This window comes from Serinus canaria, chromosome 3 (genome assembly GCF_022539315.1).
Source record: "Serinus canaria isolate serCan28SL12 chromosome 3, serCan2020, whole genome shotgun sequence".
NCBI classification, from domain to species: Eukaryota; Metazoa; Chordata; class Aves; order Passeriformes; family Fringillidae; genus Serinus; species Serinus canaria.
The window spans coordinates 79,778,727-79,922,905 of NC_066316.1; the positions used below are offsets into that span (position 1 = coordinate 79,778,727).

The 144,179-nt window shown below is 39.3% G+C and overlaps 2 protein-coding genes and 1 long non-coding RNA gene across 4 annotated transcripts; 1 reads left to right on the plus strand and 2 right to left on the minus strand.

The window, feature by feature from the left end:
• Window positions 1-4,172: 4,172 nt before the first annotated feature.
• Window positions 4,173-26,558, minus strand: TPBG (trophoblast glycoprotein). The gene is made up of 4 exons (XM_030236204.2): window positions 26,447-26,558; window positions 8,932-9,289; window positions 8,660-8,794; window positions 4,173-8,226 (listed from the first exon to the last, which is right to left on the minus strand). Exons 1-4 carry the CDS (start codon window positions 26,556-26,558, stop codon window positions 6,951-6,953), a joined length of 1,881 nt encoding a protein of 626 aa, XP_030092064.2. The 3' UTR covers window positions 4,173-6,950.
• Window positions 26,559-27,504: 946 nt separating this feature from the next.
• LOC115484931 (uncharacterized) lies at window positions 27,505-33,728 on the minus strand. The gene is made up of 3 exons (XR_007777359.1): window positions 31,287-33,728; window positions 29,527-30,775; window positions 27,505-28,045 (listed from the first exon to the last, which is right to left on the minus strand). It is a non-coding gene; the product is annotated as an uncharacterized LOC115484931 (long non-coding RNA).
• Window positions 33,729-33,892: 164 nt separating this feature from the next.
• IBTK (inhibitor of Bruton tyrosine kinase) lies at window positions 33,893-87,919 on the plus strand. 2 transcript variants are annotated; one of them, XM_050971935.1, is made up of 29 exons: window positions 33,893-34,109; window positions 41,547-42,214; window positions 45,491-45,587; window positions 45,916-46,040; window positions 46,878-46,988; window positions 48,193-48,363; window positions 49,490-49,607; window positions 51,373-51,553; window positions 52,777-52,900; window positions 56,846-57,023; window positions 57,722-57,896; window positions 58,716-59,309; window positions 60,698-60,784; window positions 61,686-61,768; window positions 61,868-61,905; window positions 63,698-63,791; window positions 64,175-64,276; window positions 65,005-65,122; window positions 66,766-66,826; window positions 67,471-67,598; window positions 69,018-69,130; window positions 69,730-69,878; window positions 70,078-70,241; window positions 71,396-71,488; window positions 72,621-72,776; window positions 77,643-77,795; window positions 84,245-84,313; window positions 84,432-84,564; window positions 86,976-87,919. In XM_050971935.1, the coding sequence occupies exons 2-29, from the start codon at window positions 41,891-41,893 to the stop codon at window positions 87,099-87,101; spliced, it is 4,065 nt and encodes a 1,354-aa protein (XP_050827892.1). In that variant the 5' UTR covers window positions 33,893-34,109; window positions 41,547-41,890; the 3' UTR covers window positions 87,102-87,919. The 2 variants fall into 2 exon arrangements, with proteins under 2 accessions (XP_050827892.1, XP_050827893.1); XM_050971936.1 differs by having other exon boundaries at window positions 72,624-72,776.
• Window positions 87,920-144,179: the final 56,260 nt, after the last annotated feature.

Consider the following 144,179-nt stretch of genomic DNA (forward strand, 5'->3'; position numbering starts at 1 on the left):
TTCATATTGAAAATAGTTTTTTCTGCATTTTGTTCAATTTACCTTAGAAAGAAAACAAGTGTAATTTTCCAAAAGGCATTCAAGAACTTTTGGAAATGAAGTCCCTTTAAGCTACTTTGAGAGCAGAACCCCAGACTGCAGCATCTTTGGAAAATCTTGACCACTCAGTACCAGTTTTTATTAACTTGCTGCTAATGGTCACAGTAGGTGTGCAGCAGCATGAATTATGACTTATGTGCTTCTCAGAGGCATACCCCACTCCCTTTAGGAACTTAGATCCCCTTCCCAACCTGTGGAAAAAAAAGAGGCCCCTAAGCTAGCCAACAGAATGTTGGACAGGAGAGATGATGTCCCTGGGAGTTTACTCCTCTTCTGTTCTTCTAATTTTACATTATGTAAATATATTTATGCATGTATGTGTGTGTATGCAAAATGCTTCTGTGTACATGTAAAAGAAAAATTCTTGCCTTCTAATGTTTAAGAGTTCTTAGTCCCCTCCAGGCTGACTAAAGCACTCACATCTGCAAAGATGGAACTAGAAAATCAGTAGGGTAAAACCCCTGACTGAAATGTATTTAAATGTGTAACTATCTGTAGGATTCGGTTATTGCTTGTTCATGAGCTATTAATATGAATTAACGAAGACACCTACCTGAAGAAGAAAACTGTTAATGCAATAGCTTCTTCTTTTCTTTTTCCATCTTCAGAAGCAAATTAAATTACTCAAATATGGTGTCACTTCACAACTGCTTACAGCATTCTGGTAATAAATGTTGTTTTTTCTTATTTTGCTATTTCTCTACCATTACTTGATGAAATATACAGTGAATTATGTTGAAACGTCTATTTGACTTTTGACAATGACCATTTGGCAAAAGAGTTCTTTATTGTATACATGCCCATGACATCACACAAAGTTACCCTGGGCTATGGCACAGAAGGGAATTTCTACTGGAACAAATGGAATACCTGAAACAGACTGTGCCCAGATACTACGTCAGTTCAGTTCAGTTCTGTGATAAAACTTAGGTCAGATCAATCTACCATGTGCAAAGCCAAACATCCTTCTGTGTTAGCTAAGAATGAGCAAAAAATAATAGCAACAATTCAGACACAAAACTAAGTTATCAGATCTTGTTCCTGGGATAACCCCAAAAAATTGCTCCTACCTAATAAAATGTTGGACATCTGTATTAGCTAAATATGAGAAGAAAAATGGCCATTCTTCCCTTGGATTTCCATGAGGTTACAATATAAACAATTTCATTAAAAGAAGTTGCAGGAATAAAAGTTTGTCAACTGAATGCTTTTCCTGTACCCCTCTGGTTTTCACCTGTCTTTTCTGTTCCAGCAGCATTTTTCCTTAATATTTCCACCAGTGATAACAGTGCCTTTATATTTCACTATGTAAATATGTATTTGAAGAATTTAAAACACAGTCTGATCTGGTAATGAAGAAGATGAAAATACATTCATGTTAAATTTAGAATTGGCACCTAACTTGAAAAATTAATACCACATATATTCTAACAAAAAAAGTTATCAAATTATGTCTGTAATAACTAAAACAATTGAAGCACAATCTCTCATATTCACTGACCAAATTTTTTTCTAAGCAAATCAGTCAGGCCAACGATGTGGACCTTGCTTTTTCATTATTCTATCACGCAAATTCATAGCCCAACCATCAATTTGGGCTAAAAGGAATATAACTACTTTTAGTAAAGACCTCAATATCTGTAAGGATTTATAGTAATAAAATAAACAGGGTGAACATATAACATGTATAAGCAATCTGGTAAATATTTTATTGGGGTTTTCCTCAAGAATATTTTTTAATTAGGAAATCAAACTTCAGTCAGAAAGTTGCAGCCGTTTCTTGCACATCTAACATTTCTATAACAGTGAAACATTCTAGAACATAAGATTTCTAGCATTTTCATCACCGTATGTACTGAAATATTGCTAATTTATTCAGATGCTTTCACGCATAATTACTAGAAACACAAATCTGTTTCTCTGCTAGCCTACCATCAGATAGGAAAAGCTATCTACTGAATACTTTGAAAATTGCAAATATTAAATTATTAACTTTACCATAGATATGCTGTCTAAAGTACTGGTTTAATTTCCTTAATAGTTTGCTTTTTCTATTTAGGCTAACATTGGGAATGCAAAGACTGATTTCAAGCTTTGCCTACGCAACAGATGACTTCTGGCATAGCAAGGTTTTCCAAGGATGTGACAACACATAAATTGTAACACAGTTGAGAAAGTGAAAGTCCTTTTTAAGGACATACTTAAACTGCAAACCTGTATTCTTCCTTCTAAAGGCTTGGTAGGGTTTTTTTCAGTGTGGGAGAGAAGTGCTGTTAGGTTTATTGTGTTGGTATAAAGCACCACTTTCCTGTTACTGCTGTATTGACTTAGGAAGCTAACAGAGTACACTTACTTCTGTATCACCAAAGGACCCACAGCTCCCACGTGGTTTTTCTCTTTTCTGAGTGGAGTATCTGATAAATGCTGCACTCTCCAAATGTTCTGCTTTCTATCTCCCCTTTTTTTTTTTTTTTATTGGGCTTTTATTGTTTGATTTCAAGCCAAGGTCTTTTCCCCTTGTAAGCAGCATATTTGAAAAAAAAAAAAAAAAAAAAAAAAGGATTATTAAGTTATGAGCCTGATCTGGTCATTATTAAAACAGCAGGCACTGAATTAAATTCAATCTTCTATTATATTCCACAAGAAACTCACAGTGGAAACACCTGCACTGCAAATATTGTAAGATGGGACACCACTTGTTAACAAAATGTTTCTATTTATAGCAACAGGAAGAAATTTGATCCGAACCTATAAAAATTACCAGAACATAATGGACAGATTCAATCAGGAATTGTTCCTCTCCATAGCATTGTGACTTCCAGTGATGACCCATTACGAAGAGATACCTCTGTTTCCTTTACAAGCTTCTCCCTTTCTCTCATAGAATATGTCATTTGGAAGCTTGAAACCAAAACATTTTTCTTACCAAATGCTATTTTCCTTCATCATATGCTGAGAATGAATGATTCTTCTTGAACATTCAGCTGCTAAAGAGAAAGAAAAAGTGCGTATCAAATTTTCATTCTGTCCACTTTGACAAAGGCTCTTTTCCACATTAAGGCTTAAAGAGAAATAAAGATGCTAAACCTCAAAATATTGGTGCAGTCAGACTGATTTCTCTACCTGTGCAGATTCATGGTACTCTTTTTAATGGATTTCTTGAGAAAATGAGGCAAAAAAGAAATTATGCAGATGCAGAAGGACTGGAGTATACCACAGGGAAAATGCTAGAAGAATAATGAGAGTTGAGATCCTAGCACAGTCATATTTTGAATAATTTGCCATGCCTGTTTTCAGTGACATCTCAGTCAACAACCGAATGCGGGTCTGAACAGACTGCTCTGCTTGCTGCCATGTCACTGGGGACTGTCACCAGTGCTTAAAAAGTAAATTACCCCGAGTGAAAAGATTTAAAGCAGTTGTTGCAAAACTTCAAACCACTTTCTGGATGTCAGAATTACTGATAATATTATGGCTTGGCAAAATAAAAATTATCTAGTTTAAAGCTACCTAGGTTAAAGGAAGATTTGGGGAACTTTTTTACCTGGCAACATCACTTATCCAAAGTGTTTTAATAAAATATATTAAAACTATGTCAATTCCTTGTGCTATTTTTCTAAGAAAATTATAGCATTGTTACAACTAAACTAGCTTTAACAAAGCAGCTAAACCTTGGAAAAATGATCCTTTCTGCTCCTTAGCTGAGCAGCCTTTCATGAAGATTTACCCACTACTTTATAGTCTGGGTATTTTTCAGCGACAACTATGTCACACAGAACTTAGGGGATTTATGTATACAAAACACATTTTAGAGGTATTTACAACTACATGTGTTTTATCAAAGAATGAATGAATAAGCTGTTCTGGAAATAGTCAACTTGAAGGAGTCAATTGGAATCTCAGGTGTCAAAGCCCAGCAGGATTATAAAATGCACTTCAGAAGAATGTTGAAACAAATTATTTTTTAAGTGTTTCGTTTTTAGCCACATTATGGAGTGGTGTGGGAGGTTTTATGTGTCATCTGAGTACCACTGTTAATTATTTTGTAAAAGAAAAGCAAAACAAATTTCAAGCACTGTTTATGGAAGGGAATTTAAGATCAAATAATGCATTGTACAAAACACCAAAGCATTCACTGTTGGTCAAACACTGCAGGGGAACATCATCCAACACAACACCGACACATGCTAAATGTTACATCCTAATAAATACACATGTAAGCAAATGACAAAAATGATTTTAAAGTAGCCATCACCAGATTTCTAATAAATTTCTATTACATTGACTAAGATACAAAAATAATAGTAATAATAATCTTTAGAATAATATGTGTAGTAACAGCAACAACAGTTACACTTGCCCACTTTACAAATACTCGCTCCATTGGTGAGAGACTGCAATTAAAGTCGTTGCCTGTCCTTACACAGCTCTAGTTACATTAACACATCACGGATAATTGCTTTTACTGTAGTTACTTTAAAGAATCTGTTAACAAAACTCAGGAAATTGCCCAAGAAATGGCTTGGTTTGCACATATTTTATCTATTATATTACAGGAGCATCTTAAACAAGGATGGTGCTCCACTCCTCTTGGCACTGTACAGGTAAGTGTAAGCTGATAATCTCCAGGAGAACGGATACAGCAAAGCACACTGCGTAGCTACTGTAAATTCTAGCTTCTTACATAACCTATCTGATGTGTACCAAGTATGAAGGGTTTGCATAGTGGCAACAGTAATAGTTCTTCACACGAGGGTTTTCACACTATCCTTAAAACACGGGCAGCTAATATTCAGACGGGCAGCCTGCTTTGTAAGAATTGACAAGTTTAATTAATATGCTGTTAACCAGATATTGCTCATACATTTAAATTACAGCAGAAAAATATGCTATCACTTATTCCACATTAATTGCAAAATATACTGATTTACAAAACAATAGTTGTACTTAATATCCATTCTTTTTTTACTTTTAAGGGTAAATGCTCATAAGTACATAAAAAATCACTGCTGCTAAACAAATCCAATTTAAAGCAGAAGAAAATTAATCAAAAGCAAATTGTGCTACTTGCTTTGTCTGAAGTCGCAAGATGAGAAACACTTTTGAATAATACTGATGCCCAAAATAGATTGTATTTCTTCTGATACTTTAAAGACTATTTTATATTTGAGCTCTTACCAAATGTATACATCTATTCTTTCTAAAACAAAAGGAATCAGCCAGCAATTAGTAAAATTTGAGGGATGCTCAAGAGTTTCAAGTAACAGTGACCATGGAAAAAGCTCCACAGATAAACTGATATATATCAAGTCACATCACACTTTTACAGGTGGTGTATTTTTTTTCATTAAAAAACCATAAATATATTAGAAAAAGTGCACTAATGATTGGCAGCCACTGCAAGGTTCTTGCTAATCTTTCTATATGTGGTCAGAGTTACATCTTAAATCAGGCATTCTGAAGGGCTCTTTTGCATGCTTTATCTATTTACAAGAAAATACATTCCCAAGCAAGTAGCAAGCAACATACCATACTGAAGTGCACCTGTTAAATGCATTAAGATAAATGTAAAGTTCCATCAAGTTATTGGATGTAGATCACTACAGAACCTCACAAGTACCAAGATCTTAAAAAGCAAACAGGAATATAATAAATGCTGTAGTGATGCACAAGCCTAGAGCTTCCTGACTGCACGATTGAGCTGCATTTAATTTAGTTCAGGACACATAAGTATGGTTTCTTGTAATAGGCCATTCCATTCAGGTAAAATGTTCTTTAGCTTACGTACTCCACAGTTTAATTTGGTTGTTTTTTTGGTTTTTTTTTTTTTTTAATTCGGTAGAGAAGACCTTATGAAAATTCTATTAGCTTGTACCTTCCCAGGAAGGCAGACCCTAGCATCTGTCTTGACATTATGCAGGTGCATTAAGAGAGCAGTCTGAGGGGTTTGTGCCAAGTGAAACTGCTCCCGTCGTTTAATTCTCAGTGTAATTCTCCTAGCATACATCACAAAGTTGTCAAACATTTATGGCTCTAAGCTATACATTTGTAAAAATTTTTATTCATATTACTACTTCAGGGCTATTATTTCAGAGACTATAGCGCTATTCACATTCTTAGATGTCCATACTTCTCTCATTGAACAGCAAACACGACAGTTCTTGTAAGACTGTTTATTGAATTTAACAGTTCAGACTGAGTTTAGATGCAGTTTGTATAAAAAATTCTGTCAAGTCACGTAAACTGCAATCAAAAATAACTACAAAATAGTAAGAGACTTACTGAGATCATAAATTTCCTAACATGTAAAACTATACAGTATTTGTGCATGCTTGCTATTTGATTTCCTTCTGAAGAGCTGTTAAAAGGAGTTTGTTTGGTTTTTAAAATCTCAAGATAGTCTATGAAATGTAATCATCGCATCTCAATTCAGATATACAAGATCAAAACTGGCACAGAGGAACATAACATTTTTTTTCCCAAAAAAGTTGAGGCAGCTTTTGTTGAATGGCGTCTGCATCAGTAAACGTTTTACAAACTCTGGTGGCTTTGGATCATCAGAAAGAATCCTTTCTTTCTTTTGACATCTTGAAAAAAAAATTTCCCACAAGTGCAGACAGGTAAGGAGGAAAATAATTAGCAGCTTTTTCCTACACACAGCTGAACGCCATGCTCAGCAGTCCAGTGTCTCAAAACAAAAATTAACTTGACATCACAGGGAGGCATATCCCCCTCAAGTTACAAGCATGTCTGAGACTTTTCAGGGGAGATGGAAGCAAGCACGAGGGTAAAGCTTAAGTCTACTTTTCATGCATAGGTACTTTGCACTGCCCTGCATCTGGGGCATTTTGTCAGACATCCGAGTTGGAGCTGAGGTTTGTTAACCTGGGGTCTGCATTGATCTCGTATCTGTAGTGGTAGCCCTCCATATGATCCCTACAGGCATCTCTGATGTTGTGCATCCACTTTTTGATTCCTTTTCGGTTCAAGTACAAAACTAGGAGGAATATGGCCCCAATGAGAGCCAAGACTATCCCCAGGAAGACGTATGAAGTCTGTAGCTGGGAAGGCAGGTCTGTAGGCATGGAGCAGTTCAGGTCTGAGCCATTGATCTTCAGAAGGGCTTTGCCCAGCATCTTGTCAGGGGAGGCACAAGTCAGGGCTTCTTTGCCCTCCACCTGGTCGCTCTCTTTAAGCCAGACTACCAGGTCCTCGATAGCACAGTCACAGACCCAGGTGTTGTGGTGCAGGACGATGTGCCGGAGCGCGGGCAGGCTGCGGAACTGGGCCAGGGTGCTGTTCCACAGCACACCCAGGGAGTTATCGCTGAGGTTGAGGCTCTGCAGCTGGCCCAGTCCCTGGAAAGAGACATTTCGCAGGCTCACCAGGGAGTTGTTGCTGAGGTCCAGCTGCCGCAGGGCGGGCAGGGCAGTGAACATGCCTGCGGGCAGCAGCAGCAGCCCGTTGTCGGCCAGCTCCAGGCGGCTGAGGTTGCGCAGGGTCCCGGACTGCAGCAGGGCGGCCAGGCTGAGCAGGACGCTGTGGTCGCGCAGGGCCCCGCGGAGGGCCAGCTCCTCCAGCGGGCTGCTGCCCTCCCCGAAGGCCTGCGGGCTGAAGGAGACCAGCGCGTTGCCGCTGAGGTCCAGCTGCCGCAGGGCGGGCAGGGCGAGGGAACCGGCCTCCACGGTCCGCAGGTGGTTGCCACTGAGGTTGAGGGAAGCGAGGTCGGGCAGGCGCTGGGCGGGGAAGGCGCCGGCCGGCAGGTCGGTCAGGGGGTTGCCGGTGATGAAGAGGCTGCGCACGTAGGGCGGCAGGTCGGGGGGCACCGCCGTCAGGTTCCTGTTCACGCACTTCACCGTCCTGGCTGGCTCTGAGCACTCGCAGAGGGCCGGGCAGCTGCCGGGCTGCGCCGAGCCGCTGCCCAGCAGGACGGGCAGCAGCAGCCCCAGGCAGAGCGCGCCGCGCCCCGGCATCGCGCCCGACTCGGCCCCGCACGCAACTTTTCCCTCCGGGCGCCTGCGGCTCCGGGCGGCGCGGCGAGGCGGGGGCCGTCTCCAGGCAGCCCTTTCGTCGGGGGCAGGCGTTTCCCCTCGGGGGCTGGCTCCGCTCCGCTTCCCGCAGCGAGACCTGCGGCAGGGGAGGAAAGGGAGACGGCAGCGGCGGGGCGGCGCGGCTCCTCTTGCCCGCGCCCACCCGCCCTCCCACGGCCCGCGTCTCGGCCCGCGTCTCGGCCCGCGTCTCGTCCCCCGCCCCCGATACGCCGCTCTCCCGGATTGCCCCGGGCCCGCGGAAGAGCGGGAGAACACGCGGAGGACCAAGTTTTCGCCCACTTCCAGCTCACGCCGCCACCTTCCCACGGGGCCGTCGACTCCACCGGCGTAGTTGGGAGGGGAAGAGGAGGGTCTGACCCGCCACCGCCCACCGTGTCCCGCGGCTCCCCACCCGTCGTCCCTGCCCCGGGGCTCTTCCCCTCCGCTCCGCGGCCGCTACGAACTCCCGCCCCCAAAACCCACCGCGGAGCGCAGCGGAGCCGAGCGCGGTCCCGGACCCCGTCCCTCACCTCCCGCCCCGCGTACACAACAAACTCCGCCGCAGCTCGCCGCCGACTGACCCCAGCCCTGCCGCCAACTCCGCGCCCACCCTCGCCGCGCCTGGCCCTGCCTCCGCTGGCAGGAAAAACCAAGCGCCGCCCGGTCAGGGGGAGCCACCGCCCGCGCCCCGCCCGGTTCCCGCCCGCCGCCCCCGCGCTCCAGCTCGGCCGCCGCCGCCGGACGTCCGCTCGGCGTCCCGTCCCCGCGTCCCCCGGCCCAGGTGGTGCTGCCGGAGACTCACCTTGCCGCCGAGAGCGGCCGCGCCATGTGGAGCCGCGCCATGCGGGGCTTCTGCTCGGCTCGCTGGGCGCGGAGCGGGTCCCGCCCGCCTCTCGAAGGGAGAGCCCCGCGCTCCGCTCCCCGCCTCGCAGCGCCGTGCTTGTGCCTGCCCCGCCGCGGCTGCTGGGCGCCGTTCCCCGCGGTTTCCACGATGGGCGCGTTAAGGCCGGCGGCAGGATGGGGAATCCCGGCGGGTTTCGAGCGCCGGGGTGCCGTGCCGGCTGCCGGCGGCCACTGCCCCCGCCCGCCTACCAAGGCATCGTGTTTCGGGAGAGGAGGGAGCAACAGCAGCCGCAAAATACACCGAGTGAGCTCCAAAGCTAAAGCAAAAAAAAAAAAAAAAAAAAAAACACCAACCCAAAAAAACCCCCAAACAAACAAAAAAGCCTCCCAAATCAAAATAACACCAAAACTACACTTAAACCCACCAGGAACTTTAGAGGTCCTAAAATATATAATAATAGTGATTTTTAAGAAAAGAAATGAAGCTGCAAATCGACCGTTCAAGATTGAGATTTAAACTTTATTACGGCGAGGAAAAGCCTGTAGGTAGCTGTCTGCGTGTAAAATGTTTCAGTCGCTGGCTGTCCCAGCACCGTCCTGGCAGGGCTGGACTAGCCGGGTGTAACAAAGTCTGGTTTGCAACCAAGTAACTCCCTACCCTACCATACAGAGGGGGTATTTGAGGAAGTGAATGGTGTGAGCTGCCATGTAGGCTGTATTTGGCCACTGGTCCCTAGAAAGTGATTCAGATAATTAAATAACACCTAATTAACACAAAAGATCCACCAGTGTATGCAAATAACCAGTTTCAGCAATGTGAAACAGAAAGTTTTCAGGCGATGACTCTTTTGGGCTTTCCTTATCCTTCTGTTGACTGCCTACACAAGATTTTCTTCTCCCCGTATGTCAGAGTTACACTCCTGCTTTCCTGATTAACTATGTTCCTTTTTTTTGGTAGAGTCAGCAAGAATCTCAGAGCTGCCAAAAGCTGTAGGGGGAATGAAGAGATGAATCCAGTATGAAGTCTTGATAAAATCAGTCCCACAATCTGGAGAATAATGAATTAAAACACCGGTTTCTGTAGGATTGTTCTCTCTCTAGCCTGACAGTGATGTTGCGGTGCAGCAAAGTCTGGGTCTGGGCTGACAGGCAAGGGCTGTCCAGCTGATAGAGCAGCACACTCTTGACATGAAGATTATGGAGAAAAGAAAATATGGAGTGGCTGAAGTAAGAGTGATACAAATGAGATCTTGGACCCATTAGCAGTTCCAGAACTTTGGGAAGTTACTGCTTTGATGTTGAGTTAGAAAAGCAGTGGCACTACATTGCAGGATATTTTTAGTTAGTTGAGAGGTTGTTGACATGCCTCTTAGTATAGTGCTCAGAAAAATAGATAGGTAAAGATATCCTGCATTTTGTAAGAGTTCTCTTAATCTATGAAACCTTGTTCTCTTAATCTATGAAAATGCTTTGAAAAAGTCAAACACCCCCATCCCTGAATTGTCCAACTGGACAACAGTAAAATTCAGTGATCAATAAATAGTTTCCAAAAGGAGATGGCTTTAAAAATACATAACTGAATATATTATCAAAAATAAATCATAGAAAATATATTTAATCAGCATAAACATAACTTTAATAAAATATTCAGATACAATGTCATTTTGAATTAAATAATATAATTAAGAGCAATTACACTGATCTGCTCATTGTCCTGACCATAGTTTTCCTAGCAGTTCAGGCTCTTCCTGACTGTCTAGATGGGACTGTGCCTCTGGTCCTTCACAGCAGGTTAGCTCTTTAGGGGGAGCCATGTATTCTTTCCATCTCTGTGGAGTGCTTGCTGACAGGTGCTTGAATTTGCTGCAGTAATGCAAATAATAGAGAACAAGTATTTTCCTATTCTTTCCTATTATTGCAGTAGTAAGTTGTACCTGCTAAACCTGCTTAAGCTTGCAAGAGGAAGAAAACTACTTGTCATCTGATTTCTTTTCTTGTTTAAATAAAACAACTTTTCTTAGAGGCATATTAAAAAAAAAAAAAAGTACTTTCTGGTGAATTCATCTATACTAAGTGGATGCGTTTGTAATATATACTTGGAAAATGAAAAAAACCAACCTTGATGTGTATTCAGGTCAGTTTGGGCTGTTATGATTGATTCATTTGTGAATTTGCATTGCACAGCCCATGGAATCTCATCTCATAGTTTTTTGCACAAAGGTTATGCAAAACTTCTGCCTGAGTTAAAGTATAGGATTTAAAAATACGTTGTCTTGGCTAAAGGACTCAATCTGGAAGTTAATTTGCCATTAGGAAACTGTTCCTGTGGCTGATATTTCCAGGGGTTGACTGAGAATCTCATGTTAAACAGTGTGGGGGTTGAGACAATGCTTCAGACTGCTGCTCCAGGCAGAGCCTGGATGGTGTGCTGATCATCTGGAATCATGAAGGAAACCTCTGATGATCCTTCTCCAGAAGGTTAAACCTTGCTTCATGTGACAGTGATGAGATCTGCTTGCTTTTGAAAATCAGTACTCCAGTAATTCACCTTCCATATAGTGAAAACCCACATAAGGGGCTGCAGAGAGTCATGTGGACAGCCTCTGACAACTGCATTTCTTGACCATTTTGGTGTTGCTATTCCCCTTTTAAGGCTCTCAGCTTAGAAAGGAATAAAGTATAATTTGTAGATGCTCATGTCACTCCACTGTCCTTAGGAAAATCTGAAAGATTATTTTAGATACTGAAATTTAAGGCTGTTAATTAAGCTCATTGAGATGGATCCCATCCTAAATAATCTTCTTGATGCCCCCTTGGACAGATATAAAAAATGCTAGATACCTTTTTGAGTAGCCTGACTGCAGCTGATGTCCATGGAGTTGGAATAACTTTAACTTGGGGTAGGACTCCATGCAGGAGTGGTCATCTTTTTTTTTTTTTTTTTTTTTAATTTTCTTTATCAATGGGGACATTTTTGTTTCATCCATGAAATGTTTCTACATTGCCTCAACATTCCATGAAGATACTCAGCCCTTCATAGGAAATGACCTTGGAAGGGTACTTATAATGTGATAATAAACCAAGTGAGCAATTGTAAAGAGACCAGAATTCTTTTCTTCTACCAAAAATATCTTCCCACAAAAGTGGAAGAACAAGCTGCAACTTGTTCCTCTGCTTCCTCACATAGACAGATCCATCACGTCCTCCAAGGGACCCCCATTTTCCTTGAGGCTTGGCTTCCTTTGAAAAAACACCATCAGAATCCTTAAGATTGTGTCATAAAACTACTTAGGCAACAAAATGTTACCTTGAATTCTTGTTTGAATTTTATTCAGCATTCACATGTTCACAGCCATAAACAGTCAGGTTCCAGTTTTCTTTTTAGGTGCACTTAAATTCATATGATAGTTTTTGATTGAAGCTGTACAGAAGACAATCTTCAAGGAATCTATATTTGCATTTTCTTGTATGCTTTCCATTTTTAAATATTGAAAAAATGAAAGTGAGTTTAACACAGAGAATGTTGATTTTTAATACTGTAAAAACATAAAGTTTGCTAGAACTAACAGAAAAAATTATTTTAGCTGAAAGTAACCTTTTTGGGGAGTCTTTAAATATGTTAATTGAGTGTCAGTGCACTGTTTTAATTTCTGGAGACTCCTGCATGCTTAGCTGGGAATAGAAGGAACCATAGGAGACAAAGTGCCCCCATTTGAATGTAAGCAATGCTAAAAACTGCTGAAACTGAAGATGGACTCTTTAGCTGGTCCCAGGTTTCCCAGTAGTGTTTTATTGTTAAAACCTTTTACTCAAATGAGAAAGAAGCAATAGTGACTTCCTTCACCAAAACTAGCCACCAGGCCTGGAGTCAGGAATGTACTAGGAAAAAAATTGGGGAGGAGGACTTGCTGTATTCCAGACAAGCACTGTGTGCTTATCCCTCTGCCCGTACTCCAGCTCAGCATGCTCTGACATGTAGAGTATCTGCAACACGATCCAAGCTGAATAACTGCTTACAAGTTCATCACAATATAACTGGGAATTTAACATGCTTAAACAGGTCAGGCTAAATTTTCCATCATGCTTTTATTTTTCTTTGCTCAAGAACAATGCATATCTTACTTTTAAGCTCTCTTTGCTGGACTCCTATATGGATTTTAAAATGGCAATTTCTTTTTCATTTTTCTAATTTTAAGTATGCAAGTGTAGTTCTAAGACCTAGGCTATTTTCCAAAAAAATTCTACTTAGAGTAAATCCCTACAGTGAGTAAAACTCTTCCTTCTACAAAATACGCCTTCTGATTTTAGTCCTTCTTGAATGGCATGCTTCCTGATTACTCTTTATTACTCTGATTCACAATGCAGGGTAGATAATATGGGTAGGCTTCAGCTAGAAATGTTGTGTATTTGTGTCCTCTCAGGATGTCAATCTAGATGTCTGAAGGCAAACCTGGGAAATTGGCTGAGCAGATTATTTCTTGGATTAGTATTGCTCTGGGCCATGGTGACCTGCCTTGCTACACACAGTCACTCCCAGCTGATGATGACTCAAAATGCTGGTTTTTTAACCAGCTGGCAATGTTGTCTTTGTTACAGTGTGTAAGGAAGGCACCATGTTGTATTGAGGTGCTGGGTTCCAGTTTTTCTAGAGGACTCTTAAAGGATGGCATGCTTGAGGGCCATGCTTGAGGTGTAGTGGAGAAAGGAATGGAGAGCTGAAATATACTGCTTTCTTCTTTGTCTCTGAAAAGCAGAAACCCAGATCTGCAGGGAATTTGGGCCAATGTGTTCCTCACACTTCTCTCGACAGTCCCACTCGTTCCTCACTCCATAGGCAGTGCTCTGCCAAGGTTTTGCAGCCACTCGTGGTGCCAGAGGTGTTTCCCAGCTTGCCCTTGCTTCCCTGGCAAGTAAGGGTGGCTGACTCCAGCACTCAGGGTTGTGGGAGCTCTAACCACAGAGAACTGCAAGCTGGGAGTATTTCCATGGAAAGCCTTTTTAATGAAAACATTTTCATCTGTTGAAATTGGAAGGCTTTGTAGGGAAGAGTTGAATTTTACTAATTCCCCATTAAACAAGCAAACAAACAAAAAAAAACCCAACAAAACCAAAAAAGGCATATAAAAGGCTCAGCAGATTTGATAACATATGGGGTTTGATTCTCCCCTGTCTTACACATTGTGTCGTTGTTTACAATCTGACAAAGCAGACTTAAAATGCAACCTCTCTGCCTGGGTAGGATTCTCCTTCACAAGTATGATTGAGTACACAATATTAAAAAGCTTGGTAAATCAGTCCCCTGCTTCTTTTCCTTTATGATTGTTGATCATTTGTTACCTGCATTTGACCACTGTGACACATGTAGGTTTATAGAATCCTCTTCTACTGAACTCTTTGTTTTTCTTTGTCTTCTCGTCCTTCTCCATCTTTAGCTCAAGACTTTGCATCTTTCTGGGTTACTACAGCTGAAATGTTTTTAAAGGAATGCATTCCTAGGGATTGGAAGAGGGTGGGAGGAACAAGGGATACAGTAATTTTTTTGTGGAGTTGTCATATTCTGTCAACAAAGGAGGAAGATGATACCTTCCTTCCCCTTTAGTATTGATGACTACACCTGAAATACTGCATTCCATTCTGGCATCCTATGACTGGAAAAAATGGCAAGACAAGACAAGAAAAGAAAAAAAGAAAGAGAAAGAAAGAAAAGAAAAGAAAAGAAAAGAAAAGAAAAGAAAAGAAAAGAAAAGAAAAGAAAAGAAAGAAAAGAAAAGAAAAGAAAAGAAAGAAAAGAAAAGAAAAGAAAAGAAAAGAAAAGAAAGAAAAGAAAAGAAAAGAAAAGAAAAGAAAGAGGAAGAAAGAGAAGAAAGAAAGAAAGAAAGAAAGAAGAAAGAAAGAACGAAAGAAAGAAAGAAAGAAAGAAAGAAAGAAAGAAAGAAAGAAAGAAAGAAAGAAAGAAAGAAAGAAAGAAAGAAAGAAAGAAAGAAAGAGCAGTAAAAGTGCCTTGGAGGCTATGATGCTGCCTTATATGGAAAGACTGAAATAAATTTTAAATCTTAGGGAAAGACTTGACCAAGGAAAAAGGCTACAGAAGACACCTCTGTTTCAAAACAGGCTAAAGTTGAGTGAAGAGGGGAGCTAGTTGTAGTACTTCAAGGTGGGTAGAGGTGATTGGATGACATTCAGGAAACAAAAATACATGCTTAGTATAAAAAATAAACTTGCCTACACTATAGAATTCTGCCCTTAGTACCCTGAATTAGTGGTAGTTTACTGTGCCTTTTTATAGAAAGCATGTCAGAATCCACAGTATGTTCCCTATGCTGCAATCAGCTAAATGAATTGGTGAAGACATGACTCTAACACATGCTTATATTTCTGTCATGCCTGAAAAGAGTCCCAGATATCACAACGGCCGTGGGTGTATGTGAAATCTGTCTGTATGAAAGGCAACTCTTGTTTTTTCTTGACTGCTTCTTGTAACTTTGGTAATCTCATTCCCTTAGTTCATGGCTGTGAACACTTACTGGCTATTACTTCAGTTCAAGAAGCTCTTACTAGAGTCCAATCTTTATATATCTTGGAAGTTCTATATCTATCTGTCAGTCCACTATGGTGAAAGATAAAAGGTAAAAGGAAACTAATGTGGTACTTTAGTGATTTTAAGAAATGCATTCTTAATTTTTTCTTTCTCTGTTTTTGTGATGTTGTAGCCAAGAATCACAAGATCCTCTGCAATTATATGTAGAGCATATAATTGTAGTCTGTTCTGGCACTCTTTTTCCAGTAAAATAAAGTCCAGATTAAAAGACCTCAGCTTTCTTTGGCTAAATTTGCATGCTGAAAAATATGCTAGCTTTAATGATTTAGTGCAATAGTGAAGCATGATGCATGTCTTCACCAGTTAACCATGGAAAGTTAATGTCACTGGGCTGAACTATTTTAGTATCTTTAATGGGTAAAACAATGTATTTTACATTGCAAAGTCTATTATAATTACCAGTTCAATGTTGTAAAAGGTTTGAGGTCTACCCCATTAGGTTTCTTATTTTTGAATGTAAAATGGAAAGAATTTCAGTTCCAAACAAAGAGCCAAATTCTTGCTATGACATTGGAGGAAAAGCCTGCCTAGTCCAGCATATTGTTTTTTATTGTGGCCAACACACATTTCTGAAGATAGACATGAAATTCTGTTCAAACATGAACTCTTCAATATTTTTTCCCAAACTCCGCTGATTTGTGGCTGAGGGACTCATGAACCACAGCTTAAAAATCTTCAGTACTATGAACATGAGTACTGTTTGCCAATTATTTTCACTTGGGAGATTTTACAATGAAAATATTCTCTGTTGAAATATTCTTTTGTTTCAACCTAAAGTTTGAAAACAAAATCATGCATCCTTAGTATTTTGAAGGAAAAAAAGTAAAATAGTTACAAGTTTACACCATCCCTTTTCATTCTCTAGCTCTGAACGATTTCAAACAGAGGATGTTAAAAGAATGGGAAAAATGGAAGTGAAGATGTGGTCTTAATTAGTCTGTTTACATTTTGTGATAAAACAGAGAGAGACAGAGATGAGAATAAAGGGGACAAAATTATGAAATGTCTAAATTTGTAGGTATTGAACAGAAGAAGAAACAGAAAGCATTTGATATTTTAGATCTATTTCTGACCCATCTTTCCATACAATACTATTAACGAGGAACAAGAACAAGTATTTGAACATTTTTCTGGGAGAAATTCTATTTTTAACCAATTGTAGCAATGACTTTCTCTTGCCATCTGAATATGGTCTATTAAAATATTTATTAAGAAATTCAAGATTTCCTGCCTTTAAAATTCTGTAGATAATATAATGCTAAACACATTAATTTTAAATTTCCATATATTTGCAAAACACTTCAGAACCATTTGGTATGCTTGATGTTATTAAATAAACTGTTGGAAATGCACTTGCACAATATATCCTGCAAAATCCTTCTGAAAAATTTGTTGGATGGTTTCTTTGTTTCATTAGGGCCTCCCTGTGTCATATTCAGAACAAAATGCCCTATAGGGTGTAAAATGGCTTTCTGAAGCTCTTTCCCATCTCTGGGTGCAGATGGCCTCTAAAGAAGATGGGGCATGGACATAGAACATTTTGAAAGGAATCCTAGTTTGAGAGTGAATCATATATACCTGAAATTTATGGCGTGGATATTGAGGGCAGCAGAAACTAACTGAGACTGCTTTGACTCACACTGGGGACAGAACAGTCACAGCCTACAGCACAGACTTAGACTCTCAGTCCCCGTATTCTTTTTTCTACAATTCCTACCCACAAAAGGGCAAGGTAAAAGAAGTAATTGTAAAAAACAGTTTCCAGTTGTCTATAACCTCAAGGCATTATGGACACACAGATACAGAGGTTCCCCTAAGTGGAAGAAATGGAAACGCGGAAGAGTGGGGAAAAGATGGCAGCATCACAGCCTGCAATGGAGGTGATACAAGATAACATATCCAAGGTGTTCTTGCTGAGGATTTCCTGCTTGAAGAGATTTATGACATGAAATTAGATCCAGGATGGCAAGAGTTGTTTCTTTTATGGTGAGGTTGAAATATTCTGAAGTTTGGGATGCTAATACCAAGTATATAAACATGACACTTGAAAATTAATGTGCTGCTGGAGAAAATGGCTGGGAAGCAGTAGTTAAGATAGTTAAATCATCTTTAGGTCCCACTGGAAAAAAAATGCACTGAAATGTTCAGTGCTGTTTATGCTTTATTGTTTCTCATATAGATGTTGCTGATGATAGTTGTTTACCATAACTGACAATTGATCACACTGGGCATGGAGGTCATGGCTGCATTTAAGCTAGAATAAATTGTACTAAGCTATGAGTGCTTTCTTGAATAGAAATCAGTTTCAGTATTTAATAGTAATTTTAATGTGATAAAGAAAGCTTTTAGTACTTGCAAAACTACAGGGGCATTACTTGTTACATTTACATATTCCTGTTCAAATGAATGGGAGATGCAGAACACTTCGGCATTTTTGAGGCTGCAAGTAAAACTTTTTTTTCTTTCTTTTTTTTTTTTTTTTTAATTTACCATTCTACAGTGACAGAAAAGTAGTGTTCTCCTTTTTTAGTGCTTTCAATATTTTATTTGTTCCTTTCAGTCAACATCTTCTTTCTGACATGGACAAACTGCTAACTCACGTACCTCTACAGAACTGCTGCAATCCAGGAAACAGACAGGCAAGGTGATAGGGGAACCAAAAAAGGGCAGAATAAATTCATTTGTTCTTCACTGTGTTTTTGACCAAAACTCATAAAGTATTAGGAGGATCATAATTTATTGCTTACATATAGTAGTAGTAGATTTTCTGCATGCCATTAATGCTAAATCTGTAGTCAGTTGGCATTTTGTCCATCATTTAGTATCAGTTTGAAAAATGCCTTCACTTTGCCAATTTCATGCTGCCAATTCACAGTTCAGAGCTGCATGAGAACAAAGGCAAAGTCAACTGCTGGAAAAATACAAGAGAAAAAAGACTGGCTTCAGATGAGATTTCATTTAATGCTGCTAGGACATCTACTGCTGGCTAGATCTGTTGCAAAATCCTGTATTCTTATCTTCCTTCAGGAAACAGTATTTTATCATACCTAGAATCCACTGGAGTCACCCAGTGGAAAACTAACTCTATAATGATGGAACATTGCTTATTTATATATTTGCCCTGGATGGTGTGTGGTTATTTTTAAAAAGTGTTGGCCAGGGTAGAAAATGAGCATGTGTAAGGAGAGAGGGAAAACATACTTGAAAAGCTGTCACAAAAGACTAGGACCAGCATTTTAACTAAGATGTACATGAGAGAGATGATGCAGTTTTGAAAGCCACAGGTAATGTGACACTCTGCAGATGTTTTTAATGGGAGTGGAAGCTCTGTAGAAATGTTTTTATCTGATTACAAAGTTACTTATGTTGCAGCTCAGAATTAAATTGTTTCACTATTCAGATAGGATAAAGTAATTCTCAAGTTCTATTTTTGTCATTTACACTGGCAATACTAAATGTGAAGGCTAGAACAATCATTTTGTTATCTCAAATATTTCTGAGGTTTTTCGAAAGAATTGTAACTCATTTCTTTCTCAGTTTAAGTACTTTGTTTGTTTTTTCCAGGTTAATTGATTATAGACTGATGAATAATCCACCAGCATATGAATTCAGATTCTGTCTGATGATGAATTGTTTCATTCAGAAAAAAAAAAAACCCAAAAAAAAAAAACAGGGTAAAAGAAGTAATTGGGAAAAGTTTTTACAAACGCTTACCTTGAAGTTCCAAGCACTTCATCCATTGTAAGTAACTAAATTCTTAAGTCAAGGTACTTTGTAGGGCTTCTAACTATTTCCTTGTTAAAGAGATATTCTTGTCCTCAATATTCACAGTTGGTGTCTCTACAAGGCAAATATATACTGTTTGCAGATTCCTGATAAGTAGAGCTTCACTTCTCAAAAATTAAAGATTCTAGATATAATATCAAAATATCTTCCTTGGGAATATGGAAAATATACAATTAGCAATATTTGTTATTGACTAAATTTTTCTACACAATCTATAAGGAAAAAATGTATTTATGCTTACTAAATCTCAAGTCTTACCTTGCCAAATGTATTCTTAAAGAAGGTTTATCAATTGTTCAGGCAATGCCTTTAATAGTGAAACATGAATGGGGAGAAGGTATCCCATAATCACTTTTTGATGGTAGCTTCTTCTTGAAAGAAAACTAAAAGTGCTGTAATTATTTAATCTAAAAATAAAGTTAATTTGTAAAAAGCAATACTGAGTGTGTAAAAAGATCAAATGTTGAGCTTCAAAATAAAAGAGAGCTAAATTTGTCAAGGCATGTGCTAATTGTATGTAAGAAAGGTCTTTAGTAGGATGGGGAAGAGATCTAATTTTTCATTCAATTAATTAAAAAAATAACCTTACATCAAAACTTGGATTAGATTGAACAAATCATATTTTTTTCATTTAAATTATATTTGCTAAAGGCTTGGACTTTTTTAAGATGAGATGTCAAGTGAATTTTGATAGGAGTATTTTTAGTTTGTTAAGGCTACAACTGACTTTTTGTATCTCAGTGGTTTACATGCAATAATAAAACATTTCTTGTTCTGGAAATCTAACCTCTCTTATATTTATACACTCAGGCTCGTTTATATTTTTGGATTAGTACAAAACCACTTTCTCATGGATCTATGCTGCTTTTCTGTAAATGAGCATGGTCCCATGTATATAACTCCAGCCTGCGGGGAAGAGGGGAGATTTGTAGGAGAAAGCCTTTGCATGTGGCTTTCTTAGGCTGTAATCTCAGCCACTGCACATTTTTTTCCTAACCATTTTTTTACTATTTCCTCTCTGGGAGTGACATTTGCCCACCTGATCATGATGTGTAACATGGAAATGTTTTTTTGTGTCGATAAGTTATGTTGGGCTGTTGCACACACTGTCAGATTGCATTGGCAATCAATGAGGCATTCAGACTCCGTAAATTTTAAGTTAATCAGAACTTTTCATTTTATTCAAAATTCAAAATTCATCACTTATGTTGTCTTCTTTTGTTTCCTATACCGGTTGCTCCTTATCAACCTGCTGTAGCTATTTTCATTTCTTTTGCATATGAGATTGCTTTGGCTGTGTTAATATGATGAGACCTGCTATTTTTATAGGAACAGAGTACATGTTTTCTTTTTTCTTTTTCCATAAGAATGTTATATAAAACACCTGGCAGCTTAAGAATCCCAGAGATGCATTACGTGGAGCTGAAGTAAAAGTCTGCCTTTGTTGCAATGGGCAGAAATTATTTTGGGTGCAATTCTAAGTGCATTATAAAATATATTACTTTGCTTACAAGATAGTCTTTGAAAAATCACAATAATGTGAAAATAGGTAAAAACATTATTTTCAACAGCTTAGGTGACTTATTTACTATTTTTTTTTTTTTGAAAAGTTAACATGAGCATTTTCCATTTTTGATGAGGCAGTTTTTATCACGTTCATTTTTGCTAAAGTAACATTTCTTCAGCCTCAGATACGGTTCTTATTACAGTGACGATAAACTTAATTATAGAACGGGAATAACTCTGCTGGGTCAGAACAAATTTAAAATTACAAAAGCTGCTTGACTAAATTTCAATGCTGATTCTACAAACAGCTCCATATGTTACATTGCTGCTCCTAGTCGAGTCCCAGGAAGGGAGCTGCACTCCAAAGTGGGCACTGTCTATACAGAAACAGAAAGAAAATCAGCCCTGCACTAGCATTTGTATCAACTGAAATATTTCTACTTGCCAGTTATTCAGTGTAAGAGTAATAAAAATAGATATCCTTGGAATAAAGCAATGCTTATTTCTCAACAGCTTGAGAAAATTTTAATTTATGAAAACTGGTAATGAATAAAAAAAGATAACAGGTACTGTTTTTTTAAAGAAAGCATCCTGCATTTTTCCTCTGGAGAGCACTGATTCTATTCAAGCAGAGTTAGTGCTGAGTTCTTTTAACCCATTCATCTTCCTCACTAGTTTTTCACTTCCGTTTCTGGACTTTTCTGGGATCCTGGTTAAAGTTATTCACTAGATTGCACCTCTTAGATCACACACCATTTTAATAATGATGATTTTCTTTTTTGGTACTTTGATATCCGAAATGTATGTACAACTTCCATGACCCTCTGATACTTCCCTTTCTGGACAAAGTAGCTCTACAGCTGTTAAAAAGCTTCTCTGATAATGTGTAGAGCATCTCAGAGATGTCCAATGCTTTTCTTTAACTCACTAGCAGCCTCTAGACAGTGTAGCAGATCTATTTAGTGTTAATGTTTCACAGTAATAGTCAGATTTATGAACTCAGCTGAATCAGGGTTTTATTTAGTATCATCATTTCTCACAGGACAGCTTCAAAACTTGCATTTTGAACAAGCTGACTGTTACAAACTTGTGCAGGTTTTTTTCCCCCACTTTTCCCATTTTTATCTAAGCCCTTCATAAGGAGAATTGGGATTTATGTGCTTTCTTGTTTTAGAGAATTAAAATGTTGATATCATTTGGCAAGGGGGATAGATCTAATGGGAGACAAAAAGTATTCTGAGGTAAAATGGCTTGTGAAAGGGGTCATATCTGTAGGGCTTTGAGTCAGCCCCATTTGCTTGGCAGCATGTAAAAAATCTGACTAGCACTAGTATATAAGATTATTTTATAAGCTGCATATCTGTAAATCTGAACTATGCACAAACACTATAAATATCTACTGCTGCATGTACAGCACTACAGATATGGTAAGAAAGGACCAATTAGATACATTAGAGAGTCACAAACCTGAACTTTTTCCAGCAGCTGTAGTTTTATGGGGAGGCTGTCATGTGCCCCAGGAGACAAAGGAATGCTTTCCTCTCTCCTTGTGCAAGGGGCACAACAGGCAGCTGTTGATAGCCTGGTTTCCTCATTGAGAGGCATTAACATTTTCAGTACTCCTCTCACAGCACAAGAGATGTGGTAGCATTCTGTCTTGCATTAAGAGAAGAATTACCTCCCCACCAGCTTTTTGGGTGCATGAGGCAAATGCCTGGCACTTCAGCTATATTGTTGTAGGCATTGCTGTACCTGCTGTGCCAGGTAAGTGTGCAATAGAATGAATTACTGCTGTTTGCTAGAGTGACTGAGCCCTCTGTTGAAGGTAACAGGATGACATTTGTTCATATGCTTTCAGGAAACACTCCTTAAAACATTCTAATGGACTGCCTTTCATAACATAGCTAGCTACATTTTAGGATCTGAGAAAAGCAATCTGAGATGAAGTGCATAAGGTCACAGGAATTTTTTTTCTGCTTTCTTGACTGATGGGAGAATAATGGTTTTGTTTATCTTTTGTCCTAGCAGCTGGTAATTCCTATTGTCCTTTCATCTCTAGATTGTTTTTCCTTCTGCAGGACAGATTGGAACCACAGACCTAATCTTCTGCTACTTTATATCCTATGCAGCCACTTACAGGTGTGTGTAGAGTTCACCTTACCAAAATGACAATGCTTTACAGAGACATAAATTAGAAGATACAAACAGTGAAAGCAATTTAAAGAGCAAGGCAGGAAATAATCAAGTCCCAAGGAGACAGAGAAACTATGTTTAAGTCTTATGCCATCTGGACACAATTCTTTGTGAGTGCTTATGAGTTTAGAATATCTGTAGGTGCTGAGGCATCTGAAGGTTCAGCGACATATGCCATTTTTATGCGATGAGCAGCTGAGTCCCAGATCAGAGATTTACTAGCTGTTAAAGGGAGATACTCCTTTAAAGACTGCAGCAGACAAATTAAGCTTCTTAGTTTTCAGAAGCTGCTTTTATAGAAAAAGTTTTCTGTATTTTCTTCCCCTTCAGCTTGTCCTTTCCATAAAGCTGTGCTGGCTTTGGTGTTTGGCTATGTGTGAAATATGGCAAATGCTGCTGTGCAAAGGGTAGTGCCTGTACTGGTAATACAGAGCTCTTTGTTGGACAGAGTTGAGAAAAATCTGGCTGTAATCTTTCAGGCTGAAAAAGACTGAATACAAAGCTTTAAGTCATATAAAAGCAGGCTGCAGAAAGAAAAGGACCCTGAGGAGGGCTTGTAGCATCAATGTCTTTACAGATTTACCAGTGAATCATCACATTTACTACATGATATCATTAAATCCCTTCTATTTAGGCTTGTTTACTGCAGAAATTGTGTTTTGTGTCTCATCCCTTTCACAGCTGTGCAACACCAGTCACTTTAAAATTTCTTAATGTGTCTGTTACCTCAGAATACCACCTCTGAGTATCTTTCTCCAGCCTTGTTTTTCTGTGCTTTGGTGAAAGGATAGCATAATGCCATGTAGTATAAAACACGCCTGCATTGGTAAGAAGATTATAAAGATTTTGTTGTGCTGCCATATAGCTGGGCCAAGACATAAGAAAGAGACATGGCTGCAAACTCTTTACTAAGGCAACTAAAAGACAGACAAAAATAATTTTTCAGGTTGGTTTTTAAAGGTTGGTTCTTTAAGGATGCTATTGAATTATAGGGAAAAACAGGCTCCTTCATTGCTTTTTTGCCTTTTCTTTTTGCTTGGGAGCTGAACCAAGTCTGCTTAATGAGCTTTGGCATGAAAAATGATCTTTGTTTCTTTCTTTCTATTTTCTATAAAAATAGAGCTGAGAGAGCAAGGAAGAATACCTGAAATACAAATGGGTATGTTCAGAGAGAAATGAGCAGTTTCCTCAAGATAAAGCAAATGTCAGGGCACAGTAGGGCTGGGAACTGGAGTGGCAGGGTCCCCCCCTAGAACTCACAAGGTCTCATAGCCACGGATCCCATCCCCACAGCCAGCCAGCAGGGCAGGCCCCTGGGGTCTCCTTAACCACGTAATTGGTGAGTAAACTGATACCCAGCAGCTATAGCTGAGAGTTGCTTTCAGTCCTTCTTCCTTTTAAAATCCATTTTATTCTGTAATTTCTTTTTAACATAATCTTTTCATGTACTATTTAGCAGGACAAGGAGGCTGTACTCTTGTCAGTCCCCATTCCATTTACGCTCTCATTATGTGAAGGGCTGAAACAGAACCAGTACAGTGAGCCAACCTGGAGCTTCCTGGCTTTCACAGTGATTTTGTAGCATTTTCCCACGTACCTTGGAAATGTTACATACCTCTGCTCAAACATCTATTTGCAGTCTGGGCTATTATTAGTATTATTATATAGTATTATGCTGTTATTCCAGTGTTATGGCTGATAAGAAAGATGTTAGAATTGTGAGGTGAGCTGTGTAACAGACTGTGATGTATTCCACGTTTTCTTTCTTTTTGCATAGCTGGCCCACAAGATTCCTGCCTCTCCATCCTGTCCTCTGTCCTACACATTTATTGCCATGTCTCTGCTGCAGGTGCTCTGCCGGGTTTGTCTCTGCACAAGCAGGTTTGTGAGGCTCTGCTGAAAACAAGATCTGGTCTGATTTTGATGAAAAAGAGGAGTACTTTTGAAATCCACATCACTTCAGTGTAGATCTAGTGATGTGGGACTACATTATCTTCACAGATCTGAGATGATACTTACTGTCTTAGTAAAAACTTAATCCAATCCTCTACATAATCTCCCCTAAAAAGTTTATTCTGCTTAAGAAAAAAAAAAAAAAAAAAAAGCAGCAAGGAGCAAGCTGATAAGGCTGTTTTTCAAGAAGTAGCAGCCACATGTTCTGCAAGCAGTTTACTGCTGACCAAACTCTTAAGCAGGAACAGCCAGGGAAGATGTATGCATGGTAAAAAATACTTTTAAAAATGAAGAATGAATGAATGCATGAATGTTTTTGCATTTTTAACATAATTTTGAATTTCAAATACTTCAGGTTTAATTCAGTTTTCAAAGTACTGAACATTCACTGAATTGCCACTTATAGATTCTGATCACAAGTCTTTTTATTTCACTTCCAAATGATGTCAAATTAAAACAGTTCCATGTTTGATCAAACCAGCATCAGAATTACTGCAGTGTCACTCTTTTTCAGTTGATGCTTCAGGTCAGTCTCCCTGTTCTGCTAGCCTATCCAAGCCTGGAAATGGTCCTGCTGCCTGCAAGTACCTTGGGCAGGAGCTGAATAATACTTAGCAAAAGAATAACTTTTTAGGTAACTACAAAACCAAAAAAATGTGGGATCACGTGAACACATTCTGGGTCAGGAGAACTGCACATGATAAAGGGATAACTTCTGTTTCCAAGAGCTAGCAATAGGATTGCAAGTTTGCCTACTCCATATTATACCTTCAGAGTAATGGGAAGCCTCTTATTTTCTTCATTATTAGAAAAAGAAAATGAAAGAATGGTCCAGCTTATCAGTGCCTTTCTTTTTCTCCTGGCTATTGGTTATTAGCTGTCTTTCACATGAGAAAGAATAGAAGTTTTTCAGCTCAGTGAGGAAAGCATATATATATTCCCAGATAAGAGGACTAGCAAAACTAGGGGAGAACTCACAATTTTTCTTGGCCAAATGAAATAGAAATTTCACATGCCAACTTCTCTCCCTAGTTTTGATTCTGTAATGTTTGAGTACACTTGCAAGTAGCTGACAGAATTTCATTCTGTCTCTAAATAGTACCATAGCTATTTAAACAGCTAAATACAATATGAACTCATTTACTTGCAGTAGTCTGAAAATATGTTTCCCTGGTTCTACTTCAGGAAAATTTACCATTTTCGCTAAGAAATTTTAGTTTCTCAGACTGTATTTTCCCCTCAAGTTTTAAGAATAAGGCTATCCAAAATACTCCTTAGAAATATATCTTGCCATTCGTTCAATTTATTTTCGGATAAGCGGGATCGAAGACCAAACTCGTCTCGACAGTGGCATCTAGTGGCATAAGTCATGGGACGTCCTTGAGAGAGCTGCGGCCTATTCTTCACACTGATTAATGTTTGGTCCACAGATTTGTACCTTGGGAGCTCTCCCTGCGGGCGACTTGAAGGCTTCTTCCATCCAGAATAGATGAGGAATACATGTAGCAGTTTTCACGGGAGATGATGTTGTTCTGGAGGAAGAGGTCCATGCCTTTAGTTCAGTTGCCAGGAAAGATTTGCCCTTTGCACATCTGAAAAATTTCCAGTGTAATGAAACCATAAAGGGAGATTGGTATCTTCTGAGAAAGTGTTTAAGCTAGTCTGACACAGCAAGTCAAACTACAAGAGTGTTAGGTCTGTGCATTTGTTCTGGGAAAGAGCTGAAGAATGTCCCAGCAGGAACTATTTAACTACATCAGTACATAAAAAGAAAAGGAGAGAAACCCCCCCGCCCTTTTCTCTTCCTGCTTCTGAATAGCTTCACTTTACTTATATTTGTGCTACTCTACTTACAGTGTGTCCACTGCATTGCAAAACTCCAGCCTACTGTCATGAAGATGTGGCTCATCACCTTGAGTCACCATCTGGGACATGAGATTTACCTTCCCAGTCAGAAGGAGAGAGAGGCATATCCTAAAGACAGCCATGATTATCTACAGTGAGGTTATCTATACATAATCCTCGACTGCCCAGCACTGGGGAGTTTAGAATGAACGTAAGAATAGGACCTGGCTTGATTCTTGAGAGCAAACTTTTACAAAAATGAGATACAGGTATCAGTGCAGTGAGATAGACTACAATTGTATTACTTGGACTCCCATTTTTTAAGATTTTAGTCCCAGGGCATGCAGCCAGGTAGTTGAATTTACTGTTCATTTGGGAAGGAAAGCAAGAGAGAGCTGAGTGGTTTTTTGTAGTATTGTTGTTCAATCCATGCTGTCTCAGAGACATTAATGATCTTTTGGGTGACAGTACTACTAAAACACCCCCTTTGTATCTGCAGTGGATGTTCACACTGCATAATCAATGCTAGAAGAGCAGACAGAACCTATTTCATACCTGGAAATAAACAAAATTAAAACCCAATCAGAAACAATCACATCAAACTTGGTATTACTTTATTAAAACTTAGAAATCAGCATGGTGTATGAAAGCCATCAAATCTTGTGCATCTTCTTTGTGAAACTAGAACACACAATAGAATTTATTTTTTTCCATATATGCTCATTACAATGGCAGTTCACAGAAATGCTGCTGCTTAACTTCTGCTATTAGAATCCTTAGCAGAAACTCAAACAGTTATACCAAAGTTGCTAGACTTAATGTTGAAAGCTATAAATAAAAAGAAATCCTTAAGGGTGTTAATTGGAAAAAAATTCTATACATTTTCTGATATATTCTGTCTGAAATACAATTTATTTATGTATGATCTATTTACAGTGGGTCTATGATATCTGGGTAGGTTGGAGCTGTCTCTGAGAAGAAAAATGAACATTTCAGTTTTCCTGTTCTTTTTCTCCTGTAATTTGGCATATGTTGGACCTCTTGGAGTGAGTCCAGAGGAGGGCCATGAAGACAATCAGAGGTCTGGGGCACCCCTCCTATGAACACAAGCTGAGAGAGTTTGGGCTGTTCAGCCTGGAGAAGAGAAAGCTCCAAGAAGACCTTACAGTAGCCTTGCAGCACCTAAAGAGGCCTGTGAGAAAGATGGAAAGTGATTATCAGGGAGTGATAAGACAAAGTCGAATGGTTTCAAACTAAAAGAGAGTAGGCTTAGATTAGGTATTAGGAAGAAATGTTTCACTGTGAGGGTGGTAGGCACTGGAACAGGTCACACAGAAAAGCTGTGAATGCCCCATCCCTGGAAGTGTTTGGTCTAGGCCAGCCTGGATAAGGGTTGACCTGGTCTAGTAAAGATGTCCCTGCATATGGCAGGGGGCTGCAATGAGATGATGTTTAAGGTCTCTTACAAAACAAACTGTTCTATATGTTTTAAAAATTGTGGGAAAAAGAGGCTCTAATCATCCCTTTTACAGTTTTACTTGGATCTTCATTTGCACTTTCATCACACACTAAATCAAACCTGAATCTCAAATTTTAGATATTGAAGTATTTACTGTTTCTTATACAGCCTTTCATTCATAGGTCTCAACCCATTTTAGAAAGTCTTATTTGCATCCCACCTTCTATTTCCCTCCAGTACCTAAAGGGAGCCTGCAAGAAAGGCTATTTAAAAGGGCATGTGGTGACAGGGCAAGGGGGAATGGCTTCAACCTGAGAGTAGATTAGACAACAGGAAGAATTTATGGGAGTGTGAAGAGGCCCTGGACCAGGTTGCCCAGAGACGCTGTGGATGTCCCATCCCTGGAAGTATTCAAGAACAGGTTGGATGGGGTTCTGAGCAATCTGCTCTAGTAGAAGATGACCTTTATGTTTCCTTCCAACCCAGGCCATTCCAATTCTGTTTTGCTGAGGAGTCAGTGATCACAAACAGCTTCATACAAGGGACAATTTAAAACAGAAAAGTTAAGTTCCTGTTTTCAGCAGTCCCAATAAAGGTGCTTATTTAGATTGCTGAGACAGAGCACGAGACCTCACCATGGAGTGAGGAAGGATGAATACTCTTCCCACTGCCTGATGCAATATTTAGCAAGCCACTAGCACAGCTGAAACTAGATCGAGAAATGCCTCGAGTTCAGAGCCTGCCCTCCACAAGCCAAACTTGCAAAGAAAACTGCGGTGCCACAGTTTTTGTTGCAGAATTGCCGGCTAACTGAGCAACACTTTGGTGTCATCTGAGTGTCGCAAGACTTTTCCGACTGTAGATGGCACTGCAAGGTAAGTGCAAAGGTGTGTCTCTAGTAGCTGTGGAGATTTTATTATTTTGAAATTGGTTTTTTATCTATAAACACTCTGATATCAAGAGAGCATTTTATCACTAAAGACCTAAAAAAAAGTAAGGTAAGATCAGAGGAGACCTATCTGGAGGTGATGGAAGGAATGCCATGCTATCTTTGCCAACATACTATTTAATGCAGTGCTAATGGGAACCAACACCTTCCACAACAGCAGTGACTAGCTACAGGGATGGACACGAGTGGTGCAAGACAATTCCAGGCTCCCTCTGCCACCCAAACCGAGCACAGCAAGATCCCACTGCCAGCATGGCCATTCTACCTGGGGCTTGATGCAAGAGAGGGAGTCAGATGCCTTTTTCAGGGATAGCACCAACATAGCTGCATCTGGGCATGAAATGGACAGGGGAAAAAAAATCAGCTGTACATTAACAGGATGTTTACCTAGCCTTTACAAAAAGTTAAAAAAAAAAAATCTCACTTTTTCCTGTCATTGGAATAAGGCAAAAAGGGCAGTTTCTCTCTGTTCCCACAGGTTCAGAAGAGAGAAACAGATCTTCTTTTTCCCTTAGCCACCATAATCTTTCTTCTCCCCTCTCTGTGAGACTGCCAAAGACCAGCAGTGTTATTTGCCATGGCTGTGGACTCTGAGATTTGCACTGGAAAGTCAGTATGAAGCCCAAGAGAATGTCCTTGATCCTCTTGTCTTTTTGTCCTTCTCTCCTCTCCACAGAAGGTTGATGCTCTGAAATAACCTGCAGCCTTGCTCCTTCTATTCAGGAAGATAAGGGTGATGCAGGAAAGACAGGCCACAAATTAAATTTTTTGCTGCACTTGTACAATAAACTTCCCCCAGAACAAAAAAAAAAAAAAAATTCCAACAATTACTTTGTTTAAAATAATGCTCTTCTGCAAAATATTTCACAGCACAACAGATCATACTACAATAACTTTACACATACTGTAGTCTTTGATTTTGTTGAAGATTACATTCTAATAACTGTCCCTTTACCAGGTCCCACAAAAGTTCTTTTAGTACCTGTGGGATGCCATTATAATTTTTGTTTCATGTATGCTAGGCCCTTTATCACAGGATTTTACAAAATGTTTTTTAAAAAGACGGGAATTCTGAACAAATGGGGGACAATGCATTGTCACCACACACGCTGCATATTACTGATAATAAACTATCCTTTTTGTGTATATGGACTACTACAGTAACAGAAAATCTACCTTGGCCATCAGAGAGGCTCCCATGGTCTTATTAGACAAGCTGGAAATCTTGGAAGCTAAAAAGGAGATGTTGGAATTTCTGACATGGCACAGCTACACGTGGAAGTGTTCCAGCCATGCAAGATGAAGAACCTGCTTTTCTGGAGCCACAGTTTGCTGAGAGGAAGCTCCTGGAAGCTCACCACCTCTCTATTTCCTTCTTCACAGGGGAGCTCTCAAGTAGATTGATCAGTTTGGCAAGGCCAGATCCATCACCATTATAATTTCCACACTGTTTGATCCTTGGACTTCTCCACACTTTCTTAGACTGTTATACAGCAGGAATTTCATTACCCTGTCTGTTTGAGTAAGAGGATGAACTTTGTTAGAACACGAGGCACATAGTTTTAGTAAATTTGGAGACTTTTTTTTTTGCAAGCTTTCCCTTCTAAGAGGTTTTACATTGAATTTTGCTTTATTAGTTCTGTAATACAAATTTTCTGGCATATTATACTCTTTTTTTTCCAAGTTCATTAGAGAGAAGGATTATGAGAAACATTTTTAGTAGCAGAAGTTAAGCCTGATTAATATTTTCTTCAGCAGAGTATTACTGCTGCCAATAACAGTTATTACTCAAGGCTCCAGAGGACACTGGTAATAATTAGGCCAGCTAAGGCACATAAATAGATATGTGAAGGCAAAAATCTGTCACTTGACATTTAGTATAGCTGAAAAGGAAAAAAAATAATAATTTTCATTTTTTATTTATAGATTGAACTTTTTGATTAATGACTTAAAAATAATAATCTTTTTTCCCCCCAACATTCAGGATCAATTTCAGACAGAATAAAGCACAAAGTTTTTTTTTACCTTTCTGTCACTTAAATCTCCTCCTCTAATTCCTCCAGCAGCCTAAGTCTGGTGCAGACTACAATGGATGGATGGATAAGATTAATAGGTCACTAGAAAGCTGCCTAATGAAGTAATGTCCTCCCTATAGCCTAGATTTATCTTCCCTAACCTTAAATGAGTACACACATTTAGAGCACAGTCAATTTGTAATTCTTCAACAGTCAATGAACTGAGAAGCATATAAAGACAAAAATACACTCTGTAGGCTAGTTAAGTTGCTCAAAATTAATGTTCCTCCTCAAATTCTGAAGATAGCTAAGTATACCGGTTTTCCTTTTAATGTGTCGCTCTTCCTTCCTTTTTATGGATTAAAGCCTAGAGCTTCTATAAAAAGTAACAGCAGTTAGAGACATATTTTTTTCCTATAATTACTTGTTTATTTCTGGTAATTCAGATCTTTTCACCACAGACTGAAAAAAGCCAGATGAACAGTTCTTTATTGACAGACACATACTACATGTGTCAGGAATTTACAAATCTGGCTGTTGGACAACCCAGTTAAAAATACTCTTCAGTGACTTGTTGCTGGCTTTTCATCTCCACATCTGTAATTTTTTCCAGGAGACTTAAAATAGCAAATTTTTATGCAACAGTGTTGCAATTTTTCACAGTAAAAAAAAAACCCAAACCAAAACAAGTAATTTAAACAGAGGCTCAAGTTACCCTGTTTGAGCTACTTTTGTTTTACAATATTACTTTAGCACCTCAACATAGCTCTGCAAATCAAGTTGTAGCATCTGGGCTCTGTGAGTGGTGTTCACTAGTTCGCTGCTGCTATTGCAGAGGCAGTACAAGATAGCAGGAATTTCTATTACTCACCTGTGAACTGGGGTCAATTACAAAAACCTAAACAATAAACAACTGGCAAGGCAGTTAATATATTATTTTTTCATGAATATATTAAAAGTACTGCAAAGATAAAACTCTTGCATAGAAAATGATTGCTAAAAGCCTTTGGTTACTCTGTCAAGGTTTTGTCTGGCTTGAACTCTATCAGGTCTTATTCATGACTCTGTTATTTTCCCACTTTTCTTTGTTGATTGCTGCAGTTTTCTATTCTTTACATTAATATTTATTATGAAAGACATGAGGGGCAGTCCAGCTTCCAGAAATTATCTTTTTCATATGGAATCTTAGACATTATTCTAGACATTATTCTACTTTAAGCCTCTTCATCTTTCCATCATGCCCTTTGCTGCTCCAAAGTTGGTCCAGGCTATTCACTTGAATTTTTTATTATGCAACAAAGCACTGCTTAGAACTGACTTCAGCTGTATTTGGACCTCCTCGTGTCCCAGATGGTCGTCTCTGTCCTTAGGCCAGCTGGCAGCAGAGTTGGAGCATGGCCACCTCTGACCTTTATTTGTGACTGAAGCACTTAGAACCTATCAGTGGGAAAATAATGCATAAATAAATTTCACGTAGCTTGCAGTTTTAGTTGCAATGGTGAATGGCTGCTGGCAAACTAAATGTTCATACAGAGAAAATCAGAGAGCAGATTGTATAGTTCACATTAACTGAGTCAGATGGCATGGGTAAAAATGCTTGAGATTCACCTAAATACAATTCATACTGAATCTTTCCCAAATTGAACTGTTACTAAAGAACATGCATAACTTTTTTTTCAACTGTTTGGTGGTTTTAAAGATAGCTATGTTGTTTTAAGGTCATAATGCTCACACTCATGGGATAATGCTGTGCCTTTAAAAAACATATAGGAACTCTGGCCATTACATTAATAACAATACATCATTAATGTCTTTCTTGGAAAAAATAAATCGATTTCTTCTTTTTATTTAAAGGTGATGTGTACTTGTTTTACTCTGTATTTTACTTTGGGTACTTGCTCGTCTTGGGTTCGGCTTCCTGCCTTTAAACAGTACACCCTAATCCTGTCCCAGATTTAATTTGTAATCTGTGCCACCTATTGCATCATCCAAGGCGTCCACCAGAAAGCACTGAGCCCTCACGGAGTGCCCTGCAGGACTCACAAGGGCAGGTGTGCAAATCCTTGTGCACACACAGCTTTGCTTACGAGACTGCCCCGAGACGGTGTCAAAAGCCTCACAAAAAAATCGTGTACCCCATGCATTAGACCACTTGCTCTGTCAGGGAGAGAAACTGCTGCGGTTTAATACATTCTCAATGGACAGAGCCTTCTCCCTGCTTTTTCTCCATTACTTTGAGGGCATCTACAGGCTGGGTATTTAACTATTTGCTTTTGAGCCCTCCAGGAGGGAGGCGTGACCTTACCAGAAACCCATCCCACGCTTCGCAGCAAGGCACGGTGCTTCTCGGGCCAAGACTGCCAGAAGGAGGCCCCTCAGCTCTCCCCCATCCCTTGCCCGACAGAAAGACTCACAGCCCCCCCACAAACCCCGCCGGCCATCTTGGTTTAACCCCTGCCACACCACGGCCGAACGGGGCCACGCCCCCCGCCCCGGGCCACGCCCCTCGTCCCCCTGACCCCGCCTGTCAGTCAATCCGGGCTCGGCCGTAAGGGGCGGGGCCAAGGACGCAGCCGCAGCCAATTGGCGCGCTAGGTGAGGCTGAGCGGCGGCCAATCGGCGTTTCGCTTCTTCCTGGGTGCGTTGGCCGCTGTCGGTGCTCCCCGCTGAGAGCCGCGGGCCCCGCCTGTCGCCGTCGCTGTCGCTGGCGGAGCTGTCGCGGTAGCGGCTGCACCCTTAGCCTGGCCCTGCCCCGGAGTCACTGAGGATGAGCCCCCGCGCTGCCCAGCGCGCATCCCGCCCTGCCCGCCTGAGTCCATTCATCTAGCGACTGGTGAGGGGCGGGCCGGTGCGTCCGGCTGGAGAGCCGCTCGGGGGACGGGTGCTGTCGGAGGGGTCGGGACGGCGGCGGTGGGCAGCTGAAGGAATGGGGGGAGCTCTGGGCAAGGCAGCCAGGGAGGATAAAGGACAGCCGGCCACGTAGAATGGGAGGGGACCGGCTTCGTGGCTCGGCCGCCTGTGTCAATAAGTCTCTCATCGCTCCTGGCTACGTGGACGCGTGTAGTGGGAGTCAGAATGGCCCCTTGCCCCTCTGCCTGCCCCTGGCCTCTCTCTGGCTCCCTGGAGCACTTCAGACCTTCCCCCGCCCTGACACTGGCAGGAGCCTCTTGCCAGGTTTCCTTAGCTGTGGATTCAGGGGAAGCCTGGCGTGTTTCTCTCTTTCTTGGTGATACTTGTCCGGTTTTGGTAGCAGCTCACAGTGCTGCTGGGTTAGACCAGCACCGTAAGCACCGGAGAGCTGCGGTCTCCTAGTTATCTTAAAAGGATACTTCCATGCAGTCTTCCTAGGCGAAATACAACTCTTTTTTTTTTTTTTTTTTTTTGTTATGTGGTCAGTGTAGTTGTCTGTCTTTGTGGAAACTGGTTACAGTTTGTGGTTTACAAAAAAACAGTAATCGCCCACGAACATCTGGTGTGGGTAGTCTACATTAAAACTGTACCAGAAGTTCCCAGTTAATTTAAAAACGTCACTTTTTCCCAAGATGGAAAAGTTCTTGACGGGATTTATTGGACATAATTTGAAGTGGGGTGAAGTTCTAGTGCACGCTTGTGGTTTGTTGTGTTTAACTTCCCTTCAGCATGGTCTGTTTCAATAAAGCCTGAAGCAAGATCTTGATGGATTGTGGAAATGACTCTAGCTGCACTCACTGTACTTTTGCCTGTAGCACTTTGTTTTAAGTTTTTTAGACAGTGTGAAGTTATTAAGCATAAGCAGTCCTGAGTATTTCTAGATAAGTGCAGCAGAGTATTTCACAGTTTACTGTTTATGTACAATGATTCCCAAGTGATAGATGTGCTCTGACGTTTGTAGCTGAATTTAGCTACCAGTGGTACTTTGGTCTTTTTTTGACAGATGTGTCAGCCTTTAATTGGCAGTGCTGCTTAGCTCAGCTAGGAGCTACTGAATTAGGGTTGTTGGATTGCTGAATGTTTCATTCTGATAAGGATTATGCAGTTGTTGTTGAAGGAGGAAGTTGGAGAAAATCTGGAGAGAGCCTCTAAAGGTCGCTTGTGCTGGGGTGCACCTGTGCTGAGTGGTGGCATGGAGGCCCCATCCCAGTGAAGGAAGCAGCAGTGGCCCAGAGGACATAGGGGCATGGTGGATTGTGGTGTCTTTCAAAGCAAGTTGGTTTTCCTTGGTAGCTTTGCTTCTGGGCAGGTCACATTTATTTATAACTTGAGCAGTTTGCTTGTTGTCTAGCTTGTTTTGAGAGCCTGACGTACATTCAATTTGTCACTTGAAAATCCTTCCTGACATATAACCTGAATCTTTTATGAAATTTGAATGAATGACTTCTTTGTCCACTGTCAGGAGTAAAAGGGACTGGATTTTTGATGTTTCTTGGTGTAACAGATGCCTTATTCAAAGGCTCTGGGTGGTCTGCTGAAGCCACAGCTGAAGGAGAAAAGAGATCCAACTTGCTTGTACTTAGGTGTTGTTCCATAAACATTCTCAATCCTAGTGGCTCTTTCCAAGTTTTTCTCTACTTACTTGCTTCTCTTAAAACTTGCTGTCTGAACTAGAAGCAGGACTGATATTTTGTGCATTGAGGAGAGCAGAACCCTTGTTGTCTGTGTCTCAATGCTCCTATTATATAGTCAAGAAGAAGCTGCTTTTTTTAAGGTCTCTCTGTGGGAATTTCACGTTGCTAAACCACTCTTAGCTACTGCATAGCTTAGATTTGTTTTTCCTTGTGTATTCAATAACTTTTCTCCCCATAAAATACATTTTTTGTTCAAGAAGTTGGAAAGTATAGATTTTTGCCCATTCTTAACAAACTTACAAGGAATTTCTGAGCAGGTTAAACTATCTGTGGATATGTAATCTAAGCAGGAATTAGTAGTCTAACTGTTCTTTAAAGGCTAGGACAATGTGCTACCTGTACCTGAAAGGTGTACTTTGTTTGTTTATCTAGGAATTCATCTGTTTCTTGGAGATCTTGCTTAATGCCAGTGCTAAGGCCGTCACATTACTACCTAGCCTCAATTTTCTGGTCACTTTTATTGGATTTTAAACTGCTACTTTAATATGTATTAGTGATAGTTGCCTTTAGGTAAGAATATAGTCAACAGAAAGTCCTGGAAAAATGGTAACAAGATAGCAAATTCCCATGGCTTTATTTCTGTAAGCCTTTTTTTATTAGCTTACTAATCAAGTAGTCTGTTTAGTGATGTTTGCTTTAGGTACAAATATTTTAAGGATTTCTGTGCTGTTATGGTTATAGGTCTTTTGTGATGTTATGAAACAAATGTGAATGGACCAACATGGAGAAGTGTCAGCCTGCTTACTTAAAAAACAACCCCCTTCCCTTCCACACTGGAAATATTTAAGATATTGCAATACCCTTATAAGGATAGACTTAACTTTCCTGAAATGTGTGGATGTTGCCAGTCTCACTTCACTTAGCAACTTATTATCAAAAGGAAAAGAAAATTAATTTAGTGCTTTCAGAAAAACGATATTATTTTTACTTTTTTTTTTTTTTTTTTACGGGAAGGGTGTTAAGCTTGTCAGGGAAAGCTGTATGCTTCTTTTATATGAAAAATAGAAACCATTACTTAGTTCTCTTCTAGGAGAACCAAATCAGGGGAGCTAGGTAATTTTTCACCATGTGTATTTTAGGTGTGACTGATTTAGTAAAATTAATAACATGGAAAAAATAAATTATTAAGCTCTGACAGAAAAGCAGAATGGAATGAACTTATGCCAATTTTAAGGTCTTGAGAAATATGCTTTTAGTAGAGCAGCCCAAGGATGGGTTTCAGGGCCATGTGACTAATTTGACAGTTGAGTTACTTTAATGCAGTGCGCATTGAAGATCCAAACCCAGCAATCTGTCTTTGAGTGGCAATGAATTCTGGGTAGCTGAATCTCTTCTGTCTTCTCTTCCACTTCCATGTAACACCATTGTTTGTATTAAATGAAAAAAGTCACTACAGCAGCTGCCAGCCACTGTCTTGGTACCAGTATCCACATCCATGTCAGCCAGGTTTTGGTAGCTCTAACACTGTGTAGGCATTCAGGAAGAATTGGAAGGACCACAGATGGCAGTTCTAGTATCAAATCAGACTGAATGCTAGAAACATACATTGGCACTGCCACCCATGAGGTGAGGGTTGGTTTTTGTTTCCTTGTACCTCTGAGCCAGGAGCACACAACCTCTGTGGAAATGCTTTCTGGAAAAAGAGAAAATTGGGAATGCATTGGTAGCAACTATGATACACAGGGGGAAGTTTCTGGAACTTCGCGGTGGGAGGCTTCTGCCAACTCTGTTCACTTTTCCCAAATGTTGAGGTTTCATGTCTGCTGTTTGCAGGAAATGAAACCTATCACCATCATCCTTAGTCACTAAGGTATTTGTAGAATCTTTGTTCACTTCATACTCAGGAGAGGTGTGACAGCTTTGATTTTTGTAGTGACTTCTGAGAGGAACAGATTTTTGAGACAACGGCAGTAGGTACAGAGCTGCTTTTTCAGCTGTAGGAGTTCTGCCTCCATAGGGTCAGATGACGCATCTGACACATTCCTTTGTGGAGGGTGTCTGACAGCTCTGGTGCAGTGGTGCTTTGCCTTCTCTGAGGGGGAGAGCTGAGTAAGACAGCCCTACCTACCCACTCGCAGGAGGCAAGATACCACAAACACTTTCTTGCTACTAAAGAATTGCTTCCAAATTCCAATCTTTCAAATATTCCTGGGCTGTGAACATGCATAATAAATAGCTCATGTCTCTGAGGGTTAGAAACCCACTTGCTGCTGAAATAAAATAACTTTGGGATACTCTGAATGCTGCTCTAATTCCTTCATTTTTTGTGACTTTTTTCTATAATGTTAATTAGGAATCAGTTTTTAAAAATAATTTGAATTTCAGATAATGCCTACTGTATCATAGAAGTGTTAAAATATTATAGCCTTATTTAGCTTTTTATGTTTTTTAATAATTACAACATTAAGAAGACACTGGTATTGTAACATGGATGTGATTCATGCTGAGAAGCCTACAGAAATATCTGCAAATAAAAGTGGAGACACATAATCAAAATGGCACCATGTTCTAGATCATCTTAATTCAAAATTTAAAAAATGCTGCTCCTTCTTGTTTTGTGCTTGTTTTAGGTGCTCACTGTTCAGCTGGGACTCCATATACTAAAAGTAAGCATTTCATAGTGGAAATGCTTTCACACTGACCTGAGCTTCAATTCACAATTTGAAAGTTTTAAGGTTTCTCTTAAGGACTTTGTGTAACAGTCAGGTCTGGTGATCACCCTTTTTCAGATTTTTGTTATAATGTGAGAATGTTTGTTGCCAGTGTGACAGCTTTAAGTGAAAACTTGATCTACAGCCTTCTGTCTTGAGCTCAAGGTGTATATATCAATATACTAATACAGTATTTAGTTTTGTAATGTTTACAGTAAAGAAAGGCTTGGTTGAAATGACTTATAAAGAAATAATTCAGCAGAGTCAGGTTTCACATAGCTGAAGTAAATGTCACTGTGATGGAGTTAGTGTGTGACAGGCAGGCTTATATTTCTGTTTACTAGCAGACTTTTTATTCTTTTAATATTTGATTTGTTATTCACATTATTTTGGTGTTTGATAGGCTGGAGCTCAGGTGCCTTCAATAAATTTTTGTCTGGCCTCTTTGTTCTTTTCTTGTAATGGCACAAGTCTCAGGATTTGCTTTCTTCTGCATCATTTTCTCATGCAGTTCAGTGCCTTAGATAGGTGTGGATCTGCACAAAGGAAGGTATGACACAGGGGAGAGCAGGACTGCTTTCTTGGGTGGTGGTGCCATTTCATACCAGTTTAACAGATTAGTCAACCTTATGTCTCCCCTGAATGATACTTCTTAATGTTTTTTTTTATCTTTACCTTTATTTTCCTGTGTATCAACAATAGTAATGTTTAAACAATGAGCTGTATTTAAGATGTGCTTTACAATGCATGCATAAAATGTTTGCTTCTTCCATGACATAATTCTATTGCCTAGTGTCATATTGGTGAAATGTGATACATTTTTTCCTGCAGATCTTGAAATGTTTGGGGTTTTTTGTAGATTTTTTGTTTTGGTTTAGTTTTTTTTTTGAGGGTGTTTTGCTTTTAATTATTAGTTTTAGAAGGGTGTTTCATGCACTGGCAGTCTGAGTGTGCTAATAGTTACCTATCACACTTCGATTCATTGGAACAACAAGTCAGGTTGTATACTTGAAATCAGAGCTTTTTTCCAAACCTGTTACAGTGATTTATTCTCTTTATAATCTGAGACTTGAGAAGGTCAGAGGACAAAAGTCCACACATGCATATGATAAATTTCTGGTGTTACTGCAGAAATTTGTATGTTGTTTGGAAAATGCCCTGTAGAGTGAACTGAAGCTTGCTGGGACAAATTTAAGCTCAACAGTTGTGGTCAGTTCTAGTCTTGTAAAATTTCCTGGTGCTACCCCTGGTCAGGGATGAGGGACTAAATTGTAGTGAATAAAAATGATTTTTCTTTCTTTTTCATTTGCCCACTCTTTGGACTTGTTTTGAAGGTGTATACACTGAACAACTTCTGGTCCATAGATTTGCATTCTGAGTATTGTAACCCTTCTGAATGAGGTGGAAGAGTAATTGTTGGAGGCTTTATTATGAGATATTTAAATGAATACTCTGGACTAGATTTTTTTTTCTTGAAAGTTTAGATTCTATTGTTAATGTTTGCTCTAAGCTGATTGCTTGCTGCTTTATGGAAATCTTTATTCTTAAAGCAAGAGGAGGACTTGCATTTCTCTTTTACAAACAAAAATATATTTTTCTGAAATGCAAATAAAGATATTAAGAAAATATGGTTATACATTTAGTGGCTGAAAAGCAATGGAAGATAAGCTCAACCTTTTTGATGAGGTTGGGGTCAAGGAGTAGGATGTGAACATTTATAATGACTGATGAGTAGGATGGGGGAGTTTTGTGTTTTGCTGTTTTTTTTTGGTGTGTCCCCGTGTTATCCCTCCCATTCCCCACTCTGAAGGTGTGTTAACATTTTTAGTTTATTTTTTTAGCTTTCAGGATGGCATTGCTCAGCTTGTCTTGGAATATTTTAATTGTAGTAGAACAACTTTAAATTACATTTTGCGCAGCAAACAAGAACATGAACTGAATACTCACTCAGTTTGAAACTTATATCTGGAAGGCTGAAGAGTGATTTTTTGGGGATCTCATACTAGTGATGTATGTAGTTCACTTTTTCTGTTTTCTGGGTTTGTGTGTTATTTTTATACTACAGTCTGCACATCTTGTCACATTTCTGACTGTAACTCCGGACCTTTCATAGGCTAGCTGAGTGCTTCTGTCAGTCCTCCTTTACTTTTGAGAAAAGGGATGCCAGAGAAAGATGTGTATGCTAATGATAAGTATGCACAGCTAAGCAGAAGAGCTGTATGCCCCAGACTGTGAATATATTTTCATGAAGAAGAATTCTTATTTTTGCTTCCTTTTCCTTCTCCTTTGTCCCTTACCCCTTCCAAATTAGACCTCTTTTCTTCTTGCCTGTTTCAGGAGCTTTAGACCTTAGCCCTGCATGGGTGCTAACAGCCTGAATACGTCTCTTGTACAAGGTGCTTTTATTTGCTTTGATGCCATCCTCCGTCTCACCTTTGTGAGCAGCTCTGGGAGTGGTGGAGAGGAGCCTTCCTATTGATTCTGCAGATTAGAATGAGCAGGGACATGCACAGATATTTGGGCCAGGGAAGAGAAAATGGGACATAATCCTTTTATTGCAGTGGTTGTGAAGACTGGTGGTGGTCTCTCCTTCCTTCTACTATGTTACTAACAATGCCTCTGTTAGCCATGGTGTCCTCAACAGCTGAGGGATTTTTTTGGGGGATGGATTCTGCCCCACCCAGTCTTTTAGTTCAGTTTGTGCTTTCTGATCACAAAGTAATGATAGAATTAGACACTAAACAGTCAGGATCCTGAGGATCCTCAGGATGGGAAAGCAAACTTTTTTGGATCTGGTTTACTTTGTGGCCTAAACAACTTATGTCAAAGAAAGGTAGGAGGTGCCTTTGGAGGCTGGGGTGTGGAAGGGAGTAATGCTTTTTTAATCTGATTGAATGTCTGAGTATAAGCTCAGATGGCATGAGACAAGGGCTGAATGATATGCAGTTAAATCAGTACAGTTGCAGGGGTGAAGTGTTTTTGTTTACTAATCTGTTCTGGTTTGCTCTCTTTCAGGTCTCCCTTGCAATTATGGAGTTTTAGAAGAATAAGGTAGTGTGGAGGGGGAATCCCCCTCTGCACTCTAGAGGTAGCTCACTTTTGGAATTTTCTATGGACAAGATTATTTGTTATATAAGATGGTGAAATAAGACTTCTAAAAATATATATTTATAAATATTTATTTGGATCAAGTGCCAAACATAACAGTACAACGATTTCTAATGGCAGCTCAATAAACTTGGATTTACATCCTTGGAATTACAATTTTTGTAAGGCACTGTGTTGTGTACTGAATTGGAGTGCCTTGATACACTTAAGGGTTGTTCCCCTTAAGGAGAAGAGCAGCTTTAGAACTGAAGATGAATTCTTACATGCCAGAGTGCACTTCAAAGTGTCGATCTCTACAGCATGCTTTGGATGTTATTTCTGTAGTTACCAGAGGAAGTGAAGGCCAGATCAAGGCCTTTCTCTCTTCTTACTGCTACAATGCTGCAACTATCAAAGATGCCTTTGGTAGAAATGTTATACATCTCGCTTCGTCTTGTGGCAAAAAAGGTGTGCTGGACTGGTTGGCTGAGACCAAAGGAGTGGATCTCTTGGCAAAAGACAAAGAGTCTGGATGGACAGCTTTGCACAGAAGTATATTTTATGGATACATTGATTGTGTTTTGTCATTACTGAAGGTGAGTGATTTGTAACAGTAATTTTCCTTGGCATCTACAATTTTTACATACAACTATTTTGCTTATGTAAAAGTGTGTTTTTAAACTTGACTGGAAGCCTCTTGAGGCTTGTCTTAATACTGTGCTCAGATTGCAGTGCATTGATTTACTTGAAGGTTGTCTCTGTTCATACAGATGCCTGCCTTTTCCTATGCAGAAATCAGCGCTGAGAAAGGATCCCTGAATAATTGTGGACTTCCTTGAAGACTTGTTTGTGTAGATATCAGGCTCAGGATCTTAAAAATAGAGAGTGGTCAGACTAAAAGTACTCTGAAAATAGACTTGCAGTAATTGTATCAACTGATGTTAGAGAACTTAAAATTAGAGGAAATTAAATGGAGTTATAATTAGAAATTAATTTTATGTTTAAGAGATAAACAGTTCAAGATATGGAGTATTCTGTTAAGTGAATCTCCATTTCATTAGTATTTTAAACCAGGGCTTTTGCTCAGTCTCCCTTTCTTACAACTGCTGTTTCTTCCCATCCAATTAGCAAGTTGTATATATTTTTAATTAATCATCCTTCTGTTCCTCCTTTTGCAAATACAGCAAAGGGGAGAGATGTTTGTTTGAGATGTTCAGAGTCTCTTTAACCATGTAAGAAAATGAAATATTTGTGGTTGTTTAAAAACAAACCTTTTAGGGCAGAGAATGTTCCATTTTGAATGCAGTCTTTTAAAATTACAGTGACTAGCCATTTGTAGACATAACTCTCTGCCTTGTACAAGACTTTAAACAGAAAGATGGTGGATCTAGTAGGGTCTGATAACTGTTAAATATTTATTTCATGTGCTGTCCCTTTACAGAGTGGGGAAGTTTAATGAAAACTTGAAAAAAATAGATGTTTTTATAAGTATTGTATGTATGATTCTGTTCTCTAGAAAACTGTAAACTGTGTATGTGATATATGAAAAAGTATTCAGTCCTCTAGTGCATGTGTGTATATCTGTATCTTTGATATTTGCTTACAGGAGGCCTGTACAGCTTTTCCCCAGTGTCTTTTACTTTTCTGTCAGTTACATAAGTGAATGAGATTTTTTTTGCTAGCCAGGTCTACTGATACTCTTCTAAGAAGCAGTCCATGGAGGCTGCTCTCTCTTCTAGTTCCTTAACTGAAGTCTGTCTGCTGCACTATGTTATATAAAGGATGTGTTCTAGTATTAAAGGATGGTAGTATAAAGGTGTTCTTAAGGTATTATACAGAACAGAACAACAACAACAGAAACTGATTATAGAATAGAATTATGAAATAGGTGAGATAGAAGGAGATCTCTGAAGATTGCCTAGTCTAGCCCCCATGCTCAGGCAAGGTCATCTAGAGCAGACTGCCCAGGACTATGTCCGGTTGGATTTTGAGCAGAGCATCAGACATTGCTGTTTCAATGTTTTACTATCAGTGCAGTAAAAATGTGTATTTGACTTAAACAGGATTTCTTATACGTTAGTTTGTGCCCATTGCCACTATTTCTGTCATTGGATATCACTGTCATCCCTACCTCTCACCTCCAATCAGGTATTTATTAGGTATGATAAGGCATGCTGAACCCCTCCCCCATCCCAAACCTTCTCTAGGCTAAGCATCCCAGCTCTCTCAGCTTCTATTTCAATGTCAGATGCCCCAGTCATTATCTTCATGGTCTTTTGCTGAGCTTGCTCCTGTATGTCCTTATCTGTCTGGGAGTCCAGACCTGAAGCCAGGACTCCAGCTGAGGCTTGCCAGTGCTGAGTAATGCTTGCTGGCAAGGCTCCCACCTGCAGCCCTGGATGCTTTCAGCATTAACTCTGAGCTTGCTGGCTTGTGGTCATCTGGTGGTCTACAAGAGTCCCCAGGTCCTTTTCTACTAAGGTGCTTTCTAGTCATTCAGCCTCTAGCTGTACCAGTTCACCAGGCTGTTCCTCCCCAGGGCCAGAGTTTGCATTTCCTTTTGTTGAACTTTATGTGGTTCCTCTCAGCCTGTTGCTCGAGCTTGTCAAAGTCCCTTTGAATGTCAGCATAACCCTCTGACTTATCAGCCACTCCTCCTGGTCTCCTGTCATCACCTTTGCTGAGGGAGCAGCACTCTAGCCTGTCATCCAGGTTGTTAGTCAAGATGTTAAATAGTACTAGCTCCAGAATCAGCCCCTGGGTTCCTGAACTAGTGTGGATGACAGACTCCTGCTGTGGGCTGGAGGTGTTCTTGGCTTATTCTCAGACTGTAGCTAACTACAAGATTTACCACTCAGCAATTGGAGTTTGTTTTCACAAATTCTGACCATGTGACTATCCCTGCAGCCTCTGTCTGCTTGTGAATATTTTAAACAACTTCCAGAAATGAAGAATATCCAGCTATCTGTTAAGTCATAAAAATAAGTCAGTCTTTTCTGTTACAGGGTGAATTAATCCCAGCCCTGTTGCTCTATGGTTGTCTTTATAATTTGGAGAACATATGCTGTTGTTCTTCTGGAAAATGTTTTTCCAAATAAAGTTGTATTTCATGAGTTTACTTCTTAAGTGTGAGGCTTTCTTAGGTATCTTTTGTATTAGCCATGACCTCAGGTACACAGGTACAGCTGAGTTGGCCATTAGGTTCTATTTGAGAACATCTGGAGTTTTTCCCTTTTGAGAAGTGATTGATGGCACTTGACTTCCTTCCTAAAATCAATGCTGCTGTAGCAGCACTCTTTTGTATTGAGAAAATGGTATTTACAGAGATTGTCTGTGTCTCACTAAGTTCTGAAAGAATGACCTGCACATGCTTTGTGCCTCTGAAACTTCCCTAGTGCTCTCTTTCCTGGCTCTTTGTGTCCTCTTGCCTTTTCTCAGCAACTGTAAAACTCTGTTCCTTGCTCGTTTTCAAAGTAATAGCAGTTTTTTAATTTTGACACTTGTCAAAACTGATTCTGTAGAATACCAGTTTAAGAAAATGCATCCTTTGAAGCTGGTGAATACTTGCCATTCCTAGATGTCAGTGCTTTATCTTCACATCTGTTTCCTTTGTGTTTTGCTGGTTACAGTTTATTACACAGTCAGTGTTGAGACAAAATCCATGTTAATATATCAACAAGATGTATACACGGCAGAACTGATTTGCAATATTTTTAGTTTATTTTGGATTTGCATACAGTTTACTTGAATCTGAAGATTTTCTTTTATTGGTATTAAACTTCAATTAAAGATATGTTTTGCTCCTTAAAGGTTTATCTGGTTTGCATCAAGCTGTGCAGTTAAAATTCAGTTCTTCTCCTCTCCTCTTTCAGCATGGTGTTAGTCTATATGTTCAGGATAAAGAAGGCTTATCAGCCCTGGACCTTGTGATGAAAGATAGGCCTATCCATGTGGTGTTCAAGAAAACTGGTAAGAAATAAAATAGTCTAACTTGTATTTTGCAGTGAGATCTGTTTCAACAATGTATTAATGTATGTACCAGTGTATGCCATATTTTCTGTTTTTCATTGGGACTTCATAAATTGTGAGATGCCTGATGCTAGTGTTGATCATCTGTACAATATTATTGGAATATTTTGTCATGGTACCTTACTTCTTATAATATTAAATGTTTTTAAAGTTCAGTTTTAGGTTAAAAAAAATTCCTCTTCAGTTTTTAGATAGAAATAGCAATTGTTTTCTGAAGTCAATATGCACAATACTGATAAATTTACAAGAGAGATCTTTTTCATTACAGATCCCACTGAAGTCTACACCTGGGGAAACAATATAAATTTTACTTTGGGCCATGGTGGTCAGCAGGGTAGACATCATCCTGAATTGGTGGACCTTTTTCCTCGGAATGGCGTGTATATTAAACAGGTATTCCTAACATATTGCATAGGCACGTTTCTTGGTGAGGGGTGTGTAAGGGGGAAAAAGTAATCGAGGAGTTATCAAGCATTGAAGATTTCCATGGAAAAACAGTTCTTGGTGCATTCCCCTCTCTGCCCACCTCGTTACCTCCCTGCACCCCCCATCACTGTTACTGAAATTGTGGTTCTCTGTTTTGTGGTGAGAACAGGGATTTTTATATGATTTATTTTGGATATATGGCTTGTGTGTCATTAAATACATTCAGAAGCTTGACACTTCTGTAGCTGTTTTGAGCTGCTGGCTTCCTATGTGACTCCAGTCACACTTTGAACTGAAGTGGAATAATAAATGTGCTTGGTACTTGTTGAATTAAAATTCATCTTGCGTTCAAAACAGCATATGCTGTTAAGCACATCTCTAATAACTTTTGTGACTTCAGTTTGAGAATATTTGAAAGTTTAAAGTACAACTTGAGCAAACAGGGCAGACAATCTGTGCTGCAGTCTTAACATGTTTTCTTTGGCATTTCTGAGCCAGCATTGTGGACCTTTAAACTCAGTCTTTCGAGTTTCTGTTAGCCTGTGGGGCCATGCTTGATCTTATTTTAATAAACTGAAACTGTTGATCTCTTCAAGTAGCTTAAGACAGTACATAATATGTTTAAAGCAAGTATTTTATGTGTTCTATGATTTAATACCACTATCTTACTTGTATTTCATGAATATATCTTTAAAGCAGAACTTCTTCACAAAGTACTTATGGCAGCTGTTTTCAGATTATCGAGAAAAATATTAATCTGTCCTGTGTTGCCTCTTCCCCATCCATCTTTTGCCATTTTTTCAGGTGGTACTCTGCAAATTCCACTCTGTGTTCCTTTCCCACAAAGGCCAAGTGTATACATGTGGACATGGACAAGGAGGGCGCTTGGGTCATGGTGATGAGCAAACATGCTTGGTATGCTGTCTTGTGTTACTTCTTGTAGTCTAGTGTGATGTTTCTTTTATTTCTGACAGCAAGTCTAAAAAGGGAGAGTTTCTGTCAGTGTATTTTCAAAATGAGTTTGCCATTCATTTTAAACCAAACTCCTTGCTTCCCACTAACTAACAGAAAAACTCCAGTGCTAATAGTGAGGTGGCAGAGAGTAGAGGAATGTGCATTCAATTAGAGTTTAACTTCAGATAGCTAGGTGCTGTGGTCAAACTTGTGTTATGGCTGAGTTGATTAAAAGGCCAGCTGATGCTAGATAAGTGGAAGCAAATGTTTTTTGGCTGGGCTTTTTTTGGCAGAGAAACAGCAATACAGTGCTGGGAAGCTGTAGTGGCAGAAAGAGGGATGGTAGGGTTGGTTTTTACTAGACTTATGCAACTTAATTGAAAAGTCACTGGTCATTTTCATTTGAATAGTACATTGTTGCAATGCACAAAACTAAAATTTGAGAAGACTAAATATGATGACAATACAATTCTTAGACTTAAGCATCTTATCCTACCTTCACAGTGTGCATTTATCTTGCAGCACAGTGATTAAAAAAAAAATCCAGTATTGAGTATCTGGTAGAACTTGATATTCTGTTGTTGAATGCTATAGTGGAGACTGGAGCTCAATTTTTTTTTTCTTTTTTAAAGAAAGTAATTCTGTTAAATTAGGATTTTTTTTCAAATTGCTTTTTGAAACTGTAATGTTGCGTAGTTAAATAAATGAGAAGTCATGTTAGAGTGCATGAAGACTCAAAGATACAGAACTGCTTCCTTATTCTCCCTCCAACACAGGATAACCCAAATTTCATTAGGGTTATCCTGTGTTGGAGGGAGATAGCTTTAGTGTTTGTGGTATTTAAAATACCACATGATAGTTAATATTTGTTCAGCTGTCCTGAAGATGTAGTTTCCAATCTAATTTCAGAACAGGTGGATTAAAATTAATCTCCTGTGATAGATAAGGACATTTCCCTGATAGTATTTCAAATGAAAGTAATTCATCTTACTGCACTGGATGTGGTTGTTATGTTAATGAGTGTGTTGTGTGTTCAAATGCATTTTATCTTTATTTCAATATTTGGTTATGACTTTCTGTAGGTGTTACTTTAGTTTCATAGCTGGCCACAGGTTAATAACAAAACAATATGGTTTTATATCAACTTTTTTTTTCCCTGATTCAGGTTCCAAGACTTGTGGAAGGCTTAACTGGTCATCAGTGCTCCCAGATAGCTGCAGCTGAGGATCATACTGTTGTTCTAACAGAAGATGGAAATGTTTACACATTTGGTTTGAATACTTTCCATCAATTGGGTATTCTTCCTCCTCCTTCTAATTGCAGTGTTCCAAGACAGGTAAAAATAACATCAAAGCTTAATTGTTTGGTGTTGCTGTTTTGGTTTATCTGAACAGAAAGTAAAATGTAAAGATTATAAAAATAACCCCTAAACTTTTTCAGAAAAGCAAAATTTAACGTGAGTTCAGATAAATCTTGATTCTGTATTATCAGACATCTCAGATCTTAACTGTGTTCTGATGAACATCTGAGTTTGTAACCTGAACAAGACCAAAATTTGTAGTGTGAAGTATGATGCAAGGTGCAACTGCCAAAACCCTTTTCTTCCCTCTATCCCAAATTGTTCTGTAGCTGAAGTATTAATAGGTATGTATCACTTGAGAATCATGGTCTTAGCTCCTTTTGGATCATTGGATGATGGCTCTTAGGGTTTGAGCATTACATCATTTGCTGGAAGCACTGGAGTCAGTGCTCTGGGAAGGTAGTGACAGGGAAGAGGGGGTATGGGCATCAGCAGCTTAACTATATTTACTAGATTTCTATGTCTAATGTCTAAATTTTTTTTTTTTTTGGTAAGTAAAGAAGCTCTAACTTCATCTGAAGTAGAGCAACATGGCACTATTAGTGTTGTGAAAGTAAAAAAGAATGATTGGCCAAAATGCAACAGGATAGTGTTTTGGGGTACCATGTGTTCTTCAGTAGTATAATGACAGCTCTATATCCACAGTATTTGCTATGATTTTATCATCTTAATATGGAAAAGTTAAGTTAAATGTGAAGTGTGGAATTAGTAGCATAGTGTTCTGCAGTGCGTTTAGGCCATTAGGACTTGCAAGTTTAAACTTCTAGTTGACACTTTACAGCCCCTGTGTCTTCTGTGGCTGTGCTATTCATGTCCCGTTCAGTCTTGTTCAATATCTTACATACGAAAACAGCCTAAGGAGACTCAATTCTTGATTCTAGTTCTGATTAGCTATTACAAAAAGTTTTGTTCTTTTTGTCATTACTGCAATAGTTCCCCTCTTGACAAATTTCTGAAATAACCTGATTTATTAGACTGTATGTGGATTGATATTAGTGCTTCATTCTTAATGACTTAAGGAGTTAAAGTTGTTAGAAGTTTGTACGTGTGAAATTCACCTGTTGCTACTTAATATTAAGATGTCCTTTGGATTTGTGCTTAGGTTCAGGCAAAAAACCTGAAAGGTAGAATGGTGATTGGAGTGGCTGCAGGCAGATTCCATACTGTGCTATGGACTAAGGAAGCAGTGTATACCATGGGGCTGAATGGCGGCCAACTAGGTAAGGTAGAAGTGCTCTGAAAGTAAAACCCAGCCATTGAAAGATGTTATTCATGCTTAACCTGTCATCTGCTTCTGAGAACAGAAGCCTGGGTGAAGCTTTTTTCTCTCTCTCTTGGTTTTTTTTTTTTTTTAAAACAATCTGATGACATCATCACTTCTCACTTCTTTCAAAGAATATTTTTCATTCCTACCAGTTACTTTCAAAATTTGAGATGACAGGAGCTTGTCAGATTTAGCTCTCATTTGAACTCTTTTTAACTTCTACCTTTCATGTATCTTGTGTGGTCCTGCTACTGGAGACTTTGAGGAATTGGAATGCTACTGTGTTGGAAATTACTCCAAGGCAAGCTTGTCTCCTTCCAGCAATCTGGCTGGCACTGCCTTTAATAAATTATAAACTAGCCTTCAGCTCTCCTGCCTATGTCTTTCCATCAAGCACTGTAAACATGCTACTGATAACTTTTTCCATACTAACTTTTTAAAGTTAAATACTTGCCTATATCCAGATTTTTTTCAGCAATACCATTACCAGAATCTTCAGTTAACTTTTTCTTATTCTGAAGTCAAGAAAGAACCTTTTAAAAATATATTACCAACTAGTGAACTTGATTTTTTTGTATGAATGGGACATTTTAATTGCTTTTACCTTTTTTAATAAACAGGCATTGCTATGTTGGTTTGGATTTGCATTTTTGCAGTTTTGGGTCTATGGGCAAACAAAACTATTAGCTATCTATGGCATTTAATCTGCATCAGCTCTGGCCTCAGATTCCAGGTAGTTTTGTGTTTCTATGTTAAGGTATTAAAGGTATGTGAAAAAACTTGTCTTTGTCAGAGAAATACCTTACTAATGAGTATCTTCTTGAGTTTTTTTTGCCTTTTTTATTTTTTTTTATAAGCATCCATCATATAAGCTTTTTTCATGGTTGCTTATGTTGTTGGGATTATTCTGGCTAGCATGTGGCCCAGTGCAGTACCACAGAGAGACAGTAATTGAATCTTAAGTGATATTATCCATGTCAGCTGGGCACCATGGTAGACCTGTGGTGGCAAACCTTGCCCCCATAACGTGTTTGAGCATAGCCCTACATTGTCCTGTGGCAGGATTGCGGCCAGCTCTAGAGGCAGCTCTGCTGCTTGTTTCTTAGTATCTGTACCCTGCTCTGCTCTGTGGTGCAGGCATAAGTGCCCTGAACACAAAACAGGATTATGCTCTGTGTGAGATTCCTGATGTTAGGTTTCTTGTTGCAACGGAGCAGCAAGGACCTGCTTTTATTTTATTTTTGTAATGTTTTCAGAGATCTTGCTCTACAGCTCCAACCTTTTCCGTTTCATGTAATTGCTGTCTTCCTGCTTACCTGCAGTAATTTTTTTGACAAGCATATTTTTTGTATTCCAGTGTCCAAAATAATCTGTAGTTTATGCCAGTGTTATGGTATTTCCACTGTCTTGAATTTTCCTATAATGAAATAAATACTCTTTTTTTTTGGAATCAAAGCAGTACCACCACATGAAAAAGCTTCCCTGTTGAATATGCCTTACTTCATTTTTATGTATCAGGTCTTGGTTTTCAGGCATTTGTAGTGAAGTAAGAAGTAGATTTGGTGGGTTTCATCTGTCTAAATATTTTGAAGACAAATTATCCAACTACCTAAAAAATCTTCTGGAATTTAAATGTTCTTCTAACTAGTGTCATAAAGTGTCCTTTAAGTGCACAATGTGTGGAATGGCAAATAATTTTTTGGGTGTGTTGTATTTTCTAGGTTATCTGCTGGATCCTAATGGAGAAAAATGTGTAACTTCACCTCGCCAAGTCTCTGCTCTACACCATAAAGACATCTCTGTGTCCCTGGTCTCTGCAAGTGATGGCGCTACAGTATGTGTTTCTGAAAGAGGAGATATTTATTTGCTTGCAGACTATCAGTGCAAAAAGATAGCTTCCAAGTATGTGTTACTTTTCTAATTTGTCATGAAGAACAGTAGGGGAAGATTTCACTGTAGTTGTATACTTGCAAGCTATTTGTGCATAAAGTACAGAAAATACAGTGGTGCCCTGTATTTTCTTCATTTGTACTTTTTTCATATGCACTAGGGCTATCATTTTTGTTTGTTTCTTCATTTGTTTTTTGTTGGTTTTTTTTTTTTTTATGAGAGGCTAAGGTGCCACTTTCGTTTACCAAAGATATTTTAAAAAACACATTAGGATGAAATATTTTGTGTTGTAAGTTTAAAGACATTGAAAGTGATATTTTTCTTCCTCTGTAACCATGAATTTGTCTAAGTCCATCTTGGTAGAGATGTTGAAGATCTGCTATTCTGTTTATTTATGGGACATTTCAATTGATTTTTGAATCAGTGATTTGGGGACTGAATTTCCTAATTAATGTGTAGATATAGTACATTATAAAGAGTAATTTAGGTTGCAAGGAGGACGTTGTAAAATCCTCTGGTACATATACTAAAACCAGGATGTAAAGCCTGTTAAAGAAGCAGGATTCTTGACTCATGAATTTAGGAAAATATTTAATCCTGTTCTCTTTTACTTAGTTTGCAATGGCAGATTAGAATAGATTTTTTAGATATGATTTTGCCCACAAACTCCCCCTTAGTTTTTTGCTTCAAATTTGAACAGTATTTATTGACATGTTACAGCTTAATGATTATGTTATACCTGATTTCTACATGGCTGTAAATGAAGGTGTTGACACTTGAAGAACCTTAATGCTGTGTCCTGTGCTCTTATGCTAAGCAACTGAAAAAAGATAATGTGTATGATTTTGATCAGCTAAAAACCAAGACCTAACAAACCCCTGAGAAATGACCTGCTGGGATAGGACAGATGTTTTAATACAAAGAGCTGAAGAAATTTTTGTAATGATGAAATCAAAGCTATGTAATCTACTGATTTTTACTTGTGGAATTTTGTCAAGAACTTATAGATATACAATGTGATATACTTAAAAATAAACAAAAGTTATAGTCTGCAGTAATATTAGCAACTGTGTTAATAGAACCAGTAGGATGAAACTAAACATAAGTAATTTTTCAGTGTCACTGCCTCAACTTTACTTTTTAACTGCTTGTGTAAGTGAAGAAGGTAACTGTCATAGAACCAACATTAAGTACCCGATAGGTAGATACTAATTTAGCTTTTTGTGTTCTTTCAGACAGCTGAACCTTAAAAAAGTTCTTGTCAGTGGAGGATATTTGGAATATAAAGTAGATACCCAGCATCTTGAAGAAAATGGGGGTCAAAAGACTTGCATTCTGGCACTGGATGAAGCTGGAAGGGTAAGTTGTTATAATTATATAGCAGGCTGCATAGTGATTATTCAAACTTTAAACGTAAGACAGGATAAAATCATGCATAGAAAATTATGAATTACACAGAATCGTAGAATTTGCTTAGTTGAAAAGGACCCACATGGATCACCAGGTCTAGCTCGGGGTCTTAAACAGGACCATCCCCAAGAGTCACACCATGTGCCTGAGAGCATTGTCCAAAAGCTTCTTGAAATCTGTCATGGTTGATGCTGTGACCCCTTCCCTGGAGAGCCTGTTCCAGTGCCCAAATACCCTCTGGGTGAAGAATCTTTTTGCAGTAAACCTGCCCTGACACAACTTCAGGCCATTCCCTCAGGTCCTGTCACTGGTCACCAGAGAGAAGAGATCAGTGCCTGCCCTTTTTTTGTCTCCTCACAAAAGAAAGCTATAACTGCAGTGAGCTCTCCCCTCAGTCTCCTCCAGGCTGAACAGACTCAGTGCCCTCAGCCACTCCTCACACGCTTCCCCTCAAGGCCCTTCACCATCTCTGTTGCCCTCCTTGGACACTCTCTAACAGTTCAATGTCTTTCTTACATTGTGGTGCCCAGAACTGCCCCCAGCACTCGAGGTGAGGCTGTCCCAGTGCAGAGCAGAGCAGGACAATCCCCTCCCTTGTCTGGCTGGTGATGCTGTGCCTGATGTCCCAGGACAGGGTTGGCTCTCCTGGCTGTCAGGGCACTGCTGATTCAACGTCCCTGGTCAATGGGACGTTGATATCCAACATCCCTGGTCAATGGGACGTTGATATCCAACGTCCCATTGACCAGGACCCCCAGGTGCTGCTTTCCAGCATCTCATTCCCCACTCTGTCCATACATCCTGGGCTGCCCTTCCCCAGCACTTTCTCTTGTTTAATTTCATCTAGTTGGTGGTTGCCTAGCCTTTCATTTGTCAAGGTCTCGGCAGGGCCTCCCTGCCCTGGAGGGAGTCAGCAGCTCCTTCCAATTTTGTATCATCTATAAATTTGCTCAGTATCTCTTCCAGTCCTGCCTGGAAGTCATTTATGAAGATGTTGAAGAGCACAGGGCTGAGGAGCCCTGTGGAACAGCCCCAGTAAGTGACAGGTGACCAGTTTGATGTAACCCTTTGTGTCCAGCTCGTGGGCCAGTTGCTCACCCATGATGTTTTATCCAGCTGTGTGCTGGACATTTTGTCCAGAAGGATCCTGTGAGAAACAGTATCAAAACTGTGCTGAAATCCAAAGAGATTTTGTCAACTGGCTTCCCTTGGTCAGCTAGGTGGGTTACCTTGTCATCAACAAAATCAGGTTTGATGAACAGGACTTTCCCCTCATGAAGCTGTGACCATTTGACTGTGCTGTCATTGGGAGGTGTTTTTCAACACCTCCCAGAATAAGCTTCTCTACAACTTTACCAGGCACTGAAGTGAGACTGGCAGGACTGTATAGTGTGGGGTTCTCTTTTCTTGCCCTTCTTGAAAACTGGGGCAATGTTCACCAGTAGCTGGTACCACTCTGGATTTCCAGGACTGCTCAAAAATCCTGAAGGGAGGCTTTGGGATGACATCAGCCAGCTCTTTGAGGATTCTCAGATGATTGCCACCAGGCTCCAGAGCTTTGTAGGGGAGCAGCAGATCCCACACAGTTTCAGGGTTGACTGGGAGTGAATCATTCTCAGTTATGGTTCTCAAGCTTGGGGCACTGAAACCCCCTTGCTGAAGACAGAGGCAAAGAATGTGTTAAACACCTGTGCCTTTTCTGTGTCCCTGTTTGTGAGGTGACCATCCTCACCCCATAATGGGCTGATGATAGCTCTTATGCTGCCTATTGCCATTAATATATTTGAAAAAGCTCTTTTTATTGTTCCCCAGTCATATTGTTTCTGTAGAGCTGCTGGTGATTTTTTTTATATTAGGGCCATGGGAGGACTACAAAAGTAATGTACAGTAGTTTATTTGTAAATCTATGGACTTTTAGTGGCTTTTCAGTGAGGGTATCAACTATGTTTTTACATATACATTAGTGGTTATATAGTATATGTGGTTTAGGTTCTTTTTCTTGGCGTTTTTTTTTCTTCCCATCTCTTCATCCCTCTTATGCCAGGCACCTTTACACCTTTCAAAGTAGTCTCTGGACTTGAAGTTTTAGAGCCTTTGCTGAAACATGGCTGTTTGGTAGATAAAATGTCCTTTGTATTGTCAAAATGTTGCACCTAAACCTGGTGAATCATTTAGTATTTAAGTGTAGATGCTCTTTTGTCTTAGAATTGGAATGCCATGCTGAATTTTTTTTTTCTTCCCTTACTCTTTTTTAAGTGCTGGTTTACAGGACCCTACTAAATCCCTTTTTTCGATCTGCTCACTGAGATCTCAACCTTCACTGCCATCTAGTGGTGTTTACAAAGAAGCTTTTCCAAACGTAAATGCCTTCTTACAGTGTTGAAAAAGGTGCTTGTCTATCAAAATCAGGAGCAATGTGGTTATTTCCTTTTCTTTCCTTGCATTTAGCTAAATTATTTTTTGAGATGATCTTATATTTTCATTAGGTCATTAGTTGTCTCAGAGATGATAAACTTTCAATTCAGTATTTGATCATGTGAGGGGTAGCCTCTAGCATCTATAGTATTGGTAGTGCCCCTTCAACATCTTTGGGACACTGCTTTAGCAGTAAGAAATTACTTGATCTTCCTGCATCAGAGGAAGAATGTCCATGTGCATTTCATATCTTTCCATGTTGAATACTGACAAATACTGGGATCTTCAGTGCTTTCAGGCATTATAAATTATTGAGTAAGGACAGGGATGGGATCTTAACACTTGGGTTTACTGAATCAGTGCTTCCTGGTTTGGCTTGATTGCACTTTCTTGAAGGGAGAACTGTTTAGCCGAGAAAATAAGTCACAAGGGGAGTCTTGTATATTCATACTTGAAGAGAAGATGTAAAGAACATAGAGCCAGGCTATTTTCAGTGGTGCCCAGAGCCAGTACCAGAGGCAGTGGGCACAAACAGAAATAGAGCAGGCTCCATCTGAATATTGGGAAGCACTGAGGGTGGGCCAGCACTGCCACAGGTTGCCAATTAAGGTTGTGAAATCACATCCTTGGAAATACTCAAAAGCTGTCTGGACATGTTCCTGGGCAGCTGGCTCTGGGTAGTCCTGCAGAGGGTTGGACTAGACAACCTCCAGAGATCTCTTCCAGTTTCAACATTCTGTGATTCTTAGGGCTCAAGGCAGGTGAAATGAAATAGGTTACTCAAATTCTTCTGTCCCTTCCTTATGTGGATGCTAACAGACCTGCGCAGGTCCTTCAGTGAGAGAGAATGAAGGCCTGACTTTAACGCTGCTAATGCCACATTTGGGCTTTACCTTGCTTGGGACTGTCTTTCAGACATGTAGAGTGTACCTTGTTGGGGGTCTTGCTGTGCATGCAGTGCTTCATATTCCTGAGGGTTTTGAAGTTTGTGTTTGGTCACGATCTCCATTCCAAACCTAGTACAGAGAAATTTGAGATTTTTGTCAAACAATTAACTGTGTGCTAGCTTTGAATTCTGTCTGATTTATAAGAAAACCAGTTGGACAAATCTGTTACTTAAGTACTAGATAAAACTTGTTTCTTGGCTTGACACCTTTTACTCTCTTTGTCAAGATGTCAATAAAACCTGTCCTATACATGACTACTGTGAAGATATTTCAGTGTTTGAAGAAGCTTTTCAGATGCTCTTCCTGAGCAAATGGATCTTGATATCATGATAGATTTTCCATGTTTTACTTGTGGATTCTCTCTAATGGATGCTCATTAACACTTAACCCTAAAATTTTGAAGAATGTCTTTCTCCTTTTATATGCAATTTTGAGATGACATGTTCTTGTGTTTGAAAAAGTAGTGTGTAATATGTAACTGCTTTTAAATGACATGAAGATTTTCACTTTCTTTAAAAATTTGATATTATAGGTGTTTTGCTGGAAATCATCTAACAACTCCATGAAGCAGTGTCGTTGGGTGTATGGCCGGCAAGTCTTCATGTCTGATGTTGCCTTGAATGGGAACAAAATAATGTTTGTCACACATGATGGTGAAGCCTTTACAGGAAACTGGCTGGAAGAAGGGAAAAAAAACTCAGAAAAGAAAGGTTAGGCGTGATTTTTTAGTGGTTTTTAAGTACTTTTAAATCAGTAAAAAAATTTAATTGAATCTTTACATTCTCTAACAGTATTATGTAGCAAGTTTGTTCTTTCCTCTGCGACTGACAGTCTTTAGTATTGACTGCTACTGGACTCCTTCCTCAGTGATACTAAGATTGACTTTGCACCCTTCAGTTCACCTTTAGGTGGAGATTTCTGGGAAAAAAAAAGTACTTCTGAGGAATAATAGTAGCACAATGATCTAGTGTAATGATCTTGTTACATATTAGATGATGAGTCTGAAGAGAATTGTCACTGAGCAAGAGAAGGAGCATATACTTGCTTACACTGCTAAGTCTATGAAACCTGTTTCCCAGTCCCCTATCTGGGCACAATTCAGGGTCCAAAGCAACTTCCACCTTATTAACTTGGCTCATATTACTGAAAGTAGGTCCTGATAGTTTGTTTTTCTGCGAGGAACATACCTGTCTCATACAGGACAAAATTTTAACTGAAATTTTCAGCTCTCCTCCTATATATTCTGTAATAAGCAAGCTGAAATCTTCAGCATGGTTTAGCTTTATTCAGTTACTCCATCAATGGACATACCGAAGTCATAGTCTTGCCTTTTTTTTGTATTAGTTGTATTTTAATTATCCGGATCTTTTTGTGATACGTATTCACTTTCTGGGGTTTTTTTTAACAGAACCTGTATCAAGCCTTCAGCATCCTTCTTGTGATGTGACTTGTGAACATGATACATCCAGTGTGTATGAAAGGATTCGACTTCAGAAGCTGACTTTTGTCCACCGAGCTGTCAGTATTGCCACTGATCCTAGTGGCTCCAATTTTGCTGTATTACAGTCAGATCCTAAAACCAGGTACATTTAAGATCGCAACAGCTGCAATTTTTCCTTTTTGTGTGTGTGATTGGGATTGAACAATTCTTTTCCAAACCTTTTTTTGGCTCATACAGAAGTCACAATAAATACAGTTATCCATACTGCTAGAGAATAGTGCTTTGTTAGTAATTATGTGGAAGTTATTTAAAGGCCTAAGCTTATGTGATTGCATAATAATAGACAGTACTGATGTTTTATCTGAAGTGTTTAAGGCAAGCATTTGCTCTGTATTTCCTTACACACTCTGAGTTCTAAACACTGTAGAAATTCATCCCTTCAGTAATCACCAATTACCAGCTTTTAAATAAAAGTGACAAGTGAATTTTTGTTTGTTTGGAAAGAAATGTATAAAGTAAAATAAATTAATAGAGTACTGGACCATGTTTCTTATGCTCTCATAATAGTTTCCAACATTTGTGATGAATAGCTGAACATTAGCTTTTTTTCCCTTATTGCTTTAGTTTGTAATATGAAGTACAGTAAGCATTTCTGTGTTTTCATGGAAAAATGAGATGAAGATGAGATAGTTCTGATAATACTGGTACAGTTTAAAAGCAAAATACTATATACTGTAGCTATACTGAAGCTAGACAGGCCTTATTTATGTAGTTTAATTGTCTAAATAACATATTATTAGTTATTTTTGTAAAGAACAGGACAAGTAATGTTGAGCAGTGCAGCAATGTAAGAAGCAAAGAAACCAAAGGGAAACATCATTATTCTCTTCATTAAACGTACTATGTAAAATATGATGAAGGATTTAAATAGTGTTTGATTATGGATTTAATTTTGTTTTAGTCTCTATGAAATTCCCAGTGTGTCACTATCAAGTTTTGGAGTGGATTTTGGCAAACTGTTAGATGAAACAGATGAAATGGACAGCATCCATGATGTGACTTTTCAGATCGGCACGAGGATGTACCCCGTGCACAAATACATCTTGGCTGTACGCTCCGACTTCTTCAGGAAGCTCTTTCTTTCCAGTGACAACCAGCTAGACACTCCAGACATCTACCGTAAAGATGAAGATGCTGTTGGATGTGATCTCTATGTAATTGAGAAGGTCCATCCAGATCTGTTTGCATACCTTCTGCAGTTCATATACACTGATACTTGTGATCTTTTGACTCATGGTTATAAGCCAAAAATCTCATATAAAGAAAAATCAGATGAATATCAAGATACTTTAATTTCTAATCTCAGCAAAATGAGCTTTGATGAAAATGTCAATGGAAAGTCTGCATTTGAGATTTATAGAAACAATCAAGTGCAAGTTATAAATGAAAAACAGAAGAGCAAATCTAAAAAAGGCAAAGCTGGTGATGAAGCTAACCTCATTAAAATGTTGCAAAGTGTGGCAAAGAAGTTTGGGCTCAGCAATTTAAGTGGAAGGTAGGTGAAAGGAAATGCGTTTCTATTTTGACGAGCTCTCCGTGGAGTTTTTTATGTAAGCTGATCTAGCTTTAGTTGTTATGACAATAGTGGAAATTTAGACACTGATATTAGAATAGAAACTAGGGGGAGATGATGAGGGGATGCTACTTAGGAACTGACTGGGCTTATTTCCAGTACATATAGGAGTTTCAGGTTGGTGGGTGGTGAGGTATTCCATCACTATTTGGGCATCACTTGTTTTGTATCTGCTCATTCTGTTAGCCTTATTACTATTTTCCATTATTTTTCTGCCCTATTAAAACTGTGTATCTCAACCCACAAATTTTACTATTTTTTCCCCAATTTTCTCCCCCATCCCACTCGTGGGTGGTGAGGGCAGAGTGAGTGAGTGAGGGGCTGTGTGGTCTTTAGCCAGATGAGTTGAACCATGGCAGTATCCTCTAAGACATGAGCTCTGTGAGATCTGTTATCTGGTATAAATTATCTGACTTTCAGAAGGACTGTTGTAAAACATCAGTACTGGTTATGTTAGAAACAGCTGATCTAACTGAATTTTGGGCTGCATAATTTCTATACTGTGGTCTGTAGTGTAGCAGTTTTTTCACGAGACAGCAAATGTGTTTAGTATAAAACACCACAAAGTAAATTTAAATTCTTGTTCAAGTGATGTAATTTTTGTGTTACATACTGAAACAAATGGAATTGAGATCAAATGTCTCAGTAGAACTGCATTAATCAGTCTGGGTTTTGGTGGTTTTTTTCCTGCCTTTATCCTTTCCAGAGAGGGATATGAGCTTTTTCAGGGTAGTTTTCTTACTGTACTTCTTGCATGCACAGCCAAAATGTGCATGGCTATTCATGCAAGCAGGCCTCTGCTAAAACTGAGTTCCTAAGTAACATTTCTGTGGTAAAGTACTTTGCCTTTAAAGGTGCATTACTTTGTAATACACCAGCAGCGCTCTTGTGTCTTTACCATCCAGTCACAAACTTCCTTGATGAATTAGGATGCTAAAAAGCCTGTGCTGAAATTTACATCTCTTCCAACCAGTGTCTTTGCTCAGTTTATTGACTGGTAGTGATATGTATTTAACTTCCTGGTTAACTTCCTGACCCTACAGTATTGAACTTTGGCATTCATTATACAGTATAGATTTCATCTAGGCTAACAAATACATATCTAAGATGAGGAAAGAATGTCTTGAAGACTTTTCAAGTAACAACTGGCTTCTATTTTTGTATGATGATTCGTTTTCATATTCACAGTATGAGCCCACTGAAACTATTGAAAACTATTTGTGAAACTATTCGCTATTTATGAAACTATTCTTAATGATTTGAACTGTATACTAATTGTATTGCCTATTACTAATGTTAATAATTTGCAGGTTGGATGGAGTCAGTTTAGAAAATGGAAAAATTAATGTTGTCAACAAGAAGAATGGGAACAAACCAAAGTTAAATCAGAAGAAATGGTAATTTTTTAAATCAACTTTCCCTACCCCACCATCTTCCTCTTATGTCATCTCTTTACTTGTTAAGGGCTAAGGTTGATCCAACTGCATTTTAACTTCTGGTATGCAGTTGTCTCTATCATAGTAACTCAGGTTTGGAAGTTCTCTGTACATATTTATAGACTTGATCTGTAAATCAGTAATTGGGGATAGATTATGTGTGGTATATCCTTGTCTCTTTTTACTGATCTTAATGTGTTCTGTGGATTAACTGTTTCATAGAATGCTAATGTTAGGAGAAATGCTATGGGTAATCCAGTCAAAAGCAATTTGACTTCTGTAAATCTGCATTCTGTAACAATAAGATTACATGGATTGGAAATAAGCAAATGCATAGTATGTTCTCTAATTTGCTTTTAGCAAAGTGATGTTTTTTAATTCCATTGATGTGATTGAGTTACCTATACCCAAAGTCCTGAATAGTCTGTCTATATAGGAAAAGCAACATTGCATGACAGTAGCTGGTTTCACAGAATTTGGGTTCTTTCTTAAAATGTATCATCAAGGCCTATGGTACCTCCTGATATTGAAGAAATAGGTAACTTAACATAGACCACTTAAGATTGACAAAAATAAGCCCTAATTAATTTACTTACTGTTTCAAAAATGCTATAATTATTTGACTGAGTTTTGAAGGAAATATTTCAGATGGAATTTTTGAAGCTTGACTTTGGACAAAGAAATTCTCCCTAGAAAATATTGTGCCTGTTCTTTTGGGTTCATGTTCTCTGGTATTATTAAAGTTCAGATGTGTGTTATTTCAAACTTGCTGAAGTTAGCATTTCATTGTAGAGTTTACAACTTGTAATAGTTGTAAATCTTCTGAATAGTCACAGTTCTGATGCTATTAAATATCTTCTAGTTCATACCTCTGCGATGTGACCCTGAAATCTTTAGATGGAAAGGAATTCCCATGTCATAAGTGTGTACTTTGTGCAAGACTTGGTATGTGTGTGTATTTTTATATCTTTACATAACATAAGTTATATTGTATTTTTAACTGTCATTTTGTTGCATCTTGAACTGAAATGCCTTTCTTTACAGATTATTTTCACAGCATGTTAAGCAGCTCATGGATTGAGGTAAGTTTGCCAAAACCATGTGTGATGGTACATTTTTTTTGCATCAAATAAGTGACAGCTTTTAATTTTTTCCTATAATAACATATCCTAAATGCTAGGGAGAAGAAGGGGTTGGATTCTTTGATTCTATTTGCAAGGAAAAAAACCCACAAGCCACATTTTTGGTTACGCTGTACTTGTATTTTGTATTTGTATTTGTGTATTAAATGAGAGTAATAAATATAATACTGTATATCAAAGGAAATTACTGCTTTTGTTTTAGGGGGTTAGTTTGAACTAGTTCACGGATTTATAAAAAGTACTGACTGGACTGTTCTTATGGAATACTGCTTTGGATGAATTTTCATTCTGGTTCTGTAAAAGATTGTACAATTTAGATATTATGCAGGTTTGAATAGCTTGTCATATGTACTGGGTGCAGGAGAGAACAGGATCAAGGGTCAGTGTGTAGAACTCCAGCTGACTTTTGCTGTTAAATGAAATAGAGGATATTAGGGACTATTCTACTTAGTCACCAACTGCTGCTTCAAAAGGTGTAGATCTTTAATTTGTCTTAGCTCCTATTTGTCAGCTGTGTGTCAATTCCCTGGTTGTTCCTAGACATTGTAATTTCACCAAATGTCTCTGTTTAATTGCCTGATTTAACTATTATTGATAATGTTTGTGGAAAGAGAGGAATGGTCTAAGTAGAGAAGCATTTTTCTGAGACTGAAAACTAAAGCAGTGTGCAGGAGTTCCTCAGGTTTCTTAGCTTTCTGGCAATACATTAAGAACATTAAGTATTTAAGTGAAATACTGGCTGTTCTGTTCTGCTGTGAAACAGAACTTCACCTGTCCTCCAGGTTACGTGCTGCCTTTTCCCAAGTTGTCCCTGAGAAAACATATTTGCAACACCGTGAGACAAATTATGGATTTAAGGGTTTTTTCTCAAGTGTTGAGTGTCCATTTGTATCATGGTTTTGTATATCAGTAGTATGTAGTTCATAAGTTGCCTATTATTTTGTAAGTAAACCTAAATCAACCTAAATTAATAAGTAAATATTTTATGAAGCAAGGGCTGTAGATGTTATATAAAAACCTTAATGTCTGTAAGAGATTTTTAACCTTTAGAAGGAAAATAAGTCAGTACTAGTCGCGTGTTCTAAAACAAAGTAAATATTTTAGTATGAAGCTTTACTTGGGTACCATCTGAAGTAAACCAAAATTGTTAAGCAGTGATGTTGCATAAACACAAATGGTGACAGTTGCATGGTTTAGTGGCCAATGTTTGCTCTTATGAAAGCTTTACCTTAATGGTTAGGATGGTTCTTCAAATGGACAGCTTGATGAAAACCTTATTTTCAGAGGTACTAACAGTAGTGACTACTTCAGTATTATTGTTATTTGGGAACTTGTGATTTCATTTGCTCTTTTGACCTTGAAAGGAAAGCAGTTCAGTACTTGCATGAGGGTTCCTGTAGCTCTACTTTTAGGCAAATTTTGGTAAAGTAATATAGTCAAGGAGAATTGTTAGAGTAGAGGATCAAAGTGATCAAACATGAAACTGTTTCATGGGTATTTATTCAGAAGTTTGAACAGATTTTAATTGCTTTGCTACAATCAACTCTTTATCAAGAAACTTGAAGAGATTTGTACAAATGCTTAAGTAATTAACTTTGAAAATGTGACCTTCCATCTGAGTTATTTTCCTAATATAGGTACTGTCTTAATTTTGTATTTTATTCCAAGTAACATCCTCTCTTACTCTTTCTATTTCTTCTTTTTTTTTTCTTTAAATACTTCTGCTTTTTAGGCTACCTGTTCAGCTCTGGAAATGCCCATCCATTCTGACATACTGCAGATAATTGTGGATTACTTGTATACAGATGAAGCTCTTGCCATCAAAGGTGCCATTAATATATTTTCAACTGTAGCTCTTGCAATTTTTGTATTTTTGAAATAGAAATTCAAAGCTTAATATGCTTGTGTTGTAGTTACATTTAAAAAAATCAAAATTCTTGACTCTGTGGAGTTTGAGGGGATAGCAGTACCCCAGGCCTTGTTTTACCTTTTCTTTAGTTTGTCAAACTGCAGTTTTCCTTTTCCCTCCTTCCACTGCTTCAAAAAGTGGACTGTTGGTGCTCTTCTAAGCTATTTTTTGTGCTGTGAAAATCCCATCAAAATTTGCAAAGCCATTATATTTGTGCTTTGGTAAAATCTCATTGAAGCTGTCTGTTATGTAGTTGGTCTTGATTTGCCCCCAGTGTTTATATGATGCTTTGTTTTTCAGATTCCCAAAATGTGGAATTCATATGTAACATTCTTGTGGTAGCAGACCAGCTTCTTATATCCAGACTCAAAGAAATCTGTGAAGTAGCCATTGCAGAAAAGTGTGAGTCCTTCCACATGTACTGTAAAGGGTTAGAGAACAAAAAATTGTATTTTTAGATGTTCTTGCCTTTTGCAGCACAGGATTTGTGTATCTTTCTTTCAGATGATTGTGTTTTGATGTTCATTGCATGTCTGCTAATAATTGCTTTTTTCATCTGAGCAATGTTCTAGGTTAGCATGATCTTCCATTACTTATGCTCATGCTCTTTAATAAAAAAAAAAAACCAGAAAACCCTAACCCAAATGAAAACTTCATTTAATTGAATTGAAATTTCTTTTCTTTAAAATATGATAAAATGAATTCTGTTTCTGTTTTTGTCATTGTATTTAGTGTTCCCTCTCTTCTCTTTCACTTTCATTTATATTTTCTCTGTACTAAATTGAAATATTTGGAAGTTTAGCAACTGTTTATGCTGTTTATGAAACTTGCTATTTTTATTGTTCTTTTTCTTTTTTGTTTGTAACTGCTGGGTATTATTGTTTTGAGACTGATCTGTTTGTAGGCAGGGCTTTTTAGTCCTGTGAAGCAGCCATTGCATACAAGCTGCTACAAAGTTGCATAGAGCTTCCTATAGTTTGTGGCCATTGCAGCATTATCATTTTTTCTAGGCATGGGGTAGTATAAGATATGCTTCAATAACTAGATCATGCTGCACAATAAGTCTTAAAACGGCTGCTTGGTACTACAGCCAATTATCTAATTTAGTTTTTTGTGTTTTGTTTCTGCAGTGACCTTAAAGAATGCTGCTGAGCTGTTGGAGTTCTCAGCAATGTATAATGCTGAACAGCTAAAATTGTCCTGCTTGCAGTTCATAGGACTCAATATGGCAGCTTTGCTTGAGGCAAGGTAAGTAGGAGTGCAGTTGTATTCATGTATTCGTTGTAAAATTTAAATATCCCAAAAAGGTAAAAGGATTGGAATAACTAATACAGACAGTTTAATGTTAAAATGCAGCTGAATGCTTCTAGTTTAAAGGTAGGCTCATTTTTGTCATTTTGGAAAAGAGAAGCTAGTTAAATCCGTGTACATACTGTACCAGTTCTGTAGTACAAAACCATATGTTACACTCTGGCATGAAGAGCCTCTCTGGAATTCAGTGAGCTTTAACATTAGGTCTAGTCTTTTTCGGGGTTTTAAAAGTGTTTTTGAAGATGCATAAAAATGCTGTGGGGCTTTTTTTTCCCCTCCATTTGGAGGTTGTTTTTCTGGGGATGGGGATTATTGTGGGGATTTTTCTTTGTTTTAGGATTGTTTGTTTGGGTGTTTGTTTTTTTTTTTTTTTAACATGGTTGTTAGCAATACATATTTGATTTAAGTAGGTGTATTAAATAGCTGCTTCAGGATGGGCCTGCCCTCTCAGTAGTCTTTTTGCTTTAATGTCTGCAGTGACAGCTGAACAAATTAATTTATTATCCTCGCTTTCCACAGTGGTTCTAAAGGTCTGAGAAGGTGAAGGTGTGCTCTGGCCTTCCTTCTCTTGATGCTTTTGGACAGGCTGTCAAACTGTTTGCTAAGTACATATCATCTTCTCAGAGCAAACCTTATCACCACTGATTGAAGTTCTTTTCCTAGCAAAACCTTAAGAGAAACACCAAAAAACCCAGCCAAAAAAAAAAAACTCGATTGTGAGTTCTCTCTGTCCTTTTTGTCAGACTCTTCACTTGCAGAAGTTCTTAGAGATCTGAAACAGTTCAGAATGCCAGCATTTCATTGCCACGTCACAGAGTGGCTTCACTTGGATCCCAGATACAGAAGTTCATTCATTTTAGCAATTTCCCTCTCCATCTCTGTGTAAAATAGAAACCCTCTAACATTTGATTTTGGAGAGAAGAGTAAAAATGTAGTAATGTTGCCTTAAATATTACTTGGAATTCTTACTTTTTTCCTCTTAAGCTTACACGTAATATTCCTACTATGATTAAGAGTCTATCTACATTTTAGTGAAAATCTAAAAATTTTAGTATTGGGTAGAAAGACTTTTAATTTGAGAAACCTGAGACAGAACTAAGTCCTGACAGCTTTTTGCAAGGAGAACTGCTCACAGGGACAAGACAGTTCCGTTGAGTTAAGTTTGTTGCTGTAGTATTGTTTATTGGCATAAATGTCCATGTTGCGTGTTGTGTTTGAGTTTTATGGAGAATTTACATAGTTTTGGAGTATTTAGATACATGTCAGGTGGACAGTATGCAGAAATAGGTAAAACAATGACCAGTTCTTGTTAGCTTAACTATATAGGTCTGTTTTGGCTGTGACCTTAGGTAAAGGTAGGTGGGAAGGTTGTGTATTTAATCCTGCCCTACAACAAAGGTATTGATTAGTTTTTATTTTGTGTTCAGTGTATTCCTTTAGATTCTAGCCACCATGAATAGGTGATAATACCTGTAGGTGAGATTCATCCAAAATGTTCACTTGAATTTTTCATTAATGTGATTTTTTATAAGCTGCTAAGATTAATTTGGTATTTAAGGATAAAGGTAATTTTTTTTTAGGACTCTGGATGTCTTAAGTGATGAAGTTGTGAAGGATCTTTCTGTTTATTACAGGAAAATGGTAAGTTGTACAACTTGAGTGTAAATTGATTAGGTGTAAAATGAGAATAGATAAAGTTGTCTGCTGCTATGATCACTCTCAAGGAGTTAATATTTCATTATTCACTAGCTACTGCTGCAACAGTGTCTTTTAAATTAATTTGTTATAGACTTTAAATATATTAACGTTCTGTAATTAACAATTGTTGCATGGAAAAGAACATCTTAGAAGAAAAGAGAAGAAAGCTGAAAAGTTCAGGGTGATTGTATAGACGTCATCAGTAAGAAGAATAATATGAAAATTGATCTGTAATGCAATGGTGAAAGCCAAGACCCATTCTAAGCCAGTATTCTCTTACTGTAAAAGATAAATGTTTGCAAAATCTTTAAACTTTTTTTGGCCAAGTACAATGAAACAGGCTTTGAAATCTTAACTTTTTTTTGGCCATAAGTTAACAATAGATGAAACACAGGCATTTTGAGTCTGTCACTTAAGATACTTCTCCAGTTTTGCTTAAAGATATAACTTAAGTTTATAAGGTTGTTAAATAATGAATTATCTGATGCGTGAAAGTGTTTTAAATGACAAACGGTTTTGCCCTCTTACATAAATTTGGTAGCATACAACTTCACTGAAACTTACTGTAACGACTTTTACAACTACAGATTCCAGCTATGGTCAGGAGAGTAATTACACCATATCCAGATGGACCTGACATAAGTTCTTTTGAGCCTGAAGATGGCGAGAACTTCACCTTTTTAAGGGAAGAAATGAATACAGAACAAAATTCTCAGTAAGTATTTGTTTCTCATCAATATTTTTAACTAGATGAACTGTGTGTGGTATTGGTGCCTGACTGCGTTTAAGTTTAGAATTGAAAGATTAAGAAATGAGATTTCAAAGACCATTCGCAGTTTCCTTAAGTCTTTGAAAATGTTACAAAACTGCAGCAGAGCACTTTCAATTTATAAGTGGCATATGAGTAAAGGTTGCAAAATGAGCATTCACAGCGATGTTTGGGGGTTGTGCATGTGATGAGGGTATCTGTATATATGTGAGACCAACTGTGCAGTTCATTGTACTTCACTGAATTAGGAGATATCAAAAGAGGAAAAACAGACTTGAATGTACTATAGATCTGTATGAGAAATTGTGATAATCTAAATTTCTTGATATTGACAGACTTGTCAAATGAAATACAGAGCTTTGTAGTATGATAGGATGGCTTGGTAACAGGCTTCCGAATAGTGGGATAAAATGTCAGCCTGCAGAAAAAACCTTGCCTGCAGTATTGTGTATATTCTGAGCACTTGTGTTGGGAAAAGTTGCACTAAATAAACTAGTGTAGGTAAGAATACTAGGTCAAGGGAACTGAGAGGCTATTTTGTATTTGACTTCAAGCCTTTCAGTGTTTTCAAGACTGGGTGGTAGCTTCTAGGGAATTGGGTAGTCCAAGGATTAAAAAATAGACACCCAAGTACTGTAAGGTAGTGTTGCAGCAGTGATTAAGTAGTTATATACTTACTTAACAAAAAGCTGCTTAAAGAATCTTTGAAATAGGGCACTGTAGCTGCATTTCATGTAATTCTGAATATCTAGTAGTTTTGTTTAAATGAAAGATGCCTTTTATTTGATTTCACTCTTCCTAATAGCATATACAGGAACACATGACATTTAGTTAGCATCACCCTGTATCTGCTTTTTTGTAAAATTAGTATTAGAACAATGACAGTGTTTATGTTGGGGGAAAATGAGACCTACTGTGGCATTTATTGAGCTTCAGTAATTTAGGAGAAAGCAAGAGAGAAAAAAGTGGAGAAATGTCTTAATTTGCTTTATGTCAGTTGCTGTGATATGTAGCAGGTTTCACTGACCTAGGTGGCAGTGCCAGCCTGTGCAGCAGCTGTATCTTCCACTGTTTCAGCAGAAGTCTGTGTGCAGTATTATAGTCCAGACGCTAGATCTAGTTTGGAAAGAGTTTTTTTTCTTTTCCTCCTGGATTCTTCTTTTACCCCAAAATCATTTATGAAGTGGTTGTGCCAGTGCATAAGCAGAGTAGGAGCAGGCAGCTAGTGCCAGCTGCTGAGATGAGGTACTGCTGCTTGGAGTATAAGTGCTGACTGAGAAAGGTGACACTGACATGGGTAGTTCTGAAGCTCAGTTTCTTTGGCTTTAATGCATTCTGTGGGTTTTTTGGTCTTTTTCCTATTAGGGAAGCCCTTTTCAAAAAAGCAAAAACTAAGGCAAAAAAGAAGCCAAGAAAACGGTCTGACAGCTCTGGAGGATATAATCTGTCAGATATTATTCAGAGTCCGGCCTCTACAGGTCAGTGGGAAAGAGTTTCATTTCAGGTATAAAAACAGAACATGAAGTGTAATATGCAATGCAATTTCTGTATTTCAAGAAGGAAATCTTAGATTATTTCTTTTCTAGTGAACCCTATAGTTGAATTTAAATAGTGAATTCTTAAGGTTAAGGGTTTTTTTTGAAAGGGTGTTTGTCAGTGTACCTATAGTTCAGCTAAAAGCATGTATTTTATCAAATAAAGATAGTGCACATTTTCTTATGTGGTTTTAGTAAGTGGAACATTTTTCCGTTAATGCCTTGTGGGTTTTTTTTCTGAAACATAAAAAATAAATTATCCACTTTTTATTGAGAAGATGGTAGAAGAATTTAAAGGAAAAGTGTTGTTATTTGTGTATTGTGAGATAGAGGAAGAAAACTGGGAGTAATGTTATTCTGAAAAAATATTTAGCATAGCAAAAAAAATTGCTTATATTTACCACTGGCTTGTACTCTGGACTAGGTAAACTTCTGATTGCTTTATATTCATCATATGGTGTGAATAATTTTTGTGTTTATTTAAGCATTGTTTAGTCTGGCTCTCATGATTTAATAGTTCTACTATCTTTTTGTATTTCTAGGCTCAGTAAAACTGGATAAAGCTAACTCCGTAGACTCACTTCCAGAGCTCTTAACATCTGACTCTGAAGGCAGTTACGCAGGAGTGGGTAGTCCCAGAGACTTGCAGTCCCCTGACTTCACAAAAGGATTTCATCCAGAGAGGACTGAGGTTGGATTTCTTCTAAGCAATTTTTTTGTTTGTGTTTACCTAGTCCATCAAAAGCAGAGTTTGTATTTTAGAGTCTTTCTGTGAACCTGTTCTACTTACAATGGAGTAGACAACTTTGAAGAGTTGTTGTTTATTTGATTAAGAAAATAAAATTTAGTTTTTGAAGTGTTTATTCAACAATTTTCTGCCTGATCTTTAGATGAAGGACAAAGTATGCAGTCCAGGAATGAAATCCTCTCACCCTAACAAGGAGATGAAGTCATACAAGGGAGCGTCAGCATTGACGCAGTCTGTTCCACAGTCCATTCCCAGTGCCAGACACAGCTCTGCAAGCTCTCCCAATTGGGTAGCAACCAGTTTCAGGTGCAGTAATACTTACAGTCACTGGTTTATGCTTGGGAGTGAAAGCTAACAGTATTCTATTCAGACTCAGAAGCTATCTGCTCTTCAAAATGATCATACATACTTGACACGTGAATTCAAGGTCTTGGTAATTTAATAAAAAGAGAACATTTTGTAATTATTCATTGAGTAAAGCAATGCTATATATTTTTTTTTATTTGCTTCCACTCTGTACTTCTGATACCTGTTTTTATAACATCTACTTGGTTAATACTGTGTAAAATACTGGAGAGTTTTTTGTAGAATCATACCATGCGTGAAGCCTTTAGAAGATCCACTCTACTTGGAGATTTTTTTAGGCCTTTAGACTTAAATGGGCTGTAAAAATCAACACTACTGGTTTAGCTGGTAAATAGTAAAACTGGTTACAATAGTAAAAAATTGAGTGTTGTTTTTTTGTCTGTAAGGAGAGATGAAGGAAGTGCTGCTTATGTTTTATTCCAAAGCCTATCCCTGAGTCGAGTTGTAATGCAGCTTACTTTGCAGATGCCTTTAAGGACACACATTTTAATTTATAGTTTTTTGTAAAGTTTGGGAATGTGTAGATTTAATTCATGCTTATTTCTGTTGAAGCTTAAAATTAGGTCATGTATGAAAAAGAGACTGATACCTGAAGTTTAAGAATGTTGCTGATGTCTGTATAGCGCTCTGACTGCAAAAACTGTTTTGTTTATCATGTGAAATAATTTTAATCCTGCACTTAAAAGAGAGATCTAATCCAACAGTCAGAGCTGCAAGCAGTGCCTCTCTATAACTTAGCATGAGCATTTGAGTACTAAATAAGTATCCTTATTTAGCTATCTAATTTTTGTGAAGTAATCATAGTTTTAGGTATCTAATTTTTAGGGTTCTAATTTTTTTAAAGTAATCATAGTTCACATCTTTTTGTTTTGTACTATAACGAGTCTTGAAAGTATTTTTAAAGTATGCTCTTAAATATGTATATATTTATAAAAGTTTTGTCAGAAACATTTTATTTGAGGTTTGCCATAATTGAGGAAACAGACATAAATTACAATCCTATGTATGATTTAGAGGATTTCAGTGAATGCTGGAACTGTGGAATGTAAGTGAAAATCAGTGCCTTGTAAGGTAACTTTTTATTTTTCATTTAGCCCTGCCAGCCCTCCTGCTATGGATCTGAGAACCATCATGGAAATTGAAGAAAGTATGCAGAAAGGTGGAACCATGCCAAAGGCAAATTCAAGGTTGGTAAAAAACCAAAATCTATAAAAAAGTGTGATAGGCCTAAGTTGTTAGGAATTTACTTAGTGGTTTAGGCCATTCAGTTTAAAAAAAACAGGAGAAAAGTTGTCCTATTTGGTTTTGAACAGCTTTGTTTACTTCATTATGTTGTTTTTCTTTGAGCATACAAAATGTATCCCTTTATTTTACTCTAGTCTTGTTTGTCAACTACTGAAAAAGAGCAAGTGAGCTAGTATCTTAAATAAGTGGCCTGTCCTGCTGAGCCTTTCTATTTCAGACCAAAAAGAATTAATTCTTATCCCTAGGACTTTGGAAATTACTTGTGCACAAGTACTGGATTTGAGAAGTTCATTTGTTTTCTTGTATTCTCTGACCTCTCCTAGAAACCTTGTCTTGATGTTAACAATTCTTCGGACAGAAACAAGTGTGGTTCCTTCTTGTAGAAGCATCCCAAAAGACAAAGGGAGATAAATAAGCTTTTTTACAAGGCAGTGTATTAAAGCTAGTGTTGTTTAAGTGGCAACATATGGAAAAGAAGAGGAGGTGACTCTCATGACCTTTGAGGTGTGGCTTTCTGTAAAGGAGAGTTAGGACAGTACTCGTGGAACTGGGTGAAGGTTTGCTTGATAGATAGATTCAGAAACTGCAAACAAAACAGCCAAGACAGAAGAATCCAAATAGCTTAGAAAAGAAAATTATTACAGATAGAAGAACTGGCTCTGTGCTGTTGTATACATTTTTTAATGTCTGAATATTTTTGGTTTAAGGTAGCTGAGCTTGACAATCTCTAAAAAAATCACAAGATTAGAAAATAGTCTTCATCTGGTGGTAGTCCTCTTTTGGGGACTTGATTCATACTCTGCATGTTTTCATTTATGGACATCTACAAGAAGAATATTTCTATGATGTTTTCTTTCTGTCTCTCTTGATATTAATTGATCCTTTTTTTTTTTGCTTCCTAGCCATCTGAGCCCTTGCCCCCTTGCCCTGCCCCCCCTTGCTTTTTGGCATTCTAAGCAAAGTATTTTTGTTTAGGAAAGAAGTTATTTCTCAGTTTAATTTGCAGGATTAAAGGTGAGTCATCTCAAAGAACATGGATCTTACAACTTCTTTCTTTGCAATGTCCGTTCACAGCAGAATGGTGTCTCATGGAATCAAGCTTTCTCAGAAGCAAAGGAAAATGATTGCCCTGGCAGCAAAAGATAATGGATCAGCTAGCAGCCCAGAGCCTACCACTCTAGTAACTGCACCACCTCCACCCACAAAAGTTGCAAAACTAGGGAATGTGTGGTATGTTATAAATCAAATATCAATTCTTTTCTATTTTTTGGAGAGTTTTTACATTGAATAGGCAGACTGAACTATTTGTATCTAAATTTGGAAGTAATCTAGAAATTCAAAGGGGGCAGAGAAATGCAGTGGTTGCAGTTTAACAGTTCTTTGAAATTTTGCTCTGAGTCAGAAGACTGCATCTCATCTGGTGCTCTCCTGTGTACGATGTTGTATTTGCAGGTGGTGTTTAAGAAAATCACAGAAGGAGGAGAACTAGCTCTGAAACTTAGTTTGGAAGAGGTTATTGAAAACTATTATGAATGGTATTTTTTCCCTGTCAAAACCAAAGGAAAATGTTAGCCCTTCCTGGGGGAAGCTCTGGAATGACTTTGGAGTAGAGCAAAATTGACCCAAATTAGGAATAACATAGTTATCTAGGTGTTTCAGAGCTGGACGGAGCATTGGCTGCTTCTAAAAGTTTTTATGGTGGAAGGATGCATAGGAGTTTAAAATGACTTTGAGTGCTGATCACATACAATTTAAGGGTTTGAGTTAATATCATCGCATCAAATGCAAAAAGAGTTTATCATCTGTTCAGTGAATTAGGTTTATAACAAATACAGTAAGGTGCTAGCCCAAGCCATGCTTTCTTATTCACTATTACTGCTGGTATTGGTAAAAGCATAAGCAAAGCATGTAGAAATTTCAAACTTTGTAAATTTACAATTAATACGTATTAATACGCAGGATTAATACGTATTTTCATGCTCTAAGTATGAAGTAAATGTTTATTTAAAGTTCATTTAAGTAAATATGGCCATTGCTCCAGTTTTCCCCATTCAAGACATTCTAAACTTTTATTGCAGATTACATTTGTACTGTTACCCTAGATGAATTGTCAGTCCTCTCTCTCTATAGCTTACTTGGTTGTACTTCAGTGGGTGCAAATGTTTCAGCATACCCATCACAGTCACTCTTAAGCTTTCTGTCTTCTCAATTGATTTTCATCCATGTACACCTAATGCTAAAATTTAGGGTCTCATTTACTCCCCCAATCCCTTAAATTCGTTCTGAAATAATATTGGGCAAAGCCCACAATTATATTTTTAAGAGGAAAGACAATGAGTTGGTTTGCATTTAAGGATTCAGACTCTTCCTGATCTCTGAACAATAATTGAGACCTTGACAAAAGGAGAAACAATGTTTGCATGATTCATCTGAAGTCTTGTGAGTGGATGAATTTGTGTCTTTAAAACTGCTCCTCTCAAATGCTTTGAAGAACATGCTGCCTGCTTTACGCAGGTGATTTGCAGGTCAAGCAGCAGGTTAATTATTTGCCTTAGCTAATTTAGGTGTCACAGGGCTGTTACAGCTCTGAGGCTTAAAATTTGCTTGGAGAAATTGATGGTTGAATCACATATTAATGAGCACAGTAAACACTGAGTCATTCTATACTTTATTATATTAAATAAGTGGTATTCTTTCTATTATTTGTAATCTCACCACTAATGTTGTACATATCCATAAAGACAATTTATAAAAATATTCTAAGAAATAAAGACAAAGTTTTTTATAGAAATAAAATCAAGTTGAAGGAGAATCTCCATCCTTTTATCAGGTGCAGTGACAAAGTATGAAGGAAATCCTGAGGCACCTGATATCTTCTTTGACTCAGTCTTTAATAGTAAGATGAGTCATTCTCCAGGTACCCAACTCCATGGGCTGGAATGAATCCCCCATAATCCAAGGGGAATGATGTGGTACACTCTTAGACACACACAGGTCCGTGAGGCTGGATGGGGTCAACCCAAGGATACTGAGGGAGCTGGTGAAGGTGACCACTGAGCCACTTCAGATCATTTACCAGCAGCCCGGGTCAAATAGAGAGGGCCCTGGTATCAGGAGGTGAGCCAATATGACACCCATCTAAAGAAGGATTGGAAGGAGAGTGTAGGGATCTGTACAGGCCTGTCTGCTTGACCTCAGCTCCAGGGAAGCTCATGGTGCAGATCATCCTTAGTGCCTTTATATGGCATGTGCAGGACAACTGGATGGTCAGGTCTAGCTGGCATAGGTTTAAGAAAGGCAGGTCCTGCCTGAATAGTTTGACTTATTCATACTATTCATCTATTCTCTGATAGATAATTCTTTACCTAGTGAGTGTTACTTAAACTGCAAACTGCCTATGAATTCTTCCTTGCCTTAAAAAAGCAAATAAAGACTGATTTTTCAATATCCCTTGATAAATGTCTCCAAAAAGTATATTGTGCTCTTAAGGTTCTGATTAAACAGTTTTTGGAATGAGCTGCGCCTACTGTATTACCCAAACCATCTTAGGTGGAAAGGCTAGGGTGTATTTCAGGAGGATGGAATCCAATCTAACACTCGTGTGGTCACCGTGCGTGATTCCACACGTTCCTCCTGCGTTCCTCTGGCTGCCAGTCTGGAAAATACCAGTAGCTCAAGAGTTCAAGCACAGAACCAGTGGGAGCTATATGAAATTTTAAAATTAGGCCTCGCTGCTGGAAGAAAGCATTTATTGAATAAATTTCAAGCTGCTTTAGGCAAGCGATCAATTATTCGATTGCCCCTGCTAGTTATTCAAAGTATTTTTGTGTGTAAGGTAGAATGGTTGTTACTCATCTACTCTAATATCATATTTGCAGAGTTAGTCTGTAAATTCACAGTGGACTATTAATCGACTGCATTTGGCAGTCGATTGAGCTTTCCACACTTGCAGTATAGTCAAAGCCATAGAACTTGTGTTCCAGTGAAATCAGATATTCAACTTGGATGTTGAATGTAGTAAAACACATTTGCCAGAAGGGTGTGGGATGTTCTGGCTTTTTTTGGTTGACTGAAAGTCTGTTATATGCTATGCCCTACCTTTTTCACCAAGAGAAACCTCCAGTTTCACAGTTTTTTGGGAAACTGAACCTTTCTTCCTTTGAAGAAAACTGAAAATTAGAAAGGAAATATAAAATGCTGCTCTAGTAATACTTTGAAAAAATGTATAAAGTTAACTGCATGTTGACTTTATTAGTTCTCTAAACCTAATTTGATCAAGGAAGTGGGAGTGCTGCTAACTTGTTTTGGGTTTTTTTTAAGCTCAGGAGAGTCTATGGGTTTTCAAGACCAGAGGCATAAAGAAATTTGAAGTCTCTCTTGAGAATTAACAGTTGTGTATCCTGATGTCTAGGTTGTCGGTTTGACAGCTTATACTTAACATCAGCAGCTGTTTTGGAACTCCATGCTTTGATGGTTTGCAGTTACAGCTTAGAGAAACTTAGTCATATTCCAATTTTTTTTAAAAAAAGTTTAAATTAGTTTTTCTAATTTTGCAAATTAGATAAAAATGTCAGTGTATCAGACAGGACAAGCTGAAATTTAGAGTTGTTACACATAAGGAAAATTCTGTAGCACTTTTCATACAAATCAATTTAAGCCACAAATAATTGTTTTGGATAGGTTCACAAACAGAATGTCACAGTTGATTTTTGGAGGGGATGTTGTTTGTGGGCTGGGGTTTTTTTTGGCTCTCTGTTGCAAGTGTATCTGATTGCAGTGTGGAATTTTCATGGAAATGGGTAAATCAAATCAAAGTAGGCTACTTAAAATGTTGCTAGCAGAAGCAGCTTCTGTGACAGCAGATCCCATGGACCATATGCCTAGTCAGTATAAAAGGTTTGGGGGAGCTCTGGTCAAACACTTGCCTGAACTTCTGTGTGCTAGCTGGTGGTAGGAATAGAGGATGTGCAAAATGACTCTGAGCCCCTGTATCTGGAGGTTCCCATTCTGCTTTCTGTCTTCTGTGCTGCTATCCAATATTTAAATAAAATAAAAAGATCCAAACTTCGCCAGGGTGGGCTAACATCAGACATCATACATAGATTTCAGATGCTTTTGTTATACATTTCAGATACAATGTTGCACTTTTAAAATTCCTTTATCTTTGTTACCTTAAATTGTGTCCCACCCAGATGTAGCTTTAAAGTCTTTGACTTGAGATGCTGCTCTTCTCATGGCAGTTGCACAAACAATTGGCATTGTATAAAAAGCTTGTTTTACTTCTGTAGTGTTTATTAAGTATTAATTCCAAAGCCTTGATAGGTAAGAGAAATACTCATGGTAACTGCCTTGAATTCTGTAAGTAAAAAGATTTTGGGTTTGGAAAGTGTTCATGATACCTAAGATGCTAAATTGCTATATTTTCTTACTGGTTTATTTTTGAAAGATAATATGCAGGCTCTAATTCAGTAACTTGTGCTTGGACAAGTAAAAGAAAACTGAGGATATCAGTTTTCTTGAAGTTCACTGTGGATTAAGGGATTTATAGAGCCTCAAGCAGGTATGAGCAAATCATTCAGTATCATGGCAAGAAAAGATCAGCTATACTTGGCTTTCATGGTGGTAAACTGCCTGTGTTAGACCAACAGTTCCTAGAGCATTGTGATTTATGAAAATACTTTTCAAGGACTAGCACTGTTAGAAAAGTTGCAGCTTGTCTAAGACAAGCTATCTATGAAAAAAAAGATTGCTTTATAAGAAGATGAGGTGGGGGGAATAGGTGAAGGGCTGGGGTTTGATTTTTTTTTTTTTTTTCCCTAATGACATTTCAAAACTCCTGGCTTCTTCTGTTCTCATAGATATTTATTTCCTGTTCTTTATCTATATGACCCAAAATGACTTATTGTAACAGATGAGGTCTAGCAGGATAAGGGTAGTATACAAAACCTACGTAACAATATATTTTTAGTAACAATTTTTAATTTATATATTTAAGTAGAGATGCCTCTTTCCTATCTGAATTATGGAATAATATGGGATCTTGGAAAGCTCAAGTATCAACTGCATTGGTTTTGTTTCATTTTTGTTTTTGAAAAGGTCATCTTCATTACATTCTGCTCTGCCAAAGTCATTCCGTGATCTTGTGATGGAAGAAGAAAAAAGTATGAGTGTGAATAATTCACCTGGTACTGGTATTAAAAGATGTGGACATAGAGGATCTGAGGATTCATCTGTCCAAAACTCCATAAGGTAAGAATGCATTTTTTTCTGATTGGTCAACCATTGTACAAGAAACACAATGATCTGTCAAATTCTGCTGAAATAAGAATAAAATTGTCATTCAAAAAGAGCATTCTTCTGATGATTTTGTTAATAAGATTTTATGAATGAAGTACTCTTAAGAATAGAAAGCTTAAAGACCAAAGCAATTTAATGCCACTGCTAATATGTTGTTTCAGGTTCAAAGTGTTTGTATCCATACAGATGGATATGTGTGTGTGTAAGTGTATGTGTGTGTATATATATAAAACTTCAGGCTCCAAACAAAATATGTCTGTATGTGTTTGTTTGCATATGCATGTATGTATCAAATGATAAACCAGTATTTTCTAGCCTCTGCAGTAATTAGATATTCATGAGCATTCAGATATGGCATTCATGAAACATTTTGCTAAGAAGTATTTCTGTGTAACCACTGAGTGGATAAAACTAGTTTATTCAAACACAGTTCTGGCATTTCCTAAGCTGAGTTTTCTTATAAAATGGCTTAATTGTTTAAGTGCAGTTTTTCATGGATTAATCAGGCTTACAAAAACATTGATGCACTGGTTATTAAGTGTATTATAATTACTGGTGGGCTGCAGTTTTAAGGACAAAAATAAGACACATGTGAATAATATCTCTAGTTATTAGACAATATTGCTCTTTGGTCAAAATTTTTTAGCCATGTATCCTCTTGCTACTTCCAGTAGAATTGCTGTTCTGGATTAAAATAACTGCTTAAGCTGAGGAAAGAGACTCAGCCTTATTCTTGAAGGTCTGTATGACTGAACTGCCCACCCACCTTCATCTCTTCCCCTTATCATCAGTAACTTTGAATGCTAGACATTTCAAATATATTTACAAAACAGAGAGCCTGGAAATCTTACAGACTCTACCACCTACTATCGGGAAGCACTGTAGACCAGCTGACCCACAGTGGTAGGGAACCCAAATGTGACAACACAGCTGGCTGGCTGGTGGCTTCCTTGGCAAAGGCACAGCCCCAGTGTGCCAGAGGGAGGTGAGCAGGGCAGGCTCTGTGCCAGAAACCAGGATGTGCCACAGGCAGTGAGCACAGACAGTTGCATTGGGATCAGGCAAGGTTGACGTCAAACCTGCAGATCAAGTCAGGGTCAGGAACAGCAAAGCTGGGCTTGGCCATAGCTGCAGCATAGCTCAAGAAAGGCCTGAGGGACTGAGCTTAAATGAAGCTCTTGAGTAAAGAAGGGGGGCTTCTGTAATCCTTCACACAACTCTTCTTAGAACACAACTTCAGAGCAATTTTACTCAAGTTTACACAGCTGTACTGAGGGAGAAGTTTGCAGAGCTGTTGGTGCACAAGGAGCTGTGTCACTTCTTACCCCAGCCCCTTATCTGGCTGTTTTTTTTTATGAACTCCATTGTCCTCCAATAACTGACTCCTCTGTGAGGAAAAGAAAGTTCTGCTGGGCCTCGGTTTTGGTTGTTCGGCTTGTATAAAAACTGGTGTTTCCCTAGGATAGAAGTACTACATGTTTTGCTGCTATATGAAGAATAAAATGAGGATAGAAATGTAAGAACATTGTGTGTGAGATAGTGTCTGAGGAGAGAGGTAGGAGGCATTTGGAGTGTGTGTGATGGGGAGGCATTCCTCAGGAACTGAGTGATAAAGCTGAAGTTACTGTGGTGAGTGACAGTGTGGGGACATGAAACTCAAATCTGCAGAACAGGTATTTGTTCATCTTGTTGCTAGGACAAGAATAAAACTTTTCATCATATGGGAGATGCCAGGGGCTGGTAATAAGAGAATTTTGCACTGGATGCTATTATTAGCTTTGCCACAACAGCTCTGTAATCTTCATAAAGTAATTTCTTTTCCTTTTGCGTTGCCCTGTCTTGTCTATGCAGTCTGGCCAGTGCGCCCGCTCTCAAAGTAGACTATTTGAGCTGAATCCAGGCCTACATTAAATGCCTGAAGATGATACATTAAGGTAGTAGAAGGCTAGTAGATGGCTAAATTGGCTATCATCACTTTGAAAAGAAGGCCCCTCCAAAGTTACTTCAGGTTGTTTTTACATTGTGTCTGAAGATGTGCTTTTTTTTCTAGTAGGTGTAAAGAGCCTAGGTGACTAGTTCTTCCATCTGAAACTTAGGAGTGGAGTTTCTAGTTTGAGGTAATTTTATTGGTTTTTGACTGTACAGTTTTGTCACAGTAGGCTCTGTTTTTCTACCTGAGGCATTTAAGGGCTATTTATGTGAAAAACAATTATCCACACCCTTACCCCATCCTTTTTAAGGGGAGGAAATTATACAAGCGTAGAGATAAGCAGTCCTCATCTGTTGATGGCAGACTTGGTGATGGGACACTGAAGATACTTGCATGATTTTTATGTTCCTGCTTTGTCTTTCTCCTTTGGATAAACTGTGCACTAATTAAACCAACAGTTTCTTATATATCTGGATGGGGGTATTTTGAATGGTGACGTAATATACTGTCACTTTCCAAGTTTTGCAGTACAGGTTTGTTTTTCTTAGGTAAATGAAGTCATGAATTTAATCCAGAGGCAAATCATTCCAAGAGCTGGGGCATGTGGAGGTGGCTGTGTTGTTTCCAGGGGCACCTCAGCCTTGGAAGTTATGCTGTGCACATGTAGCTCATAGTCCAAGCTAAAAGCATAGGCCTGACATGACTTAACTTAGTTGTGGCAGCCTGAGTTGTCTTCACAGTGTTACTCCAGGGAGCAGTGAAGCATCTTAGTGGAAACAAGTATGTGCGGCTTCGTGTGGGAATGGCCTAGTTCTGTCTTGGCTAATAATGAGCTAATATGTAGCTCATGACTCAAATGGTATAACAAAACCCAGGAGGATTCTACAGGAGACCAGACTTTGTGGGTTTTTTTTAGAGAACAGTTATTAAATCAGGGAGGCACCAAACCTGACCTGGTGTCTCATGAACAAATACTCAAGAAACATTAGGGAGCTGAGGGCTGGGACATTTTGGTGGCTGCACAAGAGTCATGGCAAGTTCAGCCAACTGAGTTAATCAGGTTGGTTCAGTTCTGATGATACTTGGCTGGTTTATTTCCATGCACAACCATTTATGTGTCTGCATCAGTCTTAATTTCTAAGACTTCCAGATTTCCAAGTTCTATATTTTTGTGGCTCTTTTTCCATTTTTCTGTATATGCTAGCTTCACGTTTCCTGTGTATTCCATTTCTAGTCATTTTGATGCCAGCTGAGAAATTAATTTAGAATGTTGAAATATCTGCAGTTGATTTAATATCTGGACTGAGTATCTTGTTAGCAAGAAACACAGATGTATGCATGTACAAACCCCTTCAAAATACCTGGACTTCTTCCTACATTTAAAGACCCGTTGGCTTTAAATGAGAGAGATGATACAGGTATTTACTGACCTTTTAATTGATCACTAGAGTATGCTGTGATGCTGGAACTATTAATTCCAGTTTTGGGAAATTCCTGTTTGAGGTGATTTTTTTTTTTTGTTTTTGTTGTTATCATTTGGGGTTTTGGGCTTGTTTTTATGAAAGTCATCAGGTTTGTTAAGTGTAACAATCCAGTTGGGTTCATTTATAGCAGTGCTGTGAGTTCTTTGGATTGGGAATGGAAAGAAGAGTGTAGCTGTCAAATCAGGTACTGTCAAATGTGCTGGAAGGTGGTGAGTATTATTAAAGCAGGTGGAAAAAGAGATTAAATTGAGAGTTAACGTCAGTATAAGAGCACAGAAGGCTGTTTTCATCTCCTCTTTGCCTTCCTTTTCTTTGGTTCTTTTCTGCTTTTCAATGTTGTTATCTTTAAGTAAAAGCCTTGAACACTTGCAGGGATGGGGCATCCACAGCTTCCTGGGGGACCTGTTCCAGTGCCTCACCATCTTCACAGTGAAGAAGTTCCTCCTAATATCTGAACTAGACCCGCACTCTTTCAGTTTGAAGGGCTGTCCTGACATTACATGTGCTTGTAAAAAGTCCCTCTCCATCTTTCTTGCCAGGTCCCTTCATGTATTAGAAGGCAACCATCTGAAGCCTTCTCTTTTCCAGATTAAACAAACCCAATTCTCTCAGCTTTTCCTTGGATGGAGAGGTTCTCCATACCTCTAATCCTCTTGGTGGCCTCCTCTGGACTTGCAGCAAGGTCCATGTGGTTTTTGTGCTGAGGACCTCAGAGCTGGATGCCGCTAAAAAAAATAGTGCTCTGCTTTGAAATCACAAAATAATTTTGGTTCTGTAGTTTAGCCTCCTACTCAAAGTAAGTAAAACTAGATTGTGTTACTCATGACCTGGTCTGCTTGAGTTGTGACTGCTTCCAAGTGTGAAGATACCCCAGACTTTTTGGGCAACATGTTTCAGTGGATAATCATCTCTGTGTTGTATTTTTATTTTGCCTTTTATCTGTCTGGGATTTACTGTTGTCTATGTTGCCTCTAGTCTTTCATTGTGCACCTCTAAGAAGATACTTCCTTATCTTTTCTCTGTCCTGTGGTTAAGTAGTTAAGGCAGCAAAGAGATCTCCCCTTTGCTGCCTCCCTTTAGGATTAACAAATCACATTCTTCCAAATCCTGGACTTGTTCCAACGTGACACCATCCTTCTTGTATTGCGGAGCCCAAAATTGAGGATGATACTCAGTATGTAGATGAAGAAATGCAACTTAAAGGGGAGGAATCACTTCCTCTGCCTGCCTTGCTACAGTATTGCTAGCACAGCCCAACACACCGTTGGCTGTCTCTGCTGCAGAGGCACTGGCTGGTAACATCTTCCACTTATCAGCCAGGACTCTGCAGGTTCTGCTTTCTCTCTGCTGCTTTCTAGCCAGTCAGTCCTGGCCTGTACTGCCTCGTGGGGTTGTTCTCTTCCAAATACAGGACCTTGCACTTGTCTTTGAAATTCACTGGTTCTCAGCTGCCCATTTTTCCAGCCTATTGAGGGCTTCTGAAAGGCAGCCTGATGTCCAGAATACCCATCCACCATCCCCAACCTCTCCACAGCCAGCTGGAGGGTCTGTTCTGTTCTCTTCTCTTCTACCATAGATGCTTAACAGGATTGATTCCAGTATCAGTCCCTGAGGACACCCACTAGTACTGGGTTTCCAGTTGGACTTTGTACAGCTTATCCATTTCCAGACCATTTTCTACCCATCTCATAGTCCATTTACTCAGTTCATATTTTTCAGACTGAGTACAAGGATGCATGACCTGGCAATGTGCATTGTTTGTTTTGTGGGGAAAAATATGTTTTGTGACAAAAAGCTCAACATTAATAATTTAAATCCGTTTTTGATGATGGATGTTAGATTTCAGATTTTTTGAGATCTTGCCCTTACTATTAGTGGTGGGAAACATGTTTTTTGTTGTCCTTGGAATTGTGTTCTGGGGAAAATATTTCAGCCGGAGAACTTGGTAGTTACTGGAATTCTCTTAACTTTCTATAGATTTTTTTTTCTGTTTTATCCAAGAGCTTTGTGGTCACTTACAAAGGATTACCAAAGCATTAAAGAAAATTGAGAGTGATTTATTGAAACAGCAACACCCTTAGAATTGTTTGCAGTGCCATAGAATGATTCAAAAAATATTTGCCAGCATGTCACATTATGCTGTAACACTTTTTTAAGGTTCTGGAAATTGCAAAACTGTCCTGTCAAAGATAGGTATTAAATCATGAGAATAGGGCCTCTCTTCCTGCTGGCATAGGATTTTTCTGACAAATATACTTGTCTCTTAATGGATACAGTGTAACAAATGTGAACTTCTTTTTGTTGAGAGGTTAAAATTTTGTAATTGAATAAAATATCTTCCTGTCTAGAACTATATAATATTTCAAGGTTTTTTTTTTTCTATTCTGTTAATTTTAGTTTTATGCTGTTCTTGGAATGTGAGAGCTGGTTACAGGATATGTACTGAAAGTCTTTAATTTCTGGGTTTACACTCAAAGAATTTACTCTAGTGAGATTGTAGCACTGACTCTTTTGCATGAAAAAGCAAATGAATGCAGGACAGTTCAATTTTTTATCTTGAATCTTTATCTTTTTAACTTGAATTTTTTGTTCTTTCAGATTAATTGCAAACTTTTATAGGTAGTGCTGTTAGTGCATAACTCAGTTGGCTAATTTACATGTAAAAAAGCAAAAGAGCCTTTTTGTTTTTTTTTTTTAATAATCGGAAATTAAACTCCTTTTTTCAAATCCTCAAGTGTTAGGAAGTGCCAGAATTAATGCCCGAGATGAAATTCTGTTATGGTCTGGTAGTTAGAAATGAGAATCAGTGTCTTTTTCAGTCTCAGTATCACAGTTAAAAACAAATTCCACATTATATCTTAATGCCTTTCCTCTGTAAAAATCCTACACATTTGTTGTAATTTCCTACTGCAGTTTTGTATTTCACAATATGATGTAGGAGAATGCTCTGCCAATGACTTTTTCTTTCCTTTCCTACCTCTCTGCAGGTCCAACACTAGAAGTAACCCAGGTCTGGAAGACCATATTCTGGAATCTCCACAGCTGGAGAGTCATAAGTAAGTTTGGTAGTGGTTTAGGTTCTGGAACTTTTTTACTCTGAGTTGTGCTGACCTTGATGTTGCCTCATAATGTTTGGTTTTTTTGTTTTTTTTTTTTTTTTTTTTTTTTTTGCAGTCCTTGGTCAACAGCATCACCAGCCAGCTCTCCTGTGATAGCACCTGTCATGTTCTCAGCTATTGTAGAGGAAGAGCTCCAGCAGGAAGCTGCTCTTATTAGGAGCAGAGAAAAACCTTTGGCATTGATCCAGGTAAAGTGCTGTTAATGCTGCTCTAAAGGAGGAGTTTCCAATGACTCTTTCAGAGATCAGTTATTAGTATTAGTTATGTATTAGTACATGTCATTTACATAATGATAGTAAATATAATTTAATTATAACTTCGCACTGCTATTTCATAAGGTCTATTAAAGTCAAAATGGCTGAGTCTGTGATAAATGTATTTGCAGCTTCAGAGAATGGTTGAGTTTGGAAGGAACCCCTGGAAATTGTCTAATCCAAACCCCTCCTCAGAGCAGGTTTACAGCAGGTTTCTCAAAGCCAGGCAGCCTTTGATTATCTGCAAGGATGAAGACTAAAGGCTTCTCTAGAAAACCTGTTTCAGGGACCACTCTCACATGGAAAAAGATTTTTAAATACAATTTTCTCTTTTCAATCTGTGCCCATTGCCTCTTCTCCTGTCTTAGGGTACCACCTAGAAGAGCATGTGTTAGTTGTCTTTATTCTCTCCTAGCAGGTATTTATACACTTTGATAAGATCACCCTAAGCCTCCTATTATCCATTTTATACAAATGAAATGTGCTTAGCATCTCCTCAGTGTCAGATGTGCTGGGCTCTTAATCATGTTTATGCCATGTCACTGGACTGTTCATTATATCCCATGTTTCTCTTGTACTGGGAGGTCAAGAAGTGGACCCAGCATTTCAAGTGTGTCTTACCAGTGCTGGGTAGAGGGAAAGTATCATCTGTCTCATTTTTGGCAGTGCTGTCCCTCACAGAGCACAGGAGGCCCTTCTTTGCCATATGAGTACACTGCTGGCTAAAGGGCTAAAAAGTCCAGCAGGACCCCAGCTCCTTTTATGCCAGGCTGCTTTCCAACTTGTCAGCTCCCAGTGTGTATTGCTGTCTGGGGTCTTTCTTCGTAGGAGCTGGACTTTGGGTTTCCCTTTCTTGAACTTTGAGATTCCTTGTAGCCCATTTTTCCAGCATTGTCTGGGTCTCTCTGAGTAGCAGTACAGCTGTCTGGTATATCAGCCACTCCTTCCAGTTCTCTACTGCTTGTAACCTTGTTGACGGTGCACTGTATCTCTTCCTGTGGATAATGAAGATGTTAAACAGTGCTGGCTCTAGTCTCAGTGTTGGTGCTAGTGACTGGTTTCTAGGTGGACTTTGTGCCACTGGTCACAGCCCTTTGAGATCACCAGTTCTGCCAGTTTTCAGTCTGTCTCACATTGCATTTATGAGGTCTGCTCTTAAGCTTGTCCACTTAAACTCTTGTCCACCTAAACTCTTAATACTTAAGATTAAGCTGTACCATTTTTGCAGGAATCACCTAGTGTTCACTCAGATCCTCTTGCCTTTCTTGAAGGTAGGAATGATATTTGATTCCTTCTAGTCCTCAGGAATCAACCCTTATTGCAACAATTTTTCAAAGGTTTTTTTAATGGTGCTCTTGCAGTCATTTTGGCTTGCTCTGATCTCCGGGGCCTGGCATTGCTAGAGACATGATCTGTACACTTAAGACCAACATAAAGGTCCCCAGCCTTTTCCATGTCTTTTTCATTCAGTAGTAGATCTATGTTGTCTTTTTTTTTCCTGCTGTAGAAGCCTGTTTTGCTGCCCTTCATGTTCCTTGCCAGATTACACCACAGATGGCCTTTGACTTTCCTAATTTTTGTCCTGTGTGGCCACACAGAGTCTCTGTTATCCTTCTGTGTGATTTTTTTTCTGCTACCACATCTTGTATGCTTCCTTATTTGTTTGGGTTTTGTCAGGAGCTCTTCTTTTCAGCTGTGCAGTCCTCCTGCCATTTTTATTTGGCTAGGAAGCTCATTGCCATGGCCTGTTCTTGAGCTTGGCAGAGGTGATCTTTAAAGTCAACCAGCAGTCCTGGACCTTTCTTCTTCTTTCCGGGGCCAAATCCCAGGGATTTTTCTAAGCAGGTGCCTTCATAATCTTCTCTTCTGAAGTCCCAAGTTGTTTGCTATTTCTCTTGTTCCCAGCTTTCAGGATCTTGAACTCCAGCATCTCACATCTTATTGTCATTGCAGCCATGGTTGCCCTCAACCTTCACATCCCTGACCAGTCTTTTTTTTTTTTTTTGATTATGAGATCCATCAGAATGTCTCCCTTGATCACCTCCTTCATCACCTGTGTTGAATTTTTCACCCATGTGGAGGTGTCTTAGAGTAACTATCTGTCTTAGAGTGTCTTAGGCAACTCTCTTGCCTTTCCAGCAGATATCAAGGTACCTCAAGTTTCCTATGAGGAGCAGGTCGTGAAAACCTGAGGTTTCTTCAAGCTGTCTGAAGAATGTATCGTCTGCCCCTTCCTCCTGATTAGGAGGTCTGATGCATTCAGGACCAGTAAAGCCAGTTCATAACCATGCCTATGGTGTAAATGTAGACCTGACACTGACATACATGCTTTTTTTTCCTTCCAGATTGAGGAGTGTGCTATTCAAGACTTATTAGTCCACTATGAAGCTTTTGACAACCCTGAAGAATTTGTGACCGTTGAAAGGGCTCCACAGGGACCTATAGCAGCACCTATGTGGAACAAGCACTAATTTGTACTTTTCACAGTCCTCCCTTCCACAGTTCTCACAGCTGTATGTGCACTTTTGAAATTGTAATTCTTCTTACAAGTAATACAGGACTGGAAGAATAAGAATCATGTAATTTTTAACATCATCAGCATTAAAACACTGCCCTTAATCACTAGGTATTTGTTAGAGAGAATGAAATAATGTGTTCACTGTGTCCTTTACCCACAGTATCTATTGTATGTATGTTTTGACAGCATTTCTTTAATGACACCTACAATTAGTAATGGTACATGAGGCTGTAGATTGGGAATGTATTTGCTAATCTTAAATTGTAAGGGTGTTTTGTTAAATTAACAGGTGAAAAGCAAGTGTTTATTTTGTGATTTAACGTGGAATTGAATGTGCAGAATTAAACACCTTTAAAGTTTGGGGGTGTGTCCTTCAGACCTTTCTTGCAAATTGGGAATATTGGGAAAAAGTTTGTGCTTGAACTTCATGTAAAAGTATAGTTTGACAATGCAGTTTTTCTTAAGTTACGTGTTCAAGTCCTGGTTCTCTGGTTGCTGTGGCCAGCACGTTTCCCTGTTGTGCCCCAGGCTGTGCCCGGCCATCGCCTGTGCTGGGCTCAGCCATGCATGTTTGTCACTGCTGTGAGTGAGCCCCGCCTTGCAGCAGCCAGCTCTGTCCTGAAGTAGAGCACACAGCTCAAGAGGATGGGGTGCCACTTAATTAGCCCATCTATAGTCTTATCCTGGTACATATGGTATGCTTTTAGAACCACTGTGTTTGGGGATGATTCACTTGAAGTGCTGAGGAAATAAAAGATCAGTGTATACGTTTTTGAAGCTGTATGGGCGAGTGCTTGACTGGGAAATTTGCAAATACCTGAGCTGCAAAGGTTATCATAGGTGGCTTTCAATATTGTGTTCCAAAGTTCTCTGTGCCTGGTTGAAACAAATTTATAGATATAAAAAAAAAAGAAAAAAAGGTAGCCTTATTTGCAATATTTTGTCTAGTTTGTCTTGTTTGTATAGATGTGTTTGAACTTGTGCTTCCTCAGTAATGTCAGTACTCATGAACTCTGGAAAACTGGAATGAAGAGATCTACAGAAAATGAATGTAAAAAATTGATCACTGTGTGATAAAAGAATCTTGAAAAAAGTGATGTAGATATGTCTTAATGATTTCAGGTCAAGCTACACCAAAAAAATTCCCCACAAAAATTGTGAAAAAAATACAATAAAACATAAAATCTTGATTTATACAAAGTTAGTGTACTTTTATGTGCTGTCTATATATAATCACTTATTTAGTTAACTAGAGTAATTGCTAAATATTTTTTTTGTGTCTGAAACAATAACTGCAGACATTTTGAAACTGCACTGTCCAGGAAAGATGTAGATTTTAATTCTGTTTTGAATTCTACTGGTAATTCATTCACTTAAGTGATGGTAATACTTGCATTTAAGGGCTTTGCTTAAAGCTAAAGGGCCTTAGAGCCTGCTGAATCTATCCTCTAGTTTAAAAGAAAGCTTATGTAATATGAGAAGTGTCTATAGAAGTAGCAGGCCTTTCCAGGTGGGAACTAATTTATTATCAAGAGTAAAATTATTGTAAATTTGCTTATTTGCTTTTTTTTTTCAAAATATGCCATTGAAAATCTCCTTCTCCTGAAATTTTAAGAGGATTGATGTTTCCACCATGCCAAAGAGCTTGACTGCTTTCAAGTTGTGGTTTTATTGTCACAGTTTGTTTAGGCATCATCACTGATTATATGTAATATTCATAAACAAAAGTGAAGAATGATCAGTGTACCACTCTTCTGGAGTTGAGAACACTAAACTGCTGTGATTGAACAGCTTTGTTAAGGCTAAAATGTGTCACAGAATACTCTCATTTTCTAGTTCAGATGCCCAACTTTGTGGCCTTTTTTCATTCTGCCAAACACGAATTCAGCTCTAATCACATTTTGTCATTTCTGGGCTTGTTAACTCCTTTAACTTGCACCAAAACAAGGTTGAATTCCCAGGTTCTAGTGAACATAATGCAGCACATCAGACTTTGCAGTAAAAAACAATATTTCACACATAGATTTATAAGTTAAAGGAGATGTATTGCAGCTATTCAGTGTAAGAAATACAACTTTAATAAAAGGATTCTACTGAAGTATTTGTTTTATCTCAAAGACAGATGAACCATCCTCTGAAACAATTTTGTTGAATAAGCATTTTGTCTTTTCTCCTTCATCATTCATTATCCCCAACTTCAGTAACTTATTAAAAAATAGAGGGATAAGTAAAACTTGCGAATTTTCCTCCTTCAAATGGAGGGAAAAAAAGCCCATAAAATTTTAATAATACTGCATTACCTTCAGGACTTGCTGTTACTGTGTCAAGGCATTTGAGGAATGCATAACTTTTCTGCACTGTGTAGTGAAATGAAAATGTAAGTAAAATGGGAGACTTCAGTTGATTGTAGAATCTTTGCGACTTCTGTTCCTCGAGGATAGAGGTTGTTTTAGTGACTAATCTGACAGTATTGTTGAATGGAATTTCCATGTTAGGACTGATTGTGCAACCTTTCACAGAACAGCATTGACAAAAAATTGCTGAATTTCTTAATTTAGCTTTTGTTATAAATCTTGATGATTCCTTCTTACTGTATGTTTTTTAACTGAATTCCCCATCCCTCACCCTGTGATTAGCATCATTTGTAGGTGGTGAGAGGATATTTTAGCTGCATGTTTTAAAATGAACACTTTTGAACTTCAAATGTATCCATTTATTTGTCCCCATGCTCACCCCTACTTTTTTTTTTTTTTAATAATATAAAAAGAGACTCTGAGCTCTTTTGACAGCAGTCAACTAGATTGTGTTTTTTGATTGTTCTGCAAGTGAAATGTTGCAAATTATGTTCTGCAGCTCCTGGGCAGCCTGAACTCTCCTCCTTACCCAAACAATTGTTAGCTCTGATGTAAAGACAAGTCAGAGCAGAACACTGGTTTGTGAGATCATATTCTAAATATAAAGGTAAATTATTTACACTGGAATAAAGTAATTTAAGCCCTTAATCCTTGACTTGCAGGATGTCACCAGAGACACATTGTAGTAACAGGAGCTGTGAATTAAGGTATCAAATGATCTCGGAATGTATTCTGTCCATTCTTGCTCCAAGAAAAGTTTGTAAAACTCCACTGAAGTGCCTGCTACTTAAACTGAAGGGAAAGATTTTCTCTCTATATAGCCTGACGTGCTGGAAAATGGTTAAGTGAGATGTTGAGTTATACAAAATGAATCCTTCCTGTCAAGGCTCTAGATGTGGAACACCTGAGAAATGCCAAGAGGGAAGAGACTATTTTTGTAGTGTTTCAGGTGTCTAACCTTGAGGAAAAAAACTTTGTTAATTGCAGAAGGCCAACAAATTCACCAACACACAATGTATGCTTGAAATGAAAGGGTTTTAGCAATGATGCAGCAGAGAAGTTCTTGTGAATTTAGGGAGTCCCTCTAATGGCTTATGTGAGATGTTTCTTGTTCAAGAGAGTGGTACCTGACACAAACTCTACCTAGAAAGTTTTTGCTTTCCAATAAAATGCTTCCTGAACTACAGTGTGTATTATGGCACCAAAAAAAGGGCATTTTTATAGCAGCTTTCAGATACCTGCATGGACTCTTATTACACTAGACCTTCAGCACTTCTAAGCTTTGCTTGGAGGAAGGGAAGCTGGATGTGAAGAATGTGGTGGAGATGAAATTACTCCTCAGGTGAGGTGTCTGTTGTTCTAGCAACAATTTGGCTTTCTGTTCTCTTTTCTGCTTTTCTATTTTTTCCTCTTTTTCTGTTCTTTGGTTTTTCTCTTTCTGTTTTTCTGTTTTTCTGTTTTTGTTTTTCTTTCTCTATTTTTCTTTCTCTATTTCTATTCCTCTTTCATTCTCTATCTTGATTTCCCCTTTTTTTCTCTTGTTTTTATTTCTCACATAGAATACTATTTCTTTGGCATGATAAAAACATTTCTGTCCTTTATCCCCTTATTTTGTGGCACCTGAATAACATGAGAAAAGAGGAAACTTTTGCAATGGCTTCAGATAAGGATTGGTAGGAACTAATACGAATAGCTGAAAGTCTGCTCTTTAGATCAGCCTTGAAGAATGCACTCTGGTTTATCAAGGTGCCACTTAAAGCATGCTTTATTTCCTGTGATTCAAGTGACTGACAGTGTTCTGTTTCTATACAATATATAGATTTCAGCTCAGGCCTGAAGCATGAAATTTGGTCTTGGTGGGTGGTGTGTGACTGATCCGTGGTCACAGACAGTAAAACTTGGGCAGTCAAGTGAGGGCAGCATGACATTCCTGGAGTGACTTCTGGGGATCCTGCAGGGGAGTTCTCTCCAGGTTCTGGTGCCTGCCTGGGCTGGGTCTTCTGCACCTCCATTCAGAGCATGTGAAGGTGCCTGAATTGCCATGTCTCAGCCTTTGCAAAGAGGGAGGAAAATTCCTTGTTTCATATTTTCACGGAGACACCATGAGTCTGTCAAAAGCATTGGCTTTGTGCCAAGTGCATTTTCTTTGTGTGGCTCCTCTTGGAGAATGCTTTTTACTGGAAATATCCAGTCAAAATCAGGCCCCTCAACAGGATTCCTAATCTCATGGACTGGGAGAACAATGTTCTTATTCAACTGCAGTTTACTTGGAGGAAACTGATCTAGGGAGAGAAGAAAGTTTGAGTCAAATGATAGTTTAGGACAGATCACACTCCTTGATCTTGATTTAAATAAATTCTTTGTAGATCTACAGAGTTGTTTTAAAACACATAATTCTAATGTTTGGGGTCAGTTCTTCCAAATCATGCATGAGGTTTTCAGATAATGAAGGAAATATAATTGTTAAAAGCCTGGGTATGCTTGGGGGATTTTTTCTTTTTTCATTTACATAAAGGATGTATGAAAAACAGATAAGCCATTTCACCCTCCTGTAATTCTGTAGGAATATGTCAGGTAAGTTTGCCAGGCAGTGGACCCTGACTAGAAGGAAATAGCTGCCTGTGCTGTAGGTTACGTGGCTGGGAGAGTGCCAGGTGCCCTTTGCTGTAAGCTCAGCCGTTGTACCTGCTGTGGGAGCACGGCTGCAGCCCCTGTACTGGCGGTGGAGAGGTCGTGAGAGCTGTGCAGGGAGTACAAGCTCTTTGCTCCTGCCTCCTGCTCATGTCTCTGCAGTCTTCATGATTCATCAGCTGTCACTGCCTTCAGTGGGACTGGGCTTCTAGGCCGATTTTTTGTCTACTGTTATGGGTTTGTTCTGAAGGGGACACCACCATTTCTGCAGATGTCATAGATGGCAACACAGCACTTGGTGATGAGAGCTGTGCTTGTGCCATTTGGTGACACAATGCTGGGAACTGATGTGTTAGCAAAAAAGAAAAAGGCATAAAGAATGTATTAAAGTTTTTTTTCCTCTTTTCCTTGCACACACATACAGGTATTTTTGTTCACCTGGCCTTCTCTATACTGACTCTATTGCAACAGGAAGGTAAAATGTCCACAATCTAAATCTTATTCCCACTATGTGTATTTTAAGATGTTTACAAGACACATTGCCCATGTTCATGCATGCTGCAAAGATGGAATTGGGCTGTGAGTGCAGCAGGGTTTCCAGGATTACGTCTTTGTGTTACACAAATAGCTGATAGCACGTGGGCTGAAGGAGAATGTGTGTGCGTGCACGTGTGCATAGCTGTATTTGCTTATGGTTGTAGAATTGAATTACATTGCACCATTCAACAAATACAGGTGATGTGTTATCTCTTCCCTCCATCTCTGTGTACTCAGTGGTAGTGAACCTTTTCATCTGAGCTTTGTCTATGTGCTTTGCAAATGTTAACAATTACGTCTCACTGTATTTGTGAGGCACACTAACTGTGGACTGTTTTCCAGCTTCCAGGTGGTGGCTGTCAACACACAAGTAGGAAGCTGGTTAGTCTAAGGCTAAGCAGTACATTTATGGTCATGTCCTGAAGGAGAATCTGGAAGTTTCTCTTTCTTTCACTGTCCCATGTGGAGCCTAAAACTCTTCTGGGATCAGCTATGTAGGCTAAATGCTGAAAGGCTGAATGCCTTTCAACCAAGACTTGTTCCTTTCTTTCTCTGACCCTCTGACCCAGATGAAACAAGTGCATCTGCTGCCAGAACAGGCTTGCACCACAAGAAGAGGTGAAAATTCCACTCCCAGGGCACTCTCTCTTCTCACTGATGGCATCAAAAGTGAGGTTTTGGCTGAAATTTTGCTGAACACCCATTGTAAGTTGCAAGCTGAAATTTTTTGAGCTACCTTTTTTAATTCTCATCTTTTAGTTTCCAACATCTTCTTTCCTAGAAATGATAAACCCAGGTTCTACTTAGTCCTTTTCTCCCTGCTCTTTTGCAGCTTCAGAATGAGCAGCAATAACTGAAGGTCTAGTATTGATAAATCTTTGGTGAACAAGGAGATGGAAAGGTTTATGTGCTACTGTGCACTGCAAGCTTACTCTGTGAAGTGTTATTGGAAATGTATTTATTAGAAATGCACCAATTGCAGCAGGAGCTATAAGGCTTTCGCAATAAGTGGCCATGTCCACGTGTGTTTGAGATGTTTTGGTTTTTTAATGGAGTGGACTTAATATAGATATTCCTAATATTATTAATGTTTCCATCTAAAAGTCTTGCCTGCATAGAAGTCATTAACCTGGGTTGTTCAGAGCCCAAAGTGACCACCTTGATTTCATTAATGTTCAAGTTCATGTAGTTTTGAAGCTAAATTTAATTTCTCCTGGGTAGCGCTTTCAAACCTCACGTAACTTGGAGTGCAAACAAATCTGTGATGATAAAAAATTTAGTTCATTAAGGGGCGGAGATTTAAAAAATTCCCCCTGAAAGGAGCTATATAGAGTAAGATTTACACTAAGCACTGAAAAGGCTTTATGAAAGTGCAGCAGAATAAAACTGGCTGTATCAGAGGCATCATAAGGATGTGCTGGCTCTCAAATGTGCCTTTCTCCTGGTGACTGTAGTGCCCACAGCCTTGGCACAGTGGCTGCAGTGCTGGGTGTTCTTAAATGGCTCTGTCCTTTTGAATTTTTTCCATCGTTTTCTTCTGAAAGCTGTGATGCTTTCAGTTTTAAAACAGGAGGTGCCTGCTGATTCTTAAGGGACTGAGGCAAAGAAATCAACCAAGAAACACACCCAGTGTATCAAAGGGCAGCTCCTACCTTGGGTGTAGTCCATCTTTCCCAGAGCTTTATAAACTCAGTATTTTTTCTGTTTTCTTCTGTCTCATGTCATATGCAGTTGTAGTGGCAAATGGCAACAGAGATTTTAGGCTTGTTGAGAAATAAATCTAACTGCTTACCTGGTGCAAACTTTTGTTAGAGCACAAAATGTCTCAGAAAATCTTTACTAGCACTTTAACACCTTGCAGAATGCCTGGGTGTTTCTGTGCCTGTGCAGTAGGCTTCTTCAGATTTCTGTATGTACCCCCAAGCTGCTGAGATGTACTTGAAGCAACTTGCCCTGAACACAAAAAGGAGTTAGAAGAGCAAGTTACAAGGACTTTCATTGTTTCTTTGCTTTTGAACATATGACAACAAAATATTCCCCCCCCCCCCAGCATAATCTTGAGAATGATTTTTTTTTTTTTTCTGTAGCTGTTTGTGTAGTACTGTGCTGTTCATGAGGTGCCTGTCAGCCCATTTGTTCAGCCTGTGGAGGGCCCTCTGGATGGCAGCACAGCCTCTGGTGTATCAGTCACTCTCCCCAGTTTGGTGTCATGTGTGATGACAGTGAACTCTGCCCCCTCACCTGGGAACCTCAAAGTAAACCTCTCATTTGGCTTTTGTTTCCAAGTGTGTTGGATGCTGCTGTGACCTTTGTGGGAAGTATTATTTGATTTTTTATTCTCATTTTTATTGTAGGCTGGATAATAAAAAATGCTTTTGTTTGTATCAAAACAAGAATTGAAGCCTAAAGCCTCTTTCTCTTGTCCTGCTTTGCAGAGGTCAGCATAAGGCTGATTTCTCCTACTGCCTTTCTGTCACACAGTGTTGGAAATCACAGCAGCCACATCTGTAGCCTGGAGTTCCCTTTTGGCAAACTGATTATCTCACCAAGGGAAAATTGAATGTCCATGCTTTTGTACTGTCTAGGAATATTTAGGGGACAAGTTTTCCCTTTTGACTGTCCAAGGGCCTCATTCAAACAGTGGGATCTTTGAAGTGGAATGGCCCTAAATCTGGGGACAAACACCATTTGACTGCAGAGATTAGCTCAGTGGGTTAGAGCATGGTGCTATTAACACCAAGGCTGTGGGTTGGTATCAGCCATTGAAGAGCTGGATTTGAGGATCCTTGTGGGTCACTTCCAATTCAGGATATTCTGTGACCCAGGAGAATAGGTTAAGTAGAATATAACTGTGGCAGTCATATTTTCTGGAAAAATCCCTTCGCTCAGGGTTTTGCTCCTGAGAAGCTGAGAAGCCTCAGAGAAAAATGAAAACAATATTGATCTGATTTGTTTCTCCTGTGTTTTGCTGCTTTGGAATGTGTTTGGACATTGCTTACCAAGAGGTGGTTGTTTCATTGGCTTCATGTGAATTGTTTTCACTCATTGGCCAATCAGTGCCAAGCTGTGTTGAGACTCTGGAAGGAGTCACAAGCTTTCAGTAATATCTTTCTAGCCTTCTGTCTGTATACTTTTTGTATTCTTTAGTTTAGTTTAGTATATCATTCTTTAATATAATATAGATAATAAAATAATAAATCAGCCTTCTAAGAACATGGAATCAGATTCATCATTCCTTCCTTCATCTGGGAACCTCGAAAATACAAGATATAACCAATACCATTAGTCTGAGTACCACTGTCTCCTTTTCAATTGCTCAGGAGTGTTTCCATTTCTCTTCCTTTAGGGTGTGAACCCTCTTGCCTTTTCCTTCCCTTTGATTTGGATGAGACATCACTGATGAGTGAAAGAGATCTTTACTGGCTGTATCCATCTCAGGCCTCACCACCTCTCTGCCTCCATGTTTCTGTGTTACTGAGATGTTAGGTGAAAAAAGCTGTCAGAGTTCACTTACTGGTGGTGTCTGTTTACTTGTTTCAGTTGTTTCATTAGTGGGAAAGGAGATTTCTCTGTTCACCACCTTCCCCCACATCCATGTCTGTCTCAGCTTTACTTAAAGGCGTTGCTGATAGGGAGCGTCAGCATGGTCAGAATTATCCTCAAACAATAGTTTAAAGCAGATTACTTTCCTCAAACAACAGTTTAAAGCAGATTACTCACTAATTGTCGAACACTATAATATATATTTATTGCTATTACTGTGATTCTGTTGTTGTAGCAAGGCCTTGACCAGATTCTCAGAAACTTTACTGCAGGGACAGAAATATGAAAGTCCAGCAAGCTCTTAAAGCTTATTTTTTAAATGGGAAAGGAAATTAATCTATGGACTATTGCAGGCAATCTACTTTGGATAGGACTTCTTACTGGTACTATGGTAAGATGGTGATACTGGAGATAAAGAAATCTGAAAAGAGAATTTTTGCATCAGCTATTTTCAGGCAAGGAAAAAGCACAGATGCTTTATCTCCCCATGTAGCCAATGCAGGGATTGTTGTGGATGCCTTTGAAAGGAGCAATGTAAAATGGACTGAAAATCAATGCTTTGCCTAATCACATTTAAACTCATTGCTGCCTTTTTATTTTTGTTGTAGTCCAACTGGGTCCTCCTGAAAGACTGTAAATCTGTTTGCTTTAGCTTTGTGTCTCTGGGTACAAAGCTGAAGAATATTTTGAAAAATGAAATGCTTTTACAAAATAGTTCTCTGCAAACCTCTCTGCTTTAGACTACTGCTTCACAAGGTTTTTCATGCAAGATTCATGACCTGCCCCAACTGTAGGCATGTGGCTGTATGGAAATAAACTTACACATTCTGCTCTTTAATATGGTCCTGTAAACAATTGTGGACTGCTTATCATGGCCAGATATTACCTAAACTGTGATGTATGATTCAGGATTTCTTTGGGTTAGGCAGCTGGGTTTTTCATGGCCTGTTTGTTGGAACTGTTTTTGTGGTTTTTGTCATATCCATTGCTCCATCCACCACCCACCCCTACCCCAAGTGAAGTTACAGATGAGAGATGAGAAGTATAGAGACATTTACTATGTTTAGGGATTGTGGACTGGCATATAAAAGGTCTCTTCCTACTTCAGTCAAAGAATGAATTAGGTTAACTCAAGAAGGAGTAGAGTGCTGTGCACTCTATTATTTGGACACTTATTTTCAGAAAGGATGATGGGATCAGGTAAAAAACTGTTGAAAATGTCACTTTCTGTTTCATTTTTGTCAGTTCTGACATTTGGGAAGGAATGAGGACAGTTCCATGTTTTCATTCTTGAAATATTGCTAATAGCTCATAGCAGCTGGAGGAGTTGCAGTGGGTAGAGCAGGAAAGTACAAACACATGGCAATTTGAAAGATTTATCATAGAATAAAAGTTGATGATCTTTTATTTATTAAGAACATCAATCAATGTCCGTTCTGGAAGAAGGAAGATGTTATGAATAGCAATGTAATATTTCTTAAATTAACTTATTAGAAGTGTTCAGAGTTGGATGTTTGTAATGCTGCCTTGGACTCCGAAGCAATATGCTGACATTCAACTCATACTCAAGAACTGGCTTTTTTACTCTTGCTCTCTTTTTCAATAACATCTCTTTTGGATTCTACTGCTGACAGCATAATGATGAATTATTTCAGTACTGGATGTTGAATCCCTTTTAACCTTGCTGAGCAGTTCATGAGGAGAGAAACAAAGTCTTAGGTTTTGTGAAGTCCAACTGTGAGAAAGAACTGGAAAATATCGAGTCCTATGTCCTGTTGAGCTGTACACATAGAGTATTTCCTTTGTGGCTTCCCAGACTTTATCAGACACCAGTTTGCCAGCCCTGTTTTCCCAAAAGAATCTGTGCCTTGAATATCTCCAGAAAGTATGGCTGCTTCTTCATGTGCTCTCCTGTGGTGGTGCAGCTGCAGCTGTAGAGGCAATGCATTGAGCCTGAGCCTTTGCAACACTCCTGGCCTCCTTCTATCAGGTTAACATATTTTGGATCAGGCTGAAAGGGAGGAAAAAAATGCAAGGTTATATTTATTTTAATGTGTTATGTTTTAAACTAACTGAGATGTGGTCTTGCAGTAGTAACATTACCAAGGGCTGTTTTAAGGCTTTGTGATGGTATTTCATGGCAAGTACTAACTATATGGTACCAGATAGCTTGCTTTAAAAGTTAAAAAAAAAAAAAAAAAAAAAAAAAAAAAAAAAAAAAAAAAGTATTGTTTTCTCATTAAACCGTCTTATGCTTTTGATGCATGCCATGGTGGTTACAGTAACTTCTAGAGAGTGCTGTGGAGGTACAAGCTAGCAAGCAGTGACAAGGGGGATGGAGAGCTGACTGAAATCAGGAACCAGTTTCCTTCTCATGTGCCTTCACATATTCATTTCCATGGCAGGAAATGCTTCCTAATGTGCTGAGTAAATTTCGGGCCAAATTACCTCCATTCCCTGTGGCTAAAAGCATTTCAAGCAGATAAATTGTTGCAGAGACTCTTTTGGCTCCCTCCCCCGTTTGTGTGAGATAGGAGTGAGACACAAGAGTGCAGTGTCCTGGTCCTGCTTCTTCTTTCACACGTGTTGGTCTCACCAAGTAAAAAGTCCTGAAAGTTGTTTTCAGTTTCTTTATGTAGAAAGAAACAGGGCACTTCATCATAGTGCCCTGTTCAGGGAGATTGCACCACTTTTCCCTCTGTCATATTTGTTTGAGATGTAAATTTAGTAATCAGGACATCTGTTAGGGTAGATTAGCTGACTTGATTATAATTTGTGTCATGGTTTAATCCTGGCCACCAACTCAGCCCCACACAACTTCTTGCTCATAAAATACTTCTGTTTTTCATTTTGCTTCTTCTGTTTTCTTTTCTCTGCTTTCTTTTTTCCTTTTTAATTTTTTTTAATTTGTTTTCAAATTTTTTTTCCTTTTTTTTTTTAATTGTAAAAATTTCTCTGGAACTAGTAACTCTAAAATCTAAACCCTGCTGCTAGTGCTATGAGCTGTCATTTTCTCTTTGGCTCTTGACTTCTGCAAGTACCATGACCACTAAACCCAGTGTCGTGGGCTGAATTTGGCAATTCTGACTTTTCAGAAATAGCTTTCCCACTGACAGTGGCTCAGACTTTTGACAACCCTTTTGTTTTTGATGATCCACTCATCTTTTAAGTGATGCTTTCAACCTGCCTCAGCTTTTCTCTGTATTTCTTGTCTTTATGGGCACAGAGAGGAATTCCTCTCAGGCAAGGCCAGTCTGGCAGAATAATAAATATGCCCACTTGGAAACTTCTGCTTTATTTCATTTTAAGGTGGCTTTCTAGTGCCTGCCTTAAAATTCTCCATTAGTTGAGATGGTGATGTCTTCTGTTTGATTGTGAGGTCAAAGTTCTTGTTCACTGGATGTGTTTTCACATAGCAAGGCCATTGTCTCAGCAATTAGCTATCTACTTCTCAGTCACTTTAGTCAAGTACCTGTTTGAATTGTGATATTGTTCATTAAAAATGAAACAGAATGAAAAAAATATACCCCAAAACTCCCACAACCCAGAAATCAGCTAAGTGGAAAAAGGAAAAAAAAAGCAAACCCAAAACCCCCCTCTACTCATTGGCTATTAACCTCTAGTATTCTTTGCTACTAGTTTTTACCTACTCTTAAAGATTCTGGCTGGCTCTTGTCACGAAGGCATTCATTTCAAGATGTTCTTTCCAAGTATTTCTTGACCATCTCTTGCTAATGAAGCTGATGTGCAATCCAGCAGCTCACTGCCTTTTCCTGGAGTGGTATTTCTGCTCTGCCTGGCTGATCTCATGCTCTATGCTGATTGCCTCTTCATTCATGCTTTATTTTTCAGGATGTGGTAGCTGGCTTCCAGCTCCCATCAACACTCAAGCTGCAGTGTGCTGAGACAGTATCCTGCAGAAGCTTACTCCATTTGTTGTCTCAGGTGGCAGATGTACTTGGAGGTTTTTTGAGAAAATATTAGGAAGCTTTATACCCTAGATTATTGCTCTGCTAATGTAGTAGCATTTTTACCTCTTTGGAGTCAGTGATAGGCAATGTGTCACTTATATTCTGTATCTGACTTGTAAATAACCTGGTTTTATTCAATCTAATATTTTTTTCTTACGTCTGAGTTTTAGTGGATGTCTCAGGTTTAGTTACCATATACATTTTTTTTATTCAGAAGGTGTGGCTTTTCCTCCCTATGTGAAATTTCAATCTTTTCCCCTTTTCATCAGTCTAAGTGCTGTTTATAATAAAGTCCCCAGACTCACCTTATTATGGGTTTAATTTGCACTATTTAGTACACACTTTAGCATGGGAAAAAAAAGTGTTGATTTTCTCTTTGGTTTCTGTTTTCCTGTTCATTCACTGCTGTCTTTTTTTGTTTGTTGGTTTACTTTTTTTTTTTTTGAGGGGTATGACTAACATTTACTTTTTACTTATTGTGTTTCATTAATGTCATCTGTGAGAAATCTCAAAGTTATCAGCAGTAGAATTTGTTCCTGAAACCCTCGACATGATGATTCTGTGCATAAGGTTTTTCCATTAAGTTATCTTCATGACATCACTACTTTTCTAATTTTATTTTTCTGTATTTTGTACATTTGCTATTGACTGAGTGCTGGTTTATTTTCTGTGTTGCTTGCATGCCCCTTTCTCTTCAGTATTCTTGTTTGTGTACAAGCTTGTTTCTCAGGTCTGTGCAAGTCTCTACTGTTTGCTGGAGTTTGCATCTTTCTGTGCTTTCATTTCAGCTGTTGCCTTTTCCTTTCCTGTTACTAGTGCCATCTGTTCATCTCTGGAAACTGGGTTGTTAAACAAGCCTGTAACTTTTTTTTGTAGCTTGACAAAATATTATTGTGGGGTTCCTTCAACATCTTGATAACCCTGTTCAAAATGTCTTTCACACATGCCATTTTTCCACAGCTTTAAGCTGCATTTGGAAATTTCCCAGGATTCCTCTCCCTCACCCCCCACAATATTCTGTTTCATTTAAATGCCCTGGCATTGTGTTGCACCAGTTTTTAATTGCTGCTCCTTGCTCCACTGAACTTAGCTTCCCTCTCCCAATCTTTTTCTCTCTTCTTACTGCAATTGCATGGTACCTCTCTTTATCTTTTTTACTTGTTAATTGCATGGTACCTCTCTTTTTTACTTGTTATACATCTTCCCTTTAAAATTCACCAGCTTGTAAACAAGAATCTGATCTACTAACAGGTTCTCACTGGTTATATTTCACTTATGCATTTCCTTGCAATATTCATAACATCTGATTTCATGTCTGTTTCTGCAGTCTAAATCTATATACAACTTTACCAGGGAGCCACAATCACTCTCCATTTTTTTCTAGCCTTCTTATTATTTCCAGATGCAAACAATTTTCTTTTTTTAGCCCAGATTAAGGTTTATTTTTTCAATACAATTTAGAAATGGGATTGGAGTTTACAATCTTTTCTGTGCTTCTACAGGGGCCTGTAAAACTGTGGTCAGAAACATCTCTGGTTACAGTTTTCTGTTCCCACAGTGTGCTGCTAATTGTTAGCCAGCACATTTGGACACTAAAAGCCATTTCATACACACCTGGGATTTCCCCTGATCTGATACCCTTTAATGTACCATCTCATATGTGAGTTTTCAACAGTCAGTGCTAGTGTTTTAAGAAGCTTAATTAAATATCTGTGAAATCAGATTCAGAGAAGTCAACAAGACTTGAGTCAGATAAGGTAAATCAATAGAGGGACTCTGCCAGACCAGGAAAATAAAAGTGTTTCAGCTCCTTCCAGCAGAAAATCTCCAGTACCAAGCACGTCTCCTTTATCCTGTCTTGTGTAAGCTGACACGTGATTTTGGAGGAGCTGAATTTTTGTGAGGAGCATGTGCAGAGCTTGCTGTGGGAAGCTCAGCAGTACATTTCTGTCTCAGGAACACATCTGCCACGGGCAGAGATGGACAGTGCAAGGGAAAGTCTCTGCTGAGTTGTCTCTCCTTGTGGGCTTTACTACATAAAGTCATATAACTTCATATTCTTACCTTCCTTTCTGTTCTGAACAAAGGAAACTGCTTTATATTAAAATTAAAGACTGAAAATAGCCCTGTGAATTAAGAATTTCGAAACTCAGCAAGTTTTGGCATTGCAATGTTGACTTAATCAAATCCTGATGTAAGTGCAAGTCCTTGACATTTAATGCACAGAGTCTACCATTCAAAAGGCAACTGACAGATCCATAGGTCCAGTAAAACACTCTGAACAATTTTACACTAGTGAGTTGAGTTTGAATCTTGGTTATCTCTGAATCTTAGCTTCAGCTTCCAATCATTTCCTTTGTTTGTGGGGCCTCAGTGTATTTATAATCCCAGAGGATGTAACTAAGTCACTTTGTGAACTAAATGTGCTGGATTCCTATCATGATTTTCATCTTTTTAGTTATTTAACAGCTCTTCATTAAACATGTCTGGATTTTTTTTATTCTTTTCTTCTTCAAGTCTTCTTTGAAATGTGAATATTTGTGTGCTGTGATTTGTTACAGCACTCCACAGACATTGCAGTATAACCAAAAGCTGAGGAAAACAGTTTCCCTGCTTTTCTCATCTGATTTGTTGACATGTGCAAAAATCCCAGTAACCCTTCAACCTCATACTTATTGTTTATGTTCATGTGATGATCCCAACTTTCTCATCATCGCTGTTCCCTCGGTTAATCTCTCATTCTCACTGTGCCTTTCCTTTTTGCCTCTGTCTGTGTGACTTTACATCACTGTGCAGAGTTATGTGTTAGCTGCACACACAGAGGCTGCCTGCTGCACTCAGAGGTCACAGTGGGCTTTTGGAGCACATCCTCCTCTGTCTCTGCAGTGAAGAGATGCCTGTAGAAGTGGGCTGGACTTGCTTTCCTGTGCAGGTTTCTGGGTGAGGTGGACACATTTCCTCTGAAAAGTTATTTCACATGTAGAAAATACCACCACTGAGGATGGTCTGGAAAAAATAAAATTTTTTTAGCCTCAAGAAAAGAATAGTAGTGGATGTTACAAAGAAATAGAAATATACCACACAGCTGGACCACTGAGAACTCAGCTTAAACACTTGAAAAATCCTTGTGATAACAAGTATGATTAAGCTTTGACATGTCTTCCCTAGACAGCCTGGAGGCAGGTGTAACTAATCCCAAGTCAGGATAAGGTGATCTGGATTCCCTTCCAAGCCATTTCTTCCATTCCTTGTGCAGATAGCCTCTTGCAGAGCAGTTCACCTGAAATCATGATCAGTAGTCTCCTAAAAAGGGAGCACTTTCTGCCACTGCTGACATCTGTATGAAACTGAGACCTTTATATAGAGACAGTTATATGAAATGTTCTGCATTAAAGACTGTAATTACTGCAATGAAATTTTAGTATTTTTAGTGATGAGCTGTGATTAGTTTGATGTTCATGAATCATGCAGGTAAGCATTCAGACTTGCCACTTATTAAGAGCACTAGCAATTTTTTCAGGACAAATTATTTTAGAGTAATTAATAACTCCAGAGAGCTACCAAATCTCCAGAAATGAATGCTTGGAGGGAAAACAATTACAGAACTAATAGACATCAAAACATAAATCTCACGTGCCAGGGCTGGATAACAAGATTTGATTATCAATTTTTGCTGCTTGGAAATGAGTTTTCTTTAAGCATAGTCAGAAATTATTTTAATTATTTCAGTTTATTTCTGGAAGTGGCTTTTAATATGCATCTATTTACTTAAAAGGCCATTCAAAGTAGTTAGAGCTTGGCATTGTCTCAACAAAAATAATGTATTGACTCCACTATGCCTGTGTGAATTTGCAAAAACTATCCTTTTTTAAAAACCCCATGATGGTCTTAGAAAAGAACTGTGATTTGGAAAGGTCAGTAACTGAGGCAAGAACCAGGTGCTTTCTTCTTGGCAATCAGAAGGAGAAGTATGGCACACAATGCCTGCTTTTCAGTGAAGGGCAATAGCAGTATGGATGTGCAAGTGTGCATGAACGAGTAAATCAGGTTGGCACAAGTGCCTGATTTAATCTGCTCCATTTTCACAATTTGTAGTACTAGACAGTCTCCTCAGCCCTGATCCTCTTCATGTAGTGTCCCCAGTCCCCTTAGCTGCTCAAAATTAATTTTTGGACAGCTTCTTAGCACTCCCCTTTGTGTCAAGCCATCTACAGAAACAGAAATGAAGCCATTCTATGAGAAGCGTTCTGCAGTGCTGAACCTCATAATTAGGTGTAGTAGCCATGGGTTTCAGTTTAAATTCTTTTCACCTGAGTGAAACAGAGGGAATAAGACTGCTTTGGTGAGAAATCACAAGATTACTTAGAGTTTATAAGTAATAGCTGACTTTTTAGTGACCTTTTCTTGAAAAATAAACCAGTAAAAGAGAAATTTTTGTGAAATAGTGATCAAGACTGAATCAATCTGTACTATAATATTTTTAGTGCATTTCTTGTGGTGATGGTTTCCCAAGTTTTTTTCTGCTCACTAGTAGTTATAATTAACTCAAAGTAACTGTGGCCTGGCTGATTTTATTTTATTCCCCCAACCCCCTTTTCTGACTTTCACTAAGAAGGTTCCAAAGGAAATCTAAGTGAAAGAAATAAATTAGAATTTCTTGAGAAAAGCAAGAGCAATGTCGAGCAGGGGACTAGAGAAATGCAATGTTTCAGTTTGACACTGCTTGGGGCTGGACCCCACTGTGAGACAGAGAGACAGTGTGTAGCACATGAATTGACTGCATAGGCTCAGATTTCCCCATATGTACCATCAGTATCAGCCCAGAGAAATGCAATCCACTTGTGCTTGATCTCAAGGTAATGAGGGGACACTCACTTGGCAATAAATGAGGATGTTTAGAAGTCTGACAGGGCAGTGGAATGTTGTGCTGCTCTATGGATAAGGCATGCACAAAACAAATCAGTTTTGAATAAAAAGCAAAATCTACTGTAAAATCATCTTCTTTACCTTGAGGAAACTTTCTTTCTGCCTTCAGACCTCTTGTCCTGTCACCCCATTTGCTTCCACTACAGCTGAACTTGCAACTTCCCTCTCAGAACATCCCATGTCTGCACTTTGTAGATCTGTTTCCCCCTTATTGTGAGAGTTGTACCCACCAACAGCTCTGGAAAGGTTTATTTAGATTCTAAGTGATGAAGATATTTGTGAAGGATGGTTTACAAGGTGTGGTTTTCCCTGTTGTCCAGTCAGAGCTTTTGTGCCTCCTGTTCTTGAGAAATTTAGTGGCCCTCTGAATCAGGAGCCTCTACCAGCGAGGCTTAGTTGTGAATTTGGAGGCAAAGAAGATTCTGAAGCTGGGGCCAGAGCAGAGGTCTCTGAAGAGTTTGAATCTCTCTGTGTCAGCACTACTGACACATTCCAGTAGAATTGAGAAAACAGAATTTTCTTTTAATTCCCCTTTCTCTTGGACATTTTCAAACCAGCAGTGGGTCCCACTTGCTTCTTGGCCTCACAGTTCACAGCTCCATAGGGCTTTTTCTCTGCTAATCATGACTACACAGACTGTTTCCTGAAGCCACACCACTTGCTGACACAGGGCAGGAATGTGAAAAACAAGAAGGCTAGACATCTCAGAAATGCCAAAGGTGAAAATCCCTGCATAACATGACTGCTTTTTATGGCATTTAGCTAGTGGAAATGAGGAGGAGAGCCAAGAAGCCTTTCACAAGTTAGGTTTCCACAGACCACTAAGAAACAGTGAGTTCTTGCTCTGGAAACTGCAATAGAACCTGGCTCAGGCAAGGCAGCCCAGAGCAAGTCCCTGGGGCTGTACTTTCCCTCATTATCCCTCCCCATTTCAAATACACACACACAAAAGCCCTTCAAAAGCCACCACCTCAGTAACACCTGACCAGTGGTAAAAGGTGCAGCCTTAATTCATGGCCATGCCCTGTAAATCATCAAAGGAAAGGTCTCAGACAGTCTAGTGGTTAAGGTGTGGGGGGCTGTAGAAGTCTTGTGCAGGAGTAAGGCTCTGTGTACTGGCATTAGGAACTGTTGGAAAGAAAGCTGGCAAAGTGGTTTTCGTCTTTGTGGGTGAACACATCCTAAATACATTTTGAACCTATTTCTGCTCTAGTTTGACCATGAACGTTTCCTCTGGAATCAAAATTCCTGACTGTTGCTTCCAGTCTGAGTTCTCACTGTATTTCCTCATTTTCCTTCCTGCTATATCTTTTTTCCCTTTCACCTTCCTATGTGACGCCTTTTCTCTTACAATTTCTTGTCATCTCACCATTACAGTAAGTATTTCTTCCTTGTTGTGCTTTCAGAAATGTGTTTTAGAGACGAAAAAACAACAAAATTTTTAAAGGTCCCTCCTTTCTGCTTTCCTGCTTGCTGTGTCTCATATCTCACACCTCCAGTCTCCCAGCAGGTATGTTTAATATCTTCATGTTTAATACAGCCAAAGAGCTTTTACCAAGTCTGAGGCAGTCATGAGAAACACTGAGGCTTACAGCAATTTTGTGTTGTGTACAGGGACTGATGGTGGCTGCTCTGCAAAACAACCTCCTTCTCCACTCAGCCTCAGGGTATTATTTCACAAAATGTACACCTACTTAAGAAATGTCAGTCTGTAGGGGAGCAGCTGGAAGCCAAAGCATGTTATGACTCTTTCCCTGCTCAGCTACTCTCTGGCTGGTGTATAGCTGGGGTTTGCAGCCACTCAGCTTACCATAAAGAGCAGATGGAGCAGCTGGAGTGTCTGGGGGAGGAATGCCAAAGGGAATGACAACATCTTCTGATTGTGTTTATGCCAGCTGGTCCCCAGCTGTGAACTCAAGGTGGGCAGCAACCTCTCTGTGCCTGCTGATGACTCTCTTAGAAGTGTGGAGTGGGTGGGAAAGTTTCCAGGTAAGAATGGATTTGTACATCTTTGGTACATCTCAGGTAACCTAGGATGTACCTAGTGCCCTCATCAGTAGCTGTGAGCAGGAGCAGCCAAGTTCAGGTCTGAAGATACAGTCAAATTTCTGGAAAGTTTTATGCCATATTGACTTAAACAAAGCTGTAATTCTGAATAAGAAAATAACAGAATAAGAAAATATCCCACGGATAAGGGGGAGATCTGAAGACAGGGTTGGTTCCCCAGGCTCCTGAGATGAGAATTGCAGTTTACAGTCTAGCTATCCTATTAACATTAAAAAGGCAATATCCTATCAGTCAATTTTGTTGGTCTTTATTAAAATGTGCATTTGGGAAAAAAATCCAAAAACTGGGTCATGGAGTTGTGTTCATGAACTGTTTTTGTTTTTTTTTTAATTTCTTGACCAGAGTTTATTTTCAGTGTTTTGTCAAATGGCTGATGGAAGACTAATGTTCAAGTAAGCTATGTAGCATAACTTTATTTTTACACTACAAAACTCGATGCAAATGAGTACTGAGAGAGCATTGCCTGCTTTAGAGTCAGATTAATCTTGCTGAAGTTCATGCAGCAGAAAACCAGCAAGCAGAATCATTGTAGGAAATTGACTGCTTGAAGAGTTAAACCAGAAGAACTTCACATTGTGTGGGGAAGAGTGGGTTAATATGGCAACCATATTATGCTTTGAGGACATTTCTTCCTTAAGGATATTAGCCTTACTTAGACATGAAAGGTAAGAACACTTCAGAATATGTATTTGCAACCATTATCTCAGTTAATTACCCATTCAAATTGAAACATTTAAAGATAATCTCCATTTCGTTATTAGAGTTATTAATCTGCTCTTCAATTTTTCCTGCACAATTCATGGCTCCTAGATTACTTTGAACTCTTCCTAAAGCACAGGCAATTTAAGGATCTCTTTTATTTCCCCTCAGATTTGGAGCTGTGTGGGGAAGTCTCGATGTGTAAACGAGGTCGGTGGTTTGCAGGTGGGTGAATGAATACAAAGATTACAGATCAACACTACTGTTAATAACACTAATGGAATCAGCACTGAAGGAAAAAGAATATTTCCATATAAACAAAAACTAGTAGAGCCTGGGGAAAGGTGGGCAACTGGCAGATGTATAGACAACATTTTCAATTCTCCTTTCCACCCTGATTGCAGTGCTCAATACTTATTAGTGTCATGTGGAACTGGAAATATCTCTGCATTCTTCTTCCTCCATCAAATGTATTTTTTCACTTTGTGTCTTCCATCAAAGGTCTTAAACTTAGTTGTTTGGTTCCTTTTTCATAAGCCTGGATTCCTACAATGTCTCATATTCAGTTGCCACCAAGAAACAGTTACTTTTACTGCATTTATATAAAATTGCATTTATATAAAAATAGCTACTCACTGTCAGCGTTATTAAATAAAACACACCATAAAATGAGTATCACTCAGTAATGACCTTGCTGTTATTTTGATGTTTTGCCATTCTCTGCACAAGTTCTGGCTTTACCCTATGTTGTTCACCAGTTTGTATCAGTGGTGACTGATGCAACATGACAAGACGTCAGAGCTTTGCTCCCTACCAGCCAGCTCCCCCACTAATGCTAATAACAGCCCTGGGAAGTAACTTGTGGAAGAAGGGCTTGTGTTCTGCCTGCATTGCTGCAGGCATCTCTAAAAGTTACCATTTTTGTGAGATTGCTGAGGAAGTGATGAATTTCAGATGCAAAGGATATTTTACAGAGCACTGCTGCTGAAGTGTGCAATGAGCTATTTGTGACTCTAGATTGCCTTAGGGCTATGTCTAATATCATGAGTCACTAATTCAAGTGCAGAATGTTCTAATGGCATATTAACATTAATGAGAAAATACTAGGAAATCTGAAGACAGCCTGAGCACACCAGTAATTCTCCTACTTGAAATTTTGATGAAGTAATGGCTAACTGGGCATTGAAAGGTTAGCACCATTGAGACAGTAAAATTCTCTTTCAAGGACTAAATGGTTTGATTTATTGGACTCTCTCTGTAATTTGGATAGCTTTTCTTTTAAAGTAAGCAGATCCTATTTGTCCACTCTTATTGTTTTAAATTTGCTCTCATTTTTATCTACCTCTGTATTCCTCTAACATGTTTAGCAGGTCTGTGCAGTAGAGAACATTTTAAATCCCCAAGCTCATTGTTGGAAAATTATTTAAACAAAATTACTGGACTTGTTACAGGCTATTTGTCATAGAAGATATTCAAACTATCACCTGGGACCTCAAACCTGGAACATTCATGCTGGTTTTATTCTTAAATTAGATCACATTGCCATTCAATGCAACTGTGGTATGCAGCACCTCTTAGTTTTTGCAGCTCAGTTGTGTTCACTAATTAGTCCATTTCTTCGCATTTATGTGAACTTTCTTCTGATCATGATGTTTTCAAGATGATTTCAATATTCTACATGTCATATCTTTTAAATTCAGACCTAGGTCTATGTGTTAGGTAATCTCTTTAATAAAAAGGGAGTTCTTTAAAATGTTTTTCAAATAAGGGGATAGGCTATCTTCAACCACCCAGTCTTCTGGTCAGCGCCCAAGACCCAAAACCTTTCCATCTGAAGACATACCAGCAGTGAGAGGCCATGGCACAGGAAGACATCCAATTAAAGGTGAGGAGAAGCTCCATTTTGGAGGTTGGATGGCTCTGAAAATGACGTTTTCTAGAATTTCTGAACATCATAGCAAATTGAAATCAACAGGCAAAACAAACACTTAAAAAAGTATCCTTTATAGAGCATCAGTTGAAAAAAACCTGAATTTCTGAAATTTCTAAAGCACCTTTGTGGGTCTTGATCCATATTTTGAATGCTTCCTGTGTGGCTTGGTGTTCCCTGTGGATTGGGTGCCCATTTCAGAAGATCATGTTTAAGGAACCCTGCAAGTGTTAATTAGGTGTTACAAGAACTGGTAGATGGGGTCCATGTGGGTTACTGCTGAGGGAATATAGAAGGGCTACACAACCTATAGCAAGCAGGCTTTTTCAGCAGGTTTTTTTGGGTGGATTAGTAACTCTTTTCCCTGGTTTTAAATCCTTGTGCTTCTGGGCTCCTTGACTCTGGAAGGAATAGGAGTAGGTCAGGTGTTCTTAAAGGGTGGGACGTTCCTTTGGGCAGTGCAAAAGCAACCTAATCTTTCTTACCTGAACTGAATAAACCCTCAAGGGTAGAGTCTAAGTTAACAGCTGATCTGAGAGTTTCAGAGTTACTCTAAGGTAAGCAATTACTATTTTCATTTCTATTTGTTTATTATTTTGTTTTAGTTTCTAGACTGCAAAATGTTCCATGGCAAAGGAAGAGCAGCTGAGCTACTTATCAGAGCAGTCAGAGCCATGACAGACTTTGAATCCATCAAGTGCAGCTGGGATGGTGTCTGGGCTGGGGTGCTGCTGTACAGTACTTGTGTGTGGCTAGAGAACTGTGCATCACCATTTCAGCCCACATTCAGCACAAAAGCCTCTGAAAGCTTGGACACACAGTGCTCCATCCTGATGGAGCAGTGATGGTGACTCAGAGAGTGGAGCTTGGACACACAGTGCTCCATCCTGATGGAGCAGTGATGGTGGCTCAGAGAGTGGAGCTTGGACACACAGTGCTCCATCCTGATGGAGCAGTGATGGTGACTCAGATAGTGGAGCTTGGACACACAGTGCTCCAGCCTGATGCTTGAAAAACTTTACCCATTGTGCCAAAAATGCTTTGTGGTAACGAAAAACCCCATCAGGACTCACTGCAAGTTGCCTGCAGAGAGCAAGAATTTGTCACCATGATTGCTGGCTGAAGAGACTTAGTGAAACTGTGAGTAGAGACCATAACTTTTGAAGAATTAGATTTTCTCTGTAATTTTCAAAAGTTAGCAATTTCAGAAATGCTTCTGGGTATTTATTTAAGTAGACTCACCTGTTGCATTCATCTGCAACTAGGTGCATACTTTTAAAACACAAGTCAAACAATTTAGAGGGTAGAAGTCCAGGTCAGAGTTGTCACCTGCATGAAACGCTTCATCTCGCCTTTGAAAAATCACACAGCATTTTTGTTTAGTCATCAGCTTCTATTGTGGTGCAAAAGCTCTGTTTGCTCTGCCTTCCCAGGTCTGCTGGTGGCAGTGGGCTTTGGTGCCAGAGAGTCTGGGACATCAGGCAATGACCTTGGTGTGAAACACTTCTTGTGGAGATGTGTGGGCTTATTACCTTGGGGTTCTTTTCTGAAGAAGAGTAATGGTTGTCTATTAAATATCCAGCAACCATATCTAGCTGTTGTTTTTTGACTTTTAAATAAGAAGAGTAGTATTTGCACAGGGGGAAAAGACCAGTCATCGCCAGTCCTCCATGTTGGTCCTTTTTTCTGTCAGAGACTGCCTATAATTTTTGTTGTTTAGGATTTCAAACTTTAGGAAATTAGTAATGTAAAATTTTGTCCTTTTTTGAGAATACATGAGAAGAATTAAACATAGTTTTTTGTTTCTTGTTGGGATCAAATATCTGCAATCATAATATGGGAAAATGCTCTATAAAGAGCTCCTTTGAACAGAAATAAATTTATGTTTAAAAACAATGCCACTATTCATTTGTAAGAAAAGTTTTAGTTTCATTAGAAAAGGTTTGTCTCTAACCAGAATGCTGAACTCATCTAAGATAAACATAGTTTATGATGACAACAAAAAAATTTTGCCTGCAGAAATTCATGGCATTGCAAGTATACATGAAGGAATACTTTACTAAAGTACTTTCCTTCTTGTGGAGGAGTTGAAAAACCATTACAATTTTGTCACTTAAGAAAGAAATAGATTGTCTCACTCAGACCATGTAGTACAAAAACTGGTAGAAATTTCTATTGCAGACCTGAAATGATAAAGTTGGAAAAGATCTCCACAGTATAGAGGCAGACAGATTAGAAATAATCGTTTGCTTACATAAACTACAAAAACCCTCTTTGTGCAGCTTTAAAAACACACAGAAAAGAAAAATGGCTTCCTAATTTTGTTTTTTTTTTTAATGATATATCTAAGTTAGTTTGATCTATAGCTAATTCTTTTGAAAGCCCTGACAAAGATGTGGGTGTTTTTGTTGAAAGATATTTGTAACATCACTACTTGATTGGGATTAGTGAATCAGAAAAAGCTTTTCAGCGTGGTCTGCTCATTATCAACCTGAGATCATTAAAGAATCTTCCTGTGCGTGCACCACCCCCGTTCCCCATAAAGCATAATGAGGTGAAATGTTTGTCTCTACATATTTATTTACCGCTCTTGGATGGTTCAGAAAAAGGCCCAAATAATGTTTTTCCTGGTCTGAGAAGGTAGCTTTATTGTCCTCTATTGGAAAGTTCATGTTGGTCCAGGAAGCAGGATTTGGACTTCATCTTGTTAGAAAAACATGTTTTACTGCATTCTGAGTAATTTCCGTTGGCGACAATTATGCTTTTGAAAGAAGGGTAAATAATGCTGTGTGGAGCTCCAGCACCTCTCATGGGAAACCTATCTCTTTTCATTAACTTGTGAAAACATAAAACCAGGAAATGTGGCTATTGTTTATGTGTGAATTGTTGAGCTGTTGAGGGTACAGATGTCAGCTGTAGCTCTTAACCACTCTCGGCTTATCTCCATTGATTTATATTGATGCACCACCACGCTTTGGCCGCTGAAGCACTGAGAAGGGGTTTGAAGTGAAATACTACTCTGTGTCAAAACAGCTATCAGCAGATTAAAGAGGGAGTAAATCCAGAGAGGAGAAATGGGTTGGACAATGCAGACTGTGAGAGGCTCTGTTGTGTTCTCTCTGAGACCTCTGGTTCCCACAGAAGAGCAATGGGAGCAGGGAGGACAACTCAGCCTGTACTGGGATGGTGCTTCCACACGAGTCACAGATGCATTGCTTTTACATGTTTAGCACTGTTATCACTTTTTGTACTTCTCACCTTGTGTTTACAATTGCACACATATCCTAGCGTTATGTCAGGTGTTTTGGGCTACTCTGAGGATTCCTATTCCTCTATGGAAGGAGAGCAATTAGAGAGGAAATGGTTGCTGAAATATTTAACAATGGCAGGAATGAATGTGAGATGCTCCATACTGCTCAATGGCAGGAATGAGTGTGAGATGCTCCATCCCTGGAAGTGTTCAGGGCCAGATTGGATGGGGCTTTGAGCGACTTGGTCTAGCAGAAGGTGTCCCTGCCCACAGCAGAGGGTTTGGAAGTAGATGATCGATAAGATCCCTTTCAACCCAATCTGTTCTATGATTCCATGCTTGTATGTGGGCCTTGACACTATACATCTCCTGCACACCATGGAAAATATTTTTTTTTATTGGAAAGCAGGAATTGGCAGAAAATTACAAGCCCCCAAACCCAGGGCTTTAAGTTTTAGACCGGTTAGCTGCTATGAATCATTAGTAGCTGCTGCTGATTTTTCATTCCTGGACTGTTTTATTCTTTTGAAGTCAATGATTGAGACTGACAATGGAATAAATTTTTCTTCCTTATTAGAAAATGTTTAAGTTTAGAAGATTATTAGGCTACTTGGAAAGTTGCATCTGTGTGATGCTTTTGGCATCACCATTTTTTGCTTGTGGTGTATGATGACGGTTGTTTCAGTGGAAAAATGTCGTGTGATACTTGTCTGTGCCTTCTGCACCATAGGGATCTTGTCTTTTTTTGCTTGACCACAGATGAACAGATATATGGTTGGAGCTATCTGCTGAGTTTTGTATGCATGTATGCATACTTTGAAATAAATCAAGTGAACAAGGAACAATAGCTCTCTGAAGCTGTGTTTTCCTTGGCTATGCAGTCAGTGCCTGGAATGCAGTTTAAGCCAAATATCTGTAAGGATGTCCCTGAATGCAAAATATGGGCTACCCAGACACCCTTGTTGCTGTGCCTTTTCACAAGGCTGTGGAGAAGCCATCTGAATGCTTTTGGCACACTGATGTCTAGTGGGCTTGCAGAATTGTGTTTATTAACAAGTGTACTGCTCCTGGTTTTTGAAACTGTTGAGTCTTAAAATGCACGAGTGCCTTGCCCAGCAGATATTGGAGCCTGACTAAATTCTGAAACTGAACCTGCGACACCAAAAAAAGTTATACAGGGAATAAATAAGAAAAGAACCTTGTATGCTAAAGGGTGTCACTTGGACTTGATGGACCTGGTGTGCTCTCTAGCAATTCCTGCCCTGCTAGGGGAAAATTTTCTAAAAAGTTCTTCTCTCCCCTGTCTGTTAAAATGGATGTAGTACTTAAGGTGTTTGTGAGTTGTCAGCAGGCAGTGAAGGCAGGGAGACAGATGGCATCATTGGACACATTCTGGGAGATCTCCCCTCTTCCAGGATACTGGCCTAGCAAGGTAACAGTGAGCATCTGAGTCACTGCAACTATTCAAATGTGTTCTAGAATCTCGTGGCAAACATAAGGAAACACCATGTACCTAGTGAAAGAGTTTTTTAATATAGATTGCATGACTTTCTTCATGATGCCAGAAAATCCCTGAGTGTGCAGTAATGCAAATTACATGTCTCAGATCTGTTCTTTTATTGGGGGGAAAAATAGAAAAAGAAGGTAAGTAATGAAACAAAACCATGTGCTCAGTACTACTGGCACAGACTAGAATAGCAGCACTAAGGAGAGCATCCCAAGTCTGTAGGAATTTCTGGGTGTAATTCTTGCTGCCACAGATGGCATTTTTACAGCACTGACTTCAGTGGGACCTTTGGTGATTACAACACATCAAGATTTCACTGCTTGTTCTTGCTCTGGCCCACACCCACTTGAAAGTTAAACATGTAAACACTAAGATAAAGCCACGAATTTCAACAGCTCTATGCATGTGTGTAACCTTAGGTGTGTGCTGAGCTGGGATTGCCTCTCCTGTGGCACCCACTGTGCTGCACTGTTTGCTACTGAACTGCATAAAATAATCTTGTTCACAGGCTTCTGGAATGTCAGTGCAGTTGTTTAGATGAGTGTTCAGATGAGATAATTGCATCTAAAGCCAAAACCAGATATTACTGACGATAAAATGAATGATCCCAGAGTCCACTCGTTGGGGCAGAATGTTATTGGGATGGATTTTGAAGACTGTCTTATCTTCATGAAAGAGTTCTTTGAGTTTAGGTTGACTGAGAAATTTTATTTAGTCAAATGTATCCCATCCACCATGTGGATACTGCAAACAGAATGAAGGGCTTCTCTGGCAGATTCTGTAGTATAATCAAACTGGTTTTTGAACTCAAGGAAACAGGACATGATGGTCAGACAGAGCTGACCTGAGACCTGAATGAAATGTATTCAATTGATACTGAATTGGATTCCTTTCTCTACTCTCTGGTTTCCTATGGAAATTTAAGGTATGCTCCAACCCTGACTATTTCCCTTTTACCCAGGATGGGGATTGCAGTGCTATGGCTCCTCTGGAACTTGAAAAATAATTCCATTTACCCTCAGCATTGTTGGTGCTTATGCCTATTTTTTCAGAATGGGGATTTCTCCTGCCAGAGATCTTGTAATGAAACATAGATTGCCAGCAGTAAGCAGCACAAATACAACAAAACCAATTGCCACAGAACTTTGAAGACAGTTAAATTTGTGCATTTTGTGCATTTAGCTCAGATGGGTGAAACCACTGTGTGACAAGAAGAGCTCTGATTTAATGAGAAGGCCTGATGGATAGTGTTTACCTTTGCCTTTTCTTTCCAGCTAACTCTTTCAGGGGCAAAACTGCCCAGTGTTTGTCTGTCAGCCGTTTTGCTTTTCTCCTCTTGAGAGCTCTTGCAATCCCATTTGTCTGTCCATGCACAATTCAGGCCATGATGGATGAATTGTTTGAGCATGATGGAAGAGTTGAGAAAAATCAAGACTCAGACCAAAGTCCAGGGGAGTTTTTGTCTGCAAACCTTTTTGGGCATATTTCTTGTTATTGAAAATGGACTACATATAATCCAAATTACACTAGGAAATATGAAGAAGAGGAAGAAATAAGGAGGGAAATGATTGAGTGTGGGCAACTGAAAGGAGCAAGATGGTGTTCATATTCATAACAGGAAAGTTTAATTTTTTTCTAGCTTGCTCATGAGACTTTTTGTGATGTTATCATGTGCATTCAGTATTTCTAGAAAAAAAGGGGGCTGGGAGTTCAATAGAATTTCCCCATGGTCATTGCCACTAGCACTTATTTGTTTGGTTTTAGAAAGGGAGTCAAGCATTGTTTAAACAAAGGACAGAAATCCAAATTTATCTTTAATCTTTCATATTGTTCATATTGTCTCACTCTGCGCATGCTGCCAATAGGAAGGGAGGTTGTGTTAGTGCAGAATTAAGAGATGTTGTATTTGTTGGCAAAGCAAATTCCTAATTATTTTCTTTGTTCTGCTTTGGTATTCTGTTTCTGAGGTAAGCTCCACAGAGATTTCTTGGAATTTTATGGACTCTTGGCCTAGAGTAAACGGATGTCTTGAGATTTCCAGCTCACCACTTGGATGAGAACATATAGGTCTCCATGTCAAGAGAAAGACCTGGCTCTTATCTGCTATGCTGGAGAGGATTTATTGCCTTGGAAAAATGAGATGCTTTCTAGCCAGTTCTCTTGGAATAGTGGCATTCCTAAGCTTTCTAGTTGGCACCAGCCAAGCAAATGCCAGGAAACTCATAGTATACTTAGAGGCACACAGCTTTTGCTTTGAATTTCCTGTAGAAATTCTTTAAAGTAACACCCTCTCTGTGATTTTACTGCTCTGAAAATTTAACTTTGTCTAGCAGGCTGGATATCTTCAAATAAATGATGAAAGAAAATCTTTTGCTGTTTCTAAGGTGAAGTTTATTGGTTTGGTTTTTAATTTTTTTAAGTAGTATTTCTATTAAACTAGGGCTCTGCTATAACTATGAATGGTATAAAAAGTGCATAATTTTCAAACAGCATTTTTTAACTCCTTTCTTTACTCTGAACTATGCTTCTCTAAGACCTGTGTCCAGCTTGTGAAAATATATGAATTTTGATATATATGAATATTTTGATATATATGAATTTTGAAAATATATGAATTTTGATAAACCATATCTCTAGTTTTTCCATACACTGTACTTTAAAAAGCTTGGAATTGGATAAAGCCAAGGATGTAATCTCAAGACATACAATAAATTGCATATTTTTTTAATCATCATATAAATGCCTTTTTCTCGCAGTCTCACAGTCTTGTGATGCTTTGAGCTTTTCAGAACATTATATTTAATGCAAATGATCAATAGATGTGTCTTGTGAAATGTTGGAATGATGGGGATTTTTTTTAATGCATATTTTTCTTTAAGGACTAAATATCCTTTCTGAAGAGGCTTTTAAGCACTTGATCTTTCCCACAGTTATTCTTTGCTTTTGCTCCTGGAATGCTGACAGAAAAAGAACCATGAACTACAGAATGCATTTTCACTTCCTGAATTTCATTGTTTAGTGGATTTAGAGTGGAACACTTGTTATGTGTTCCAGCTCTGGAAGCTTTTTATGTCTGCATCTAATTCTAAGCATATATGTGCCCTCATATTGCTGCATTGTAATGCTCTTAGCTGTCTTGCTGAATTACAGACAGAATGCTCAGAAATGAAGTCTTGATGAATATATGTAACTCAGACCTTCTTCCCCCCACCCCAAAACTGGCCCCTTCTCTCACTGAATATTTGGATTAATATTAATCAAATTGCAAAAGCTATATGAGAAAAGCAAAATGGCAGTGAATTCAAATCTACAAGTCTTCAATGTGTTGATGTCACTAAAAAGGCACAAGTTCATTAGCTACCTAATATTTAGGGGAGTGCTTCAACAGCAAGAACGGAATACTGATGACTGGATGAATAGAAGTTAAATATATCTACATTGCTGCCTGGATTGACTTGCTTCCCTTCAACACAATAAAAATTTTAAAGAAGTAAATAATTTTCTTCTCCTAATGTGGTGTCTGAATGTGCTTGGAAAAAAGGAGGCGAAAAAAGCTAAAAACTGTGATGCTTGCATTTAAGTTTTCTGCAGAGAGCACACGTGTATGACAGCATCTGTCTCCCAGCCATGAGTGTAAATGAAGGGGTGTATCACTAACATGAGTTCAAAGATCAACATCATCTAATTTTGCTGCTTGATGAGCTGGGCTAGACAGTGTGTTAGCTTTTCAAAACATATGAAGAATAACTAGAATGTTTAACAATAAAAATGCAAACAGAAAATATCCAGGATTCTTCCCAAAAGCTATGAAGCTTTGAGTGGGCACCATTAAAGGGCTGGGGAGTGATGAGAGATGAGGATGTGTCAGCAGATTCCCCCTCTTCCACTGAAGCTGCATTTCTGCTGGGATTACCAGCTTCATCCTCCCCTAAGCTGTGCCATGGCTCTCTCTGTGTCACCCATGTCCCCACCGGGACTTCTTGGACTTCCTGGGCTAATCAGGATATCTGGTCAGGACACTGTCTGCAGCCCCATAGCTGCAGAAGAGCCTGTGGCAGCAGTGTCTTGGCTGAGCCCACTGCAGCCCCATCCTGGCCCTGCAGTTTGGAGTGGATCTGCTCTTGGCCTTCCTGGTGGAGATGTGACTGGGCCCTATGGCTCCTTTCTTGAGTGATTGTGCCACCTCGATAGGAGCTCCTCAACACGTAGGTAATTCTGCTGTGAGAGGTTGCAACTGCTCATAAATTGAGGGGTTATTTAACACTTTGAAATTTGTTCACTGTTTAACTGAGATGCTGTTACAAAATGCCAGTGTGTGCATGGGTGTTCTCTGGTGCCCATGCCCAAATCCCTGGTGGTAAGGTGTGTGGGGTACTGGCTTGTTGCTACACCCCTGAGTCACCTTAGGAGCCCTCCTGAACAAGGAGCTCAGAAAATGACAGGCCTATGTTGTCTTGCTTTAGTTCCCCTACAGAGATCAAAATGGGAAATATTGTGGTACCCTCAGAAGACTGATTTGATTTTTGGCTTTAGCTAGTGGCAAGGCTGGATTTTACAGAGTAGATTAGTACTCCCTCTCCCTGAGAGAGAAATAATGACATGCTATTGGTTGTACCCTGTGATTTATATTCCAGGCATAATTAGGACTAAAGATTGATCTGAGTTTCAATAGTAAAACCTCTCTTTTCTGAAGGCATCAGCTGTGAGCTACCCTGCAGTCACCAGGAAGAGAAGAGCCTTCTTAGGGTGCAGAAAGGGAGGAGATAGACAGAAAGAGGAGAAGAAAAAAGAGAGATCTTCTCAGTAGTATTGCAGTCCAAATTTCTCTCTCCTGCACCATACCAGGTTGTTAATTAATTGTTTGTTGGGAAATACTGCATTTCCATTGGCCCTGTCAGCATCATCTTCGTGCCTTGTTGTTTTCCAGTAGCTGCTTTTGAGGTTTCTCCAGTTGTTGCTTCCCTCTCAATTTTATAGATGAGACAGCTGCAACCTGAAACATTAGATATTTTTCTCTTCACTCCTGTTGCTCTGTTGTGTGGAACTCTGTTCCTCCTAATGTGCATCATACTAGGAGGGAGCCTTCCTGCAGGTATTGAAGACCCTGCCAATAACATTTGTCATCCTCAAGGAAGTGCTGCATCCTTACAGATTTTGGGGAGAAAATATACTTCAAGTGAAAGGTCAAGAAGGAGCAGCTGCAGCTGGCTGACAGCCACCTGTGATAAGACATCAAACTCAGCTGGACAAATGAACAATGAACAACATCCAAACAATGTGGAAGCAGCAGTTCATGGTAAGTCATGCAACATAGCAGGGAACTCCTGAATGTTCACTTCATCTTGACTCTAGTCTTTAATTCTTTTCCCAAAATTGTCAAGTTTCAGGTCTGTCATTTTCTATAACAAGCATATGCTCTTCAGAGCTGATTCCAAGGAACAGAAAGGTAAAATTACTGTGTCAAGAGGGGACTTGAGAATCACACGAAAGAAAAATCAAACCAACAACCAAGGAACCTCCAAGCTGATGATTCCAGTGAAAAAGCAGCTCTAAGTTATGCTACAGTTCAGTGCAGAGTTGTAAATTTTTAATGTACCTTGAAATCTCCTTGCTTCCTCTGTTTGGAACATGGCCACTACATTTGCTTTGGAAACTTTCCTTTCTTTTAAAACTGTTTTCAAAAAGTGACGATATAGAATCACAGCTTTTATAAAGTGCTAGGGAAATGGAACAGTGCTGTTTTGTCTTCACAGTGCTTGCCTTTCCTTGTTATTCCCACAGAAATACTCAAAGCTGAAAATTCAAAACAGAACTTATAGCTTTAAGATAATGTATATAATTTCTAGCTGTCTGCTATCTGTGTTTTTCCTCAAATATCTCAAACTGCTGGTTAAAGACTCTGGCAAGCTCAGAGTTGGAGATGTAACCACACTGTTCCTGGCTGCACAGCTTCTGAGAGGCAGGAGCCCAGCCTTAATCTGTGTCCCCAGTGGGTCTTTTGGCCAAGTGTACATTTTTGATGTGATTCTTCTTTACTGGGTATGTGAGAATTATTTATTAATTTATTTAGTGAAATTTTAAAAGTGTGAACATGCTGCTTGGTTTTAATAATCTCATTCCACATTAAAACAGTTTCAGAATGAATGAACTGGTGCCTCAAGCCAAAGCTGAGGTGAAACTGGAAACCTCCTGAAGAGCAGACAACAGTACAGTTTAACACCAAATGGTGACAAGTAAGGAGCACTTGGTTTCACAAGGCTTTTTCCCCCATGTTTTCCTACTTATGTCTATATGAGCAGGGAAGAGGAGTCCTGGGATAGAGGTTAGGGCATTGTCCTTTGATCAATGGACTGCCAGCATGCTCTCAGGCATGATTTTGGTCACCAGTGTCTCAGTAGTGCTCTGACATGATCCAGGCATGTTATGGCCCAGGATAATTCCTGATAAACAGTTTGGACAGGAATATTCTTTTGTGGGAGAAAACAGAGGCAGATGGGGTATGGGTGGGGATGCAAAGTGTGGTGTAAAATCGGAATCAGAAAATCCAACTTTGTTGTAGCCTTTGATTACCAGGTTTATGTAAAAACATCTTGCTGGCTTTAGTAAGGGACAGGTCTGACTCCTAGCTGCCTCTTCACTTAAAGTGACTTTATTAATCAACTCTGTTATCTGCAACAATTTTCCTTTAATTTCTCTTCATTTTTTTTAGAGCTTTAGTTTCTTTCCATGACCTCCTTTCCTTGAATTGCTGTGCAGTGTTTGCCTCCATGTCCTTGGCTGTAGCTGCATCCCTGAACAGCAATCAGCTGGTTTGAAAAATTTGTAGAGACCTGCAGTGAGGGATGGTCCCCTTCTCAGCAGCCATGGCAAACTGTTAGCATCAGCAAGTTACTAGTCAAGACTTGCCAAAAAGGAAACTGGGCTGTTTCTTAAAACCAATGTAGTCACAGAGACCAAGAAGTTTCACCATCTCTCTCTCAGGGCATGATGGTCAACTTCTGTTGACATCAATGGAAAGATTCTTCATTTTGAAAGAACCACTGAATGGGACCATTATTCAGAAGGAAAAGTCACAGTTATTAAGTCACCCACGCCTTTTCTTATGTTTTCCTTGGAAATCTGAACTGTCAGACCTTCTGAGAGTGATCATGTCTTAGGCTGATGGACAGACAGTGTCTGGTTGTTTGGTACACCCCTGGTCTGCTGCTCTGGTTGCTTAATTCTAGACTTTGTCGGTGACTTCATGACAGAGTGCTAGCAAAGAAGTTGAACAGTTCTTATGTGGCATGTCCAGTATGCAGAATTGTTTGCACTTGGGACACATGCAGTTGTAACTTGGAGACTGTTATAAAATTACTAATTCTTTTCCAAAGATGAAGTTTCTTCTGAGGTGGCAACTTTGATCTGCTACCCACCTACATCTCTAGCAACTAGTTTTCAAGTGTTAATCTGTTTTGCTGGAGGCCATCCAGGCGTGGCAGTTGTGGTGAGAACTGAGTCAGAATCTCTGGTGGCTCTGAATTGTCATCAGATGTGTCAGAGCTATACCACAACATCCCTCACTTCTCAGAATAAGCCTATGATGATCTCTATAAGGGTCACGTCCCTGTTTGAATCCCAGCAGTCAGGCCTCCACTCCACATCTGTGTGACTTTAGATCTCATGCTGGATTTCCATTATTTTCCCACAAGTACAGCAGGAGGAAAGAATGTGATACTGAGAATTATACTGTTGAAATGTTTTGTGTCTTAGTTGTGTGAATTTCCATCAACTTTACTGAGATGTAGGAGAGGTGATTGGCAAAAGCTGTTAAAATGCAAAGATAAGATGAGCTGTAACCCTCTCTGAGTCACTGAGCAGCAGGGTCAGCAGCAGAGCTCTGTTTTTCCAGCAAGTTTAATTAAAAAACATAAACTATCTCGGTTCACTTACTTCATCCCAAAGCCTTTGCTATAAAATCGGTCGGCCTAGGCTTCCCAGAAGCAGAATTTTTCCTCTTTACTAGTGCTCTGTTAGGAAAAAGACCATAACAATTTTACTGAATGAAGAGGGCAGAAATGCTAGAGTGAAGTTTGAAAAGCCTGACTAACCTGTGTCCTACCCTTTTCTACTCAGCTAGAATGTGCTGGCCTCCTCTAAGGGCTGTGGGGTCCTGCTGGAGGAGTCACTTGTTACTCTCCGTGCCCAAATGATCCCCACTTGGAGTCTGTGAGCTCCAGAGGATTTTGATATGTAAGAAGGGATGAGAACTTCTGGAGTCTCTGGAGCCCCCTTTGGAAAGGAGTCACTGCTCTCCACTGGGGGATAAAGGGCCCTCTGAGTTATTATTGAACCGCAATAGCATAGGAAGAGATTTGCTTGCACACCTCTTTTCACTGGGCTGTGCTCTTCCTCAGCTTGCAGTGTATTTAGTGAGTTTGAGCTCCTTGGATGATGTGGAATAACAAATGGGATTTGCAGTATGTCACAGAAAGGTTGCTTCTGAAGCAGCTTTTTTATTCTCTTAGGGGAAAAAGAATAAAAAGACAAAAGAAAGAAACAGTTTCTTTTTCTCAACTTCCATTGAATTGGCACCTACCCTTTGGGCATTCGGTGTATTTGGGTTTCCAGGGGTTGCCTTTATATTTTACTAATTTCACAGCTCCCTCCTTTCCTTTAAGTTTTAAGCAACCAGGTTCTCCTCCTAAGGATGTGACTACAGGGAGTTTTGAACTTGAAAAGGCAAAGATCTATGACGAATCACTACAGTCTTTAGAAAATGAGACATCAGTGGGAGCTTTTGATTTTGGCAAGTCTTTAAAATTAGACACTTTTTTCATCAGTAGCGCAGATGCTACCCTTAACCTAACTGCTCTGGGATGTTCAGTGAGCCAGTCCCTGCTGTCTGGGAACCAGGACTGAGGATTTTTTATAGTAAAACCTCTCCCAAGGGCCTGTGTCATGGGACAATTTTGCAATTGCAATTGAATTTAGTGTAACAGCAGAATTTCTACTGAGAGTGTTTTTACATTGTGTTGAGGGCATCCTCACTGTTGGTTCAGTTTCCCAGTGAAAATCAAAGTCAGGCATGTCTCTTTATTTTAAAATATGTATCTGAATTTTTTAGGGAGGGTTCACCTACTTTGATATTACCTTCATCAGCTTTTAAAACCGGGTAAGCATTTCTGCACCATGACAAATTATGGCAGTGTAATAGTAATAATTTAAGGTGGTGGAAAATCCTAGGAGATTGCTGCTGGCATGTATTTGGAATGAGATGGAATCCATTTTATTGCCAGAGTTGTGTTTAGCAGTGTCAGGTAAAATCAAAAGAATACAGATGTGGCTGTTGAAGATGTACCAGTGGAAGATGAGTAGTTGGATGGGTGCTTGATGCAATGGACATGGGAAAATCCATGGCAAATACTTTGACCAAGATCTGAGTAACCTTTCCCCCCATATCATGGCAGGACTGATGACAGTATCAATAAGTCAAACAGTTCCTTGTTATATTTTTTTATTAGTGATAAGAAGTAATAATAACAAAACAATTATAAGCAGGACACATATGAACTAGAGAATATGTGTGTGTACACCAACACACATGCACAAGTTAAGGTGACAGGTTAGTTAGCAATTCTATGGCAAATGTAGGTCAGTGTCCAGAAGCCTTGGTCTGTGAGTCCTCCTGAGAGAATATTCTGTTCTGAATCACCAGCCAGGCCTTTTGCTTCAGCAGGGTTAGTCAGCTCTCTCAGCTGGTGCTCTGTGTCAGGTCTTGATCATCTGTTTGTGATAACAGGGGTGGAAATGCCAGAAGGCACAGATGAACTCCTCAGAAGCAAGCATTCTATTTCTGTATAAATATCTCTTGCAATAAAGGGAAAAGGAGGAGAAAATAAAGCCAATCTGTTATACAGTATCAGCAAAACTGTTGCTAAATAGAATGTTTTTGTGAGCAGTCAGCAGATGCTGAGGTTCAGATATTAGCTTAGTGACTGTGTAACAAATTACAGTCATAAGACTCAGTTCACTTTCACCATCTTGTGCTTGTTTTAAGGGTAAATAAAGATCTAGGGTTTTTTTTTTTTGGGGGGGGGGTGCATTTAGGGATTTTTGTCTGCTTGGAGGTTGGCTTTTTACAATGAAAATTCATATTCCCTTCTAGCATTCACCAGACTGCAACTTAAGCCAACAATAGAGACCTTTGCAAACACATTTTTCTCATTTATTGGTGTGACTTTGCCTTCTCTCTATACAGGTAAGTTCCTTAAATCTCTTTGCAGGCTTTTGTGTTTAGACTCTTCCAAGGGCAGCATCTTAGTCAATGTAACATATAGCTAGCCTAAGTTTTACAATAATACCTTCTTAGTATTCTTTTCTTACTACCCAATGTAATTTTGGGACTCTGCGGATGTGTGTCACAGTCTTAACTAATAAATTCAAAAAGTGATGGTTGTGCCTGAGGTCCAAAGAATTCCTGTTGTCCAATTAATGTTAAAACAGGTTAGTAGGAAAAAACTTCCATTGGGCCCAGCAGAATTAGAGTAGGCCCTACATTTTTGACAAAACTCACATGGCTTGAAGAGCAGTGAATGAAATTACAATTTGCAATTGCTTGCAAAGCTGGAAAATGAAAGCATACTCTCTGAGGCTACTAAATGGAGTCAATGCCTGAAATGTTTCTGTTTTTTTGAACTGTCAAGGGAGAACACAGCACACTGGCTACACATGGATCTAGTCAATGTCTGCAATAATCAAGATAGACAAGATTTTACTCTTTCAGGTAATTACACTTCTCTCCAGACATCTAAAAGAGATAATATAAGATCAGGGAGACATTTTTCAGGGAGACCTTTTATCCTTTGTAGCTCCAATTTTAGGACAACAGCTATTTCTGATGGAGGGTCTATGTACCACTGCGGTCAGCTGAGAGAGGCTCTTATTGAGCAGAGCTTTTACTGTGCTCTGGGTTATCTTCTATTTTAAAATGCTCTGGACAGATGACATTTGTGGCAAACTAAAGCAAGCTGCAGAATCCAGCCTACAAAGAATAAGTAGAGGATGTCTCAGATTGTGGGGTTTGAAGTAGATCATATTTATGTATATTGTGTGCCCTGCCCATGTATACAATTTAATGTTAATAGAAATATTCATTAGCATGGTAAAATGAGATGAATTGAAGAAGTTTGGAGGTTTGACTTGCTGTTTTCACTTACAAGACACAACCAAATGGGAAACATTCTGCTAATTTTGTGGCTGACACCAAGCTGGCTGGTGCAATGTGCTGGAGGGAAGAGATGACATCCAGAGGGACCTGATAGCATTGAGAGATGGGGTTGTGTGAACCTCACTGAGGTAAACAGGGCAAAGTGCAAGATCCTACACTTGGGCTGGGTAGTCCCCAGCATCAATTGGGACTGGGGGTGATCAAACTGAGGGCAGCCCTGACGAGAAACACTCAGGGATTTTGGGGGAAGAAAAATTGAATGTTAATCAGCACTAAGCACATGCACCCCAGAAAGGCAATCCATTCCTGGGCTGCATAACGAGGGATGTGACCAGCTGGCTGAGAGAGAAGAAAGAAAAAAAAAAGAAAAAGAAAAAGAAAAAGAAAAAAGAGAAAAGAAAAGAATTTTCCTACCCCTGCTCCACTCTTGTGAGATGCTAGAAGACAGACCAAATCCATAGGATAACCACAAAGATGATCAGGGGCTGGAGCACTAGAAGGTTCCAGGGAGAACTTATATTATCCTTCCACTTCCTGAAGGGAGCTTTTGAGCAAGACAGAGACTTTTTATAAGGGCCTGTACTGATAGCACATGGGGCAACAGTATTAAACTGAAAGAGAGTAGGCTTAGATTGGACACAAGGAAAATACTTTTTTTATGATAAAGGTGGTGAGGCACTGGCAAAGATTTGCCCAGAGAAGTTTTGCTGGAAGTATTCAAGGTCATGTTGGATATGACTCTGAGAAACCTGACTTGGTGAACGATGTCTCTGCTAGAGCAGAGAGGTTGCACTAGATGATCTCTAAAGGTCTCTTTCAACTTAAACCCAAGTTTTATGATCCCAAGTTTTTCAAGTTCTTGTTGCAGAAGGCAGGAAAGAGCAATAAATGGTTGGGAGGTTTTTGTGACCTTCATACTCTTGTCACACCTCAGAAAACATTGAATACTTGAACAGTGTTCATCTTCTTTTTTAAGGCTGCATTTAATTTGTAACATCTGGTGTAAATAAGTAAATTCCTTTTAGATTCTTTTGAAACACTTTGCAAATGTTCCAATATTGTATTATTTTCCTTACTTGTGGCATACGTGTGACTGCAGTAAATGAATATTATGTGTTTGGGATAGAAACACTCTCCTGGTTTATCTGAATGGAAATTACTCCTATGTGCATGTGCCTTTTCAGCATGAGGTAGTTTGTGGCTAAACAGCCCACTTCCATAAAGTGTCCTATTGACTGTTTTCCTATTTTAATGACAACTATGTTACATTCCAAATGTACTTAGATAGCTTTCAAATGCATGGATGAATGGATGAGAGCTGCCCCACTCCTCCCTGAGCCAGGGAACTCACCACCCTGCAACCACGTGGGGCAGATCTCCAGCTGCAGAGCCTGTTCCTCGTGTTTGTATGGCCACAGGCTTTGCTGACCTGTCGGCTCAGTGGAACAGAAAATCCCTTGAAGCATACAGAAATATTTGCACTCTGTTTGCACTTTGCTACACTGTGAAAAATGAGGGAGAGGGCATGGGGATGCATTCTTAGCAGGTGAAAATGGGCAGGGTGAAAGGAGTGGGGTTTTACTCTGCAGCAGCTGTGGGGCTGCCACTGTCCACTAAGATATTGAACATTAAACAAAATCTCAGAGTAAATGTGAGGATGAGTTTTTAGGGAAAGCTATCATCTTGCCTCTGTTTGTTACTAGTGAAAGACTTGTGGAAAACAGATGAACATTTAGGGCACTTTCAGAGAAGTGTTTTTATGCTTGAAAACTTATCTATTATCCAGTGGCTACAGTTAGTCAAATTAAATATATTGTTTCTCCTTAAAAGAATTTCTTGCTATTATATGCTACAGCAAGTAAAGTGATGTTTGCTTTAAAAAAAATGTGTTGAGAGCCAAAGATGAATTATCTTTTATGTCTGTTTTTCTTCTACTTTTGCATGTGGGAGCAAACTTGCAGGCAACGTTATCCCTAAATTAGAAGAAATGTAAACTGACAGGGGAAAATCAGGGCTGTACAATTTAATCTTCACTGGAGATTATGCTTTTCACATGAATTTGTATGAAAACAGGTTTGAGATCCTCATTTCATATTTTTAATCAAGAATGAATTGCAAGTAATGCTTGCTCAATTGGACAGAAATAATATTCTTGGTTGTCTGACAAAAGCCTTGGTTAAGCAAAGTGTGCAGAGTAAATTACTGACTGCACAGTACACAAAAGTATTCAGCATTTGGACACAGCCAATGTTTCCACTTCTGTTTTAGTTTGACCTGATCCTCAGTGAGATACTGAGCACAATGAGGATCAGGTGCCCAGCAGACAGAAGTTCACCATATCAGTAGGCTGAGGGTTTTACATTGGTTTTGTCTCAGTGATACTGAGAACAGCTTTCAGCTATTGTGACAACTCCTTGTGACTTTGGTGCACCACATCATGCTGAATGGTAGTGATGAGTCAGGGTTCTTCTGCTCCAACAATATTTGAGCAAACCTCAAGAAAAATTGACAGGTGCCAGCTGCTGGGCTCAGCTGTGCCCTCCTGCAGGGTCTGCTGGAGCTAGCTGGAACCCTCTGCAGCCCCCACTGCCAGCTCCTCCCTGTTTATACCTAATGAATTCCTATCTTCCCTTTGCCTTGCCTTCCTGGTTTTTAGATCACAAATGTTGTTTTCCAAGGTCTGTTTTGCAGAAATGTTTCTCTACAGGAAAGTGTACTAAATAAACTTGCCACTCCAGCAGGGGACATTAATTTAGTAAATAGCTCGTACCATCTCCATTTGGATTCTATCTAGGATTTTGAGACCTACCCTCCCATTGAGAAATCAGAAGCAGCTGCAATCTTTCTTGACACTCCTGGAGTATAAATTGTGTCAAAAGTGGCAATAAGTGAAGGTGAGCAGGGCTGGAGTTCATCTGTCCCTTTGTCTTTCTCATCTCCATCACCACCTAAGATTCATCTGCAGTTTGCCAGGCAGTTCTGGAACAAGCAGCAGGGGCAAGGGCTGAGGCAGAGCAGATCTGCTGTCCTTCAGCACAGTTAGTAAGTGCCAGAATTTAGTTTACACACTGTGCTTCCAGCAGATGACAGATCTGAAAGGGCTATGGATGAAAACAAAAATGAAGACCAACATTTTCAAACACAGCCACTGCATGCCCATGGACTTACTGCAGATTTTTGGAAGCATTCCACATTTCATAATCTCCAAAGGGAGCAATGTTTATTGAATGAAACCACTCTTTTCAGCAGTTTTGTTCTGTAGCAGAAGGTGTAATTTTTGTGCCTGTATTTGTAAAGGCTGGAGAATAGGTTTAGCTGCACAAATTCTGTAAGGTTTTACTGACATAGGAGCTAGAACAAAAGAAGGGTAGCAGCCAAAGAACCCTCCTTGATTCATGTGTTCACTCTAAGGACTTAGTAATCCAGAAAACTGCAGGAATTGTAGCTGCAAAACCCTAAAAAATTGTAGTAGCCTTTAATTCTTTCAAATCTAAATTTTACCTAGGACTGGATCACAAGATAAGAAAACATTAGACTATATGTAAAGGTGAGATATGAAGGAAAGGTGTACTTGAACTGCTGGCTTTTCTGAAGAACCGGTGTGACAGGCTTAAGCTGTTGCTAAGAATGCAATAGGAATTTAAGGCAACTCAAGAACCATATTAAAACCTGAAATTCAAATTAATTAATGCAATAGTAGATGTTATTTTAAAAAAATTAACTTATCAAGTGAAAAGATTGCAGAAACATCCCCAAGTTACTGCCGTGTAAGTTCCTTTCCCAGATAAGTTTGATCTGGTTCACAGTAAATATGCATATTAATCAGAACACTAAAATATATCTGCTTAAAAGATTTGTTTTTACTTTGTCATTGAGCCTTTCCATGAAATAAGAAAAAGGGAGCAGGAGGAAAAATATCTTACAGAGGAATTTGAAGGTCATTCTAACACAAAATCTGCATGTTTTTGCATCATTTGCAGCATTCGAGCATCTTCCAAATAGTTGTTTTTTATTTTGATTTCCCACGTCCTATGATATAAATACCTCTGTGTGTTTTCAGGTGTTTTTTAATATTCTTTTATTTTAGTGTGAACGTGCAGTAAATTTCAGTCCAGTAGGTGTTACATTTAGATGTGAGACATCAGTTAAGAGGCTGCCCAAGGTGGAATTTGAGTCTGTGGCCCTGGTAACAGTTTTTTGCTGAGCTGAGAATGCAACATCATGGCAAAGGTGGCTTGGGATAGGTAGGTAATTCCTTATCTGAAAACTTAAGCCAATCTCTTGAAGGGCTTTGCGTAACAGGACCTGAACTTAAACTGAACTTTGATTCCTGTTAAGAAGCTGTTGTGGTGAGAAGGTCCCTGGGAAATTGCATCCATACTGACCTAAGTTTCCAGATGACTCGGTTCATTTCTGCTCTAAATCTTTCAAAAGCTGTTTCCTCAGTAAGCTGATGAAATCTTGTTCTGGAGGTGTGCTGGACACACACTACTAGAACATAATCCAGACTCATATATTCACATTAAAGGTGAATACTCTTTATTTGAAGTTCTCCCTACTGCTTTCTTGTGGCTTCAGTTTGATATCTGAGAACAAAACACACAGGAAGCCTTTATTCTCCCTATTGTTATATAATTGATGACAGGTAAGCTTTCAGTGTAGCATATATTACCTGGGGGGTAAAGCTTATATTTAAAGATTATGGCTCCTAAAAATTGAAACAAAACCTCTTGGTACCTAAGGAAATAACATGCCTAGCCCAGAAAAAGGAAATAAGAGACTATCCAAATGCAGATATTTTCCAGTGAAGTACAACATTAAATTCACCATTTGAAATAAATAATCCAGTACCTTTTCTTTCAATGTGTTCTTTTCAACATGTACTGTTTTTACTTTTTACTTTGCCCTCTGTGTGTATTGGTTTCAAGGGTTTTCATAGAGGCATATGTGTGCAAAACCTGGACTGATGAAAGCTGTTACTTCTGGAGCAGACCATTAATATTCCTAATTGATGTGAACAAACTGCTTATGGGGGAAGTTCTAACACAGCAAAACTTCTTGATGAAGATGTTTTTCCTTTATACATATGGATGCTGTAGTCAACTCTTTATTAAGAGGGATAACTAGATTGATTTTATATAGCTTGCAGCTTTAAGACAGCCAATATGCCTTTTTAAAAATTCTCTGATGCTTTTTGCCTGGAGTGGGTGAACATGATAGAAAAATAATCAATCTTCACAAAATTTCTATGAAGTGATAAATCTGAATGTTTAGCAAAAGAACTAAAACATTGAAAACTTGAGTGATGTGCTCAAAATCACAGTGGTAAAATCTGAACTCAAGACCTAATCTGGGTAACTGACTGTGTTGAGACCCCACTAGTCCTCTCTTAGAGAGGAGAGATGGAAAAGATTTGCAAACTTGGTGGATACTCAAAATGAGTTTTGATCCCAAGTTCCCAAGTTTGACATCTCAAAAAAATTCCAGGTTTGAGCCTTCTGCCTTGCAGCGTGAAGAAAGAATGAACCGGGATGGGTATGAACAGAAATGATTTTGTTGTAGGGTCTGTCTGTTGCTCTGCTGGACTACAATAACTTCTCTGTGATCTGTGTTTCAGTGCCCTATTGACAAGTGAAATGGTGCACAAGTCGTGAAGTTTATTGCAAGTACAAATGAACAACTGTAGAGAGATTATTCATTGCACCCTGCCACAGCTCAAGCACAGAATTAATTGGGTGCAGATGCTGAACAAATGGTTTGAATTTGGCTGCAGAGGATGATGCTAGTGACTGCTGACATGGGGAATAACCACTGTGTCTGCTGGAATGAACATTGCTTGAACAAAAGTTCAGACTGGCGGGTTTTTTGCCATTTTGGATCCACATCATTAGCAAGGTAGCTAGGCAAGGGGATCTCGTATGCCTGGGGCTGTGCCACAGTCACTTTGCTCGTATCCTCTAGTGATCAAAACTTGAAAGAGAAAGAGAAAATGGCTTTTGTTCAGCAGTATGTGAAGTGCTATTTATCCTAGAGGGATTCTTTGGTGTTGACATACTGGCTTGAGATCTTCATCAAGACACAATGTAAGTTATTACCATAATGTCCACAGGCTTTGAAATACTCAGAGGATTTATAAAGATAATATATTGATATCAAAGATTCTTTCAAGCCTAGTTTCCAAAAGAATCAGGTATTATTGTTTATATGTTATAAAAACTGTAGAAGAACATTTTATGTTTGCCAAAAGTAGCATTTTTTTGGAAACAAACCTTTTCCTTACATTCACACTTGATCATATTAGCCTGAAAAATTAATTTAAAAATAATATCACAATGATAATTCATATTGGACATAGCATATCAGAGGGAGAGAAATAGAAGCTAGGAAAATGATTCCTGGGAAGGAATCAGACTAGAAAACTTTCTCAGCATCTTCTGGATTAGGCAAGTTCAAGGCTGTGGTGAGAGAAAGAAAAATGGAGAAATTGTAGCTATGACAAATGTTCTTCTGACAGAGCCAGGATTTTACTTGGCACAACCAAACCTGCTGCATCCCACAGATGGGGGCTGTGGAAAGTATCTCTTGTACTGGCAAAAGAAATTTCCTTCATGGTGTGTCTCTCCTTTGTGTAGTGGCATATGAGATATCCTATGCCTCAGCCTACATCAGGTGGAGGAACTACACCTTACAAAGCCTCCATTGAATTAGTGTAAACATATGCAAGATGCAAACCAGGAAAGGAGTATAATGGGAAAAACAAAATAGTTACAAATGTTAAGGGATATGAACACTGAAAGAAGCTAATTTAAAACTGACAGGACCTGATACAATCATGAGAAAAGAAAGAATAAGTGAATTAAGTGGAAACATTAGGGTAAAACCAGAAAACATTTCAGAAGAAACATACAAGCATAGATAAATATATCAAAAGAACACTTACTGCTTCTCATTAGAGATGTGTTCTGGAGTACAACTACAAGCCTGTGATGCTTTCAATTCTTTCTAAGGCATTGAAAATTCTGTGGGATGGAGAGACATGGTGAATTGTTGAAATACTACCTAATGTTTATCCTGCACTGATTCAGAACAAGCCATCCAAGCTTAAAGGAAAAGACTGCTCATCACTGGAAGCTGTAAGTGGCCACATGTGCACTCATCTGACGGAAGAAGTGTGCCCCATGCTTCTGCAGGATTCATGGCCATGAGTAATCCAAAGTGTTGTAGTAAGCAAATTTCTACTATGCAGTGGTGCTCCAGCATTTTAATACGAACTGAAGGAGTAACCTCATTTAGGACTCATGGCTCAGGGACCCATGGCTCAAGACCCATTCCTAGGAACAAAAATAGGACAATACCATCATGATAGGTTATTTTTTCCCCCATTTTATCAGCCTCTGGGGACTAAACTGCTGAAAGTGCTGTTGGTCAAACTGGCAGACAAGGGGGCTAATGGCCTTCAGCCATGGTAGCTGGTGGGATCCAAATGAGCATATGATGATGGCATGGCAACAGTTTCCAGCTCTGTGAAGAAAAGCTCCTGCTGATTTGGAAGTTCTCCTTGATGAACACCACATGTCTATACTGAACTTTCTCTTCTATTTATTTTAAATTTCCTATGAAAGTAATTTCTATGTGAAGGAATAAAGAAACTACGTGCTCAAAAAGAAAATCGAACTGTAGTGCTTAGAAGTATGTTTATTCAACTGTGAGGTTCACCGCTGAAATGGGGATTGACAGACGTTAGCCATATTTTATCACTACTCTCATCAATGCCAGGACTAGAAATGCTCAGGAGAAGCTGATGCCAACAGTAATCTGAGCCATCAGCCCTCAGCTGAGCATGTACTGAGAAGATTTATTCTTGCTTTTCTTTCATTGTGCTTATTCCAGACTTCCTGCAGCAGGCCTTAATGAAAAATATTCCAAAGTTCAGTGACAGTGCCAAGTAACTGACAGATGGAACAGAGGTCACCAAGAACTTTATTAAGGAAGAGGACACCTGAGATAGGATTTAGGAGAGATGCAGGTGATCCTCTCTGGTACTGAGATCCTCAAGACCTTCTGTCAGCTTGCAGCCAAAGCTGGACATGTTTACTCTGTGCTGGCAATCCAGTGTTTGACTTTCTAAGCAGCCAAAATTTGACTTCTTCCCTGTCCAGAACAACTTTCTTTGTGCTAATAGTATTTATGGACTGAGCATTCCATGCCTAAAACCTAAGGAGGTGCCAAACTTGAGCAGCTTCCTTCTGTCTGCCTTGCTTGCAGGTGTGGCTGCAGTATGTGATGGGAAAAGGGCACATCTGCCCCAGGATGGTCTCAGGCACAACATGCAGCAGCAATGGGCTTTGTCCTCAGGCTGCCACTGTGTCCCTTCAATGCAGCAGTCCTGCCCATGTGCTTTTCTGTCTGCTTGTGAGATATTTTGTCTGATGAGGGTGAGAATTGCAAGACAAACCTCTTTCAGGTCAGGAGAAAGCTTCCCCTCTGTTACTATGTCTGTTTGCCTATAAATAATTAGACATTCATTTTAGTATGTGAACTGTAAAATGCTCTTTAATCTCACCAGATGAGGATTAGCTGAACAACCTACTTGCTCATGATAAGGAAAGTACCCAGGAGTGGTTTTTAATAGAAGGGATTTTTTAGTTTTCTGTCTCTTCATGACCTATGCCTGCTTTCTTCACATGAACACACTCATACAGCCATCTGACCAATACTCTTGATTATTACTTTAATTAAAATCTTGAGGAAAAAAGAAAGACTTAAAGATTCACAGTCAGTGTTGTGTTTAGCTGCATAGTCTGTCCATATTCTCCTCATAATGTTCTGCCTCTGATAAAGAAATATATACAACCTATCTGATTGATTAGTGAAATGCAATTACACATAATGTTGCTATAAATGTGGACATTGAACCAGTCACAAACAGCATAATATACAAACAAGTTTTTGTTAAAGGAATTTACAAATAACTTTTGTTAATAGACAGCAAATGCAGGTAAAATTCATTGAAACAGTGGTTTATTGCAATTACTTGATTTGCTTTTGAATATATTTATATGCACATGCAGACAGAATGTGGGATGTTATGAAAGAGAGAGAAATAATTCAGTGGTTTTCTTTTTGTTTCTATACAAACAAAATCTGTATGCAAGCTTTGCAGGCAGAGAAAAAAAGAAAAAAAGAGCAGAACTTCTATGTTTTCCAGAAGTGCCTTGACGTATCAGTCCTGATTTACTGCACCTTACAAGAACTTAGAGGAAGGTTGGAGACATTCTCTTCCACTGGGGAGTGCTGAATGGAATTGCTGTGGAGTTCTGCTTCATCAGTACTCAGGAGAGTGAGGTTAACTACTGCTGGCTGAGAGATGCTGCTCCTGCTTAAGAGGTAAGGCTGCATGATTCCCCACCTCTCTGGGAATCTTTCTACTCTGGAACATTAGTTGTGATCCAGATTTTATGAAAATCTGTTTAATAGCAGTGCAGAGAATAAGCTGCAGAGCCATTTATAACAGCCAAAATAATTCAGTCATGACCTCTTTGTGTTCCCATAAAACTGTTTTTCCCTCAGCATCAGGAGATGAGTCAGCAGTAGTGATAACAAGAGTTAGAGAAATACTGGAAAAAACAAGTGTCCCAAGTACTTTGGCAGTGAAAAATTAAGCTTCAAAGTGATTTCTTCATGGAACATTTTTTCTCTCTCCAGGACACCAAATTGACTGAGTATATTAAAGAAAGAAGAAAAAGAGAGAGAGGGGGAACGAAAACAGGACTTGGATGATATTTCTCAGTGTCTGCCAATATCTAACATGCTTTTGGAAAAGTTGTGTAACACAACCTACCAAGAGAGCCCTGTTTGAATAGAGGCTAGTAATTCTTTCTATTTGGTGCTATGTTTGTGGTTTTGCAGAACTGACCCACAGGGCCTCATTTTTTGACTGGTGGAACAGGCTGTATTTTTTCTTAAGTCTATAAGGACCAGGAAGTTGTCCTCTGAATGCATGCCTGACTAGAACTTGCCATCAGCTTACCAGCAGCTCTATTGTCCTTAAGCCTATAGGACACTTTGACTGATGGAAAACCTTGAATGTTCTCTTTTGTGAAAGAATCTGTTTGCCTTCAATGATCAAACGTACAGGTAGAATGTCAGGGAACTTGCAATATGAAGTCTTACATTTGAAATTATTTAAACAAGGACTGTTGCAAAGAGGTTTTCTTTTCTGGTTTGCAGTGTTTTCAATATAATTTCTTTAGATATTTTAATCTACTCTGCATGACAAGTTCAAAGCAGTGTTGCACAGTTTTTCATTATAGATAAGTGTCAACAACTTAAATTTTCAAATGAAGGAATATGACTTCTAATATTGAGCTACTTTTGTTTCCATGGCCTTTAGGTAATGGTTATGAAGAAAAAGACGAGGAAAATTGTTGAAAAATACTTTTTTGGGTCTTCTTCATGGCAATGAGAGACAAAACTGAGGAGGTATGTTCCTATGTGTTTGGAAGTTTGTGTCCAGGGACTCTCCAAGGCTGATACCAACACTGGAAACTGCTGCCTGAGTCTGAAGCAGGCAATCTGCCTTCTGAAAAACAGTTTGGAGTGGGATGGATAGTGGCAGTGGGTGACTCCCTTCTGAGGGGAGCAGAGGGCCCCGTATCTTGGCTGGATCCATCCCACAGGAAGGTCTGCTGCCTCCCTGGGGCCTGGGTATGGGATGTCACCAGGAGACTCCCTGGGCTGATTCAGCTCTCTGATTATTACCCACTGCTGATACTCCAGTCTAGCAGTGATGAGATTGAAAAGAGGAGCACCAGGACAATTAAAAGGGGCTTTAGGGCACTGGGTCAGGTGGTTGGTAGGGCAGGAGCACAGGTGATGTTCTGCTCAGTCCCTTTGGTGGCAGAGAAAAACAATGAAAGGACCAGGAAAGCTCACATTATCAACAAGCGGCTCCAGGGTTGGTGTCATCATCAGAATTTTGGTTTCTTTGATCATGAGGCAACTTTTACAGCACCTGGCCTGCTGGAACTGGATGGGCTTCATCTCTCTGTTAAGGACAGAAGGTTTTTAGCTCATGAACTGGCAGAACTCATTGAGAGGGCTTTAAACCAGGTTTGAGGGGGGAAGGGGATGCAGCTGGGCTCTCTGGAAGCAGTCCCAAGGGTGGTAAGCCTGAGTTAGGGGTGAAATCAGCAGTCCAGTTGAGGTGCATGTGTGCATGCACTCAGTATGGAGAACAAACAAGAAGAGCTGGAGGCCATGGAGCAACAGCCAAGCTGTGATGGAATTGCCATCATAGAAATGTGGTGGGATGACTCACATGGCTGGAGTGCTGCACTGGATGGATACAAGCTCTTCAGGAGAGACAGGAAATGAGGAAAAATTGGAGGGCTGGTCCTTTATATTAGGAAGGCTTTTGATGCCATGGGTATTGAAACTAAAGATGACGTGGTTGAATGCCTTTGGGGAAGAATTAAGGGGAAGGCCAACAAGGCTGGCATCCTACTGGGAGTCAGCTATTGTCCACACAACTAGGAAGAAATGGTGGACAACTTATTCTATAAGCAGCTGGAGAATGTTTCAGGGTCACCAGCTCTTATTCTTGTAGGTGACTTTAACCTACCAGACATCTGCTGGGAACGTAATGCAGCAGAAAAGAGGCAGTCCAGGAAGTTCTTAGAGTGTGTGGAGGACACACTCTAAGAACATTTTTTGTCACAGCTGGTGAGTGAGCCCACCAGGGAGGGATATGTTAGACCTGCTGTTTGCAAACAGATGGGCTGGTGGGAGATGTGGTGGTTGGAATCTCCTTGGGGCAGAGTGATCATGAAATTATAGAGTTCTTGATATTTGGTGAAATCAGGAGGAACATCAATAAGATTTTTACACTGGACTTCCAGAGAGCAGACGTTGGCCTATTTAGGAGACTTTTTCAGAGAGTTCTTTGGGAAGCAGTCCTTTAAATTGAAGGAGTCCAGGAAAGGTAGGCATGCTTCGAAACAGAGATCTTGAGGGCTCAGGAACGGACTGTCCCTGTGTGCTGAGAGATGAGTTGATGAGACAAACATCCAGCCTGGATGGGCAGTGAGGTCTTGAAGGAACTTAGGAATAAAAAGAGGATGTATCATTTTTGGAAGGAGGGTCAGATCTCGCAGGAAGTATTCAAGGGACTTGCTAGGGGATGTAGGGAAAAAACTAGGGAGGCCAAAGCTCAGTTTGAACTTCATTTGGCAAATTTGGTAAAGGATAATAAAAAATGTTTTTACAAATATATCAATGACAAAAGGAAGGGTAAGACCAACCTTTTTTTCTCTACTTTTTTTCTCAAACTTAGTAACTACAGATGAGGTGCTTAACAGAAGGTGGAGGTGCTTAATGCCTTCTTTGCCTCAGTCTTTAGTTGTCCTCAGGACAACTGTCCTCCTGGGCTGGTAGATGGTGTCAGGGAGCAGAATGGTCCCCCTGTTATCCAGGAGGAGGTAATCAGAGAACTGCTAAGCCACTTGGATGTTTATAAATCTATGGGACCAGATGGGATCCCTCCAAGCGTGATGAGTGAACTGACAGATGAGTTGTGAAACCACTCTCCGTCATTTACCAGCAGTCCTGGCTCACTGGTGAGGTTCCAGATGACTGGAAGCTGGCCAATGTAGCACCCTTTCACAAAAAGGGTGGGGAGGAAGATCCTGGTAATTATAGACCAGTTAGCCTGACCTCAGTACCCGATAAGGTTATGGAACAGTTTATACTGAGTGCCATCACACAGCACTTGCAGGATGGCCGGGGTATCAGATACAGCCAGCATGCGTTTAGGAGGGGTAGGTTGTGTTTGACCAACCTGGTCTCCTTTTATGACCAGGTGACCCCTCTGGTGGATGCAGGAAAGGCTGTGGATGTCGTCTATTTGGACTTCAGCAAGGCCTTTGACACTGTCTCCCACAGCACTCTCCTGGAAAAGCTGACAGCCCACAGCTTGGACAGGAGCATTCTTTGCTGCGTTCGAAACTGGCTGGATGGCTGGCCCAGAGAGAGGTGGTGAGCAGTGCTGCATCCAGCTGGGGTCAGTCAGCAGTGGTGTCCCTCAGGGGTCAGTGCTGGGGCCAGTTCTGGTCCATATTTTTATTGCTGACATGGATGAGGGGATGGAGTCCTTCCTCGGTATATTTATGGATGCCACTAATCTGGAAGCGAGTGTCAATCTGTTGTGGAGGGTAGAAGGGCTTTGCAGAGAGACCTGGAACAATTGAATGGATGAGCAGAGTCCAATAGGATGAAGTTTAATAAGCCCAAGTGCTGAGTCCTGCATTTTCCCCACGATAACCCCCTGCAGCATTAAAGGCTGGGGACAGCGTGGCTGGACAGTGCCCAGGTGGAAAGGGACCTGGGGGTCCCTGGGGGTGCTGGTCGGCAGCTGGCTGAACATGAGCCAGCAGTGTGCCCTGGTGGCCAAGAAGGCCAATGGCTCCTAGCCTGTATCAGGAATGGTGTGGCCAGCAGGAGCAGGGAGGTCATCCTTCCCCTGTACTCAGCACTGGTGAGGGCACACCTTGAATGCTGTGTCCAGTTCTGGGCCCTCTGTTTGGGAAGGACATTGAGACACTTGAGCACGTCCAGAGGAGGCAATGAGGCTGGTGAGGGGCTTGGATCACAAACCCTGTGAGGAATGACCGAGGGAGCTGGGGGTGTTCAGCTGGAGAAAAGGACACTCAGGGGTGACCTTATCACTCTCTACAACTCCCTGAAAGGTGGCTGTAGTCAGTGGGGGTTGGCCTCTTTCTCCAGGCAGCAACTGATAGGATGAGAGGACACAGTCTGAAGCTGTGCCAAGGGAAATAAAAGGTTGGATATTAGAAAAAATTTTTTACAAAAAGAGCGATAAAATACTGGAGTGGTCTGCCTGCAGAGGTGGTGGAGTCACCATCCCTGGATGTGTTTAAAAAAATACTGGCTGTGGCACTCAGTGCTGTGGTTTAGTTGAGTTGTTGGGGCATGGGTTGGACTCGATGATCTTGAAGGTCTCTTCCAACCTAGTGATTCTGTGATCTCTTTCCTGAGGTTTGGGGCCCACCTGCCATCAAAGCTACTGTCTTTACAGTTTCCAGATGTGATGGACCCACCAGAGTCCCCTTGCACAGGCGTAGGTTGGGCATGGTCAGATCACACCTCTGACAAAAATCTTGTCAGCTCAGGTCTTTCGTTGGCTGGCCTATGCATGTTTGAGTCTGGAAAACTGTGCATCCACTTGCTTCTGGAGCAGGTGACAAGGATAATGAAGGGACTGAAACATCTTTCTTACAAGGAAGTGCTGGGGGATCTGAGCCTGTTCAGCCTCGAGAAGAAATGGCTGAGAGGCACCGCATCAATGTCTCTTAGTATCTGAAAGGAGATTGTCAGAGGATGTTTCCAGGCCAAGAACTAGGCCAAGAGGCATCAGGCAGACACTGAAGGTAGGAAGTTCCACCTGAATATGAGGAAAAATTTCTCTACTGTGTGTGTGATCAAGCCCTAGAACAGATTGCCCAAAGGGGCTGTGGAGCCTCCCTCGCTGGAGATGACCCACTGTGGTCCCTTCCAACCTGACCCATTCAGTGATTCTGTAATCTCTCCTCTCAGGTCCCTCTGGTGCAGAATTTTCCTGAGTTGGTGCTCTGCTGTAGTTGGGATAAACTACAGCAGAGCACCAGCTCAGGATACAAATATGTGATACATATTTATAGAAATGAAACCATCCAGGGGTCTTTGTTGGGACAAATAGAAGAAAGAAGGGGCTTGGGGCATTCCTGAAGGAAGGAGGCAGCTGAAATGGGGAGTTGAGAGTACCTCTGAGGGTGAAAAATTGACTATTTTCAACAGACTGCAGAAACTGTAAAGTGTGACTCCAAAGTGTTGTTTATTGTAGTAACGAGTCTAAAAGAAGATAAGTGTTTCATGAGGCATTCCCCTAGAACTTTGCCCTCAATATTTGCTACTTGAAACTAGTAAGTGAAAAAAAAAAAGAGTGACCATTGCTGTCTTGTTTTGTCTGGCTGGAACTGTCCTGTGCATAATGCTTGAGAATCTGACTGGACACCAAGCAAGTCTTGACCCAATCTCCTCATAGTCAGGAGGTTGTCTGCCCAAGTAGCTGGGATATGGATGAAACCTGCTGAGAGGAGTATAACATTCCAGCTTTATTCAACCTAGAGCTGTGAGAAATATTCACCACAAAACCTAAAACTTTTCAAGGGAGTTTATGTTGAATATCAAATGCAGGGACGGATTTACTGTTGGGTCGGATTCATGTAAAACTCTACTTTTGACATACTTTTGACCTGAAACCTGACAATGCTCAGATATTTTGACTGAAGTTACTTTGAGCCTACAAAGCCAAAAGTTAAAGAAAAACTCAGAAACTGCAAAGGTGGCATGAAGGGCTCAAACTTAACCCCAAATCTGCTTCAGATTTTGTGCTGGATTGAGCTAGGTGCTGCTTAGCCTTTCTGCTTCTAAGTAAATAACAGGCATATCATTAAGGCATTGCAATCTGTTGCAAACACAAATAAGGACTAGAATATTGTGAAGCTTGAAAATAATTAAATAATTCTGTATTCTCAGAAAAAAAGTCATGAACTATGAGGATAGGAGTGTTACTGGTGTTTTCCCCAAAGATTTCCCCAAGAGCACGGTTTAGAATCCCAGCTGAGATGGAGCTTTGCTGGAAATTTAATCTGTGTTGTTAATTGCTTGGTGTTGCCTTAGCACTGTCCAGCCATCTCAACCTTTGATGGTGAGCACCAGCTTGGAAATAATCCCATGCAGTGTACTTTTGTCCCCTATTTTAAAAAATATTTTTTTTTCATCTTATATTTCATTAGGAATGACTACAAAAGATCAGCACACAGCAACAAGTAGGAATAACAGCAGGATTTGCTTACTTATTTTATTGAATTTAGTTGAAAACCTCTATCAGATGGAGAAGAGGCTTGTTGCATTTGCAGATGAAAATATTCTTGGGAGAAGAAAGCTTTTCTCTATAAAAGTGTTACTGCAGAGGATCAGACAAACATTCCCAGATCTCTGAATAGTCCAAGTTCTGAGAGGTGTAGTTCCAACAGGCTCTAGGAAAGAAGTCAGTCATGCACATGTATGTGAATTCTCTCACATGAGTAACAGCAAAGGAACTTTGACATGCTGAATCCTAACCTTTTTCCAGCAAGGAATTTTCTGTCTGGAGACAAAGAACATGTTATTCTCTCCCCTGCTGACTCTTGCTGCTTGTATTCCTCCCTAATTGGAAGTTGCAGTATAGATGTGCAAAAAAGGATATGCTTAGAGCATACCTCAAGGGTGAGCTGTCTAACCAAGGAAACAATTTCATCCTGTCTGCTGTGAAAAGAGCCTGATGCTACAGAACACCTATTTCATTGCCCAGCAGGGCAAAATACAGCAAGGAGAATAGACTCTGGGTGCTGAAACTGCAATACATTAATATTCATGGTTTCTGTTGCAGCATTTTGTAGTCTGGTTGGGAATTATTTGCCTGTAAATTGGACACCTGAAGCTCCAGCATTCTGTTTTTGTCACTGTTTCATACAGTACTGTAATTGAATCACTGAAGAAAGGAGATGTGAAATTCCAGACTAGATCCATTGCTTGCTGCAGAGTAGGATATGTTTTCAACATTTCAAATGTTTCTATCATACACCTTGCATTTTGGACTCACAGGTGCACAAAGGGAATTTGCAGCTTTCAGAGGCAAGACTGGCAGTCTTAGCAGTGCTCTCTGCAGGAAAACAGTGTGGTTTGTCCAAAAACCTACCCATCCGGGTATAGGTGGCACCTTCAGCATAAGTGGTTATGCTAAATCCTGAATGCCATGGTGCTCCCAGAAGAGCATGTCTAAACTAAGGAGTTTTAAGGTCTGTCTCGCTGCCAGGAATGCCACATTACTACCACAAATGGGGCACAGCTTCAATAAGTATGATGGTCTTCATTCAGCAAATTTTAATGTTAGAAACATCCCAGCTAAAGCCAGTGGAGGTATTCAAGTGTTTAAAATTAACCACATGCATATTTATTATGAAGCATTTTGGAAAGGTAGAAGCATAACTGAACAAGCTCCAAATGCTCTGTTTTCTTGCTGACATTGTTTGTAAGTTGAGAGTAATATTTGTCATCAAAGACAAACGAATAGAGGATGACTCAGTCTCACCCTTGCTCGGAGGGGAAGAATCCAAAGGGAATTTGATTTCCCTATTTAGAGAAACCACAAAAAGTGAGGTAAATTCATGTTTTTCTGAAGTTGTGAAATGCAATCCTGTTTAAAATCTGTTTTTCTGCAACTGTTATTATTTAAGTCTGAGGTTTCTAGGTCAAACACTGTTGAATTTTTTCTCACAGTGACAATCTGAAGGAAAGGCTTGATATTATGATTTTTTGAGGAAATGCACAATGATTGCAGACTCCATATATGTTCTTTCTCAGATCAATGAAAAGTACTTTTCAGATAGTGGCAGCACCTCAACCACAACTTTCTGTGACTTAAGTCAAGAGCAAAAGATAGGTCTCTTGTAAAGTCAGTGAGTACAGTGCAGATTAAACAACTTTTTTACTAGTCCTACCTCCTTCTATCAAAACCACTGATGTAATAATTACAGCTTATTATTTTATGTTCTTGGTGTCTTAGTCTTTTTTTACAGATAGTGAAATATGTGGGAAAACAATATATTGAGAAAAATGAAAGAAAAATGGAAAAGAAAAATGGAGAAATAAAAGAAAAATAGAAAATTGCATTAAATGGTCATCTGGGTAAATAAATGCAAGTTGAAAGATTTAAGTACTGAGCTCCTCAGAGTGTCTAAGAAATAGCCTTCATTATTTTTTATTAACTCACCTTCCCTGATAGTTAAAGCCTTGCTCATTTTGTTGAATACATGAGTGAACCAAGCTTGATGGATGGTGACAAATTAGCCATAAAGAACCTCATAAGTAGCAAAGGGCCATTAATCCTGCACAGTTTGAGCTTCACTTTCAGCATGGTGAGTAGGAGAAATTAGCTGCAATTAATATCACAGATCTTTTGATCATTGTCAAATAACTATTAGAAGGTGAGTATCTCATGATACTGAAACACCACCTTTCCTAAGATATGTTACCACTGAGACTCTCCTGTGCTAATCATTGATTTTCCCTGAGCAGAGAAAAAAGTGTTCTGGGAGTTCTCAGTACAAGATTTGCCATGGGGTTTCACCAGGAGGGAAAAATGGCTGGATTGTGGAGCTAAATGCTGAAGGGATTAAAACAAATGTGGGGATGATCCTCATGAACTTCCAGCAAGCAAGGGAGAGTGAAGGAGGGAAATGCTTTAAAAGAAAACTTTTGAGTCATTTTCTGAACTGCACAGCTGCACACAGTTTGTGAAAGATGAG

Bases quoted from the DNA above. Each gene is read 5' to 3' on its own strand.
- IBTK (XM_050971935.1), top strand. From the start codon at position 41,891: ATGAATTCTTACATGCCAGAGTGCACTTCAAAGTGTCGATCTCTACAG. The intron at 65,123-66,765 runs GTAAGTAGGAGT...ATTTTTTTTTAG, and splicing joins GCAGCTTTGCTTGAGGCAAG to GACTCTGGATGTCTTAAGTG. The intron at 72,777-77,642 runs GTATGTTATAAA...GTTTTTGAAAAG, and splicing joins GCAAAACTAGGGAATGTGTG to GTCATCTTCATTACATTCTG.
- TPBG (XM_030236204.2), bottom strand. From the start codon at position 26,558: ATGGACCTCTTCCTCCAGAACAACATCATCTCCCGTGAAAACTGCTAC. The intron at 8,795-8,931 runs GTGAGTCTCCGG...TGGCTCCCCCTG, and splicing joins CGGCCGCTCTCGGCGGCAAG to ACCGGGCGGCGCTTGGTTTT. The intron at 8,227-8,659 runs GTGAGGGACGGG...CCCCTGCCGCAG, and splicing joins TTGTGTACGCGGGGCGGGAG to GTCTCGCTGCGGGAAGCGGA.